Source organism: Limanda limanda, chromosome 15 (assembly GCF_963576545.1).
Source record: "Limanda limanda chromosome 15, fLimLim1.1, whole genome shotgun sequence".
NCBI lineage: Eukaryota > Metazoa > Chordata > Actinopteri > Pleuronectiformes > Pleuronectidae > Limanda > Limanda limanda.
In genome coordinates this window covers 15,801,646-15,918,980 of record NC_083650.1, presented here as the reverse complement: position 1 = coordinate 15,918,980, position 117,335 = coordinate 15,801,646, and the positions used below count along the sequence as shown (strand labels likewise).

The 117,335-nt window shown below is 42.3% G+C and overlaps 5 protein-coding genes and 1 long non-coding RNA gene across 10 annotated transcripts; 3 read left to right on the top strand and 3 right to left on the bottom strand.

Annotated features, from left to right (window-relative positions):
• Positions 1-1,236: 1,236 nt before the first annotated feature.
• nid1a (nidogen 1a) lies at positions 1,237-15,965 on the bottom strand. The gene is made up of 20 exons (XM_061086861.1): positions 15,672-15,965; positions 13,398-13,688; positions 13,093-13,319; positions 12,665-12,969; positions 12,389-12,529; positions 11,411-11,662; positions 10,989-11,189; positions 10,598-10,831; positions 10,284-10,421; positions 9,612-9,740; positions 9,122-9,265; positions 7,467-7,586; positions 6,789-7,016; positions 5,647-5,819; positions 4,460-4,586; positions 4,175-4,346; positions 3,503-3,660; positions 3,299-3,422; positions 2,430-2,542; positions 1,237-1,815 (listed from the first exon to the last, which is right to left on the bottom strand). Exons 1-20 carry the CDS (start codon positions 15,873-15,875, stop codon positions 1,685-1,687), a joined length of 3,612 nt encoding a protein of 1,203 aa, XP_060942844.1. The 5' UTR covers positions 15,876-15,965; the 3' UTR covers positions 1,237-1,684.
• A 5,874-nt stretch (positions 15,966-21,839) lies between these two features.
• gpr137ba (G protein-coupled receptor 137Ba) lies at positions 21,840-27,787 on the top strand. Its single transcript, XM_061087108.1, has 7 exons — positions 21,840-22,417; positions 24,258-24,307; positions 24,499-24,721; positions 25,554-25,700; positions 26,670-26,798; positions 27,121-27,242; positions 27,335-27,787. Exons 1-7 carry the CDS (start codon positions 22,040-22,042, stop codon positions 27,447-27,449), a joined length of 1,164 nt encoding a protein of 387 aa, XP_060943091.1. The 5' UTR covers positions 21,840-22,039; the 3' UTR covers positions 27,450-27,787.
• A 359-nt stretch (positions 27,788-28,146) lies between these two features.
• Positions 28,147-48,236, bottom strand: egln1a (egl-9 family hypoxia-inducible factor 1a). Its single transcript, XM_061086817.1, has 5 exons — positions 47,185-48,236; positions 34,959-35,078; positions 29,691-29,827; positions 29,532-29,599; positions 28,147-29,432 (listed from the first exon to the last, which is right to left on the bottom strand). Exons 1-5 carry the CDS (start codon positions 47,950-47,952, stop codon positions 29,377-29,379), a joined length of 1,149 nt encoding a protein of 382 aa, XP_060942800.1. The 5' UTR covers positions 47,953-48,236; the 3' UTR covers positions 28,147-29,376.
• A 2,341-nt stretch (positions 48,237-50,577) lies between these two features.
• tsnax (translin-associated factor X) lies at positions 50,578-58,956 on the top strand. Of its 2 annotated transcripts, XM_061086819.1 has the most exons (7): positions 50,578-50,725; positions 51,303-51,494; positions 52,464-52,553; positions 52,674-52,788; positions 53,368-53,498; positions 57,448-57,557; positions 58,212-58,956. In XM_061086819.1, the coding sequence occupies exons 2-7, from the start codon at positions 51,479-51,481 to the stop codon at positions 58,584-58,586; spliced, it is 837 nt and encodes a 278-aa protein (XP_060942802.1). In that variant the 5' UTR covers positions 50,578-50,725; positions 51,303-51,478; the 3' UTR covers positions 58,587-58,956. The 2 variants fall into 2 exon arrangements, with proteins under 2 accessions (XP_060942802.1, XP_060942801.1); XM_061086818.1 differs by lacking the exon at positions 50,578-50,725 and having other exon boundaries at positions 51,201-51,494.
• LOC133020306 (uncharacterized) lies at positions 57,230-59,012 on the bottom strand. Its single transcript, XR_009682921.1, has 2 exons — positions 58,275-59,012; positions 57,230-57,533 (listed from the first exon to the last, which is right to left on the bottom strand). It is a non-coding gene; the product is annotated as an uncharacterized LOC133020306 (long non-coding RNA).
• A 3,100-nt stretch (positions 59,013-62,112) lies between these two features.
• On the top strand, positions 62,113-106,766 carry disc1 (DISC1 scaffold protein). Of its 4 annotated transcripts, none has more exons than XR_009682920.1 (14): positions 62,113-62,685; positions 66,325-67,256; positions 68,015-68,084; positions 69,800-69,956; positions 70,795-70,891; positions 71,246-71,478; positions 75,828-75,882; positions 77,887-77,989; positions 78,168-78,356; positions 86,232-86,292; positions 94,591-94,837; positions 96,845-96,889; positions 100,831-100,946; positions 101,229-101,297. XR_009682920.1 is itself a non-coding variant. In XM_061086786.1 (14 exons), the coding sequence occupies exons 1-14, from the start codon at positions 62,616-62,618 to the stop codon at positions 104,262-104,264; spliced, it is 2,598 nt and encodes an 865-aa protein (XP_060942769.1). In that variant the 5' UTR covers positions 62,113-62,615; the 3' UTR covers positions 104,265-106,766. The 4 variants fall into 4 exon arrangements, 3 of the variants coding, with proteins under 3 accessions (XP_060942769.1, XP_060942768.1, XP_060942767.1); XM_061086786.1 differs by lacking the exon at positions 100,831-100,946 and adding an exon at positions 104,050-106,766 and having other exon boundaries at positions 101,229-101,352; XM_061086785.1 differs by lacking the exon at positions 101,229-101,297 and having other exon boundaries at positions 100,831-101,222.
• The last annotated feature ends 10,569 nt before the right edge of the window (positions 106,767-117,335 follow it).

Genomic DNA, 117,335 nt, shown 5'->3' with positions numbered 1-117,335 from the left:
GTTTTGAAAGAGAGGAAGATCTCAAAAAGATGACAATGTATTGCACAATCCCTCTCCTGGTGCTTAAAGTATTTTGTTTCCTATTTTTTTTATATTTAAACTTGCACAAATACACCACAAAAACTTCCTTGTATGTGTTAACTTGCTTGGAATAAAACCCCATTCTGATGTTGATTGACTACGAGTAGACGTAACAACAAAAATGTGATTAAAATTAAATATTCAGTTCTCAGGCAGAAAGCATGGAGCGAAAAGTGTGTAAGAATTAACCCAATTTTTGTAAGTGGTCAAGGCAGAGATATTCCTGACAGACAAGTTTGGGGGTCAGAACCCCCTGAATCCAACAGGCGCGCCGAGCCGGTGACCCGCCCACTTACCCACACTCAGCCTCCCATTGGATAACAGGCAGATTACTCACCTGTCAATCAAAAGCTGTGGCTCAGGGGACTGGTGGTGCATTTGAGGTCATTCTGTAAATCCACCAGTACGCCCAAGCCAATTGAATTGCCAGTTGGCCTTTTAAAACCAAGTTTTGTGCAGTAAAGGCATTAAGAGTAGCAACAAATATGAAAGTTGCAATAATTTAAAAGGTCATATTAAATAAAAGTTAAGATACAATAAATTAACTGAATCTATCTATCTTTCCATCCATCCATCCTTCAGGTTTTAGCATTTCATACATAAACCACCACACACTAGATAAATGGAAATCCACAAATCCACAAAGTGTTTGAGTCTTGGCCTCGTCTTCTTTAAATAGCAAACATTCACTACATAAGCTGCAAATTTAAATTGCAAAACTCAAAAATGTTAACTAATACATTTACTTCATACTAACGTTTGGAGAAGGAATTTCACCGGTTTGTATGTAAAGATCCTTTATATTTGCATAAGACATTTTTTGAGTAATCAATTAGTTGAGTCTTTAGATTTCGGTTTGTCAAGTAATGTAACAACATTATAAGTGGTAGCGAAAAGCATTTTGGGGGATTGTTTGTTAACTTTTTTTTTTAATTTGTGTCACCAAGGTTAACAAATCTAACCTTATGAATATAAAAACATTCTATATTCATAAATACAAATCTATTTCAGAATGATCATATTCGACCAGTATGTACCACAAAATAATCCCTTTCACAACTTCTGCTGCACGGTACATATGAGTTTGTAATACACCCTACTGAACACAAGGTGCCGCTATTGTCACACTAAAGCCACAGACACAGCAGACCCACATGTTAGAAAAATGTTTAATCTTTTGTTGCCCAGCATGTAAACACATCCCACCAGTTTGTAACAGACTCTTACAATCATATTCCACATGAATATGTCCATGAGACAACCTATGGGATCAGCCAAACATGAGATGATGTCATGCATTGCTGTTAGATGTATTTCACATTAAATTATGAGCTTTATTCTCAGTTTATGTGCACTCAAAGAAATAAGTCAACATAAAAGTGTTTATATTTACAATTCTGGAAGGCAAAACGTGAATTTATAAAGGCATATGGGAAATGTAAAAAAAAACTGTAGATAAGCATAACACTGAGAAATAAAAAGGCACAGTAATTTCACCTCTGGTTTACAGTGGCGGTTTTGAGCAGCTACAGTTTAGTAATGCTGAGTGGCTCCTAATTTGCTGTCAAACATCCAAACAATGTCATCTGCGGGCCGCCTCACGTCAGTTCCCGCTGTCGCTCTCCACGCAGCTCACGCCCACTGCGTTGCTGGGACACTTGCAGGAGCGGCCGTTGGGAGTCGCTAAACAGAGGTGAGTGCAGCCCCCGTTGTTCACAGCACAGTAGTTTTGTCCTGGCGGAAGGAGAGAATATACAAACACTTAGCAACGTCAGTGCGTTTGTATAAATCATAAGCCACCGCAGCGAGGAACAGCAGGAAACCATCTCCACTAGTTGCAGATACATGCATTCTCAGAAGAGACACATAGCAAACTCCAGATGTTGGAGGCCCCGCTCCCTCGGCTCCACATTCTCTGGCTTTATACATGCAGCCTTATCGAGAGGGGAGGATGGGGCCTGGTGCTGCACGGCAACATCACTCATCCCTCCACTAAATAATGAATACTATAGCTGCAGAATTCCTCCTACGACATTCTCGTCGAGCGGAGGGATCCTGGGATTTCTCTGGTTTTTCAAACCAAACTCAAAATGCTTCACGGAGGGCACAGGGGTCATGACACCGAGCTGCTGGGCCGTGAAGAGCAAACGGACTGGATTATACAAGGCAGCCCCCCTATGTGAGCACAGGTCATCTATTTCTAAGAATGGCTCTGTACTTGGTGTCAGATGTAATACAAAGACTTCTACAGACAGAAAACATGTTTTTGAACATGAATGAAACATTTAAAAACATTAACACACAGCACACAAGGTCTTTATGGTGAACATATGCAACTGGTTTACTACCTGAAGGACACTGGGCATAGGCTGTGGTGATCCCATATAACTTGGTCCGTTTCTGAGGCTGGAACTCGTCTGATTCCGTGCCTGTGTAGCGATCTACCGCAACCACGGCATCCCTGTTGTAAACACAATCATCAGAGGGGTTTAGAAATCCGGGACAAACCCAGCTTGAGAAATGTCAGCATCCTGCCTTCCTGTGTTTTGTATAAAGTCTGTCAAGAATGAGTAAGGGGTTAGGGTGGGTTTCTCGCGGCCATAGCTTGCATAGTTTGCCGTTTGCTGTTGACGTGTGTCCCTCCCCCAACACCATCACCTCTCAACCTCCTCAAACAAGGCTGCAGCCCTGGCGAGATCACAGGGAGGCCCCGGGTAGGTCACCAAAAAGACGCTGAGGCTGAGAAATTGCAAGCAGCTGCCACTTTTTAAGATGCCTCCTCGCTCCACGTACACACTCACACAAACAGATGCCCCAACCCCCCCACCCCCCGGCCGTCTTGTAGTGGCTAACATACAGAATCATGGGAAGAAAGCGCCACAGTTTCAGGCTGGGAGTGTCCGAGTCTGGGAGAAAACATCAAGGCCCCATGCTTGAAGTGTGGGGAGCTTTTCGACCTCTGACCCACCCTCTCCTTCCTCTACCTTGACAGATTTGGACCCTTACATTGCACAGTCAATCATGGATTAAGGCAGAATTAACTCCTTGATACAACATTATCTTTGGCTCGCATTTATAAACATCAAACTCCTGCGTGTTAGCATTTAAATGTTGTTTAGAGTAACGTAGGAACATTGGATATCTGTCTGAATCCTAACATTTGTGTGTAAAATCCTGCGCTTAATAAACTAGTTTATGATAATACAATAAGTCAAACCTCCTCCAGTCAGTGTAGTAGATGTTCTTCCCATATGAAGTAATTCCGAAGGGGTACTGAATCCCCTCCAGGACCTTTCTGCGGTCTCCCCGGCCAGGATGCATGCACTCCATTTTATGTGTGCCTGCAGGCGAGAGATTCCACTTAGTGCAGATCACAAGCAGACATCATTTCACACGTGAGTCATCTGTCTGAAGTCTATACCTGCGTCTGCCCAGCAGAGCTGAGAGCTCTGAGAGTCGTAGGTCAGGCCGTTGGGCAGGCCCAGGTCGTCTTTAACCAGAACCCTCCGGTTGGATCCGTCCATGTAAGAGGTCTCGATCTTGGGAGCGTCGCGGTTCCAGTCGGACCAGTACAGATTACTGATGCAAGAACACATGTGGAGTCAGTTCACCGTCAAACTGAACAATAAACAACTATGAGACAGAAATATAAATATCTGACAGTTTTTCACTAAATGTGAATATAATCATGATCGTTACTCTTGAACAGGAGCCACTCAAACTTGTCATTAATGTCATTGGATCCTGAATGGATGAGAGAGAATGGATGCACAGACATTTACCGGAAAGTCCCTGCAAACAAAATAATCTTGGAAGCAGCCACAAAAGGCTAAAAGTAAAAATAGTAACAAATAAATAAAAAATATTAAGTCCGGTGAGACCATTGTCTAATTTTGTGTTATGGGTTTGGGATTGTTTTTCTGTTTTTGTCTGGGCTTCACAGAATTTAGCAAATTGTCCTTTTTGGGACAATCAATCGATTTCAAATTGTTTCTTAGCTTTCCAACTATGAGTATGTATTAATAATGTATGTATTACGTATCCATTAATGATTAATAAAAAGAAGTTGATGAAGTGTAAAAGTTCTACAGACCCATTGGGAGGGTCAGTGATAATAGCTCGGGGGTTGACGAGACCAGAGTCTATAATGACCCGACGCTGGGTCCCGTCCAGAGAGGCGACCTCAATGCGATCCTTCACCGAATCTGTCCAGAACATAGTTCGTCCCAAGTGATCGATGGCGATTCCCTCTGGACTGTGCAAATCTGTCGAGAGGTTACATGCTGTTCATGGCATTCTTTACGTAAACAGTCCCAGGTTGTAAATGGCAGAAAATGAAAAGAACAAGTAGATTGAAGGAACAGTCAACAGACGCTACCTGATCTAATGACAGTGACGGGCTCCCCCCCCTGGATGTTGGCCTTGCTGATCGAAGGAGATGTGATTTCTGTCCAGTAGACCATTTTCTCCACACAGTCATAGGCCACTCCGATGATTACCTTCTCCTGTGGAGGGGTCAACAAGCAATCTTTGAAGTGGACTTTGTTCAAACAAGAGTTGTTGAGACATGGAGCAGATGTGTTTTTTTTGACATTAACGTCCAGACATAAATCCAAACAAACAGAGCCACATACCAGCTGGTTTGGAAATCAGCGTAACAAGAAATGCAGCTCGCAATTCCAAAGATGTCGGACTGATGTTAGTAATTAGTGTGAATGTCACCATGTGCCTCCAATAAAGTTCGAGCCTTGAATGGATGGAGCAGATGGGGGGGAAATCGCATAGCTAGACTGGCAATGTTAGTGCCAGACAGGGAAAGATAAACTCACAACAGACTGCTACTTTTTGGATTGTTTTTAACAATGTTATCTGAATGACACAGACTTTTTACACCTGACAGCTGATTGTGTGGACATGCTAGGATCTTACAAGCATTTGAATGTCATGAACCATCATTAATACAGCAAAGTGTGTCATAGCACATACTTCAACCGAGGACCTTTTCATAAACACAAAAGACGATTAAACTCTGTCAGGAAGATGTTTGTCGTGAGAGGAAATATGAATTGCCGAACAGTTAAACAATTTTCCTTATAAATTCTGGCAAATGGCTCAAACCATCAAAAATCTTCAAATAAAATGAATCACACAAAACCACTCAAGCTGCATTGTAGAGTCTCTTCTCTAAAAGACACTGATATTAAAATAATAGAGCTCATACTTCCGCTGAGTCCCAACAGTCTCCTTATGAAACCACATTTATATTTACTCGACCCAGATTTTTTTGGGATCTTCACCAAATTACACACACTCATAAATAGCAGTCCTCTAAACATGTCTGACGTTTTTTTTTATCAAGATTCATGAATTATTCTCTGGGAAATCAATGGAAATGTTAAAGAAAGTATACAAAAATTCTTTATCAACCCCCTGATCTAGATCTGCCAAAAAAATCCTTCCTGGCCCTATACAGCATCCTCCCACCAAGTTTCCTGGTAATCTGCCAAGTAGGTTTGTTTAAATCTGCTTTCTAACATAAACTCTTTGGCATAGTTGGAAACTTACAGGAAGATGGAGGACAGCCTTCGCACCATCCTTTTTCATGTCGTAACCTTCCAGGGGGACGTACTCTATCCTGCCGCTCTGGGCAAACAGCAGGTGGGTTCCTGAGGGCAGGGGGTGGACGTCGGGTCGAGTGGTGGGTCCGATAGGTGGTGGACCCCCATCATGGTCGATACCTACAAGAGACAAACACAGAGAAATCAAGTCCTGTCTTGCTCTCTGTCTCCTCTCTCCTGCCGTGGTCTCTCGTTATGAAGTGTTAAGGCTCCAGTATGCTTCTCCGTGTCCGTGGCTCGCGGAGGGACGCACAGACTCTTTTTGATTTTTCCGACGACTGTACGTCTGAAAACAATTCATCACCAAAAAGTTGGTGGCGCAACGGAAGACGAGCTTCGAGAAGCCTACCTCAATGTGCGTAGAAGAAGTCCACGTGTGTTTACACTCTCACAAACACAGAAAGATGGCAACTAACAGAACTAAATAAAGTGACATCCAGCAGGTCAAAATGCTGATGTTATCGTTTCTTAGCGCAACGGTTCCCCGGCCTTGTTTCCGAACTGTGTTGCTAATCCCACAGCTTGAAGCTACACGGAGCTAGCTAGCTTCCCCCCCAGCTTCCACACACTGTCAGCAGGGACTCCGGATACTAACTGCTACCCAGTGTTTGCATCTGACCTGACGGTGTTTGAGAAACAGTGTCATGATAGCGTTGGAATTAAAGTCGTGACAGCGGGTTGTTGCGCTGTTACCACCGCAGTTAGCATGGTGGCTAGCCCGCTAGCGCCGTTATGACACGGCATTATAACCATATGTGACCGTACACACATGCCGTTAGTGCTCTCACCAGCCACCGTCAGCCGGACAACTCCGCTGGCTTAACACACTTGTCACATTAATCGTAGTTGTGTTTGGGTTTATTGTGATTTAGGGAAAGAAACAGGAAGTCTGAGGTCCGGAAATGATCCATCACAGCCAAGGACTGTCCCTAGGCTCTCCGAAATGCCCACGGATAGTTAGAAATATCAGAGGTGCACGAAAAGCTCTCCGAGGGGCTCGGAGTGGGCGTTTCTCTGTCCGTTTCTGTTCGTGTCAGTAAAAACGGAGAAGCATATATCAGCCTTTAGATACATGTGTGATTTACTCACACATTGGTCTGCTGCCAGGTCCAGACCGAGACCCAAGGAGCTCTTGTCCATCCCGGTCCACGCACCAGCAGTATCCTGTGCTGCCGTGGCACTGCATTGGTTCGTAGGCACCGTTCTCGTCACATGTGGGGATGTACTGTCCGGGGACAGGACGGGGGCCCCGGGGACCTAACTCTGTCACACTTAGCAGATTGTCTCTGTGGCTCTCGCATCGCGTTGTTGTCCTCCCTGAGGAGAAAAATACAAAAAAGAAAAGCTCCAAGCTGATCATAATACTCTGAGTGGATAGAACTAACCCATTCAGATGCTCATTAATGATTCCCTTTGTCTTTGGCTTTAAATTCAGAAACATAAAAAGTCCCCCATGTCTTATACCCATAAGTGCAACAAATTCCTTTTACTATGTAGAAAAAAATGAAAAACAGGTTCCAGCTGGCACTGTGGCTGAGGAGCTCATTTCCAAGTGAAATAGCAGTGAACAATGCTGTGAATGAAAAGGATATGTTTTCCATTTTGTCTTATTATGTATGCAACTACATTAGAAGAACTGTTACCTGTCTGAACTCCCACAACAGATACTCTGAATTCAACACAGACTGAATGTTACAAAAACTCAATGTGAAACAATGTAGGATGTCAGGTTTACTTGTCAGAGAGCGTCTGCACAATGACACTTACCTGTGAAGCAGGACAAGCCGTCGCCATAGGAACCCGGCCTGCACTGGCAGGTAAATGATCCCTGGGTGTTTTGACACACAGCCTCCTGGTGGCACCTGCCTGTCTGGCACTCGTCTATGTCTTCAGGTAGGATAAAAGAGGGTGAGTGAGGACAGAGAAGACTCAGGAGGACAGGCTCAAATAATTTCTGAATGTCCAATGTGCTGTGTCCTTTTATAGTCAGGGTTCTACACTGTGGTCTGGGCCCTCGGAGTGCAGAACACCGAGCCAAGAATGGAAACTATGAATGAGTGCTACTGAGGCTACACACTCCCTCCACATAAGAACTGCTCATCTGCTTCTCATGGTTCACTGTTCAACTCCTGCAGATGTGTTATGCAACCGATCTCACCTCCTCCCCCAGTCCCGAGCAGATGTTTTAATCATTTTAGCCTAAAACTCCACATGTTGGATTTGACTACTTGTGTTCAAGGACTACACAACTCACTTTCCATTTTACACACTTGACCAGCAATAGTTCATGTTACCACCAACCACGTGAATTTGGATCAAAGGCACCCAGTGGTTTCAGCAGATTTTTTGTTTGTGTTGAACATTTCATCGTCACATGATGAGGCCGTTGCAAGGAGAGTCTGATTTTAAAACTTCTCCTTGTAAGTGAAACAAAGGATGCTCTGTCACCCGGGATCTGAGGATGAATTTACAACAGCATTCTGTCTGACTGCCCACGGCTACAAAGAATCACATCACTTGCACAACCTCCTTGTCAGATCATGTTTTCTCTCAGATTATTAAACTGAAAACATGAATGCTGAGCTTTTTTTGGCTTCCATTTCTCAAATCTCACATTTCACATTCTCTTTGCACACACCAACATGAAGCCTGGAGTGTGCCACTGGAATATATATATATATATTTTACAATGTTCAACGTTCGTGAAGTAATATACATTTGTATTAATTCATGTATTCACATCAATTAAAAAATAATGATCTTATTATTCTGTCTTGTTTTTCCATTTTATTCCTTCTCCATCATAATTTAAAAAAACTGCTCTGTTTAAGTTGAAGGTGTGTAAGCAGCAACAGGAGCTCTGATTGACTCGCTGTTTTGGCCATTTTCTGCTTACAAGTATGAAATGAGCTACTATCAATTTTAAACACTGTACAACATTTTTTAAATAAATTAGAAAAGCCTTTAAACCTGGGGACCTATATTAAAATTCAGTCATTAAAGTATCACAGGAAGACCTTTTCTAATTACTTTTAAAATGAATTGGTATTGGTGTATTGACTGATGTTAGTAGCGATGTAAAAGTCTATCATTGTTCCAGATGAAGAGTGAAGAAATGCTCTGATGTTCTATCTATCTAGAGAAAGTTTTAAGTGAGAAAAAGGTTAATCTTTATGCGGCTATGAAGATAGTAGATCTAAAAGTTAATGATAACAGATTTACTATAATAAGCTAAACCACTGATATAGTCTTTTAAATTAATGATGATGACCACCACGGCTATGTTTATGAATTCATTATGATATACCACAAGTTATGTATTCTAATTTGATGCAATCACTGATATTGTTGTTGTTACCCTCTCATGAGGTCCCCTATTTGTCACTTAAAGACTGAAAGTAGCGTGTGTCTCTGTGCAGTACCTTGGCAGATTCTACCGTCTCCTATGAACCCAGGCAGACAGGAGCAGATGTAGGACGAGCCTCCGGTGTAGCTGCACTGAGCGCGCTCAGGAATGTCACAGGTATGGGTTCCTTCTTCGCAGGCATCAACGGGTCGCCTAACCTCTGAGGGGGAGGAGGGGAAGTGAGAAAATTGCTCATCTTGTAAGTTTTTGTGCGACTTTTCCAAGATGCTCTGCGCTGTCCTGATGTGGTGTGACATTCAACATTTTTTAAACCTAATCACATCTTTCTACAAGGTTATCTGTTAAATTATGTTACTGCACCACAGCTAGTTCAAAGATGTGTATGTGTAATTAGTAAGTATATATAAATGAGGTTTGTCTTTGCTCACCCTGCTCTTCCTTATGTTTTAATGCCTTTAATTACAGTTTGTGTCTGTGCACCTCAAACACCAGGAGAGATTTCTAAAATATGCACTTGTACTCTGCAGCACACAAACACCAGTTACCAACACAGGTCTGCCCATCGCTGCCAAACTGATATCCGTCTTCACATTCACAGCGGAAGGTCCCGGGCTGGTTGTTGCAGATGGCGTTAAAGCCACAGATCTGAGGGTCCTCTCTGCACTCATCAATGTCTGATAAAGAGAAAAGAGCCAATTATCATGTGCTAATAACATCCACATTAGGCCCATGTTTGAGTTGGGAGATCTGAAGTCTGGACTTGTAAAATCAGTGTCCTTCATTATCAGATGTAGGCAGATCAGAGAGCTTGATCAGATTTCCTAATTACGAGTGTTTCAAGATTGCATCTGTCTGAAATACATCCTTCCTTGTCCTGCTGTGTGCGCCGCGGAGCTTCCTGTCTGGTCTTGAACGCGAAAGCTCTTTGGTCCTATAGAACACGGGCTGAGGGCCACGCTGGATATGTGAACCTAGTCTGGGAATATGGGACACTTTGTTTTCCCATGTGGGAGTCCCTCTGCTAATTTTGCAAGATTGTGCATTTCCCCAGGAAGGAAGGCGTTACACAGTCTGGGTTAATTAAATGATGACTTTAAACAGATGTGGAAACAGTTTGATTTACTTGAAAGCAGTGAATAGATTAGTGGTGAGATTCAAGAGGCTTCTACATCCGTTTAATTGCCCAATATATGTATTTTGTCATAGATCATTCTTACCATAACATGTGCGTCCATCACCGTTGAATCCAGCCGCACACTGGCAGGTGACCTGATTTCCCTCTCCAGGTCGGCAAACAGCGTTGGTGTCACAGCCGTGTCGCCCTGTGAAACACGGATTCTCTTCTGGCTGCCCTCCTGAGAATTGAAGAGGTAGGACAGTGTTGTCACGACGCAATTAACAATTTATAATTCAACAACTCGCCCAACTTTTAGTAAAACTGTCTTTTTGTCAGGATGTTATAGGTTGTGCTCCTGGAAGGAAGTGAGGTCAGACCAAAACAAGAAGACAAAAATAATCTCCATGACCTCACCGTTGACATCCCCGATCTTGTTGCTCATGGCGAACCGGATGAGCTCATTATTAGCGTCGTACATGACAAAGACCTGGTCCACGCTCAGCATCTGGGTCGGTTTCATGGCTCTGGCAGACTCGTCGTGCTGGCAGCTCTGGAAGGTGATGGTCTGACGCCACTGGTACGTCCTGGTTTCAGTGGATCCATCTGGCAAGCTCACTACATAGTCCCGAGTGGAGGATGAGGTGATCACTGTAGAGTAAGATTGACAGGTAAAAGATCAAGAAGTTATCACTTAATAAGAGTTCTACTTGCAGAAGCTGAAAATGCTTGGACGCTGAAATATTGAGGTTCAACAAATGGAGAGATTTACATTGAGTGACAATTTTCAGTTTGAGCTGTAACTCACAGTTGTTGCTGTACTGGTAGATCTCTGAGTAACGCTCCATCTGCACACTGGCGCCGAGAGGCACCTCAGGGACCCGGCCTTCCAGGGTGGTGCTCACCGCCAGGTGGTCATGCTCATCGATGCCTCTGAACTCCTGCTTGATGGTAAGCTTCTCATTCCCTGGCAGGAAGGTCACATCAGCCGTCCGTGTGAACTCCCCCCCTTCAGAGGACAGAGAAGAGGTTAACTTTAAGACCCCGGCCCTGCATGAACTTTGGCTCGCCGCCATCTGTCTAAGCTGATGTAATGTGAGGGGAATTCAGCTGGAATTCAGTTGAAACTGCAGCTGTTGGTCAAACTGCTCTTGCAACAGCTCTATGGGAAGAGATTTATCATTACAGTATAAATGACTGCTTGTGCAGTGGTAGAACTTTTCCCCTCACCGATAGTACTGAAGCCGTTCTTGAAGCCAGGCTGCTCCAGAGCAAAGGCCCATCCAATCACCCCACCAAGGGCCGCCAAGGGTTGCAGCGAGGGCCCAAGAGTCTGTGGGATGTCACTGATGGCGACGTAGGATCGACCGTCGTTTACAACAACGTACGAGTGGAGATCATTGCTGCTGAACTCCAGTGGAGAAGGAGAGTTGCCGACATACACTTTTCCGTGCACTTTACCGTTCATCCTCTGGGGCTTTCCTACAAAAACAAACCAAAACCAACAACGTTAGTCACAGAGAAAAGCAACGTGAAACCTCATGGCTGCTCTCAAGAGATTTGACCCATCTGCTTAGATTAAATTCATGAGTTGTGAGGACACATGAGCAACAGGAAGTGACTAAGACAAACAGCAGGACAGATGCTAAAAGACTTCTCCAACATCTGTCAGCTATTAAGAATTAATAAATTAAATTGTCTCGGCATAATGAAGTCTTCAAACAGTTTGTTTTTTTAAAGCTCACATGGACAGAAGTATTTTAACACTGGTGTAGTGTGTTTAACAAGTAGGCTCCTAGTTCGTGATATTAAAATGTTAATCTTCTACAGTGTTTTAAAGAATTGCCAAAAGTGAATTTAACTTCTAATACAGTGACATTTTTGCTTCGTTGCAATTATTTATATTTCTTCAATTTATTTCTAAATTAGCACAGGATGATAACTTGAAATAACCACTTTCCTTAATGGATATAACATTGCATCACTGGGCCTAGATACTAATGCTGTCTAACGTCTAATGTTAAATCTAAGTCTGTCATTTTTATAAATAAAATATATAGATTAGATATTATGTATCATTAAGCTGTGTTAAGTCCGTCATATACACACATCAAGCATTTTAACTTAACACATTACTCTCCGGATAAAGGATGACGAAGGCAGTTAAAAACATTTAAATTTAAGTGATTCGATAAAACATAGACGTACCCTCTGCCACACACTGTATCCCGTTGCCATAGAAGCCAGGCCTGCAGTGGCAGCAGTATCCATTAGAGTAGTCCTTGCAGTCAGAAAACTGGGAACACTTATTCCTGCTGTTCGCACATTTCCCAAGGTTATATGAGAACACTGAAAAAGGAAGCGAAAAGCCAGAACATATGATTAACGATGGATTTTGAACATATAGTGTTCAGAGGAGCATTTTTTAAATTCTGTGTCAATATATAGAGTATAGAACAAAATAAAACAAAAATAAAGCCTCACCATCGACATTTATATCTGTGTCGTCCACCACCACCACTTCTGGGTTCTGAGGCTGATGTGGCTGATACTGAACAGGATGGACTTGGACCTGTCCTCCCTCTGGTTCATACGTAGGGTACTCTACTTGCTGTCCATTGGTATACACAGGCCTCCTTGCATCAGTGTCCTCTTCATGGCTATTGGGGGCCACATGGGCTGGGGCCTCAGTGGGCAGGCCAGTGACCTCACCTGGAGCCACATTGGTAAAATAGGGTGATGTACCGATCTCGTACACCCACACACCCCGCATGCCAGAGTTGGTTTCCCTGGAAAGAGTTAAAATTGTGGGTTGAAAACGCTCTTACATTCACTGTTCCTGAAACATTATCAAGCCTGTACAACTGGCCGGCAACCTGCGTTCCTGTGCTGACGGACACTAGTTGACTTACTCTGGTAAAGCCCTGACAGATGCCTCGTCATCAGTGGTGGTGCGGTAGTACGGCCCCTGGCTGTTGAACAAGAAACCCCGGACCTGACCCTTGCTGAAGCCGGTATGCATGATCACACTGCTGTCTCCTGCAGGCGTGGAGGTAGACTGTATCCCATCCCTTGTATACAGGAAAATAGCATACGAGGCGGTCTCCACGGGGGCTATAACCAGCTGGAAGGTGTTTCTCTGTGAAACAAAACATGAAGAGAGGTTATAAATGACCAGTTTCTCCTTGGATCACTTGAATAATCATGTGATGCTCACCTTCTTGTCTCTGCTTTGAGGTTCCTGGGTGGCGACATCGACCCAGGTGATCACCACGGTGTTGGTGGGATTGACTTCATCGTCCTCAGGGAAGGCTCTGTTGATGTGCTCGGCTGCCCGACGCAGGGCCTCAGGACTGGAGTCTTGGCGGAAGTAAACTTTCCCCACACCGTCACTCGTGTCCAGGTCCCCTTGCAGAGCCGCAATCATGCCAAACTTTGCGGGCATTTTGCCAAGATATGTCGACTCACTTGTCGGTTGTGCTGTGGCAACAAAACCATTGGTGTTGATCTGCAATTAAGAGCTCAGGTTGGTAACGGGGACGGCGAGGAGAAGCTGATTCTATCACTGTATGACCCGACAGAGCCAGTCCAGTCTGACCCACTTTGATCTTTATTTCAAACTCATTAGAGTAATGACCCAAGTCAGCTGCCATGTCCCACAAAAGCGCTAATGAACAAACAAGATGCCATTTAACTCAGATTTTTCACACTTAAGGTTTAATGTGAACAGATGCAAGGATCGTAAAAAAGAAAAGCTGCGTTCTGGTCAAAAACACACACACACACACACACACACACACACACACATGCGAACACATGGGGCTCCTCCACTTCCTGGCCAGGGGAAAACATTGAGCACTATTCCTGGCCCATATTCCAGCGTTTCCTGTCCTTGCCCCTGACAAGCAGCCCCAGAGAACCCAGAGATTGGACACTAATGTTCATTACAGAAGCTTCCTGCCAGAATGGAAGAAAGAGCTCGGAAAATGATCAGCGATTCTGATCTCACTGACAGAGAGATCATTAATGCTGGTGAAACGGGCTAGGGCTTGGTGGAATATGATTCACACTCAGGAGGAGACAGTAAAACCTCCTGATGATGAGAAAATGTCTGGTGTGAAAAGCAATGCTGTTCCCCCACAGGGCACAGACAGCTCCGGGTATTGTCATGTGAGAGAAGCCAAAATCTTTAGGCTATCTTGACTCTTGTAGAGAAAAATGTTGTGGTGGCTCATAACTTGGAGGCAGTCAGCAGTGGGAAAATCCCTGTAGACTCATTATTATTACAAGGAATTAAATATTTACTCTCAGACTCAGACTTGTGTTTAAACCCGACTTCTAGCGTCTGTAAGTCTCCATGAGTAGATCAACTCCTTGGATGAAACTGCGTATGATAGTACTCAGTGAATGACAAATTATAACTCACTGATAAATTAAAATTTAAGTTGTCTATTAAAAAAATTGTCATTTCATTAGACGGATCACATCTTGAGAAAGTAAAGCTTGCGTTCTTTGCTAAAGATTACTGCTTTCGTCAGCTATTAGATTAGATTGGATAGAACTTTATTGATCCACACATCTGGGAAAATTCAGCACCAAGCAGGTCAGAATGAGACAAGAAAATAAAGAAATATGAAAAGGACAATAAAATAAAAATAAGAATTTAAAGTAATGTAGTGTACATTCTCCACACACAGGATTTGTATTGTTACTTTATGAAATTACTCATAAGAAATGCAAGACTGTGGTCACTGTTGATTTCCTGCCTTTCAAGAAAAAAGCCCTTTGTACATAATTACTCTCAGATAGCATGTTATCCAAATGCAGCACAATTAAAACTCAGTTGCAGCACTTTTCTTTGAGAGAGTCTCGGAGAATAAAGGGCTGTTTGTCTGTCCACCACAATGGTGCAGCTTTCAGCAACATGTTGAGATTGCTTTTCCCAAGTCACTAATAAGCTCCACGTGGTAACAGGAAACAACAAATAATACACATAAGATGAATTAATTATGTTCCAGGTCAACGTTTGTATAGTTACAGTATTTTTACGCAAATGCTGCAGGATGTGAACATTGTATTTGAGTCAAATGCACATCTATGACACCCTTATGTGACACAGACTTGTCGCTATACGTTTTGGAATGGTTTGCAAAATAAAATCCCTCCTGTACTTTGGTCTCTGTGTCAACAGTAAAACGATAACCTCAGGGGAAGCTGGAAGAATGCGCACACTACACACCACATTCATCCCGATGGAGCAGCGTCTACGATAAATAAATCAATATTTACGACTATTCCAGATCAACAGAGACAATCATCGCCTGCCCCAGATATATTTTGCAATTTTCAGGTATTGTTTAACGTTGTTTCTGCTTCCACGGAATGCGCAATTACGCAAGACGGATGGGACCGGCCACCCTGACCAGCAAACCCCACGTGTGCGTTTGTATTGATCACTACGATAGTTTTCACAAGTAACTGGTTAACTTACAAAGATGCTGTCGAAAGTGCCATCATAGAATAGCACTGGCTTTTGCAGCTCAATGCGGTGCGTCTGGTCAGTCCCCGGCTCCAGGATCTGGTCCCTGGCGCTCGGACCGTGAGGGAACAGCTCTCCCCTCGTTATGCTCTGCACCGAGGCCACGAGTCCCAGAAAACTCGCACACACGAGCCATCCTCGCTCCTGCCAACCCATTGTTCCGTGTTTTCAGCGTCGGGCGAGCGGGTCTTGCTGCTGCTTGTCCGGCCCAGGTTACAGGAGAGTGACGCACTGGATCCAGCGAGGAAAGTTCAGTCAGAGTTTGAGAGATGTGGGGCGGAGTTGAGAGGGGGCGCTGAGAAATGCTTTCGTAAAAACCACCAGAGGAGAGAGAAATGAGAGGTGGGCTTCACTTAGCGTTTCTCCCTCGTGTTTGTCCTAAAACAATTCCCTGAAGTGATGTGGTTTGGCCTGGAGGGCTGACGTACTTTGGGGTCAACTGGACACAAGACATCTGAAGTGAATGCGTTTGGCCCACTTTGCAAAGCAGAAACACCACCTATGCCAGGAGTTATCAGGGATAGGACCAAAGTAGCCACTGAGAAGCACAGAAGTCAATTTCACATCATATCCCTTGATTTTAATTCCTCAAGCTCATTGTTGCCAATACAGTAGAAAGCCGCCAGTTTTGTTTGGAGGATAATACAGGGGCCACGGGTGGAGGTCCGAGGGCCTTTAGGGGGACAACACTGGAGCTGTATTGGCTGGTTTGGAAACAGGCCAAGGGGCCATCAGAGCATAGACATCACAGCATGGACCAGTTACCGGCAACAGAGCCCCATGGCCGGCTTGATCGAAACATTAAAAGGACAATATCACTGAGCACTGTACCATGCACTAATCATTTGAGGCATGCCGCTGTGGCTATCAGACTTCACTCCAGCTGGGATAATGAGGGGCATGCTGGTTATATGCTTCAACTCGGAGCTGTTTGTGCCCCGCTAACTGATGGTCAGTCACCCGTCTAACATTTTGGTTCAGTTATCAACTGTTGGCCACTTTTCCATGACATTTTAATGTGGGTTTTCATGGTCCCCATTAGCCATAATGATTTATGTTCACCTTTGGCCCATTGGGTAATGCTCTCAGCCTTTAATGTCTTCTTGACCAATACTGGGGTCCATAATAGTGTATTTAGAAAATTGAAATAATAATAATATCTTTAGCACTTATCTCAACAAGATTACAAAGTGCTTCACAAAATACATGGCAATAAAAACTAATGAAAGACAGATAAAGTGTAAGAAACTTTATAGAATATAGTTGCGATAAAAAGTGTTTAGCATTGGTGAGTATGAGAGGAAGCAAATCAGGGACAGGGAACACAACGATACTGTACTAGATAATACCGGACAGTTAAACAGATACAGAGCTATCTTAAAATTCCACAAATGAGATGACGACAAAAGGTCAGCGCTCTCAACCCTGAACCAGCACAAAATATTCATTGAGAACTTCCAGTTCAATGAAATCTCTTGTCTTGCTTTGGAAATGCTCTGAGCCTCTGGGACCCGATGACAGAGAATGATATGATGCCACTGAGTCTCTGTGAAATCCGCCTCATGACCCAACAATTATTGACAGTGTTGGAAGTGCTGAAGAACATTAGTATCATTCACACGGACTTGAAACTAGACAACGTAATGCTGGTCTACCAAAGCTGTTCAGGATCACGCTCATTGTCTTTGGACTGGCTTGTCCAGTGAACAATGTGAGGGCTGGAATGAGCATACAGCCTCCTGAAAATGAACTGAGTGAAAGTTGCAGCGAGAAACAATCCACTTGTGGTGGCGATGAAGCTCAGGAAGAGGCAGACAACTCCGACTGCTACTACGACGCAGATGTGGAGGATTCAAGAGATGAAGTTTACAACATTGGAGCTGAGATTTAAAGCCAAGTAGTCCTTCAAAAATACATCAAAAGACACAACTTTTAAGGAAACAAATGTGTCCTCACACTATTGGTGCTCTGAACAAAACAATCTAGGAAATAAATTTGGGGTTGTGACTTGTGATGAAGGGTCAAAAGCAGTTATATTCATTTTAAACTTATCTTCAAACAAATAGGTTGAGAACCACTGCCTTGAAGGATGATCCTTTTCTACAGTAGACACTGTAGCAAAGCTATGGCACCACCTTTAGGTCAAACCCTATGGTCAAACCTTAGTTTTTTCAATATGAGAGTGGGATTTACAGAACACATTTATGCTTCCAAGTGGACAAATCTTTTTGATTGTTATGATTCTATGTCTTTTTCTTCAGCATCATCCTCAGAGCCGACTTTCCATCTTCAACCCATTGACTGGTGCAGTCTCAGATGAGTTTTTCTCCAACAGTGGTGTGATGTAATGAAGCATCCACTGGGCCTTGATTTTGCTGCTACATGTTCTGATAAAACTCACAACATAAACAGCCATAATACATTCTTATCTATCTGTTATAAACATGATAGAATGGATTGTTAGATAATGTCAAAGTCCACATTTCACAGTCTGCTGCTAATGTTCTTATAGGGTTTCATGTCGTGTCAACTTATGTGTTAAGGAGGTTTTATACAGTTTAGTGCAGTTTAAACAGCTTCACAAAAACAATTTCTATTCAGAAAAAACTCTAAAATATACTAAAATATAAACGCAAAAGAAAAAGTAATTTGAAAATTAAATATAAGAACGAAAAGTTGATGAAAACATATAGTAAAAATTTCAGAGTAGTAGTAATAGTAACACAGTGCAACAGAATAAAATTCACAACGAGGATTATCTATATAAGCAACATGTAATCAAAAGCCAAGCTACACAAAAAGGTTTTACACTCTCCGGCTGCTCTAAGTTCCTCAGGCAGAATATTTCAGCGGTTCGGAGCATAGAAGCTAAAAGCTGCCTTACAAACAGTTTAGTCCTGCACTTTTTAGTCATACCAGATGCCCTACTAGTAAAACCAGTAAAAAATATCTTAAATTCATAATCAAAACTGACAGGAAACCAAATGCAGGGACTTGAGAAGAGAAGTAATGTGGTCTCTTTTGACCTATTTAGTCCCGGTCAGCACCCTGACCACAGAGATGTGAATCAGCTGTAACTATCACTGACATCTCAGGGTGTTCCTCACCCTGCCATCCTCTAATGGCTGCTTCCACTGTGCCTCAACACACTGACATGGATCTAAAGTGCCACCTTCTGGTCAATGTGCACATTGAGCTTTCTGCAAATAGTTTCCACAAAATACGGCTTTCAGAGATAAATATTTAGTTGATAGACACACATGTACATGTATACCATAGATGCATATGTATTTTTCTATTTTATCATTTGACAAAATATGACATATTAATCACAAAAACATATTCCTCAACTACAGAGCTTTTCAACAGGTCTCTTATGTATTAACCTAGAATTTGTTGTCTTTGTATGCACACGCTATGTATACATATGTACTTTACACTGTATTTAATACTGTATTGATACACTGTGGAACTATGGAGATGTGGAGATCTGAGGCATGCAAACTCACAATCTCATAAGACTCACTTTTATTGTAAGGTATTGGATTCTTATTTCATAGTGTGATCAAAGCTAAGAGTAGTATTATATCTTGTTTAATTTTATATTTAGGATTTTATTACAAGCTCTGATTTGAAAGGTGCCATATAAATAGTTATCATTATTACTATTATTACCTAAATTATTATTATTATTATTATTATTATTATTATTATTATTATTATTATTATTATTATTATTATTAGTAGTAGTAGTAGTAGTAGTAGTAGTAGTAGTAGTAGTAATAGTAGCAGTAGCAGTAGTAGTGGCAGTTTTTACTCTATTGATATTCACTGTACTTAGATATTGATATACAGATACATAGTGGGTGATGGGACATTAACAGAGGGGTTGTGACGTGTGTGTTTTTCTGGAGTGTGTGTTTTGTTGGAGTGTGTGTTGAGTCTATTTTCTCTGACTGCGTTGCCTGGGAACCGGCAGGCTGTGATCTGACGTGTGTATGGAAGGAAACAAAAGCCTGATGACCAGGCTGACGTGCTTCGTATTTCGTCATCACTCTAACAATCCATAGACTTAAGGGGATTTAAAGGGATGAGGGAACTCGGGGAACATTGATAGTTTTACACATTTTATTTCACAATAATTAATTTATTCTAAATCTAAAGCTTCTTAACTTGTAAAACGTGTTGAGTTTGTTGCCTTTTGCTTGAATGCAGCATCTGAGGTGCATTCAAGTTTTGAGGTGAAAACTAGGTTTCGGGAATTACAATTGTGTATATGGAACCTTTAAATACAAAATGAGAAATTTTCAAAAGACTTCTATCTCTGTGATATTGTGGTATATGGAAACTGATCTCACAGCAGAGAGGGAAGTAGAGTAGCTTCCTGTTTGGTGCGGCGCCTGTGTGACAGCTTCGCTGTGTGTGAAAAGATTAACGCATCACATCGGTCAGAGGTGAAGCTTCAGTGACCTCCATGCTTGGCCTTCCTCGTGTTCACATGCCCCAGCCCTGTGAAACAAAAACCCACCAACCCGAACAAACTGCACAGAGGTTTGTGTGCGTGTGTGTGTGTGTGTTTGTGTGTGTGTGTGTGTGTGTGTTATGTTTTGGATCATGTAGAAGAAACTCTGCTCTGAACGGTATGATTTTACACATGTTAGATAGTCACATGAGGTGATACTCAATGAAAACCAGTGTATAATGTGCTCTATATGGCTTTGGAGGAGATTTTTTAATTCTGAGAAAATGACCCTGACATGTTATCAGAATCTTTTTTTCTTAGTCTGCGACTTTTCAGTGGAAAGCCAGCACAGCAAAATGGGGATGTGACTGGAAGTTGAAAAACGTGGGTGTTTCCCCAGCTCATAAATGTGACTCATAAACTCAAGGCACGTCGGCCTCTGCTACCTCAGTTTAACCTTTTTAAAGCCTGTCCCTTGCAAAAGACATGTTAACCAAGCGTGGGTGATTGCCTCTGGATTCTACACCCTCAGGGGCCTATAAGACCCCAGGGTCACTTTTTGAGTTCATTTGATCATATGATAAACTGAAATAGTTGGATCCTTATGAAGTTTTTTGCATTTACAGCAGATTCTGAGGCTCTGTCTTCAGAGGGGCTCTGTGTCAAAAGCAAAACTTAGCACAACAATGTCTATTTTTAATACAATATTAAAATCAATAAGAATGAAGCTATCACTGGAAATATTTTTGTTTTACATTTTTATTTTTTGGTAGACATCTTTAGAGGAATTTGCCTTTATTGAAACAAGGACATTGTGATTACAGGTAAAACAACGACTGCTTACACATATTTAATATTAAAACAGACACAATCACAGAACTTCTATCTTCATGCTGAAAAGTATAATGTAAACCAGCCTAATGTTGTATGTAGTATTTCTATTTTTAAATAGTTCTTTCCAGATTCTGTTTCAATTTTTATTTTCTTGATACATTTTACCTTCCACTGCTACTACTTTGTGCTGCTGAGTCAATTTTAAAATATGATAAAGGAGGATAAATAAAGATAAATCGTATCTTATCTCATCTCATCTCATGTTTTCTTTTCTTATCTTATCTCACCTCACCTCTTGTTATCTTATCTTATCTCACCTCTTCTTATCTTATCTCAAATTAACTATAACATGGTTGTCTTAAAACAACCAAGCTACATCCATCTATATTACTGCCACCATTTTTTCTTGTGTATTGCAGGCTGATCAAATTTTTATCTTAATATTTCATAGCAACTATTGACTGGCCCCCCTTTTTTTTATGAAGAACAGTTTATTGAACGGTCTCCATGCAGTGGCTTTGGCTGTGTGCCACCCATATGTACAGATTGCTCATATGACCCTGCCAGTGTTGTATGAGGATGATGATGATGAAGATGAATCTGCGTGTGATGCGTTCAGTGCACCTCAGTAAAGTGAAAGTATCAACATGTGTCCCTGGGGACCGGGCCTGCGGTGGGAAGCCCCATGACGGGGTTAAAGCAGGGTTAAAGGTACAGGAGCGTGCGTCAGCTGATGCGTAGCGTCACGTAGTGGGAGCTGCTGGAGGAGGGAGGGGGGGCGGGAGGAGGCTGGTCCTCTCTCTGAGCTCCAGGCTGCAGCTTCCTGCATCCTCCTGCCCGCTGCTGCTGCTGCTGCTGCGGACGAACCGCTCCTTCTCATCCCCGGCCATGCCCCTGGCTCTCCGTCGGGCTCGGGCAGCAGGAAGGTAGCCTCCACTCCTCCGGACAGCCCCGGTCCCCTCCGCGGGCCCTGTGAAGCCCACCCCGGCCGAGGAGGCCCCTCCGCGCCGCGGCGACCCTGCCCATGGAGGCCCGGGTGGTGGAGGAGCAGGAGCCGATGGACGAGTCCCTGCCCCTGCCCACCCTGAGCCCCGCCGTGCCCCCCTTCGTCACCCTGGGCCTGACGGTGGTCTACACGGTCTTCTACTCGCTGCTCTTCATCTTCGTGTACGTGCAGCTGTGGCTGGTGCTGCGCTACCGACACAAGCGCCTGAGCTACCAGACGGTGTTCCTGTTCCTGTGCCTGCTGTGGTCGGCGCTGCGCACCGTGCTCTTCTCCTTCTACTTCAGGAACTTTGTCACGGCCAACACGCTGGGACCCTTCCCCTTCTGGCTGCTCTACTGCTTCCCTGTGTGCCTGCAGTTCTTCACCCTCAGCCTCATGAACCTGTACTTTGCTCAGGTGAGTTGTCATGTACTGGAGCTGCAGCTGCTCCTGGGGGACGTGAGGGAGCAGAGATCTTTATTTCAGGTTTCTCCTTCTCCATTTGGGTGTTTGACCTTCACTGTGCAGAGGGATCCACTGCAAAGTCACAGTGCAACGATATCTAGAATGAAAATGCATCTGCATCGTTTCCTCATTCTTCCCTATTGCTGTGTGGAGGTTAAAACAAACACATCATACTTTCATATTACAAAATAATTATATATGAACTGTCTATCATCTTCCCTAGTTAAATACTAGGGCAGATTAAATACTGCACACAATGTATGGAGAATATCATTGGGACTCAGGGGAATAGGTAAGTTAAAGAAAATTAAAACAAGGGTAAGGATTAATATAAATAATAGATGTGTATCTGTTAAAGGAGTAAATATGATGATGAACCACAAACATGTTTTCTTTGCTTGTTTTTTTTCTGTTGTATTCCTGAATAACCTAAGCTTCAGACCCCATAGGGTTGCCAGTTCAACTCAAACACAAATATAAGACATGTCAGGAGGGAACCTTTAAACACACAGACCTTATGTGAACTAGGGGCTGGAACTTATAGGCACGTGTGCATCAGTGGAGAAAATGTAAACTAGTTTCCAATAATAACTGAACAGATTGTTTGGAGAAAGAGGAAATGAAATTGTAGCTTCACGGTTCACTTTCCACGAAACTAGCACTGGGCCTAAGTTTGAATAAATTATGGCAAAATAACTTGTGATCATTTTCATTACAAATTCAATCTTTGGATATGTTTATTTATTTTTGTTACCAATTTAGTGAATCATGGGTTGACCAATAATTAGGGGAAATGTGCATCACAAGTTTTTCTTTAGAGACATTTAGTGTGCACAATAACACACACACACACACACACACCAACACACACACACGCACACACACACACACACACACACAAAGCAGAATGTTCTCACATGATCATTTCACAACATTTCAGCTCTAAATAAAAATATTCATCCTGAGAGTGAAAATGTGTAAAGTTTGATGACCAATGCATTTAATTGTGGTCCACTCTTTAAGGGTTAATTTACGGTGGGTCAGCCTGCACACCCCCTCCTGAATAATTCTACCATCACACTGAATGAAAACTATTGACTAGTTTCATTTAAATTTGCAGAACAGACAAAGAATAACAATTTTCACCCCATTTTACTCTAGCTACTTTGGCTAATCACTAGCTGGTATTATGTGGCAAGTATGTTGCATAAATAGTGATTCATTCCAAGGTTTATCAGACAATTATTCACTGGTAAATAATGCAGCAATTATCCAGAGTGTTTGAAGAAGCTGTTTGACCTCAACTCCTCCAATGTTCAGCCCAAAGTTACGCCCCCCCCGCTCAGTCCGCTTTACACCTAATGTGAACATGGTCTGATGATAAGGGCTCTCCAAGTGCTGTCTGGTAAATAGTTCCTGTTGTTGTCAGTGGAGCAGACTCTCGTACAGATCGGTGGCGCAGTGATTCGGCCCCTCATCGGCTTACATAATCCAAATATCACATAATTCTTTCTCTGGCCTCTACCTACAGCTTATTTTTTAGCTTAATCCTCTGGTGCTGATTTGTGTCGCCGCTGATCGCCGGAACAAAGTGTGTAACAGGTGGCTGTGTGCTGTACAACTGTTGTGTAGCTATACAGTTCAAAACTGCTGTTTCCTACTGCGAGGTTCCTGTTTTAAACAAATTTCTTTATTTCCTGTTGAGCGAGAAAAAAGAAGTGAAAATGAGCTTCAGGAAAAGCATGATTCATTTACACGATGCAGGTTTTTTTCTGTTTGTTTTGTTTCACAGGTTGTTTTCAAGGCGAAGTCGAAATATTCACCGGAGCTTTTAAGATACAGGTAAGACCAGGAGAGGAGGATCATGTACTATTGTCATTCTCCATCGAACACAATTTTTTTTATTTTTTTCAACAAAAATCAAATCAAAAAAAAATTGGACTGCTGTAGCTGAAGTATTAAAAGCTACAGTATATTCAGTATACAGCAGTTTTTCATGTAAATAATATTTTTCTGTCTTTCCTGACCTGCAGGCTGCCACTGTACCTGGTCTTCCTGTTCATCAGCCTGGTGTTTCTAGTGGTGAATCTAGTGTGTGCCCTGCTGGTGAGGATGTCCTCCACAGAGGCCCACACCATCGTGCTCGTGAGGGTCGCAATCAACGACACGCTCTTCGTCCTGTGCGCCATCTCGCTCTCTCTATGTCTTTACAAGATCGCCAAGATGTCCCTTGCCAACATTTACCTAGAATCCAAGGTGAGACGTTATGAACATGGAGTTGAAACAGAAGGTTGGCCTTAATGCTCATTTGCTTACTGGCATCAAAAGGCTCTATGTGCTGCATGTTGCACCCTCCAGTGAAGATGCACTTCTCCACATGATTTATACTTTGTACATAGTGATTGTTCCCTAGCAACAGTGTTGTCTGTGTGCATGACTTGGTTCCCCCAAGCTTACAGTACAGTTCCCCATCTCTAATTAAAGTTATTTTGCACAGTGCAGTAAAGGGACAGGTACTGAGGTAACAAGTCTTACATGAAACTCAAGATAAATTTTGCGAATGTTTGATTCAGAGTTTGTTCATTTTCATGTCTTCACGGCGATGACAGCCAGGGGCTAGAGGCATGATGTTTTATGTGGTCCGTCCCATTCTTGTGAACACAACATCTCAAAAATAACCTTGAGGGAGATTCTTTAAACTTGGTACAAATGTTCAGTTGCCTTGTGAACACATTATCTTAGGATCTACTCCAGGGAATCCTTAGAAACTTGGTTTAAACGTTCACTTAGACTGTTTGGATGGTTCAAGGTCAAAGTCAGGGTCAAAGTGGCCACCCAAAAAATGTCAGGTCTGTCTTTACAGAATTTCTTCAATTTTGACCAGTTGTCACTTGGACTCTAAGATCAACTGATTAGATTCAGTGGTCAAAGGTCAAAGTGACCTCATATTAATGTGAAAGCAACATGTAAGGAACACCTGGATGGCCTGAACCTGAACTGGATGGGGAAAGCATAAAACCCCAGGGTAGCAATTCCAGTTTTATTCTTGGACATACAGTTGATTAATGAAACTGCTGTAACCGTACAGGGGACGTCGGTGTGCCAGGTGACCGTCATTGGAGCCATCGTCATCCTCCTGTACTCGTCCAGGGCCTGCTACAACCTGGTCGTCCTGGGACTCTCCAACAAGAGCATCACCTCCTTTGACTACGACTGGTACAACGTTTCAGACCAGGTAAACCAGCAAAGAGTTCTGATGCCTTAGAGCAGGGGTCTTCAATGTTTTTCAGGCCAAGGACCCCCAAACTGGTGGAGAGATGGAGCAGGGACCCCTAAATTGTGTTTTATATTGAATTGGGCCTAGTGCCATGTATAAACATAGCTACCCTAATATTTTGCATTCAATACTAAACTATTCAAATATTACACAGTTTCATATATTGATGTTTTTAATTTAAACATGTGCAAGGTACAGGGTGGCCATGCCACTGCCTTTTATAAACATACGTCTTGCATACAACACTGAGCTATTACAATGTTTAATGGATTCATGTTTTTATTCCAAACACACATGTAGAAGAGACAGTGAATCCTCAAACCATCTGTGGATCGCACACATACTCCCACATTAGTGAGATGTCGGACCCTGATGGGTAGCACACAACTTATCTAACCTTGGACGGATGGCAGTTGTCAGGCAGAGTGTCAAATCAGCCTCACAATATGTTGGATTCGTGTTAATGTGTATTTTAAGACATTTAAATTTGTGGGAAAAATTTTGGTTGGAAAATAAATAAAAAATTATATAAAAAAAAAATAATTGTCTCAAACAAAAATTTTGCGACCCCCTTGCAGTACCTCCACGGACCCCCTAGGGGTCACGGACCCCCGGTTGAAGACCTCTGCCTTAGAGGAACAGTTTCATACCTGTAAATATGAAACTACAGCTGCATATTCTGGCTGTAGTTTAGTGAAAAACAGCGCCATTATCTATTTTGTTGATAATTATAAGAAGTGATCATTTAGAGCAGTGGTCGACGGGTTAGACCACCTGACTCTACACACCTATACTTTGTATTTTTTGTATTTTTATGAAAATATTTGTCTAATCAATAGTTATTTGTCTTGTGATTATTTCTGTTAAATTCGTTTTTTACATGCTTGGTTTAAATAGTGATCTTTGAAATGCCTGATTTTCTTTCAGGCAGATTTACAGTCGACTCTGGGCGACACTGGCTACATCGTCTTTGGAGTGATCTTGTTTGTGTGGGAGCTGCTGCCCACCTCTCTGGTCGTTTTCTTCTTCAGAGTTCGACATCCTAACCTAGACAGGGTGAGCCAGCGATTACACTGAGCCCGGGGTTCCCAGCCTGGGGGTCACAAGATAAAGCTGATGTAGGGGCGATGTAAAGTCTGTTAGAAGATAAGACATACTGTAGTTCAGCTTCACCACCGTGAAATAATGGACAGTTTTGCTATTTCAAGTGAAAACCGTCTCTGGTGGTTACAGACATACAGTATATAAATTGTGACAAGGACTTAGGCCATAAAGAAATGATGAAATACTTTTCTATAATGCAAACAGTTAATGTTATATAACCGTCTCTATGATGTCTGATGTTTCAAGTTGTGTTTGTGTCTGGCTTGTCCTGCAGAGCGGTTCTGGGCTTCCTGGTCACGTCTTCTCCTCCAGGGCTTATTTCTTCGATAACCCTCGACGTTACGATAGCGATGATGATCTGGCGTGGAGCGTCATGCCTCAGAACATCCAAGCCAGGTAAATAAATCCCCACCGTCTGCTCCCTAAAGCACTCGACACGAAAAAATATATATGAATAATTTCATGGATGTTTTTTTTTAATTGTTCAGTCTGGCTGCGGACAGTTACGAGTGGGGGAGCCAAAGCAGCAGCATCAGCGCCTACATCGCAGCAGAGGACTGTTACCATCTCCCTGCTCCTCCAGAGGAGCTCAGCCATTACTGACTGGAGTTCACAGACTCCTGACCTTTCTTTCTCTTTGTATATTTTTGCACAATTTCTCTTAATGACTGTGGCACATGGGGCTGGACACTGCCCTCGACTTCATACATTCTATTTAGTCTAGAGAAGAAGAACTAACAGACTTATATGAAGGTCCACTGACGGGGCGTTAATTTTGCACACTCCTTATACAAAGTCTGATCTAATTCTGACTGCTCTTAAACATTTTACATTGTATAGTTTGTATTGAATACTGCTTAATATATTTCCTGGCCTTTGTAATATGACCTGTATTACAATTTTATGTCATGTTTCTTTTTTTCATACAGATTGTTTATATAGAGAAGATATTCATGTAATTCATATTAAAAATATTTAAATGTGAAAATGTACTTGACTGTTAACATTTCACCCAGACTAATGATACAAAAGTTGTTCATGTTTAACAATGAATCGACATATTTTCATCTTCATATATATACACACATACATACTTACTCATTAACGCACATATATACATATTGTGTCTAAATGTACATACACACGGAAATGGAAATATGGAAATGCATAGAAACACACACATACACATGTATGACATTAATCGCAACAATAGCTTCAACTTTGGTTCAGAGTTGGCCATAAGAAGCTCAAACCTTCTGATAAAGGAACATTTAATATAAGAAAAAGACGACAGGTTCAATTCATTTCTCAGGTCTCACCATTTTATTGATGAGTTTTCATTCTAAGAGCACTAATCACATTATCTGCCATGGACATTCACAGCAGATCATTCTTTCAAGTTTAGCAAGGAGACAGTTGTTTGGTTACAAAACAGGAACATCCTCACTGTGTTTGAGTTTAGTGATTGTCTAGGAAAAGATATCTATACGAAATTTTAAATGAATTTAGAAATTGAATCAAAGTCTGAAAAAACTGTGGAATTACTTAAAACTGTTTATACAATAACCTTATGGTCAGTGTCACTTAGCATCTGATCAAACTACTATTAAAATGGTTTCATCATTATTGAATAGTCCAGCTAATTAATTGTAAGTATAATTATCACAGATGTGTGTTGATAAGATAAAACTGGTTGGGGACATTTTTTTGATTATACAAATACATATGGTACATATGTTTTCCGAATGTGAAGTATCTCATTTTCATTTATCCATAGAGCCACAAAATTACAGACGGTGCACCATGGTAGGTGTCCTGCAGATGGCAGCATGGAGCTGTGTAAAGTGCAAACAGAGGGCAGGTGAGGACAGGCAACAGAGTCCTTCACCCCCAAGTCAGACAGATCAATGTGTGATTATTGACAAATGTGGATAAGAAGGAACAGTCAGACGACAAATGACACGGCTTGCATTAACTATGCGGCAAATGAATGAACTCAAACTAAGACAAATGATGTTCTGTCAATAAAAGGGTGTTTTTAATTCAGATCATTCCTCGTATTATTGCAAACTCAAGCATATTTTGCCATACAGTATCTTGCAACAGCTGATTCCATGTGAAAAGCATAACACATTAAGCATATGCAGAACACTGTACCTTTAAGGAATTAACTGCAAAAACGTATATGCAAAAAAAGGATGTAGATTCTCTCCGAGCTCCAGTTTGAAGTGATGCTCTGAAAATGTCAGCTATATAACGTAAGCGTTCTCCACCGCACAGGTGAAAAAGACAAAAAGATCCCTTTCAGTACAATGTCATGACATTCAAGGTCTACTGGGTTGCCCGAGTTTACTGAAAATGAACAGAAAAATCACTGTGTGTTGGTTTTGACGTCTCCACGAGCACAGATCTTCCATCCACTCAAGCAAAAAGTCTGCAGTCTTTGTAAAACACACACACATGCTCTCTACAGGCCACTTTCTTAGGATAGAGCACTTAATGGTTGTTTGTGGGGAACGCAAGGATCCCACTAGCTGGGATCGGATGATTTGTCGAGTTCAACCTTTACTCCTTTTTCACCTGCACCTGCACACAAACAAAGCACAAAACACAAGAGATGAAGTAAAAGCTGAAAGGGCTGCAACATCAGAAACTGGATCATGTAGTCTGTTGATCAAACCTCACCTGTTAAGTACTTTTCTTTAGCTCTGGCGCGCTCGTCCGCATCAAAATACCAAACCGTGATGGCATACCTGCGGACACAGAAACGGAAAAGGTGGTGAGCTGGTTCAAAACATTCTGGATCGTCTGAGCGTGTGTGGTGGACAGACGTTGGACGCTGACCTGGTGGCGAAGGCGGGCTGAACCTCGTGAGGGTTCCGTCTGTCTGACCAGAACAGCAGCAGACGGTCGAATTTGGGCTCTATGTCGGCAAATTGGGCCTTTCCTTCTGGGAAGATTCGAAGAAGGCCTCCGTGTTCCTGTAAGAGCAGAACAAGAAGAAGGAGCGACCCCATTATGTACACAAGTCAGGACAAAGCAATCGCAGGAAGGTAAAGAGAGCGCGGAGGAAGTGAAGCCTCCGCACTGATCATGTTTGTGGATTTGATTCTTGATCATGTTCATCCACATTCACAAAACACATTCACGAAAAGGAGATAAAATACCCTGCATTCTGCATACATCATTGATATAATACCAATATGTGAGGCTTGTTGAATGATCAACATTGGACGAGAATGTTAAAGGAAAAGGGTTGTCCAACTTCAGGGGCTAAGAGGAAAGCTCAGGATAGGAAGCAGCAGTGGGGGACGGCTTTCCTGTGGAGGGATAGGAAGAATAACCCACAGGAAAACTGCTCCGACTGGATAAAGGACCTGGAGAGTGAAAAAGCAGATTGCTGCAAGCGTGCCACTTTAACTTTCACACAGCTGATATGATAGGCCCCTCTCTTCACACGCGAACCAGCCGAGCAGAGAGGTTCACACCCTTTGTTGGAAAAGTAAGGCTATAACCATTTATACTACACTGAATGAGGGGGAATGTCGGTGGTGTGACAAAGCTAAATAAAGCACAATAGGGTCAAAGAAGACAGGGGAACTTTTTTCCTCCCCCAACACGCAAGCAGCTCAAGGTTCACTGACGTTAACAATTGTTAAACTGCACGTAAAGCCAGAGATGGCGGCTGCAATCACCCGCCAGGCCGGAAAGCTATGTTGCATGGAGTGACCACAGGTTGACTCTCGCCTGCAAGACGTGACCTTCTGACCCACATCACGCTGGAGTGGACTGATAATGAATGACAAAACCTACAACGCAATGATATGATCTATGAAAAAACATCTGAATTGGTAAAAAGCAGTCAAATAATGCTATGACCTAAAATAGACACTGACCTTGGACAGTTTTTGAAAAAATAAAAAATCAATGTGAAGTCACTAGAATTACACTGTATTGCATTTTTGTTTTTTTTAGCTGTTAAATATTTATGTTATACAATGGATCAGATGAATTAAGTGTGAAAGCTGCTGTTTGGGATCAGAGCACATACCGTTATCATCCCACTCTGCAGCTTTACTCATGTATTAGTGTCTTTTAGCCGATGGTTCTGATTTTGAGGCCTGCTCACCTTCACATGGCCAAATGGTTGATATGACAGGTTAATGCAATTTCAAGCAAAAATTCTTAACCATTTTAAATTGCCATGCTCCACTTTGGGTCCAGTTGTAAGAATATTTTTTTTCTGTACTTCTACATTTAATATCTTTGGGTTTTCTGCCCTTGGTAAGGCAAACAATACAATGCTTTGACCAAAACATGAGACTAGATCAGTAGAGAGCTCACCTCTGCCAAGCACCAACAGTTACATTTAATTTATTCAGGCTGCACCAAGTTGATATCAGTTCCTTTGATTATATATAAAAACACCCTATCTTGCAATGTTAAAGAAAGTGATGAAGATTTCCTGGATCGCCCCCCTCCGATCCAGATACGCACCACACCAATCCTTCAAGATTTGTGGTAATCGTGCAGTAATATCTTAGTAATTTTGCTTACTAAAAAACTTATAAACAAACAGGCAGGGTTGAAAAACATTTCAATTTGTTCCAACTGGTTTGTGATTAGCTAGTTAACCCAGAGCTGGAACACCAATGCAGAACGCTCTCATGTGGACTCTGAATAACAGGCAGAGGGCCAGTAAAGAGATCAACAAGGCCGGTAAAAACATTATTAGATTCTTATAATGGTGCACCGACCCTCAAATGTTTTCCAATGGCCAGTACACCCCTGTTAAAACACAATTATAATTTTTTGGAAAAGTAGGATCTATGACGCATGGACAGAGCGCCTGGTTTTTCTTCCAACCATGCATTTCTAATGGGTTTTAATGTAAGAATGGACGCAGCAGAGAAAAAGCATTCAACGTGCAGCCATATTATCTCAGCATACATGAAGATTTGCATTCGAGTCCCTAACTTCCTGTTTACCTGTCAAACTGCCATTATTCTACATCTCTCAGTCTCATCCAGCAGCTGAGCTCGCTCACATGTCACAACCCCTCCCCTTGCTTGTTTCCCTCGCTGATCTCATACATTAGCTCTCTCGAATCTGATCTACAGGAATCTGTCATTGTGACGGAGAACTCTGATCCCTGTACTAGAATGAATGTTTATCAATCACTACAATGTTTGCAGTAAATCAGGCTCCACACTGCTGCAGAGTCATATTTGGGTGAACTGTCACACCTGTCGAGGTCGGACACTCTGAGAAGACATGCCTGGAATAATGACGATAACTAATCATGAATGAAACAAAGAGTGGTGTGTATGCGTGTGTTTGCCTCAGTACAGTGTGTACTGTAGAGCATGTGATAAACTGGGAACCTCTTGCCCCTCACTCATTGCATGCTGGGATACCGCCCCCCCTTTCACTGCAACCCAGAACAAGATAAGCAGTTTGGAAAATAGACGTGTGGCTATTACACAGTAAAAAGGTTAATGCACTGCACTTTTGCCCGTTAACTTACAGTAGTTTACAAAAAGCAGAAGTTACAGCGTAACCCTCTTATGATAGAAATGTCATCACTGAATAGCATTTCTTTATTTTGACGTGTACTTTCAACTCTTCAACATGTGTTGCACAGAATCTGCACTTATAACATAGAGCATAGGATTTCAGGTGGCTGATTAATTTCCTTCCACTGCTTTCTGCTTGCCAAAGTATTTATCCTCCAACTAGTGCGGCTTGCGTGCATGGTGAACACTTACATGATATACCACGCTAGGACACTTGAGGATATCACAAAACTTCAGTATCTCACACTTTATGTACTTATTTTGAAATCTAGGCTGAAATATTTATTATACAATTATGATTTACAATATACATCTGACGTTACACCTACACGCTGAGGATTCAGTACAGGAGTGAAGCCGCTGACGACAAAAGTTAAAAATCGGGGGTAAATGATTGAAACAACTGAACCTGAACATTCCAAAGCCATGTCATTCTCTCATGTAACCCCGGTATCTAGGCAACCGCATTCTATAACGGACCGCTCATCACAACCCTAATAATTCAGCCAATCAGAGACCTGATTATAATTATTCACATGTCCAACGGGCTTCCAGAACATGGCTCATTTGAATAATTGAAGCTTGTGCGTGAACATAACAATAGGAATCAAGCAGCAGCTCTGATGATTAACACAGGGTCAGCCACCTGATGTGGAAAACATTTTTATATACACATTAACTAGCAAAAGTTATGACTGTGCTGAGTGAGTGGTGGTGTCACACCGGACACAGCGATTAGGACATAAAACACTGCTATGTAGGTGTGTCACTCGTTATCAGAGGGTGTGGTGTGGTAACAATACTTAGATTAGTATGTTTTCATAGCAACACAAGACAACCAATATTCCTTGCAACAGGACAAGTCATTTGTTCCCAAGTTGCAGGTAGAAAAAAAGAAACTAAGTGTTCTCTGGTTATATAAAAGATAGAGCGAAATGAATTGAAACCATGGCAACTGCATCAACAGAGAGGAGCAACAGTCACAGTCTGAAACGAACCAGGGACAGAATGGAAGTGTAAGTACATCATTTAGCAATGGTGTTGCAGTCAATTCACATTTTAAGTGCTTTTAAATAAAAAATGTATGAACAACCCAAGACAGGTCCCCAATCCCTGTATATTCAGATTGGCTTGTCACCTGCTTTAGGACAGCTAAAAATAGTGATCCTTTCTGTATTAGGTTCCGTTACTTCCCTCTCAAAGGTGAGTTCCTGACATTAAATGCCAAACACATGTGCCGTAGACTGTATATAAAGATGGAGATAAGAACTACAGTTAATAACAGAAACCATCCAAATATATTTGATCCCATCCACTAACATGGTGGAGGTAAGATTTATGACCTATACCAGAGCCAGCCACCAGGTTACGGCCGAGACGCTTTGGTTTCACCTTTAGGGAGCTGTCATCTATTGTATATACGGTCTATGGTCAGTGCATGTTGTAACAAAGATGTGGAGGGGCAGGTGGAAAAAATAAGTAGATTTGAGCTTTCAAAGTTACGTCAACTTACTGTGGGCATACAAACTGAATTTATAGGTTGATATAGATACCAATGCCTAATCAGGAAGGAGCACCCAGGGTTAAGCAGCAGGGAGGCAGCTGATCTTTGGTAATTGGGGGCCTACATATACTGAACACTTCCTATCTACATTGTAAGATAATTTATATGAGATGTTGTGGCAGCACCACTGTCCATCTCTGGCTGCTCTCATTAACTGCACATGCATGTGCAGCAGGGACACAAAGCAACATGAGCATCCACAAATAAACAGTCAAAGTTGTCAAGCTATGAATAATTTAATTTAATGAGATACTTTGGTTTTATACAACCCTGTTTTGAATGGTGGACACGTGGTTATACTTAGTATTTTACCAGTTATACAGATGTTGTGATTCAAAATATATTTCTGACAGTGAAGGAAAAGCACAGACACCTTTTCAAAAGGGAAGCTATTTGATGTTTATGAATATTCCTGCAGTGAAACACAACCTAAAGAAGGTTTTGATCCGTACAGTTATTATTCATCATAGATGTTTAGTTATAAAGTACCAGAGTAGTTCCATAAATTAATTCCCTGTCTTCAGTCTGCCTGTAAAATCTGCTTGTTGCAGGAGGAACAATGGTTTTGTGGAAGGCAAGGGGGGAGCACTCTTCACCCTGATTGGGTGTGGCTAGATTAGCAGGATCTCTGCGGTTAAATGGGATTATGAATGGGGAGAGTGGACAGCACGTACTGACACGTAACCTCTACTCCTGACTGCGCGGGTGAGAAGTAGAGCAGGATGGAGGGAGAGACGAAACCGCCACAGTGACAACAACCAGACTGATCGGTCGCATAATTGTGACAGGAAGTCCAGCTGACATAAAGAACAGATACGTAGCTTTTCGCAAATAATAGTCTTCTGATATTTCAGAGACAATTTCCCATCATAGTTGATTCAGTGTTTGAGACAAAAAAATAAATAAAAGCATAACCCACCAGAGTTTAAATCTTTCACTTCTTATAATTTCCTGCAGACATAAGTTACATACCTTGGCACTCCAGTCTTTATTAAGGTAATATATGCACGTGACGCATCGTCCATCGCCATTAGGGTTATCCACATGCCGCACGTACCCTGTCCCATTTCCAGGATAACACGCCACCATTGCCTGAAGACAGAAGATGAGAAGGCGTGATTAGTAAAAACAGACATGTGGCGACGAAACGTATGCATCCTATGCTAAGATCTCATATGTGTCGGTGAACTGTGTGATCATAAGGAGGAAAGTTGAGATGACATGAAAAGAAGCAGGAGAAGAAGCTCAACCAGCTCGTTGCTGGCCTGCGATGAGGATAGAGCGGACTTGGCACGGCCACGTTGTATTGTCTCTCCTTCACCTGAAACCAGACACAAGCCCTGGCTGCTCACAACCCAGCTGCGTCATTATAAACTTTAAACCAGCCAGAAAATAAACCGGAGATATCGTGCTGCCTGTCAACTTCCCCTTGCCTTTTCCTGCTCTATTAAGACGTGCATGATCTGTCTGGGTATTGGCGGTGAACCCCTTTGAGCTTTTGTAAACTTCTTGGTGTAAACAACGTGCAGATGCTCTCATACAACTCCGAAAGTCCCACAGGAATAAGTGGGGACTCTCACACTGTTTGGAGGACTGTGACAGAAACACTTCCCTGGAAAACAGAGGAAATTAAAGTAAATGCATGTCTCTATGTTACATTGCCTGCCATGTCAGTGTGCATATAGTGTGACAGATATCAGACCAGAAGCACTGGAACTTATAAACAACACGTGTACGACACCAGGCGACTGCGTGTGCTTTCTGACTTGAAAGGGGAGCTGAGGTGAGTGGGTAACGTGCACAAACAGAGGGCAGATTGAGCCCTCATGCACCGTGTCTAAGCAGTGACATGACAAAAGGCAAGTTCCTCCACATTCTTTCATGCAACATAAACCATAGCAACATTATTCTAAACACTCACAGCAGACCAAACTCCCTCAGTTTGTCATGTGCAGCGCAAATTAATGTCTCTTTCAGCTTCTTGAAATGTGAAAAGCAATCGTTTGTGCAGAAAAATGATAGAATACGTTCGATTTCAAATATTTGGTTTCATGGATTTGAATTTGAATTGCGGCTGCTTGCGTTAGTCCACATTGATCTAACATTTTTTGAATGGAATGCACAGTGTCAGGGAATTCATAGCTGAAAAACAACAAAACTCAATGAAACCTAAAGATGAACGGTAAGGAGGTCTTGCTCTGGGTGCACAAACTGAAACACTACTTTTTTTAAATAAAAAAAACAAGGGTGGGTCTCAGAAGAAGCGGCTGCTGGGAATCAAAGCGGGTGAGAGGCATGCAAATTGACAAAGGACTTCCTGTTAGTAAGGTGCAATACAGTACGCTTTGTGTGTGTGTGTGTGCGCGCGTGTGTGCGCTTGTGAGTGAAAAGAGAGAGAGAGAGAAAGAGAGGGGCATAGACAGAGAACGCACAAGGGTGGGGCCAGAGCAGCAGAGAAGAGTGAACTGCTATAAACTTTGACTCCTGGCCTCCCTCCAGAGGGAGCAGTATTTTAATGGTTGTGCTACGTGCAGAGCGTGAGGAAGGTTGGCTGATCCTCGGCTATGTCACCCCTCCCACCCTCGACTGCTCGGCTCATGCTGCAAAGGCTGGAGATGGGTAAACAGTCGCTGCAAGGGAAAAGTGCGTATGTGTGGATTCAGATGTGTGCGGGTGGTTTGTGTGTGTGTGCGTGTGCGGGGGCTCACTGAAGGTGTAAGGGCGCACTCGGCAAAAACCCAGACACAGCAGTTTTGCCTTTCACTTCCTTCAAAGGGACAGCTGTAGAAACTCTATCAGGGTTCATGTACTGGAGGAAAGGTCAATTATGCACCTTTGAGTGTGCCATGTTAAAGGTTTAATATATGAATATTACACTTGAAAATTATTAAATTTGCAGTAAAATCCGGAATACCGCAGTTATTCATATTTCACACTGACAGCATCCACAAGAAATCGATGGAAAAACATAAAACTTGGATGAAGAGCAGCTTTGACATAGTGTTTAAGTCACGTCTCCTTTTCACCAGATCTGGTCACGAAAAACCCAGCAAGCTCGAGCAAGGCAGAGGAGACAGCTTTCCATCAAATCATCAGAACCGCAGACGGCTGGAAGCTTAAACCTTGATGCAACAGTGATGCAGACATTACCAGAATATGGCAGAATACACTGGCACAATGTGGAGGAAAATCACAGATTCTCCACATTTAAAGATATTTATTACCACTTTGTATGCTCACGTATGCAAATCCTCAATATTCTCCTTTTTCTAAGGGCAACAGTCATATAGTTCTGACAGAACTTAACGTTGAATATAACCTGGTCTAAACTGTCTACCAGTATCGGTAACTCTTGATTATTTCTCCATGCCCACATGACTCGTCTACACCGCAGGAGGATTTTCTTTCCTTGACATCTTCACCTCTGACCTTTGTCCCCATTTGAGCTTCCTTTCTTCTCAGCCCCTTATTTTCCCGCGTTCCTCCGTGGCCCTCATTAGGAGGTTGACCTCGCTCACTGTGTCGTCTGTTTACATTCCACAGTCGCGGCGTCAGAGGCTGACGGGCTTTTACAGACGGAGAGCGAACAAGAGACAGAGTAGAGGTCATAGAAGCAGCTCGCAGAGGCCGTCAGTAAGGACACATTAGAGGCTCATAGACTCACATAATCGGAGCACGAAAAATGAAAATAATTCACGTCATAAACACTGCAACAAACAGTCTGCAGCCACTGGCAAGCCTCTGTGTCAATAACCAAAAGCTAAATAGAAGTATACAATTATTCAGTAAAAGAAACATGTAAACAATCACGTATATTTTCATTGAAGCCACTATGACATGATCTCTAATTAACTAGTTGTGTTTTCACTGTACTTCCAGTCACTTAAGTGGTGTGTCTCTAATCTCTCTATGCCAACACACAGCCGATCTGCTCCAATTCAGGACATTGAAAAGGATCGGGAACTTCCGCAATCCCCAATTTCTTTATTGTCGGTGCTGTGTTTGTTTTCATTTGTTTCCTCATTGCACACACAAGTCAATGCAGGTGACAATTACTTTACAATGTCCTGGTCTCGGATGAGCCTACTGTGACATTCATTCAAATGACTCATGGTCTCTGTGACAGTCTTAAACATGAGTCAACATTTGACTTAATCCCTTTATATCTGAGGTGGAGATTATAGACAGAGGATCCCTGTGTGTGTGGGACAGAATAATCTGTTTCACACAAGAGATACAGTTTTCTTTTCTGCTTTATTCTGAATGTCTCAGACACCTGCAATTTAAGCCTGAAACGAGAACGGTGTTTACCTCCACCCAGGCTAGGCATTGTCTTAAATTCAATCAAGATGCACCAAATTTCACACACTCAAAGATATGGGTTCCTTGAATGTGCCTGCGGCTTACAAACTACCAAACCCCCCCCAAAAAAGTGACAGTGGACAAATCACAACCTCCTTAGCGGGGATAAAAAAATCCAACTTGAAGTGACTGGGGTGTGACAAGCACAGACAAGATTAGCATTATTTATGTCAGCTAGACGTGCAGGTTTACTGTAAACTAAAAGAGACCCTTTCTCTGATGAAATCTTTATCTGGGTTTTTGTATTTGCACTTCAGTACAAAGATTAGACTGTTCAAGTATTTCCACAGAAGAGAAACCAAATGTAAACCAAAAGCTTAAATTTGATTCAGTCTGATAAAAGCTTGGGAGGGTATTTATATAGCAGATATCTGCTGTATAAATATAACCGTGATTTCTACATAAACCTTGTTGTACCATAGTACGTGCAAAGAGGTTCAGCTGCTGGCAGTGAATATACTAATTTCAGCTAAATCAGAAATGCCATGGGTTTTAAAAAAGTATTAAGTTAAAGATATATTCATGTTAGAACAAAACACGTTACAATGGGAAAATCAATCATGATATCAAAAGGATTTATAAAACTGAGACGATGAGTATAGAAGTGAAGAAACAGCTCTATGCAGCTCTAAATAAATCAAGATAATTATTCATCAATATAAAAAGGTCCTTAATAATGCCGCACTGTAAGAGATGCCACTAAACCACTTGTTGGTGTGACCAGTTGAGAAACGTGGTTTGCACCACTGCAACCCTGACAGCTCTGTTGCTGCTCATGAAAACCTTCTTAATATTATTTTATAATATCATCTTTATTCTGTAGAGTGTTCTGTTCAATTACAGAGGAAAAGTTGAACTCACACCTCCGGCTTTTCTAAAGTAGACTATTCTCAGGAGAGGTGGATATTTTCAACCAGACAGCTTCCTGGTTCCTAATGTCTGATGGAAAGTCATGGCTGATAAGAAATCTTCCCAGTACAGTACTTAATAATGATACATCAGTTAAGCTGTAAATGGTAAATGGACTGAATATATATGCAGCTTTTAACCTGAAATGTTAGAAAACGTTCATACAACACACATATTCAAATAGATTGCTTTGTTCAACGGCCGCTACGATTTAAAACTAGATGCATCCCGAGCACAGCTTCAGACAACTTTCACTCTGCTGATCTCTTGAAAGGAAACACCGTTCACTGTGATGCTATCAGGTCACCTCAGGTTCACGCACTGATGTGAGCCATGAATCGGGGTGGAGCGAGAATGAAAGGCTGCGAGGGGTCTTCTCACTTCACAGAAGGGATGCTTATCCAAACACCAGCACAAACAGTTGGGATGGAGACCTTGTAGCACAGGGGAGTGTGGGAACCGAGAGAGTTTGGGCCCCGGCCCGGGATTGCTCACCGTTTTATCTGTCAGACATGGGTTCTGCTCAAGAGGAAATCCCTGTTTAAAGTAATGACCTAGTTTTCTCTTTTCTTCTTTACTGTCGGCCGTGAACAATAGAGGGACGTATGCAGCAGCCTGCTCTACCCCTCACCCTCAACATTTTACCGCAAAAAATGCAGCAACTCTTTCTGCTCTGATTATGCAAACACGGACAGGGGATTGTGCTCAGTCACCAGCCTTGTAGATTTCAGCAGACTCTGCTGGTGTCTCTCAATGACAAACAAGATAGACACACAGGCTGAACTCTATGAGCTGCTTAGAGATTCATCTGGACTAAACTCAAATGCTGAGACCCCCTCACATTACAGGCCTGCAGCTTCCACTGACTGAAGTCATTTAATCACATCCAATAACTCATCAGAAACAGAGCATCAATTTGTCATGAAAACTGTCCTGCTAGGACAGGCTTCCCTCATCAATACCTTGAGCTAGGAATTGATATCTACAGTGATGTGTGAATTTTGTGCAGTAACTTCTTAGTGACTGCCCAGTCTGACTGAATGGCTCCATCGGTGGCTGTGTGAGAGCCAAGTGAGCTCATTCTGTAATTGGATCAGTCACTGATACTTTCTCCATGCCAGTGGAAGTAGACTGAGCACAGCACGAAATATGAGACAAAAAGTGAATATATAAAAGAGCATTTTTCAGACAAAGGGTTGGGTGCGAAAGATATTAGGCACTGCTTTGAACACCCTAAAGACAGAGGGTCAAAGCTCTATAAACAATTATCAGCTCAAGCTCTGTACATAGGTTGGAGTATGGTAGTGGAAGACAATCCTTATTAGTGAGGTTTGTTAGAGAACATCATTTTGGGTTTCTTTCAAAAACATTTTGCATTGAACTCATAATATAAATGATCCTAATTACTATTTACTTCATAAATAGTTGTTTGCAGTTAGTTAGACTAGTGCAGTTCTAAACCTGCCTGTTTAGAATGGACTGTTTGGCCTGTGGTGATGTTGGTTGCAGCTTTCTTTCTGAAACTGTTAGAAGGACCTGCAGTAATTGAGGTGCTGAAAGCAAAGTCCGAGTGCAGAATCCTGAAGCTGCACCGCCGCTGCTGCACTTAGAACTGTTCACCTGTTTATTCAAACATGGATGACACCAGAGCAGTGTGGACACATTTTGAATCTTTGAATTTTAAAAATAAATCACCAGTTACTTCAACTGTATTAGATTAGGAATTTTCATATTGTACCATCCCTTTAATGATTCTTTGCCGATTAGTTGTGTCGTAGGCACAACTAATCTTGCAACATCTGAGTTTGGGGTTTGAGACGTCAACAGAACTTTAGTGGTTGTTATCTGTAGACTCTCTCTGTATTGTTTGACATGATTCTTGGTTAGGTCCTAAAACAGGTTGGTGGTGTTTTAATCTGTGGTGGGGAACAGTCGGTAGCAGCATAATTTTCAAGTTTTGATGGGTCCATGTCACATATATGTGCCAGAGGTAGGTCATATTTTAGGTACGAGCTCCACATTTGGTCTTCTCCTGTTCAGAATGACCTTATTCTGTTTCCTGCTCACGCTCCTTCTTTGGTAGTTTGTGGTGGCTGTTTCAAATTTCCTGCGTCAATGTTGAGCGAATGAGCAAATATATAAAAGGTTGAACAAATGATGAAACATATTGCCATGATGAAAAGTATTTTGATAACAAAATAAAGGAAAGAGAACAAAATAAGAAGAACTATGGCAAACTATCTTTCCTTTCCAAGTCAAATCACACAGCCCTAATTCAGAATGTCCCATCTGATTTTCGGTCTACATTTATCCCTCTGGTATGTCACAACTATCTTATACGCTACCACGAATGCTGGGTTCAGCTTGTGCTCGGACTAAATCCGCATCCATTACATTTATCAGTTACTGTATTAAGGTAAAACAATAAGCAGGAAAACGTATGTATGCAAGCTGCTGCCATCTCTGGCATGCGGGTAGTGTAGACGGAGGGAACGAGCAGCTCATGCAACCTATAGCATAATGCACAGCCGGCTCCAACGCTCAGAGGGCCACCACCACATGACTTCCTCCAGCCTGCTTACTCAATTGAGCCTTAAGATTTAGGTCAAGGGTCAGCTTCCTTATGAAAGCACACAAATGCAGTTAGTCTGTGAGATTACAAATGATGCAACAAATAACTCAACATTCAACGAGAATAAAATTCAGCTGCTCAGTATTGACCGCAATACTGGCAAAGAGAAGGGGATGGATTTTGTCCAGATTCTTTCAAGTTGATGTCAAATTGCTTCTTAGCATCTGTCAACAGTTTTCACTGAAAATGAGCAGCTTGGCTATAATTGAATGACAGGTCAATATACTTGTATACTTACAGACAATAGGGATTTTGTGACAACAGTAGGAAACCAGTGCAGGATTGTTAGGTGGTAATAAATGATTTCCAGTGTGTGATGAAGAGGTTTGGTGTACACAAAACAAAATTCCAGTTGATTTTCATTATTGTGAAAGTTTACAGATGTGCATTGGTTTTTTCCCCCTGGACAGACATGCAGTGGTTATCTAAATGTGTATAGTGCTGTCTTGTCAAACAAACTGTAATAGTCCAGTCACTGTGGGACCAAACAATACTCTATTTAAATCTAGTTTTTCAATTCCATACTGAGCTACAAAGTGGCATGCTACACAGAGTCATGATGTTTCATGTATGTACACATGCTAGCTTTGTACACAAGCAGTTGTAATGTAGCCTTGGCTCAGTGTCAACATGCTGGACAACCTCGAACAGCTACTTTTCCTTCCAGGGAAAGGCTCTCCCACACACAACCTTAATAACACAATTGACAACTCCGTGGTAGCCCCCACCCAGAGCGCAAGGAACCTGGGTGTGACACTCGACAGTCAACTCTCCCTTACCGCCAACATTGCTGCAACAACCTGCTCGTGTAGATACATGCTGCACAACATGAGGAGAATATGTCCCCTTCTTACTCAGGAGGCAGCACAGGTTCTGGTCCAGGCTCTTGTCATCTCACGCCTAGACTACTGCAACTCTCTTCTGGCAGGTCTACCTGCTAGTGCCATCCAACCTCTGCAGCTTATCAGGAATGCAGCAGCTCAACTGGTCTTCATCCTACCTAAGTTCTCTCACACTACACTGCAACCATCACTGGTTACCAGTGGCTGCCCATACCTGCTTCAAGACACTAGTACTTGCATACCATGCTACACACGGATCTGGCCCAGTCTGCATCCAGGACATGGTTAAAATTTACAACCCAACCCGTCCACTACGTTCTGCATCTGCCAATCGTCTTGCTGCTCCCTCACTGCGAGCTAAACACTCAATAAAATCATGACTGTTTGCTGTCCTGGCTCCTGAATGGTGGAACAAGCTCACCTTTGACATCAGGACAGCAGAAAGTCTACACATCTCTTCCGACTGCACCTTGGTTAGAAGATGATGTCTAATAAACCACAGTCAACTCTGGTGTATATATTTATATAAATATATAAAAGGTTTTTAAAAAGTTAGTTGTACATTTATATTGCACCTTCAAATAGCACTTGTTGTTTGGCTTTTTTGGAGCTAATTGTAATTGCTGAGTACAATGATCGTTGCTGTTCTGGGTTTGTACCCTCATGGTTGAATGCACTTATTGTAAGTTGCTTTTGATAAACGCGCAGCTAAATGATATGAAATGTAATGTAATGCATCAGAGAGCATTCACCATGCTGGAGCTGCACAGAAACAAACACGACCTGCTGCCCGCAACTTCCCATAATGTTATCAAGTCGAATGGGGGAAATGGAAACAATGAGATTAAATAACTATTTGGGCAAAATCTTCTTCCTCTATCTTTCCCGAGGCTTACATTGTGTTTAGACCCTTTGAGCCAATGATACTGGCGGACTTCCATATGCTGATTCTCGCTGGTCACAGACCAGCCGTGTGTTTGCCAAGGCAACTAGGGCAGTGGGTGAGGAAGTCAAGCCCTCCACAGCGTTTGACTCAGTGGCCAGCTGCGAGGATCAACAGCCGACCTGAAATAGTGCGTCTTAAACAGAATGTTACACATCTACCAGGAACTAGCGAATGGGGAAAAAAGTAATGACAGGAGTGGGCTAAAAGAAAACAGCATAGAGCAGTCAGAGCTCCGTGCCTGCACAGAAAACCAACCATCTGAAGGCCACGGGCTTCAATCCAGTGTGTGCTCTTTCACTGCTAAATCCTTTTAATGGCAAGCACCATGATAGCAGAACATGATAAGGTACAGTGACAAATATAAAGCAGTGACTAACCAAGTGTTCAGGACCATGTTAATCCAGTTCTGGTAGTGTTTGATTCAAATGTCAGAAGGTCAAAACCATGTTCATCTGCTTTGAACAGCTTTACAGGCCAAAGTGATAAATTGAATAAAATTAAGGTGAAAACAACACAAGTGCACAGACACAACAATAAGACAAATTCCTATAAAACTACAAACTTTAGGTTTCAGATTATAAACACTAACAGTCCTGCAACAAATTCCACTATCACTCCTTTAAAATGGTTTACATATTAGAAGCAGATCAACATATCTCTATAACAGTCCAAACAATAACTGAACATTAGTCTCTACATTCATTAATTTCTACAAGTTGGACAAAACAATGCAACCAAACACGTCTCCAATGACCAAGCAGTAGATTTAACACCTCTCTTCTTTTTAAACTGATCTTTAGTCTATAGGAAGATAGGATTCATTTTTAATTTTTTAGGCTGTCATATTAGAGTGCAAATGACTTATATTTAACTGGTCTGCATTTCACAAAGACCACAGGAAGAGGTGTTGAGCCAAACTTCTTTTCACTGAAACAGTGGCGCCCTACGTCAGAGTATTTCCACCAGAAAGAGGACGAGAGAAAGAGAGTGAAGACTGAGGGCAGCTCATGCACTCCTGGGTCAGTCTCGTGCCTCACGGTCATATTGACCAGATCGAGTAAAGAGAAGAGTCTCAGGTCACACGCAACCCTGGCTGCTTTGTGCTTTTAATGCCAAGCAGCAGCAAAACAATAACTGTCCCAAATAACTCACAAGGTGACAGGGTGACTTTCATTGTCTGAGGAACCTGCCTGAAAACAAGACAGATCTAAGAACTTAGGAAACACGCCTCAGTGAAACAGAAACAACTGACCCACACTGTCAACTACAACACACTCTGGGCCTCCTCTCAACATAAGAAAGATCTGTCTAAGCAATCGTGCATCTGTTTAAAATGCTTCCATCCTCTTCTCTGCAGAGGGGCAGGAGCAGAGTCAGCGACGCCTCAGCCTCCCTGCAGATGATTCAGCAGCACCCACGGAGGTAATGATGCCCGCTCTGCTCTCCTTTATCCCACTATTTACCATCTAGTTACAGTTCTGTCACACACATTCAGTGTTTTTTTTTATAATCAATGAATGCATCATGTAATATGCCTGTGTTAAAATGTATGCACATTTTTGTCCGCACTTATTAAATGCCCATATTTAATGGCTTAAAAGCTTTCGGTGCCTGATTTGTCTAATTTTAACAAATGTCGTTGTTAAATCGAATCAAATATATTTTGTAAGCACATTTAAACACAACCAGAGTTGACCAAATTGCGGTACCATAAAATCACAATAGAACAAGAGAAGATAAAAACAACATCAAAGTATAGTGAGAGCCACCCAATTTGCACAGGATGAGTCAACAAATCAAACCCTTTGGCAAACAATAGGCTCCACGGGCTAGAAACTAATAACGCTTAGTCAAAACTCAACGTCGACATACACGCACCTAAGATATGTCCTGAACTAGGGGTGGGAATTGGCAAAAATGTGACGATTCAATAGTATTGCAATATTTGGGCCACGATTCAATAGTATGGCGATTCTGCAATATATTGCGATACTGCAAGTATTGCGATTCGATTATGCGATTCATGTCCCCCATATTATTCAAAGGCATTACAAAAAATGAGGAAAATAAGACTGCTCAACCCACTTCAAATGTCACATTTAATTCTGTGAACAACATTGTCCTCTACACATTAACTGAAGTGCAAAAACTCAGACAGGGTAGTGCAAAAACTTTGTCCTTGAACATTCAGGACACAGGACCTTTGTAATTATTTTCTGAATTGGAGACCTCTCACATGAACACTGAGCTCAATCATATAAATAAGAGTAACCTAGAGCTTCAATCAAATTGAGACCTGCAAGGTCATGACCCAAAATGTTAAATTCATTTGGGAATATTGGCATTTTTGGTCAACATGCTCATATGTTAAAGTGCTCCTCTGGGCCGTTACTATATCTCCTGCAGTAGAGAACATCCTTTCTGCATACACACTAGGTATCTTTTAAACTCTGAAACACTCCTCGTTATGCTTTGCCAGCCAGGGGCTGTTACATATATAATTGTAAATAAATATAAAAAAATAAAAATAAAAAAAAAACAAGAACAGAATCGATTTTTTCCCCCCACCACTATCCTGAACCATATGTTCTTTTATGTTATCTTTATTATTTTATGTCTTGTTTCGATCAGTGTTTTTTTTATCCCCATGTGTATTGAAAAGCAATTTGTAACCTTGTTCTGATACGAGCGATGAAAATAAAGTTCTTTTTCTTAATATTTACAAAAATCTAGTTGGAGTTTCTCAATTGTGGGGATTTTAATTCTTGTAGCCCAAGAGGAACTTGCTGTTAGAACCTTGAAATTGTGGAACATCTTACCTACTGAGACTAGACAGGCAACATGCTAAGTGCTGAAAAGGTTTCTGAGGTGCTGACTCATCTATTTGAGCTATGACTCATGTAGGTCAGGCGGATGACAATTACTATAAAACCTCCATCTTTGCTTTACAGCTTCATAACCTGCTGTCACCGGGTTTCTGACACATGGACGTGTGCAGAAGACAGTTGGTGCTGGTAGCTTTGTAAGTTTCTCCTGCAGTCATTTGAGTTTGTTGTGCAGATGACTAGAACATTAAAACGTGTGTATATGCACAGAAAATATGACGTGTTGAAGAAATAATCCACTTTTCTGACTCCGGGGGCATTAGCCTAGCTTTACCCTGGAGTTAGAGAGGACTTACGGGCCTCTAACAACCTGGAGTCAGGTCCATTAGCTAGATAATTGGAAGTAATGGTGCCTTGGTGACATGCGAGTGCGATCAGACTGATTGTGACATTTCTGCAAAACTTAAAGACAAATTAAACCTAATAAAAAAAACCTGAGTACAGTTAACTTTCAAGCATGGGACTCACCCTGGGGTTTAGATGTCAGACTGCTGGTTGTGGGTGCGTTTTAAAATAACTAAATACTGAGCCAGGTATAAAGCAGCAGGCTCCACGGAGACAATCAAAGTCGACCACTGGACTTCCCAGGTTTGTGTGATTTCCACCTTGCTGCCATACTTACTTTCGTCCTTCCATTTATCGTGTAGTTTCCCAGTTTGCCGTTACAGTGTCTGATCACATCGTCCATGCGACTCATGAGAAAGCGGATCTTCTCACAGCCGGCTTCCCTCCCCTCTATCCACGTGATTTTGTCCCCCCGGATGTCTTTGGTCGAGTCGCTCTTTTGACTCACCAACTGTCCGTCTGTGAACCTGCCCGTTTTGTGCAGAGCCTTGACATTGTCCAGAATTCCCAGCCCGGTCTCTGCGCCTAGAAAGTTGTCCACCACGCAGATGCCGTGCTTGTTCATGCAGGGGACGATGTACTCCACGGCGAGTTTCTGCGGGGACGAGCTGCTCTGTCCGTTAGGTGTGGCGGGGTTCGAACCCTCTTCCGCCGGCTTGTCTCCTACCACGGGCAGCTCTGAGTTCGCTTTCTCCGGTAAAGATGCACTGTCCGCCGGCTCGGGGCTCTTCTTCTCCGGGGGTTTCTCCGGAGCCTCGTTGTCCACCGGCGGCGGTGGAGGAGGAGAAGGCGGAGGTGGAGGCGGCGGCGGCGGCGGCGGCGGCGGCGGCGGAGGCGCCTGCTGCTCGGGCTTCTGACCGAGAAGCTGCCCCCTCCTCTCCGCCTCCTTGCAAATGAGCTTGTGCTTCTTCCAGTGCTGCTTCTGGTGCTCCTTGCTGCAGTAGAAGGAGCTCCGGCAGCGGCCACACTTCAGGAGGTTCTCCATTTTCCCACAAAGTTCGCAGACCTGCCGGTCCCGCTCCAGGTCGAGGCTCTGCTGGTCCATGTCCGCGGCCACGACCCGGTGCGCGGCGCCTTTAAGTCCGATCCCTCACACGCGTCCTGCTAACCGACAACTTGTGAAGCGACCCGCCGCCTCCGCCACGCTGCGCCGAGCGAAACAGGAGAAGTAGCACTCATAGCCTCGCCGTTTCACCGCCAGGAACCCCTCTGTCATCTTGGGTCAGTGGAGCGACGCGACAGCGGGGGCCCCGGGCCGGACAGCGGGGGCTTGGTCGCGGTGTTCGGGAGGCATCTCTGCTGGCTAGCGGTCACTGTGAGCGCGGAGCATGGCGCCGCTCCGTGTGCGAGCAGCCAATCCGTGGGCCGGCCCGCCCTGACGTCACAAGCTAAGCGCCGCCCCCACCCCGCGGTGCCTTCGCCGACCGTGGAACAAACGAGCTTCCGCGACATGTCACCGGAACACGTGGAGGCTGTAAATCAATGTCATGTCAGGGCAACAGGGTGCGTGCGTGTCCTGCGTCCGTGTTGATCAATAAAACAGCACTACAAGTCATCACGAACCGGACCCTTCGGCCTAAGTCACTCACCCACCGTTATTATTATTTATTTGCACTGACTGTTACTGTTTTTACTACTGTAATACCCTGCCTATAGTGTATTCATATTTATATATATTTATATTTTTATCCTACTCATAGTGTATTCATCGTCCCCATATCTTACAATTCCTGTTAATACTGTAATATTCCATATATATTTCTACTGTACAGATCATATTTATTACTTTATCACTTTAATATGCACAATACTCATATACTTCTTATTGCCACACACTGCCACACACCCTCCTCCAACCACTGATCATTGGAACATTTGTACATTTGAACTACTGTTAATTTTTTTTTGTACTACTGTATTACCCCGCCTATAGTGTATTCATATTTATATATATTTATATTTTTATCCTGCTCATAGTGTATTCATCGTTCTTATATCATACAATTCCTGTTAATACTGTAATATTCCATATATATTTCTACTGTACAGATCCTATTTATTACTTTATCGCTTTAATATGCACAATACTCATATACTTCTTATTGCCACACACTGCCACACACCCTCCTCCAACCACTGATCATTGGAACATTTGTACATTTGCACTACTGTTAATTTTTTTTTTTGTACTACTGTATTACCCCGCCTATAGTGTATTCATATTTATATATATTTATATTTTTATCCTGCTCATAGTGTATTCATCGTTCTTATATCATACAATTCCTGTTAATACTGTAATATTCCATTTATATTTCTACTGTTCAGATCTTATTTATTTACATTTTCACTTTAATATGCACAATACTCTGCACTTTTACTGCCTTTTTTGCACTTCTGGTTAGACGCTAAACTGCATTTTGTTGTATATGTACCTATACTGTGCAATGACAATAAAGTTGAATCTAATCTAATCTTATTCTCTGTAATCATGTTCACTGACTCATCTCCAGCCAGTGCTAGAAGGTACAATAAATAGTCCATGTCACTGGGATGCCAGACTGTCACCATTAATGACTATCTCTATCTGATTTGATAAATTTCATACCTCTAGTCTTGTATTTTAAATTTTACTCTTGCACTGTTTTTTTAAATACACTAACATCTGCTGTACCATACTGTTTACAGGCTATGTTAGTCTGATGCAAAACTTTTTATAGCTTCAGTTATTTATCTTTAAAACTGTTTTTATATTCTGCTTCAATACTCTTCCTCGGTCACTTGTGTCTTTCAATCATCTAATACTTAAAACATTTGTATTGTCAGTATACCCACTGGCACATACACTCCTTTACAGTGACAGCTTTGTTGTAGTTATGGTGGCGAGGCTTTCCTCTCACTGCAGTGAACTGATTCTTGACTCATTTTGACCATTTATTATTCTTATGCTCTTGGGTTTGACTGTTGTGTGTGCTACTGGATGCCTAAACATCCTTCTGGATCTACAAAGTATCTATCTATCTATCTAAAAATATTGTATTAATACGTATGAAGAAAAAGGATTGTGAATACTTTGTTAACCACTGCATTTGGGAAAGCAGAAGTTGAATAACTGATTCAGTAAAGCTACATGTGACAACACCTACCGCCACATTAATGAGTTAATATATTGACCATCAAATACTTTACGGTGGTTGTGCACAATTTCAAAACTCTGTGTCGCCACAGTTTTGGTTTAGAGCATCTCTCTCATGTATGGTGCATATTCTTTCCCTGCACCCTGACCACAACCGCATTTTTAACAACATTATGTTACCATTATAGAGACAGAGCCAGTGGAAGCTACAATGTAGGAGCTCGAGGGGAGCACTTGAAGGCATCATCAGTTAACGTCAACGTGTTTTGTCCTCATTCCAGACTCGCATATGTGAAATTCCTTCCACACATCAGAAGAATACTCAGCAATAAACACTTTGTTGTTGTTGATATTGACTGATATGTTTGTTAGTGATGCGTTTTTTGAAGCGTGTGGCGGCACCTGACTTGAAATAAGAATAACAGTGACACGTTTTGGTTGGGATTGTGTGCATCACAAACTTCTGCTCAGATGAACATGTCCTCCTGTGCTGCTGGAGCCTGTCACTGATCACAGCGCTGGGTGCAGTGTGGATACAGTCTGTGTGTGGATGTACCGCAGGCTGCTGTGCAGAGGCACAACACAAGCTCAAGTTGGCACCACTCGTCCGGCACGTACACAGTCTGCAGGAGTCCCAGGAGGAGGGGTTACTGGAGAGAAGCGAGTAATCTGATCGAGAAAGGTTGGATGAAACGTACTTTAATAGCAACAAATGACACGGGGTAGGGTAGTGGTGGCAGGCTGCAGATCACCGCTCAGCTCGATCCGGGTTATTATTAAAAACTGGAAACTGAAAGAAGTGTTTTAGCTGCAAAGCGTGGGACACTCCCCCACACTGAATGAACTCTGGAGCATGTTTATAATTAACATTTGCAACCATCAGCCATGCATGGCACTGAATGTTTAGTGGAAAAAGATCCTCTACAAACACATCATGTAATTTGTTGTATTTCAAACAATATAATAAACTGTGGTCGTAAATTACTTGTGTCAGATTTTTTTTAAATAAGTTCAGAAAAAAAAAAAAAAATAGCACGTGTGGTTTTACTAAGCTGGGGGAGGAGGGGGGGAATGGTGTGATAAAAACAAACAACACGTTCTGCTGTGTTACTGCATCTCCCAGCGTGCACCGCGCTCCACTTCCTGTTACGCGTGTAAACAGCGCCGCTGCTACTGAGGTCCACATGAGTGTCTGCTAGCAAAACACCTTTCTGTTCTCATCTAAGGACATTTTTTCTATAGCCTTTATTATTTTTCAGGGATGCTAAGTTTTCCAAGAAAGCGGAACTGTCTCTTTCTGTGACCTGAATAATCTCCGAAAAGTGTGAGGAGCTCCATCCTGCTCACACACGTCAGTGGCTATTGAAACAGACACAAGCTAACCGAGCTTTACCAAGTGAATTTTCCCGAAAGGATAAACGACAGCACCGACGACATGAATAAACGAGAAGGTGAGTCCAGCTTTCTATTCTGAGCTAAACATACAAGGTTCATTGTTGTCACCACCAGCGTTGGGATAACTCACCAGCTTAGCTAACAAGTAGTTAGCTAACAACAACACAGATGATACAACTAGCATGCTGTGTGCTAGCTACTGTGGTTGTCCTGTAGTGAGACATGATCCGTATAACGATGTTTAAACTGTCACACAGGTGTTTGCCAAAGTGATTGTGTAATTTGTATTCTTGTTTTTGTGTTAGAAGTGGTGGTTCTTTCCCTCTCAGCTGTACTCAAAGCTCAAGCTTAGCGATGAGCTCACTGATTTCTTTGAGCAGGAGTACACAAACCAAATAAAGGCAATTTGCAGCCATAGTAAAAAACATCAATTTAGAAATTCATAGATAAAATACTTATCTTAGGAGCTTGTACCTTTGAATCTATGGCCCAAAACTGCTGAGATAGATAGATGGATAGATAGATTTGATAATTTTTGCATCACAACAAATAACATTAGACTAGAACGCACTAATACGCACACACACAACAAGCTCATGGCAATATACATGAGCTTGTACAATCAAACAATCAAGTATATGAAATAACATGACTTCACTTCTGGAGAGGCTCTAACTCTGTTGGCCAAGATTTGTGTATTTTTTCATTCGCAGAACTGATTAATTTGCAGTTGCAATCAACAACACAGTGTGTTAAACTACACTGACTCTCTTTGGCATTAAAATCATGATAGTTTTTTAATTTGTATTTAAGTTGACTACATATTCAGCCCCAGGTGGTTTCTCAAAAGGCTTTCCGGTGATTTAATAGCAGCAGACTTGGACAGTGTTTGGGGTGTCCTGAGTTTTAGTCCCTAAAATAGATGGGTAAAGTTCTCTAATACCTCCCTCCAGTCAGTGTAAGTGTGGCAGAAACTTATTAAGTGCAGACTGCAGCATCTTCTGACCTTCTGTGTCTTGTGTCAGGTGAAGCATGTCCACGAAAAAATTCTGATTCAGCGTCTGACCGTGACGGGAATGCCAACTCATCCTCACCTGTGATTGCTGCTTTCAAAGGTAAATGGATCCTCAGCACTTTGCTCATGTTTTTCACCCACATTTGTCACATGGCTGCTGCAGTTTAGCAGTGTTTTCATTGTAGATTCTTGCAGCTAAACCTTCATTCTGTTTTTTAAGTTTTCCAGCAGGAGCTTGACACTAAACATGACAAATATGAGCGCCTTGTTAAGATCTCTCGGGATGTTACCATTGACAGCAAGAGGAGCATTTTTCTTCTGCATAGAGTGACCAGGTATGTACTGCTGTGTAAAATCAAGTTAATCGATACAGTTTAGTTTTGAATTCTGCACTCAATTCCGATTCAAGCAAACAATGCTGATCAATTGGATAAGTCCCACATTACAGTTGATTTTGAATTAATTGTTTAGTTTTTATGGAAACAGAAAGCTGTGGCTTTTAACAACATCTTCACTAACATGTGGATATAATTGTTACCATTTTAAAATACTATTAAAAAAATGTATAGATTTTTTACACTTGGATTTATCAACATCAGACTTAAGATGGTGTTGGTATTTTGATCTTTGTCGAATGGATGTTGCATAATTTGAAAAATGAATGATGAATTCTGTGAGGAAAACATAAATTCCGAGATACTGAACCAGATCCTTATATGTCACTGACTGTATTATCAATTCAAATCTTTATGCTCTGGTTTTCAATTTTTGGAGACAGTCATATTTTTATTATAAACTACATTTGAATAGCACACAGCAACCTCTGTTTCAGAGACGTTTTCAGCGTAATGTGTAACTTGTAGATCTTTCAATTCTAACTTTTACTCTGTTGGTGATCTTCCTCCATTTGCAAGTGTCCCAGATGCTGAGGATGTTCTGAAAGAAGCAGAAGTAAAACTGGATGGTGTCAGACAGAAAATTGGTCAAATTGCTGAAGAGCTGAGGGGAGAGGACATCTATCAGTTTCACAGAGCCTTCACTCCAGGTGAGTTTGATACAACTGTTTTAAAAAGCAAACAACCCACAAATAAACTTGTGCGGTGGTTTCATTACTGCTAATATATTGCAGAGTTGTGGTCTCACATAGGAAGACATACAAAATGTTTAATACTTAACTAGTGCAATTATGCCTAATACTTCCTCATCTCTCTACTATCTAACCCTATCAATCAGAAGTTTAATATATGAACATCTCCAGATTTACAAAAAATGGGACTTTCACCTCTGCTCTCCCTGTGATGTTTGGCATTACTGGGCTGGTTTCATTTATGTGTAAAACTAATATTCATTCATAAAGATATTTACAGTAAATGTTGTTTTTCCCTCAGCCTAAAGTAGGCCAGGATCTGTTTTAATGAAAGTAATTATTACACTGACTATCAAAGTGATTTCTTTTATTACTACATTTAAATCCTAAGATGCAAGGTTGACGTCTTTATCCAGATTTTATCACGTGAATCAGTGTGTGACTTGTCGCATTGTTGAATATTCCACTGACAATATTCACATTAACATCTCTATGCTCCAAATATGTTACATTACATTAAATGCAATTTAGCTGACTTACAATTAGCATCTCTTAAAGACAAATGCAGACATGCCCATGTGTACATTGAAAGTGCAGAATGCTGTTAATTGATGCTCCAGTCCAATGGGTAGGACGAGATCTCTTCTGTATACAGTTGTTGTGTTACTGTAAAAAGTGTAGGGGTAGAGAATCCTCTTAGTAAAAATGCATTTTTGAGTACAAACAAAGTTCATATAAAACTTTCACCAGTCTGACTTTTGCTTCCAGGCTGAGAAATAGAAAGAGGGAATATTGTGCAGCCTGTCTTAGGAGTATGACCCCTTGATTTGAATACTACTACTCAAAATTACTCTTAAAATCTTTGGCTGAACTTTGAAATGCATTTTTTAAATATTGAAATAAAACTAGAATAGCTCTCAGTAGACCTCATACCTCCAAGTTAAATCAACCGAAACCAAGGAAAACAGTCCTCTTAAATGAAATCAAACCGCACCATATTGCATATTCTGATAGATATCAGTCCCCTAAATATGGCAGATTTTTTTCCTTCAGGATCCATCAATTATATCTTGGAAATTGTGTTGTGACAGGTGTATGTATTGGTGTGCCGACAAGTTAAAGTTGGTTACACAGGAGCTTTCAGGAGGAATTCTCTTTGCTCTGCTGTTATCAGCCACAATCTCTGTTTACGTGCTGTCGATTCATCATAGTCACTGATAGTGTGAGAGCGTGACCTTGATGCAGGCTCAGTTATGATAGACACACCCTCTGATAAAGTTTGTTTTTCCATTAGCATCAAAATCAGTTTCTGTTAGCGTAGCCAAAATGTCTGCAGGGTTTGGGAGAGAAACATCGCATCAAAATCAGTTTCTGTTAGCGTAGCCAAAATGTCTGCAGGGTTTGGGAGAGAAACATCGCTGGAAGTGAGGGTGAGCTGTTATCTAGCAGCTGGGGAAGTCATTTTTAGATTGTGGTCACTCAGGAATCACTGCTGCATCCTCCGCGACGTGACCAGTGGCAGTTCCCACCAATTAGACCTTTCCCTTTTCCCCCATTTTTATCGTCTTTATTAGATTAGACTGGGCTCGCCAGATACTGTTGGCTGGACGAGGAGTCTCCAGGCATGTGTTATCGGTCCGCCTTCTTTATAAAAAGACTATTAGAGATATATTGTGGATTGAATCTGGGTGAAATTTCCACTGATAACAGGGAAGTGCGGTGCTTTGATAAGCTCTTGGGCTTGACCCTGGTGTACTGGTGCGCTGCTGGGGCTTTTCACAGGGTTCAGTGAACCAATCTGTGGTCAAACATTAAGCTCAGTTAATATTCAGATCATCTGTCAACACTCCTTCATTTGATTAAGACACTAAATTAAGCCTTCTCAACAAGTGACTACCCATATCATAAGTTTGCCAACTCACACCCTCCAAATTTCCCCACTGCTTTGCCAGGAAAATCTCCCAGCTGGTTTTTCCCCTGAGTCATTATTTAGACATTATTGGCAGCAACTACTTTTTGTGAGTCTCATTGACCAAAGGTAACCGCCGCTTCTGAGTAAATAACGCAAACAGCTCCTGGCAGTAAACTCAGGAACTGAACTCCGCCTGCTCGCCTCAAAGCCTGTGCAACCTTTTAATTTCATATCCTGTCCACTCCAGATTGTATTGTATTCTCTGGAAGCCAGTGTCACAGCTGCAGGGCCACTGTCAATGTTTAGATGTTTGTGGCAGTTTGTGTTGATAAAGGTTATGGAAGGAAAAAAATCTAGATCAAGGGTTGGGGTGTAAAATACGTGACTTGTATTTAAATTCTTTGGTAAAGTAACTTTATTTTTGAATAATCATTACTTAAAAAAACAAAATGATATTTACTCTAAATACAGATAGACGATGCATCTCCACTTCATCTTTCTATTACAGCATTTTTTATTCCTCTTTTTATTTTGGCCCTTGTCCCATCCACTAACATTGAGGAGGCCGGATTCATGACCTATACTGCAGCCAGCCACTAGGGAGCGATCGAGACACCTTGGCTTCACTTCTGAGGAGCTGTCGTAGCATCCATCTTTATTTACAGTCAATGGTTCTTACTTGTACTTCAATGTTGGCCCAGTTGAGGAAAACAAGACGATTGACTGGGACCATTACAATCCTGTATCTTAAAAAACACATTATACTTTATTATTAAAAGTATTATTAACTATCAATGATACTGAGAGATATAAGTGGTGCACAGAAGTACATCCAGTCTAATGGGTCCAATCATCTTATTCCTCTGGTATCACATCCACTGTGGGAAAACTAAAATATGATTGTTTGGCCTCTAATGCGACACAATCATTATTAGTTGTAGATTTATTAATTTACTACAGTATTACAAATTATTTACACACATCTGTACACTAATATTTCAGCTATTTAAGACAGAACTCTGTCTTCTTTTCGGCAGCTTTATTTTTCCCAGTGCTGTATAATTTTTTGTGTATTCTTTACCACACAGCAGCTGGACACTGCTTCACATCACCACTGTAAAGTAGACTGATGTTGCACAGTGTCACGTAAAACATCAACACCATTTTGTCTGTTTAAACAACAGTAGAAATAAAAAAGGGTCAACCAAGAGAAGTATAGTTGATGCATAAAAATAAAATTGAATTACATCCTCTGCTTGAGAGCCTAACCAACTATTTTCTTAGCATAAGTTATTTAGTTCAAATATTCCCAGGTCCCAGCACAAATGTAAAAGTCAGAGTCAGTTGAGAAAGGAATTGGACAGAATGTAACCACATTTCCAGGCAAGTGAGATACAACAGAAATATTTAATCGGGAAACAAAGCCTTTAAATCGGGAGACAATGGATCGCGAGGTAAACAAAGTATCTGTGACTTTGGTCCGTGCGCTAGTGCGAGTGGATTTACAAACCTCCTCTGAGCGGTGAAAGTCCCCCAGAGAGAAGCAGACCCTCCTCGCCGCTCTCTGTAGCTCACTGTGCTTCGCTGCAGGGAGATAGGAGCTCCTTTGAAGTTCAATTGCCGCTCCAAAAGTAAACTTCACACACAAAGTCTTCCGTCCTGTGATTATTTGATTGTTGTTGACACAGGGCCAGACAACAAATGCGGGGGTCATCTCAGCCTACCACAAAAAAACAACGGCCACTGTTGTTCAGTGAAAAGACCTCCACAGGAAACATGTTTTTTATACGAGTCCTTTATCTGTGATCTAAACTGTGCAGATACATGTAGTGTTTATACACACTCAACAGGCTAAGCCCACTTGATGCATAGTGGTCGTTTCTAGTGAATCGCTATCACAAATAAATGGGAAAAATAAGAGCACGCTCCATCCTGTTTAGATTCAGCAGCCGATGTCTTGTGGTTGATCCGTTGTAATGTCATCTCGTGCATTAGGGATCCAGGAGTATGTGGAGGCCGTCTCTTTCCTGCACTACATCCGTCATCGCAGCCTCATCAGCCTGGAGGAGATCAACGCCAGCCTGGTGTTCATGAAAGAAGAGAAGGTCAGTCCTCAAGTAAACCTGAAGAAGACTTTGTAGTTGAGCTGCTTGTGCTTTGTTTTGTTTCCTTTTATTTAGTTTAATTCCTAATAAGACAAATTTAATTAGGTTTAAAGGAATTGCACATATTTTTTTTGTTTCCCTGAGTTTGAACCAACCACTGTCATGTCTGTTCATAAAATATGAAGCAACAACCAGTAGGCACGTATTATCTCAGCTGAGCATAAAGCCTGGCTTTGTTAAAACCTGTTATATTGAGTAAACAGACTGAGTGGCGCAGATCTTTTCATCTTTTCATCAGTGTGAAAACAGTGACATCTATTCCCCAAACTGTCAAACTATTTCTCAATGAATATCATTGTAAATAATCTATCGTTCATTTTTCAATTTTTCCTTTTAAAGCAGTGGGGATGTCACACAAATGCAACAATGTGCTGCATTTTTAATCGTATTGTGTCATTATGTAATTTTAACAATGTGTGAAAGTATCGTCGTGCTTGAAAAAAAAATTGGATTTTGCCTATTTTTGTCTCTCTGGGCTTTTCTGTACAAATACATCTGGACATTGTAACAGTCTCATCTTATAAACATTGTTGTCACCATCAGTCTTGTGTGTAGAACCTCCTATTATTCAAATTCCTCATGTGTTTTTGGCAGGGAGGAGCTGAAACTCCGCTCGGAGCTCAGGTCCTGACCTTCCAAGTGACGCCCTCAGACTACCTGCTCGGAGTGGCCGACCTGACCGGAGAGCTGATGCGCTTGTGCATCAGCAGCGTGGGCAACGGCGACATGGACACGCCCTTCCAGGTTAGCCAGTTCCTGCGGCAGATCCACGACGGCTTCGCCTACATCGGGAACACAGGCCCGTATGAGGTGTCCAAGAAGCTGCACGTGCTGCGACAGAGCCTGGGAAAGGTGGAGGACGCCTGCTACGCCCTGCGAGTCCGCGGCTCAGAGATCCCCAAGCACATGTTGGCCGACGTGTTCTCCAGTAGGACCGCACTCAGGGAGCCAGAAGAAGGAATGGTTTAATCCTCTGTGGCCTCCACAGCGTTGTTTCTGTTCTCTGTGGTGTTATTGTTTCCTTCAGCTTTGCTCCACTGTTTTAATTGTATTTGTTACTGTTTGTTTTTGGTAGTTGTTCCCCACTCTTGCTGAGGGTGAAGGGCAGATCAAGTTGCACTTTGTAAAGCCATGCAAGACAAATGTTTGTCTAAATGGGCTTTACAAATAGCACACGATCAACAGATTGAGATGTTTGACATACTTTGTGAAATGCCTGTTAACTTTGATTTTGTCATTACTGTAAAAACAGGTTTACAATAGACAATGGATCCTTTTTCCTTTGATAAAGATCTGATGACTTCACTTGTTTTGCATCAATAAAAGTTCTGTGCCATGATCTCCTCGCCTTGAAGCTGTTTTGATAAAGTGCATGTTTGTTCTTCTCTCTCTCCCTCTGCCCTCCTCTCTGTTACGCAGATAATCTAAGGTAGAACCATTGGTCGCCCGCTCTCACTGTGGAGGAGGGACATGTGACCTTTGCACATTGTGCATGTCTATTCACTGCCACGGGTCTGTTGGCATATGCACAAACACAATCAACATGTTGCCTCCTCATTCTACTCTCTTTAAACAGTCAATGACGCAAATTCTAAATAATATTCCTGGCAAACAGCTGATATCCTCCTGCTGTTTCCTCCTCATCTTTTACTGTCCAGATGGATGTTTACAGCAGATAAGCAATTATGTGGATGACCAGAGTAATAGTCTATCACCAAGGGGTTTTATTGTCAGATTAAACCTCAGACAAATTGTTACTTTGAGCCTTGTTATGCAAAAACGACAACATAGGTTTTCCAGTTACTATCCTTTAGAGCAGCTGGAGTTTTATATTTACCAAACATAGGATTATGTGTCATCTGCATGGTTTTTAGACTCAATGTTATTTAATTCTGCCACCTGGTGGCAAATAGTAGTACTGTGCTGGACAGCCCTACTTGTTATCTCTGATGAGATTATTGTATGAAATTATTTAATGAAAGACGATACTCTAGATTTGACATTATTTTTATAATTCATGATTGTAAAAAACATGGTTTCAACCTTGTTTGTTTGACGTGAAAATACATTTCAAAATTCATCAATGAACATGTTAATGTGATGCTTTTATATATTTATATAGGCTGTATAGGATAATCATTTATTGATCCCCACGGAGGACATGTTACAATCATGTAATACGAAGTCAAAATCAATTTTTTTTAATATCACAGAAATGTAAATCGCAGTTATTTGTGGAAGAAGAGAGGTGCCATTGTCTTTAACATACATGTGAGCTGTATGTCTGATTAAATCTGCGCTGAGGTGTAAATATTAGAGATAGAGAGCAGCACCATGAGGTTGTGGATGTTGAACTAGAGTCATGAAAAACAACATAACTAAATCTATGTGAAGTCTGACATCTGCTGGTGAAAGCAGAGAACACACTCCATTATACAGCCGTGTGGACTTATTTAATGCTGATGAGTACACACATGGTAGAACAGTATCATCCCCCTTTTAAGACTTTGACGCTCAGCATTTGCCACTAAACATTTAAGCAAAGATGGCCTAATATTGTTCTTTAACTTAACTTCACTTCTATTTCCCGAGCCTCCCCTGAAATTGTTTGCAGTCTCCCTTGCAGAGGCCGGCCTCACACGTTGTAAACCCTCTTGGCTGGAGAACTCAACGTGTAGTAAAAGTCATTGGAATTGACACACGAGTTGAGTTTTCTTCACAGACTAGAACTGTCCTGGAAGCCTCCCTGTGTTAGTTATGAGACATGGAACCATGCTGAGGCCCTGGCTTGTGGTCCAGTGACAGACAGTGAGCTGATTTGTTTGCCAAAGGACATTAAGAGCCTCTAATCTTTAATAGAGGGCAGGTGATCTCACTCTGCACTGCGTGCAAGGAACTGGGTTTCATCCCTCCTGCCACGCAGCTCCCTCTTTTATCCTCCACAGAATGAGGGAGGACTCTGCACTCTGAGCTGAGCTTTTCAGCAGCGAGGCTTGTCCACCAGTCTGCAGGCCGGCCAAGCTGAATGAATGGAGCATTTGGAAGGTGGATGAAAAGACTCCGCTCTATGTGGGGTCTCTTCTCATGCATCTCCCTCAACGCTTAAACAAAGGAACACTCTTGTACTTAGACAGGAATGTGTCCGAGGGAGCTTAACATGCAGAATAACCGAGATTCTTGCAAACAATTATTAGACCCACATGTATAATACACGTCAGTGTGACACTTGTGTGTCTAGTTTTATTGTGTTGAATGATTTTATTTTGTTTGTCAAATTTTTTTTTTTTTTTGCAATTCTAGCTTGTTAACAAAAGTAAACATACATGTATCTGTGTGTATGATCATATCCACACACACATACATGTTTATCCACACAGGGGTGCAAGTGAGCTCAGGGGGATCCAGGGGCGGGGCTAGGGGGGCAGCTGAAATCTAATGGGCAACTGAAGTGCCAATGCCTATCTGTTGTCTTTTTCTTTTTAAATAATCACCACTAACAATAAATATGACTATGTTTATAACAATATTTTTTATTTTGTAAGCATTTTTGAGGAACATAATGGATGTTTGACATAATTAGCCCCTCTCTGTAAATCCGCCCCCTTTATGGCCCCTGATTAAGACAAATCCTAGATCCACAATGAGGTAGCTTACAACATGCTTTTTTTAATTTTAGAATTTTTGAATAGGGTTGTGTTGATTGGATTTTAAAGGATAAGATTTGAGTTCAATGTCGATTTCATACAAACAGCTGTCCACATCAGACACACACCTTGCTTTTGTACTGATATTAGTGTTGTTCCTTGAAGTTATTTTTTTGGACATGTTAATGTTAATTTGCATACTTTCATAGGTACTCATTATTTTCTGTATGTCAACTTTATATTGTCTAATCTTGTGAAATTTAAACAATATTTTCATAGAGGCTTCAAAATAAGCCCACCGGGTTTTCTGCCTCCCATGCACTGTATATATATATATATATTATTTTTTGAATCTGTACATATTTCAAAGTAGCATGTTTAAAAAAAACAGTTGTCATCGGGGCATGGTATTGCTTTTAATTTTCCATGAATTATGATTGCCATTGATTCCTAGGTGTTTGCTGTGTATTAGTATGTTTTAATATGTGTTACCTGTCCCTGCTTTTACTCATATTATAAACAACAATCATGTCAGTGCAGCTAGGACTCCATGACAGAGGAGTACAAGTATCTCAATGGGACTTTTCTGGTAAAATAATGGATGTAAAACGTTTTAAACACCACTACAACTAGAACTACCAGTATAACAATAGTAAGATTTCAGTTTTACATCCAGTTATAACTGTGAGGTCTTCCTCCAGCAGCACAGAAGTCCCAATGGCCCTGAGACAAACCGTGCGTAAAGCCGAGCAGCAGCGGTGATGTGTCCGCTGCGGTCATGAGGCGGACCATAGATATCTATGAGGCGGACTGAAGGAGTCTGGAGTCAAATTCCTGAACACGTAGGAGCCTCCTGACGCTGCTGCTCCAGCAGGACGACGACGCGCGGCGCAGGGGCGCAGCGAGTAACGGATTACTGATCAACCCATCAGCTCATCGATGAGACTCGGATTTATTTGGCTCCAAACTTTACGCTCAACTAACGGATGTTTTCCTCCACGTTTTTTGAAACAGGAGAAATGACATGACAACCATCTTTTCCCTCCAGCCCGCCTGTGCAGCTGAAGCCGCCGGTTCACCAGAGATGAGAAGAGTCTGAAACAAAGTTCAACAGTTTCTTCTTCTGGACTTGTTATGAACAAAGAGCCGCGCGTAAAAAGCCGGTTTTACGCGTTGTTCTAAAGCGCATTGGAAAAAAAACAAATCTGGATCCACTTTTCCACAGCGGAAATTAGCTCAAGAGCAGCAGCCTGGATCCACTTCTGCTGAAACATGGTCGCTGGGACTCCGCGTAGAACCGGGATCTGACACCGACTTCTGGCTTCAATAAGTTGTTCTTTATCTCGATGGGAAGATGTTCGCTGGACTCATGGGGCTGGACTGTCACAACAACTCTCTGCTTCACCTCTGCGAAGTCACAGAAGGTAAAGAACCACCGGTTTTTCTACCCCTCCAAACCAAACACTTCACAGTCACCAAACACTGAACTGTAGATCTGATGCAGGAAGGACGAGAGCTCTGGATTCTCACTATTAATTATTATCCAAGTATGAGAATTAGATGAGAGAATAATAGTCACAGATGAGAATAAACAGAATGTAAAGTATCCATGCAGAAATGGTAATAGAGTGGATCTACAGTGTTTCATTGTGCAAACAGTAGCTTTGGTCCATCTCATCCCAAACTAGACCTACATGCACAGCTCAGCATGGACATTGCACTGTGATGCTTCATGTCACTGCAAGATCAAGTGCCATTCAGGCCACAGAGTTCAGAGGCTTCAACACTCAGTCTCCTGGATAAGTCATGATAAGTGATGAATTTCAAGTGGCCACATACTTGTGAAATACCAGAACAACTCTGAAAATAGATTACAACGCTGAAAATGTGAAGACAAAAGTTTGCTGACAATGTTTTGTATGTCGTGCCCAGCGAAGTAGCACCTTTCACTAACACATTGCCTGTGATCTAGGTCGGTTCAGATAGGAAGCCTGAAAGCAGACATGTACTATACACTGTGAGTAATGATAGAATAAACTTACTGTAAGCAATTCAATGTTTCTTTCTGGTTTAAACTTGAACCTCAAAACTCAGGAGGTGTGGCACATAAAAAGTTATAGAACAAACTCTGTGATCATGCTATACTGAACATTTCCTGTACATCGGATCAAAAGTAGGACTTAGCAATAAAACATGAGTCTATCAATAATCTGTGCAATATAATCGCATCAAAAGCGATATAACAATGCATTGTGAAGCACAGTTTCTGATCTACCTCAGATTTGTATGAGATTTGTGAAGAGTTTACAACCACAAACTTCACTTCGGAGGAAAGATAAGTCCTTAAACCTAAAACAAATAATAATGTGACATTTATCATGGTAATTACTGACTCATATGAATATTTTGATCATGATATAGTTTTCAGCCACATCGTCCAGACAAAAGTGTTGGTAGAGTATTTTGCAGGGCAGTTGTGAAACCATTTAGATAGATGGATAGATGGATTAGATCATAATTTGTCATTTATGGTAAAAAGGAAAAAGAGAAGCCACATACTTTTTGACACTCATCCCTGACTTTCACTTCCCCTTTCTGACACTGTGGTCAGTCACAAGTGTTGAGGTGCTTCTTTAGAGGCTGCTGACAGGCGTGTGTGTGTGTGTGTGTGTCTGTGTGTGTGTGTTTGTTTGTTAGGGAGCCGAGGTTGTTCCTCAAACATTTGTGTTTTCATGAGGTACCCTACATTCCTCTGCTCAACCAATGAGATGCAGCGTTGAACCAGAGGCCTCCGGTAGGGGAGTGGGGGGTCTTTAATATCCAAAAGTAAATAATCTTGCCTCTTCAGGCTGAGATTTCCTCAGTCTTCAAACAGTTTGCAGCAAGTTGCAAAGCTGATGTTTCAGTGGGATCATGTGCTTGTCAGTGTTGAACCAGTCTGGTCTCCTTTCGCTTATTTATTTTTTTTCTGTCGGAATTCCCGACAAACTTTTTTAGCACAAAGCCGAAACAGGAAGCGGCAAATGACATACCTCCTCAGCCATGATGTAGTTGGCCCATCAACATACAGACTCACACAGACACACAGAGACACACACACACACCACACACACACAAAAGATTGGCCCTGAGGCATTTCCTTCCCCTTCACAGAGAGGAGCCGTCTTTGTGCAATGGAAGCCCAGCGAGGATACAGTGACACTCTCTATCATCGAGTCCCCTCAGCTCCTGGGCTCTCTGACTCTCTGGAGTCGCCTCTTTGTTATCTTCACTGTATCTTGACCACAGCAGATGGGGGACGGCGTGCACTCGTACCTACAGAGAGTGTTGGGTTACTTAAATTGGTTATGGAACAGCGACCACGTCTGCGAAGAAACACTAATGGAGCCGCAACCTGAGCTGCAGTGTGGTGGTCCCGGTGGACGAGAGGCTTTTATTGGAGACTGTCCCACACTCCACACACACACACACACATGCATGGCTTGTGCACAATGGCAATACCCCAATGTCACTCTCACTTAAAATCCTGCCTTCCTGCCAGCCTATAAAGTTCCAACTCTCCTTCAAGAACTGCGTGTTTGTGCCTCTTCCTGTCCGGTCACATGGGATGGTTTAGGAGTGACATCATCGGAGGTCATGGGGGGTTGAGCGTGGGATGGGGTGGCTTTATGGTGGTCATGGTTTGCCTGAGGCCCTGTGTTCGTCTCCTCACATAAAGCTGTAGACTCTACATAAAGATTCTTATATACAATCTATGCTATAGAACTAGAGGATACAAAAACCGATGGGAAATCACACAAATAAAGGATTTCTATTAATTTGACAGATAGTCTGAATGTTTGTGATTGAATTAATGGTTGTGTTGTTTGCTTTTTGGAATATATCTAACAGGGTTGTACAATGACAGTAATAAGACTGATCCCACTGTTTTCAGCACAAATGTGTGGAACTGTGTGTGTGTGTGAGTGGGAGGAGAAAATGGAGAGCCAGTGGAAGAGGGTGCAGCGCAGCTGTTCACAAAGGGGCTGTTGATTCCCCACATCTCAGCCTGTCCCCTTTTCTGAATCCTGCACATTATATGTGTTCATCATGTGGAGCTGCAGCAGGTGTCCAGCTCTGAGCACAAATAGATCCTTTATCATCCTGCTCCCTGTCAGGCTAAATCCAGTTTAAACAGATCACTTCTCATTATTTGAGTTTCAAAGCATCAAATAATAACTTTAAAAAAAACATACTAGTAAAAAACACTTGATCAGACATTGGTGTAAGAACTACCTAAAATGTCCGAAGCCATCTTTGGGAAAAATGTATCCATCCACTAACATGGAGGAGGGGGTGTTTTGTGACCTATACTGCATCCAGCCACCAGGGGGCAACCCAGATGATTTGGCTTCACTTTTAGGAAGCTGCCATGTCATACATTTTTTTATAGGCTAGTTTCAACTGAAATATGATTTGAATCTGAATCTTGCTAACCCATTGCTGCAGTTTTATTGCATTATTGTACTAATGCTGATCAAACTCATTCACCTTTACGTTAATCCCACGCCTACAAGGCAGTTCTATTTATGGAGCCTTTCCTACATAGAGATATATTCCAGGTACAAGGCCTGTTTTCCCAGATTGGTCTCCCCCACAGTCTAAATTGACATGTTTGGTTTGTCAAATGTAAACATTTTCAAATTTGACAACTGGAAGAAGTCTGCATTTCGTCTACTCTTTCTTTAAGAGGCGTGTCTTAACTTAAATGACTGCGTGGCTTCGGTATTTCCCAACAGCTGGAGCACACCCCTGGGAAATGTCACACAGCTGCCAAAGTTGTTTTTCATCCAGTTAGCAACGAGATGCTGGCTTTGAGGGCAGAGGGGCGGGACTGTGTGAAATCCATTACGTTTTAGATTCATCACACTGAGAGTATCAATCATCTGGTGTTTTTTGTATTTCATGTCACATGTCCCTGGCGTGCAGTGATGGCACAGTAAACCCTGCCTGTTCTATGAGCTCACTGTTTATCTTCCTCATGCCGTGTCATCCAGCTTAATGGTTAATCTCTGCATTGACAGGTGGCAGAGCATCAGGTGCGGCTGGCAGCTCCGGCCGTAAGAGGCTCCACAGAAGACCGGGGTACATGAGGGGAGAGCAGTCCAGACTACAGAGCATGCCTCGTGGTCAGGAGGATGAAGAGGAGGAGGAAGGGACGACCACCTGCTTAAGGAAGGAGAAATCTGGGCATCACACTGACCTCACTGAAGCCAACTGCACACAGAGGATGAGTCTAACACCTGCTGTCAAAGTGTCCTTAATAAATCAGCAGCAGCCTGATGAACTCACATGTAGCTCCAGGAAGAGTAAGAGCGTTATCTGCTCTGTTACCCATCCTCTGCCTCATGAGGTCTGCACTGCCGTCTCCGGTACATCCAGCCATCAGGGTCTGTCCCCACTTCCGCAGAGGGATCTCAGGTTAAAGTCAACCCCAGCACTACAGTCCTCGCCGTTGGACTCCTTTAGCTCCAGCTTCAGTTTCATCCAGCTGTCGCTCGACTCCAGCCACAGAACTGACAAAACCACTGCTGCAACAGCCCGGGAACCACAACCACTCAATCAGTCATCTAAAGCACCTCGTTCACCTCAAACAAAACCAGAAAGCGTCCCTGCTTATGTCTTCAAGCACTCCACTACTGGCCAATCACCAAGCTCCTCTGCTCCTGGCAGCCAGGCCGAGGGAGAGGAGTTATCACTAGGTGGGAGGTTTTGGAGGGAATGTTTGTGGGATGGCAGGGAGGCTTCGTCCGACCTGCCTGACTGCGACTCCCAATCCCTGGACATAGAGCTCACCTCCTCACTGTCTGTGGACTCAGACACAGCGTCCGCCTCCTCTGTGACCTCGGGCTATGAGAGCGCCACGCCCGCCTCCGACCAATGCTGGGACAACCTGGTGAAGAAGTACGAGGTTGTGCTGCAAGACTGCCTCCAAAACAACCGCACCCACACCAAGGTGAATCTCAGCTGTCAATCATGACCTTTCACTTTATTCTTACAGCATCAATTAACTAATTGAAATCAAACGTATCTAAAAAAAGAATCACTTGAACATACATAATGTGATAAGAGCGACCTAAAATGACAGACACCATCTTTGAGAAAATTTATGTTGGTTGGTCCATTGCTTATCCACTAACATGGAGGAAGTGGTGTGCTATACTGCAGCCAGCCACCAGGGGGCAATCCAGATGATTTTGCTTCACTTTTGGTGGCTTTCATGTCGTCCATCTTTATATACAGTGTATAGGACTTACCATTCCTACGCACTATCTATGAAAATTAACGTTTATTTTAATAAAGGTATTATTCATAATAGTATTTTATCAGTTTTATTATTTAATTTAAATTACACTTCATAGGCTGTATTATAAAGGTGTTACCAACTTACCACATAATTTAAGTTGCAGAAATGTTGTGTCTGTAACGAGTTAACACACTAAACCAAACAAGCAAAGCTTTTTAGATTGTCTGGAACAGATAAAAGATGAACTAAAAGTTAAAAAGTCATAGTAATGTTTAGTTTGGATGACGGTTTTAAAAATGCATACCCAGTCCATAACTTGCTGACTTTGGTGTCACTCTGACACATCGAGCATTGCACCCACACATTTTTCTGTTTTTTTTTTGCTTGTGGCCACTGTTTAAAGAGCGTCGCCCTTTGGACTGTTGGGTAATGTGTTCTGTCTTCTGTCCGGTGTGTCTCCCTGTCAGATTGAGTCCCTGATGTTGAAGCTGCAGAGACTCCAGCAGAAGGCTATTTTGGATGATGACTATGACGCAGGTGAACTAAGACTCTGAGCTGAGCTTCTGGTTTAATAAGTAGGTCATTTCAGATGCTGTAGCTGTGGATGGATTGAACAGCACTAATATCTCCCATGTTTTCCATTGCTTTATTTGGTTAATTTATACACATCCGTTGCTTTTATTAAATTCCCAACCAAGAACATTTATTATATATATATATATATTATATGTATGTTAGCTTTCATGTTTAAACGGAGGATGAACTGAGAATTAACTTTTGCATTGATATAAAAGCTGTAGCAGCATCAAATTATTTCATTGGGATTCTCTAGTCCTCACTTATCCTGAGGTTTCACTTATGATATGAGTCTCTGATTCATTTACGATTTGACCTTTGTGTTTAAGATGTGGGAGGAAGTCCTTTGCTTTTATTGGGTTTCTTACTAACTGATTAAGAGTTGGATTAAAACTAAAATGTGTGATAAAAGCACGTTAGGGCAGAAGTCCGAGGATTATGTAGCACAGAAGAAATGGGTTGTTGTTCACTGGTTCATGACACACATACCACACGGAAGTTACTGCAGACTTTAGTGACATTCAATGAAACTTCCCGTGGAAAAAGAACTACCCAGAAGGTTTCGATTTCATTTTCTATTTTTGTCAAACTTTTGCATTTAGGGTATTTCCATTATTCCCCAATTAATATCATTATTTTGATGCTTTATTAGCTGACTCTGTATTAAGCTAAAGGGTTGAATAGTCTGATCTTGCTTCTCTCGCTGTGTGTCTGTATTTAAAGTGTCAAACTCGTCAGTCAGCCAGTTAAAACTCAACCTCAGAAACCAATGAACATTGCATAGAGCAGGTTAAGCTGAACCAAACCTTTATTTATTCATTGGAAAAACCTTGAGACTTCTTGAGCTTTGTGGACAATGATTCATGTTTCATGCTTCACTCTTATTTGATGATTCAACGACCAGAGGGGAAAGACCCAGCTACTCCTCAAACCAAACAAATTTAATCTGGACTCGTTTTTCATCAATGTCCAGGAGCAACCACATTTATTTAAAATCCTGCTTGACCCACTTTTTTCCATTTGTTGGCCGGAGGAAAGTTTATTTTCAAAACAAGATTATATTCTGACCCAATTCTCGGCCTTTGGGACCGGAATAAATACGAACATCTGCTGTCGAGTTCCTCTAAACCTTGAACTATTTTGGCAGGGTGATTCTATTTGGGTCAGTGTGTCTTGTCAGGTGTTTTCTGTTTGTCTTTTGATACTCTACATCACAACCCCCCCTCTGACATTTTGAACTGTATCACAGAAGCTCAGCTATTTCCCACCATCGTTGATTTAAATTTCTGTCAGCAGGATGCCTGAAAAACACTAGAACAGATTTCCATGAAATAGACTGAGACAGTTGATTCGATTTTCTTTCTGATCGTTATCTAGATGTTTAACCCCCAGATTTTTATAACTTTTACCAGGAAACCGAAAGAGACGGGTGCTGCTTATTCTCTGTAAATCCTTCTAGTAAGAGGTAATTAGGTTATTGAATAAGGAATGATGTGTAGTCATGTAATTACCGTGAATGCAGGCCAGTAATTTGCGCTCTGCATAACAGTACCTCCAGTACATGGAGATCCTGAAACTTCTACAACAACCTTCTAACTTGCTACACTGAACTTTTTGTCTTGCACATGATGCTGCTGCATGGTGATCGTGGGATTTGTTTTTGTGTGAATCTACAGCCGAGCGATTTGGGAAAAAACTGGAGGAGCTGTGCAGTGAGCGAGGAGCTCTGCAGCTGGGTTTACCCTCCAGACAAACCAGCGTGGCTCTGTTCCTTGAGCGGCTCAGACAGGTGGTGCACAGCGCCCTCCAGAGGGCAGACTGCAGCCAGCGCAGGTCAGTGACGCAGGCAGCAGTGATTCAGTGATTCCTCTATAGTGCACACACAACTAACACTGGTTCCACTCAGAGAAAATTAGCATTATTATCGGATAGATGAGGTTAATATCTGTCAGATATTGGAGTCTGATATTATCAACACATTTTATTTTAATATTTAACAGTGCTGGAGAATAACTAAGAACATTTACTGAGGCACAAACCCTGCGCTACAATTCCGAATTAAATATTGTTCTTTTTACTCACCTGTATTTATTTGATTATTTTATTTAGATGTTGGTAAGTAGGAGGATACTTTACAAGAGACTCCGCAGATGTAATTTTTTTTTACAAGAATAATATATGAAACCATCTTCTACCAAGTGATGATATTTCCAGGAGAGTTAATTATACAATGAAAATGCGTTTTAGATCTCATTTTTCTATTTATGTAATGTAATAACAATATAATAACACGGGGCATTGCAGTTCTGAAGTCAACATGTGAGCTCAGGTTAAAATTGGTATTTTCTGAGATTTAAGAGGTTAAACTGAGTTTATTTTCCCGCATTGTGACGAAGCAGAGAGGGAGGGGATTTCAAAAATAGCCCCTGTAACAGGAAGGGAATCAGGTGGGGTCCCTCCAGAGGGTATCCTGAACAAATGTAAGCTCACACAGTAAAGCTGTGTTAATGTGTTTCCTCTCCATACCTCTATCTCACTTTTTTCAGACTATTAAATGGTAATGGCACCAAAGGGGCCCTGAAATATGGATGAAGGTGTGGAAAATACAGTTTAAAGACATTAAAGAAAAAAAGAAAACTCCAGAGACTGTATTTTTGTTGCACGTCGGCAGGGAGGGTGCAGGGCCGGACGGGGGGGAACGGTGTGACTCATCCCAGGATCCGCTGCTTCAAAGAGATCGTCTGATCCGAGAGAAACGGATGGTGGAGGTAAATTCAGCTCACATTATGTCACACAAGCAGACAATTCTTATTGCATTTTCCTTCCTCACATATGAAAAGTTACTGACATTTCTTAAATAGTCAGAGTTGCCAATGGCTTTACAGTGAAGTGGCTAATCTCATTATTAATACTCATAATACAAATCTTATATTGCTACATAATAATACTCATTAATCATAATTTATACAATAATTTGTCACTTCTTCAGTTTCTGCTCAGAGATATGAGCTTAATGTCTCAATGATGATACCAATTTGTAGTTCATCTACTCTGATTTATTATGATCTTAATTAGCTTCATACATATCATACCAATAAATGAGATTGTTGACCCCTGTGCAGGAGGAGATGGCCGAGCTGCAGCAGAGGCTGGTGGAGCTGAGGGACCGCAGTCGATGTGTGGAGCAGCAGATCCAGCAGGAGGAGCAGCAGGTGGAGGCTGAGGAGCTGGAGGGCTCCGTGCTGAGGGGCTGCACCGAGGCTCAGCTCCGCGACATGAGCCGAACTCTGCAGGACCTCGTCACATCCGAAAACCGCCTGCAGATTTCCGTCTCCCTGCCACCGTCCACGCTAAGGTCAGCGTCAAAGATGTGTTGAATAATTTACCAGCGTTTTTCCCCTAGATGTGTTGTTATAGACTTGATTACATGTCTTTAACTGCCAGCTGCATATTTTCTCTTGGTGAAGATATGCAAGCACTCTCCAAAGTCTGTTCTACCAAGCATGTGTCATGAAAATGTCCATAAGAATGAATGCATGACACATTTTCTGATACGGTTTAGTTGAGTTAAACCATAAAAAAACATCAAACCGTTAAACCACACAACTGGATTTCTGGAAATCTCTTACCATTTTTTTGTGACCAGTGAATGAAGAAAGTTAAATCCCAGTGAAGAAACTAACACACTAATCACACATCTCTATAAATATAAGTCACTTATTCTATGTGTGCTCTTGCTCTACAGAGTCCAGCATGGCTGAGAAAATGTGCAAATGTATGTAGAATATGGAAATGTGTCCTGGAGCATTCTGTGAAGAAACATGTTCACACTTTACGCATTTGCATTTCACACCTTTATGTGATGTTGTATCCCTGGAGTCAAACTTGCCTGAACACTACCCCACTGTGACAACATTTTATCAGTCCATTGCATGCATGACCTTCACTCACTGGCAATTTGATCGGTAAAAGGCTGCACATATATTACCTGTGATGCAGTGCTTGTCATATATTTTGTAGAATTATTTATCATATGCAACATGAATCACGGAAAATCACAAAATAACCCTTTTACAAGCTCATAGTCTGGGTCAGGGACATTTTGACTGTCCCTGTTGCATCTCAGTCATGTATTCTTCAAGGTCAGCATTATCAGAGAACATAATTAACCTTTGACCTCTACCGAGGAGGTAATGTTTTTGTCTGCGTTTGTTTGTTTGTCTGGTAGTCAGCAAGATTACACAAAAACTACCATGAAACCAATTGGAAGGATGGGACATGGGTCTCAGTTTGAACCCATAGAATTTTGGTGGGATGCTTGATCCATCGATTTTATTTTCACTTCCTTTAATATCACAAGACAGGATGTTTTCCCACATTTTTGTTAATTTCTCAAAGAATAATTCCTGGATCTTAATGAAAAATATCAGACATCTTGAGGGGACTGATATCTATGAGTGTATGCAATGTGGTTCAGATCCAAATTTAGATCTAGATCATAGTGAATTTAAATGTGGTCTCATGAGGGGACTACTGGATCTTGGAGGATGTGTATACTCTACTTATTGCAATTCTTGTTTGTATATTTAACACGTGCAGTATTCTTCTGCATGTTTTCAACATCAAGAATCAGGTTTGCATAAGCCCTATTCATTCGACCCCTATCATGCAGTGCACAGGTGCAATAGTTCCTGCAGTACCACTCTGCGCCAGGTGGTGCTGCTAAAGAGCTGTGAGAAATTGGTGATGACACTACAACAGTGAGCAATCCGAACTTGATCTTCCTCCCAGTGTCATGTCACGTATTTCCTTATCATTAAATGAGCTCTTTTTTGGAACAGGATGTGTCAGTGCAGACGATCTGATTCACTGAATAATCAGTTATCCTCTGATAAACACAGTGGTATCCTAAATATAACTTTCATTCTGAATATATCGTACAGAAGAAAGTTGAACTGAGCCACGTAAAGTTCAAATTAACATTTAAAATAACTCCAGTGTTACATACTGAATTCATGGTGTTATCACAATCCAGAAATATTGAAAATAACACACACTTTTGGAGGTTTGGTAGAGTTCACATGTTACTCTGTTGGATGCTGGCTTCATTACACTGTAGTTTATTTTTAGACAAACGTGCCTCCCACTTGAATGTCATGTGATACACTGATTTATACGACTTAAAGAGAAACGATTAGTTTATTTGCAGAATCAGAGAGGGTGCATGGAGGAGCCGCACTCCTCTGCTCCCCTGTGCCCTCGATCCTCTTCTCTTACACCTGCCTGAACCTGCTTTGAATTTTAATGGTTTTGCTCTCAGATGCAAATGATTACTTTGCATCACCTCCTCTGAAGTTAATAGCCTGCGAGGGGGCACCGTGGAAAGCCTCTCTGTCTTGCCACTCGTTAGGGAGACATGTAAATTGTACTTATCGCTTTCTCGGTGGCGTGACCCACCATCACCGGCATAATTTGATATCTGGCATATTCTCACCCCGACTGGAACGCATTTATTCTGGCTGCTGATTGAAACTGCGACCTCAGATTGGATATTCAGCCGCCGAGCATCTTCAGGCGGCTCGCTTCGGGGTCATCGGGATGATTGTGCTGCAGCTCTCTTTCCAAATACCACAGGGGCTTTTCTCTCTCGTATCAAGGAGCATTTTCTTGTAGTTACCGGTTGAAAGAAATCCTCACTTTCCGGAGGAGCTGAAACAGGTGTCGAACACTGAAGTTCAGAGCCAATGTTCTACTCTTACTTACCCCGAACATCCCCTTGAATAACATGTAAAGGGCAGACTGATTTTTATGATATGAGACAACTGGGACTGTCTCAAGGTGACTGTGTTGTGCTTAATGGATTTTATGCTCTTTCCCCCCCTCATCTATGAATTGATTTATGTCTCTGTCAACAAATAATATGACCTTAATGGTTTGTCCTGTTTGCATGTTTACATTACCGTGATTACACCTGAACGGACCTATTCATCACCACAGTTAAATCTAATGAGCCAGTAAATGAAAACAAATGAAATGGAATCTTCTGTTTTTCTTATCACGGAGGCTGCTGTAGAGGTTGTGATTATTATAGGAATAATGAAGCCTTTAGATTTAAATTGAATTTCATCAAACTGAAGCTGTGACTACGGAGCAAATCATCTCACAACCTTTTTATTTGCTGAGCTGACTTCATCACAAGACACCTTAATGTATAACGCATACATCACCTGGTATTAATATGTACAAAACATGTGGGAATAAGAAAAAAAGAAAAGACATATAACAGAAAGAAAATTCAAAAGAAATTCCAATGAACTGAGGCTAAGTTATGTAACATATAGATATAACGACTCAAAGTTATTTTTCTCTTCTCAAAGACTTTGTCCAAATAACTGGCTAATTTATAAGTTTCATATTTAGATGACCAACTCGATCTTTGCACATCAGTTAGACGTGTTGGACGGATCCACTTTTCTCCTCTAACTTAACGTATCGTCCGTTTTTAACACTCAAAAGGAAAAAAATACCTGATCTCAGCTGAGCATATCATGATCTTTACTTCATTGTCAAATGATATACAACTTATTTCTCTGTACCATATTCTGTTTTTATTATTGTAACTTATCGTCCACCCACCATACTTCACTTTATGGGAAACATAGCTTCTCTAAACCAACAAATGTTGACCTTTTTTATTGTAAACATTTTAATTTTAGAAGTTGAATTTTGGAGTTTCACTCAGTGCTGAGCACTTGTTGCCTCACTATATATGTCATCTGTGAATTGTGCTTGTTTAAAACAACAGTTTGACCTATCAAGGGCTCACACAATATTTAATACTATACATTTTGGGTTGTCACTAAGTATTCTTTATTCTTAATAAAGCCAAAACGGTTTAATTCATCATTATTTAAATGACAGAATTAACCAGCAGATATAAACTTACAGAACATCTTCTCTGCTCTGATTCGCTCTCAGTGTTCACTGACCACCCAGTGTTCGCTGAGTGAAGTGCACGGTGAACAATGTTGACTTGATTTTTTGCCTCTGGGCCACAAACACGACGCCAAATTAATCACATTGTTTCTCTGTATCAGCTGTGCATCTGCTGGACGAGCAAATAAACAAGTGTTTGCCACATCAATTATAAAGATGATGATAAATCAATGCTTTGTTTCTGCTGCCCTCAAGTGGCCACAAATCAGTTATTTAGTTTATTTTGCTGCTGTTATCAATATTTTTGTGATAACAATAGATCAGATGGCTTCGCATTGTGAACATGTCGTTCATGATCAGAGCAGAGTACATTATCATCTAATGTATCATTATCATCTGACTCAGTTTGTTTTAGTGTCTTTTAGCTAATTGTTTTAGAAGTCTGAGCTGAAAATATGCTGTTTCATCCTCAAATGGCCCAAAAGGTTGACATTATAGGTTATTAGAAGTTTAAGCAAATGCAAAAGATTCATGATGCTCAAAGTCATGTCTTTCAAACGAAATAAAAAAACAAATTTGTTGCTATGGTTGCAAGGATGTAGAATTATCAGTGTTGTCAGTTCACTGGACTAGATTTATTTTTGCTTTATAACACTTAAACAGACTCAGTATTTCCCGATTTGTGTATTCAGAAGCCAGATGGGAAAAAAATAAATTACTTGTGGTGCTGCACTGAATCCTTTTCTATCTATTTTCATTTTTTTGCAGGCTGCAGGAGCAGGAGCAGGCATTGAATCTGTCCATCAAGGAAGCCACAGCTAAAGTAAGCCACTGCTCCTCTGACCCAATTTACCTCACAACAGCTCAGCCTCGCCTCAGGATGCCAGCAATGATTGGAAGTGTTTGAATATCAAAGGAGTAGTCGGTCAGAACAGACAGGATGTGTTGTGTGCCAGCTGCACTGTGTTAAATGGGCCAACGAAATGTTAAAGTTTGAATTCACGGGCTGTTTTCTGTTTGACAAAAGCCAGTGAACTCTCCACAGTTGTCGGCAGAAATGGCAGGAGATTTAATTTGGAATAAATCCTCCATAAAATCCTCAGTAAAACAATACAACCTTTTTCCCCCTGCATCTTTTAAGAGAAACAAGTACAGTTTTGAATGTGGTGGGTTTTCTGTGCATCCCATGTGTGAACGGCTTAGTGTGGTTTATTTTGTAAATGTGAAGGGTCTCTGGAGGTTTCTTTTGCTACTCAGGGTTCTGATTTTCCCTCTGTATACGTTCTGTTGATCTCTGCAGCAGAAGCAGAACCAATCTGTGAGAGGTGCTGCTTTAAGGACAGCGAGAGAGAGAGAGAGCGGGAGAGGGAGAGGGAGAGGGAGAGGGAGAGGGAGAGGGAGAGGGAGAGGGAGAGGGAGAGGGAGAGGGAGAGGGGGAGAGAGAGATAGAGAGAGAGAGAGAGAGAGAGAGAGAGAGAGAGAGAGAGAGAGAGAGAGAGAGAGAGAGAGAGAGAGAGAGAGAGAGAGATGTACTGTTACTTTGTTCTTTAGAAACCAAGCATCAAATGTTTGGTTCAGGCAGGACTTCAGTTCAGAGGAGTATTGAGGCTTTGTAATATTAAGGCTTTGTGTCTGAATATGTATGGCTTTGTATATGGTTATCAGAATATAAATATATACATACATATACATATCAAGGCTTTATATGAGCATAGGGATTTTATGAATATATTTTTATGCATATGTCGATATAAATATAGACATATATAAATCCTTCTCATTGCACAGACACTTTTACCACAGTCCTAAGTTTGTCCATTGTTCAGTTGAAATGAAACTTTCTGTTGCTAAATGAGATATCCACCATGTGGAAAATGGAACACCTGCTGTGACAAAACGATCGCTGCCATGAAAGCAACTTTTCGGTTTCTCTATTGACTTTTTCAAAACCGACAAATGGCCAGATGTTTTGAAATCAAATCACCTCATGTCAGGATTTCTGCAGTTTGAAAAGCAGCTTCGAGTCCATGTAACGTGTGAAATAAAAATCATGCAAGGCTGTTGGAGAGAACCGTTGTCTGTATTTCTGGGGAAGAAAACTCCCTGGAGATGTTCTGCCTCAGAAATATCAACCTATTTGACAGCCTTTTCAAAGTGTTGCACAAAACTGTGTCAGATTCGACAAGAATATGCGTCAGATATTCCGGCTGCACATCCCTTTGAACAGTGAAAATAGTTCCTCAAAAGAGGGAAGCTCATCATGGGGATTGTAACTGGCCGCAGTTCAAAGTGAATACATTAGAAAGACGAGAGGTGTAAAGGGCAGGATGAGGGCAGATGGGGCCAGACAGGTTGTATCTGAAGCCATCAACCCCTGTGTGAAAGCTGCAGATCTGAGGTGCTGCCTCCCCATCAGGACTGTGACATTCAGGGCCTTTTTCCCCGCTGACATTCTAATGGCGTCCTTTATGGAGATTTCACATTTCACTGTCTGTCCGCTCAAAAAGGAGACACTCTTTTTCTCTGTAAAGGTTATCGACAAGGTAACACGTTGACAGTGATGCTCTGGTGTGTATTCAACGCAGGGCCAGAAGGACAGATATGAATCTGTAAGGTCTTGTAAGAATGAAAATGAAAGCAGAATTGAAGATGAGCAATGCTTCCTGTGGGCTCCATGTGTCTGCAAAGGTTTTGTTAGTTACCATTGTCCCCTCTCTCCCTCCCTCCCTCCCTCCCTCCCTCCCTCCCTCCCTCCCTCCCTCCCTCCCTCCCTCCCTCCCTTCCTCTCGCTCTCTCCTCTGCCTCTTTTCCTCCCTCTTTTCCCCAGGTGGTCATGAGTCAGAGGCTGGGAAGCAGCCTAAGGAGGAAAGTCAGTGAGACTGAAACACAGCTTTTGGCTCTGCATGAAGCCAAACTGGCGGCCATCTCAGGTAAATCCCCGCTCAACCACACCCAAAGTACACCCCTGCACAGAGTTCACGTCTTTTTATTTACCTCATTGACTTGGATCGCCCGCCATTAGCCTCGCTTAATTATGCCATTAATGATCAAGGCGCCCGTTATTGGACAGTGTACGTTTTAATGTCCTGCTGTGGTGCGCTGGTGCAGGTAATGACTTCAGCAGTGCCAAGGAGCTGAAGGCTGAGATGAAGGCGGTGTACCAGGAGCGGGATCGTCTGGAGGCTCTGACCAAGAGGCTGCACAGCCTCAGCTCGGGGAGCAGCCAGGACCTGGCCAGGATGAAGGAGCAGAGGCAGCAGCTCAGGCAGGAGCTGGAGGAGAAGGAGGCCCAGCACGGTGAGTGACCGAGGGCAATCTGTATCAAAATCACATGAAAAGATCAAACTGGACTGCAGAGTGAAATAGGAAAGAACTTACAGCAGCAAATCATCCTCATCAATGTAGTAAAGAGTCTTTCATGGCTACATTCACATTACGTTTTTTGTTTGAATATGATGTTTTCAAAGTAATGCAAACTCTGTCCGCATGAGCGTGTGGCTTTGTATCAGTTTTGCTCCCTGTCCATACTAACACACCTGAAAATGAAAGTCACATGACCACTCACTTACACTGGGCATGCTCGTCCTGAAGCACTTGGTCAGTTGGTTTCAGACTGGTCACAAATTGCTTTAATAATAGCTTGTCACCTACATACAGTATATTGACAGTTCTATCATTTCAAAATGCAGGATATAACTGCACGACAGCTTTTAGCATAAAGAACAAGGTCAACATCACTTGTAATGGATTATCCACGCTGCGTTATACACAGGTAGCCGAGGCTGATGCAGGTTGTTTTCTTCCCGAGGGAGGTCATGTGATAGGAGCCTAATGAACAACAAGACCCAATCAGCAAGCATTTGTAAGAGTCTACGTCGTAATTTCCAAACGTCTCTTTTCTGCCTGTCCAGACTAAACTATAGTATTATGGATGTAGCCTAAGGTCGAAAAATAAGTAAAAATACCATGCAAAGTACATGCACAATTACCTGAAAGAACACTGCTCGTTGCTTCACCTGCCCACTGAGACAAGAGACAAGAGAGCATTTGTTGTATTTTTTTAAAAGCTGCCTCTTTTTCTTTGAATCCACCTCTTTTTTAAATATCAACCCAAACTGCTCTTTGAAAGAGAAGTTCTATCTCGATGCTGCTGCACGCTGGGAGGACATCAATGGACGATGACTTTTCTCCCAAACCAAGCAGAAGTGATCTGCTGTCAGCGGGGACTTGGCATCAAATGATTTGCCAGCAGGATTGGCAGCTGTTAAAAGAGGGGGTGGAGGGGTGGAGGGGTTGGTGGTGGTGTGCAGGGGAAATGAGCTTTAGATTGTGTGAAGTAGCCAATTACCTCCAAGCCACTCAGTGCAGACATGGTGTATCAGCTCTCTCTCTCTCTCACACGCACATCTACACGCACATCTACACACACGCACACGCACACGCGCACACACACGGAGATCTTAATACCACTCAAAGAGGGGGCTTGCTTTTTAGAGTTGGATGTGGGGAGGGGGTTGGTCCTCCTGGCGCAAGCAGAGAGATTAATGGATTTTGACGGCACCACCTGCAGTGCTACTCTCTCTAGTCCATCAGTCACACGGGTATTTCTAAAAAAAAATACTAAAAAAGGTCACTTGACTCTCTGAGGCTCTGAGACAGGAGTGGGGAGCGGTGACGTGACGGGCGGGGTCAGGTCGTGAGGGTCTGGAGATGAGGAGCGCTCTGGATCAGAGGCGATTGCTGCAACTCCAAGCAATGCAATCAGCCGTCTAGCATACACTTTGTCATAAAGGCCTGTGGCTGCAGCGGCACTATTAGCCATTGTCTTGCCTGGTATGCACCATCTGCTGCCACTAGGGGGCACCCTTTCATTGTTGCAGTCAGGGTGAGTTGCATTGAGTGTTTATGCTAATGCATGCACTTTTGTTCATGTAATTTCCATGATTTTCTATTACTGTTGCTGAAATCAATTCTTTTCACTCGCAAAACCAAGTATGTTTCTTTTCCTTCCAACCGTGTGCATGAAACTCTATCACCTGCCTGATTTCTGCTGCTGAGGCACCGTCCTGAACACCTTGACAACCGGGGATAACATTAATCTCCTCCCTGACAACCAGCAAAGACACGTTCAAGTTCACGTCTCTTCCCTGAACACACACGGAGTGCCTCTCGCAGAGCAGCTCAGCTCTCGAGGACGCGGAGGCTGGGAAAACCAGCGGCACGCGAACCTTCCTGTTAAACAAAGGAAAAGGGGGGGAGTCAGGTGGGCAACGCATCACACATGTGGGAAGAGACGGCAAGTTAATGATTGGTTGTGTGTGCCTTGCCTAAATGCTTAAGTGGGGGCACACAATATGGCAGGATGGGGCGCGATTTCACTATGTGTTGCTGACACCAGGCAAGGGGCTCATTAAACTGTCATCCTTTTTGGTAATAAGGGGCTGGCACAAGCTCGCTGGAACCTGATAGCCCACAAACAGCACATTACCATTTCTGTAGCTGGAGGGGATTAGAAATTACTGTCTACTTCAAAGTCAAGATGGCCATCCGTTCGGTTTCTGAGGCGGTGTTTCTAGCACATGATGATGACACTGGCGACATCTTTAAACAAGAAATCACAATTCCTGGTCATGAACAACTACCGTCACGGTGTAGAGCTTTACAGCAACACACCATGACAAAATCTCCATACGTTTACACAGCTTTTGCTTGTTGAGCATCTCCGCCCTCTGGTTGTGTGGGGCGTTTTGGCCTGGGAGCCATTATGTGCCTAATTGCCACATGGCAAGAGCACTGATGAATACCAAAGCCATTAAAGCCGCTGGTCGGATTCCCTGCTGAGAGTATAATTCTGTCCCCAAGGGAGATCTGGAGTAAGACTAAATTTACCAATAAATAATTGAGGAGCTGAGTAAGATGCGTAAATGACCCCCAGGAGTGAGGACGTTCACTCGCTCAAGTGTGGCAGCAGCGTAAGTGTGTGTGTGAGTGTGTCCCTCTTGATTTATCCACGTATTCTTTTAATGCTGCTGTAAGTATGCAGAATGCTACGTTTGCTGTAGCAGGCAGGTCACTGGGCTCTCAGTGATGAAGACAGTAAATTGTTCGGCTCCAACATGTTTTATTAGTCTTCATTTTTATGTCTTTTTGCTTGATCTCCAGCATCACTCTTTCTTCACACAGCTCCCGCTCCAGTGCAGGTCACGCAGCCCGTCCAGGTCAATCTCGACCACCTGTCCAACAACTCAAGTGCACATCAAAATACCGTCACTCTGCATTATTAGACAAATGCTGGTTCCTCTTAATGGAGTGCCAGCGGTGGAGGCGAGGACGTTTCTGATTTATTCATGGCGCTGCCTCTCTCATGGTGCTTCTGTTGAGGACTTGATGGAACGTATGACAGCTCTTCTCCAAAAGAGCGCCTGAATGATTGAGAGCGGTGTGGTGGTTAAGTGGACCCAGGAGGAGTTTTTTCTCCTGGTTTTTGTCTCTGAAGTTTTGCCAGTTTCAATTTTCTCCCGGTGATGTCATTCCATTGTGAGTGTAAAGAGAATCACAGCGTCCGTACTCAGAAGAATGACCACCATAACAAAGGAAGTGGAGGGAGGCATCACTGCAGGAGCTGCCGTCACTGCATAACTCAGTTGCTTTTTTTAAAATCTGTACCACACAGACAAATGGGAGGTAGAGCAATTTTAGAAATGTCACCATTGTCCCAGAAAATAATTGTGGATCTTGATGAAAAGTCACATTTAGGAAACTGATATTTACGAGTGTGTGTAATTTGGTGCAGCTTGAATTTAAAGGACTGAAAACTGTTCTAGTTTAGAACGGCAATAATCACAGCGAATTATTTGGGTCTTTTGACTATTTAGAAAAATAATTTAATTCTTGTCTTACTTGATTACAGCAAAATAGTTTCTGAAATATGATGATTTTAGTTCTTTCTTATAGAATAATGCAAAGGTCTTCAGGGCCGGATTTTGATATATGAATGAGTGTGTGAAACTGGGCAGCTTGATTGAATTTGCCATTCTAATCGTCGGCGAACTGTAGCATGCTAACCTTAGATTGCATTGTGTGTTTTAGAGTCTAAATGGCCCCAGATTTTGGACGAGTTCCTCTGTTGTTGGGCCTCCCGCCGAATCTTATTCTGCAGCCCACAGCAAAAAGAAGTTTGAAGTCTCTTTTAAACCCACTTACGGAGTTGGCTGTGAGTTATAAGGACAGTGAGCGTGTCTAACTTCTCAGTCAGATGGATTCAGCAGCCTGAACTGAAACCTATACCCACACCTTGCACAGCTTTGGAACAGAGCACATTTTTTTTGCAAAATGAGTCCCTTTGTTGTGCGTCCGTGCACATCCCCACGATATGTTCTGCAGTGCCGGCTATGGTCGGCGAGTTTTAACGCTGTGCTTTGTGATCCTACTGCCTTAAAGCACCGTGCGTTATTGAATGTCTGTGTAAGAGATCAGCCTGTCCCTCTTCCTCCATTAGCCGTGGTGCTGGGCCGCTCTTAGATTCAGATGAAGCCATACGTTGTGAGTTTCCTGCATATGCTGACAGTGTGTTTGTGCTACCTGCTGTGCAGCCGCACTCAAACAGCCCGAGCAGAGCTTAAACACATTAATCACAGTCAGTGCCTGAAACTCAATTACAAAGACACACAATTTCTCTTCTGCCTTATTATGTGCAGGCTTTTACAACACGCATACCGCCGGTGCTGCGTTAGCACGGAGCCGCCTCTAATTTGTTTGACAAAATGGAGGCGTCACAGATGTTGGCGGCTTTTATTGTTGCAACGCAGTGAAAAAATTACTGCATTATTCACTTTCAATTAGAGAGTTGTTTAAATGCTTATAATGCAGCAGCGACTCCAAACACCTTGCCGTCGTTAACTTCTACAGGCTCATTAAAGCCCATAACTTCATCATCGCAAATTGTGCATCGGCGTGCGAGATGGTATCTCTGCTCCATTTGCTTTATCCGTCTACATCACTGATTATAATCATTAGATTCATCTTTTTTTCTTTTTTATAACGTCTTTATCGCTGAAGTAATTATTTCTTCATTAGACTAATGAATGAGTGTTTTGACCTACGTGGAGCAAACGGCCTCCGTGCAACATCCAGTCGTTCTCATCATCTTTCAATGGAGTCTCAGTTCTGTTTGTGTTGTGAATGAGTGGCCCTCTTCGATTTTGGCCGGGGTCCTTGGCAACAATCAGCGCTGGTTAGCGCCCGCTGAGATCACTGGTGTGAGGGGAGGCTGAGCTCATGAATTTTCCGGCACGGCCTCTGTGAATTCCTTTGTGAGGTTCCTTTAACACTGAATCCACTGCCGCTTGTATTAGGGGCGAGCAGAGTGGCTCTCTCTTCTTTATGGGTTTTTTTAGGAGCAGTTTTATTCACATGGCTTGCCAATGACAGCCGCCTCCCGCAGACTATACAGGAAGTGATAATATCTCCCAGTGCTCGGGTTCCACTCAGCGCAGGAGGAGGCTCTCCCGCTTGATGTCTTGTCCCACTCCATAAAGAAAAGATTATTTTCATCTGTCACGCTCGGAAAGAGGCTCGCTAGTTTTGCCACCGGTTGGCATGACGACAGGATGGCGCTCCGACTCTACTCGGCGTGTAACAGCGTCAGCGACGGAGGAAATATCAAGTTAACGGTTGATACTCTCACGCCTGCATCTCCCATCTTCATCTGCCTTTCCTGTTGACTCTTTCCATTCCTCACAATAAGTGATTTCTAAATCTGGCTCTCGCTGTTGTTGGAGCTGGAGCCTACTTTGTCTTCTCGCATCTGTACATGCTGTGTGCCATCCAAAGTCAGTCTTAATGCCCCCATGTATTATTCAGTGGCTATCTCCTTGCACGCTCCTTAACGCAGCCAGCATGAATGGAAGTTGACGCGGGAGACTCTGTCAGGTAGGATAGGATCTCACACAGCAATTAGAGGGGTGGTAAGTGAGCTGTCTGGTCCACGAACACTAGATCCGCTCAGCAGATATTTGATAGCTACTCCAGCAGCCTCAGTCTTCCCTCTGATTGAGCAAATTTGGCCACAAAGAAGACGACTCTTCGGCGAGATTTCACTTTCTGTGACATGCACATGCAAGCTCCAGAAATAGCCCGACTATCTCCAAGGTCATTATCTCATTTCTGCACCAAAGTGTGGACGAGAATACATGTGTGTATGCATGTGTGTGGTGTTCATATTACTAATGTTGTGGGGACCTAAATCTGGGGACGTGTCATTAAACTTTAAGGTGAAGACATTTAAGGTCAGGGTAAGTTTAGACTTCGGGAAGTAGTTATGGTTAAGTAGTGTAGAGAAAGATGAATGTCTATGTAATGTCCTCTGAAGTCCTGGAGATATAAGTGTGTGTGTGTGTGTGTGTGCGTGTGTATGTGTAACATTTCCCTTTACTTCCCACTGTGCCAGCCCCCATCCTGTCTCATCTCGGAGCCAAAGCTGTCTAATAACCACCATCAAGACAATGATACAAATTATATTTCAAACCTCTGTGTGATTCAGAACAGCCAATTAGGTGACTTTCTCTCTCTGTCAGCCAGAATCAATGTGAGCGAGCTAAATGGCCTTACACTAGAGTAGCTTCCAAAACCTCTTTTGGGCTCATGTGTCCTTAAAATGAAGCAATTTCTGCACGTTATAATTTTTTTGAGGATAGTTTTTACTCTATTAAAGTAGTAGTTTGACTTTTTGTTAAATACCCTTATTCTGAGAATTTGATGAGATGTTTGATATTGATTGCTGGCTGTCACTCCAAATTTAGTTAAATTCCCTCTTAGAGTATTTATTATTGTTTTACAGAATTGCATGGATAAATGTAACCAGTTTATTGCATGAAAAGAACAACAGAATATGTTGTTATATATGTTCCCCTAAACTTAACATAGTAATATTAAGTGTACGGGGAGTTATTGAAGATAAGCCTTTTACCTGTGTCAAAATTATGAATATGGAGAAATTGTCCCAGTTGTGGAGGAGGAAATGTTTGGTATTGGGCAACTGTAAAACTGTCATTGGATACGTCTGCGTGACATTAAAAGAGATTTACAATGACGACAATCACATTGCTAATCAACATTTTAGATCCACAGGGAGTGACACTGTTACAAGCACAGGTTTTCCTCGCTGGTTAGATCCTAAAAATTTGTAAAATTACGATTTCATACTCATAACGTCTGTCTTCACAATAACAACGTAATATTAACACTATTCTCATTATAAATAACATTACAATTTTTCTTCATTATGGCCCTAATGCTTGTAGAGAAGACTGTTAAAAAATAGTGTAAGAATACGTTAATAATTCCATGCCCTCTCAGCTTTATCCTGCGATGGGGGCCACCGACCTCCATCCTGAGCAGTACCACACCAGTGTGGGAAACCACCGAATCTGACTGGTTGTTGAGTTGTACAGATGTTTTGATGGCCAGTTTTATCACAACAGCTTTGTGTGTGTGTGTTTTCGTGGTGAGGAGGTGGGTCGTATTGAATGTTATAGCTTGTGTGCATATATATATATGCGGTGCAGTTGTGTATAAGTGAATCCTATTTTGTTCAAAGATTTGCTGCTGCTGGGGGGGGGGGGATCTTCTTATGTTTCATACATGAGCTTGTTAACGACACTGAGATTTGCCCTCCTCTCCGTCCTGACTAGCGCTCAGCCAGCCTGCCTCTGCCTCCTCCGGCGCAGCTCAGTGCTGGCAGGAGGGCGCTGGAAGCAACGTAAGCCATCCATCCCACTTTATGCCCCACAGAAAAATCTGGCACCATAAGAGGACCTTTGCCACAATAGAAATCTCCTTTTTACCCCGCGGCCGTCTCCAATTTTATCCCCTCTCAGAGCAGTGGGAATCATCTTTCTTCACTTGTTTCTTTGTCTGAGAAGAGAGCCGGAGCCATCTGGGCTTTTGTGCTGAACTGTGCTCTTGCGGTTTCTCCCCACAATACCATCGCCAACCGTGATGACTACCGCTCCTAATAGAGCCCGTGTACCAGATAGCTAATGCCAACGCCGTTTTTAATGGTATTAGAGCTGTGATTTGTTGCTAGGATACGCCAGCACGGCTAATAAAAGTAGTAAATGAAGTGCAAGTAACAGGCTGCTGTTCTCCCTGTGCTTCTCTCTCTCCACACAGAAAGCCGACTGAAAGAGAACACCACCAAGTATATTGAGCTGTTGGAGGACAGGCTGCACAGGTAAGTGTTCAGAGGCATTGTACACAGCAGACTCAATATTCCAAAGCACGGGGACGTAAACAGAGCAATAGCCTCTGAGGAATTTCCTCTCACCTCTGTTGTCCTCTAATTAGAGTGCTGACTCCCCATGTTCCTCGCACCCTTCCCTCATGTTGTTGTCTCCCAGAGCCCCTTTCTCACGTTTCCCTCCATTTCACCATCTGTGCACTTTGTCCTCCTCCTCCCACCTTTTCACATATCTTCTATATCTTTATGTTTTCAGCTCAGATCCCCCCCCAAACACACACACCCAACACACACACACACACACATCTGTAAAGCATCCTCTGCGTTTCATTGTCTCTATCTGCGTCCCGTAGCCCCTAAATCACTGAGGACGTGTGTGTTGTGTTGCGGGTGGTCGCCCCTGCTGTGTGCTGAGCGGCTGGGACTCTTCCAGCAGAGGGCGAGGAACCCAGTGAACTGATGACACCATACGCCTGTTTATGCTTCCTTATGGAGATTAGAGCTGTTTAGCTCAGTCCGGGCCGAGCAGCTGCGATTCGATCAGCTCCTTCTGATTCTGCTGCATTTTTTAACCATTTGTACTTTGCAGATGGTTGAATAGAGCTGGTTTTCTGCGTTCACCATATGAGCTGTGTCTTCCACTCAGTCTCTTCTTCTCTCTTCAGGTCAGGAATCAGGGTTCCCTGTAAGCAGGGAAAAGCTGGTATTGTCAGAGACAGTGTGTCTGGGTGACCTTTGTTTCTGTTTGTGGAGTGTGAGATGGGGGAGATGTCTGTGTTGCATCCTTGAGAGAGGAAGGGTCACCGCTTTGGATGGGAGCCAGGAGTCACTCACATTCTGTAGGGTGGTTTGTTGTTGGGGATGTGCAGCCTGAGGGGCTCTGGGGTCAAGGGCCGACGCGGCTGCGATCTCAGGGCCCAGCTGGGAAACATGACTCTGAACCTTTTCTGTCAATAGGGCAGGTGGGCGCTTTGTGTTTTGTGTGTTTGATTTTCAAACACACAAAAGTATTGAATGGGGAAAAAACTATATAGCAACAAAAATTGACTCACTGGATGAGGTATTTTGAGAAAAAGCACTATTGATGTGTACCACAGACTGTATATAAAGATGGACGACACATCTCTACTTCCCCCGCTATCTATTAAAGAAGCCAGAAGATAGGCAGTAGTTATTGTCAGATGGATCTGCTGTAGTTAGGTCCCACGCTGATATATATACGCTTGCCCAATCCTGAGTCAGGCTCAGCTGTCAATCATGACATTTCAAGCCATTTTTATAGCATCAAATAAGAAAGAAAACATCAGTGAAATAAGAACTCAAAGGTTATTCTTTGACTTATTAGTTTGAGCCATGTCCCATCTACTAAAAAGTACTCTGCAGGGTTTATGACTTATATTGTAGCCAGCCACCAGGTGGCAGTAGAGACGCTTTGACCTCACTTTCTGGATCCAGTGATATCATCCACCTTTAAACACAGGCTTTGTATGTATACACAAGGCAGACTTCGCAAATACAGTATGGAAAAACATTTAAAGTGTGCTGCTCCTTCAACAGAATAACTTGAAATAAAAGTTCAATAACTTAAACAGCAAAAATCATCACTGTCACAAAATACCTGTACAAAAACAAGACCTGAAAAGCTGCTAAACCAGTTCAAAGACCACGGAACTCTCCTATCTCTAAGTCATATATCCTTCAAAACTTGGTTTGGAAACATCAGAAACCATGAAGATTGAATTCTCTCCACCACCATTTTGGAGTGACACACTATTTCCTTGCATTATAAATGATTCTCAGACGATGAATCACACTGATATTATTGATCACCTGAGTCTAGTAGACTCTAGTCGTGTTCAGACTTCCAGAAACATCCATCCAGAGCCACAGAGAACATTATAGAAGATTCTCTGTGATGAATAGAATTACTGAAGTTCCCCCCAAAAATAATTATATATAACTCGTTATTCTATACTCGTCATTCATTCTACTCTGGTGTGAGATTATAAATCCAGGAAGCATTTTTCCTTCCTCTTATCCTTCCATTTGGTTGTGAGGCTGGAGCCGATCCCAGCTGATGTTGCGTGAGAGGCGGGAACACCACCAGTGTGTCACAGGCGTAGGTCACAGGGCTGACATATGAAAACAAACAACCATTCACACTCACAGTCACCCCTACAGGCAATTCAAAGTCGCTAATTATCATAACCTGCATGTGTTGGGACTGGGGGAGTAAACCTGACTAATCGGAGAACACCCACACAGACATGAGGAGAACATGTGAACTCCACACATAGAGACGCTGACTGAAGCAGGGTTCAAACCCAGAACCGATTTTAAACTGGTGTGGTGGGGTAGGGACCAAGAGAGAAACCATTCAAGGATTTGTTTACCACCGTCTCCATTGCGAGATGTCCTTTTCCAACAAATAATGCAGAGATCCCCATGAAGAAAATCAGGCATATGAAGAGTGCTGCTAATACCTATTAACAGGTACAATTCAGTGCAGATCCAGTCTCTGAGTGCCCTTCTAGCTGAGAATTGAATTCTTATCCTAGAAAAGAGTTTGAATGCTTGATGCATTTTTAAGTCCTGTTTTAATTGAGCTCTTATGTTGAGTGATGCTCTCTTTCAGTCTCTCCTATTATATGAATCACATGTGTCACACCTTGGCTCATGCTGAACAAAGGAGAGACACACTCATGTAACTGAAAGCAAATATTGTAAAGAAATAAAAATGAATTGAAGTCTAGAAAATAAACCTACAAATAAAACTAAGGGCTGTTAAAGCAGGGAGGAGAAAAAGACTGACTGAACGTCACCAGCTTATAGTGCGCAGGTTGATACTCTGAGTTGTGGTTGCCACAATCAAATCAACACATGGGTAGAGAAAAATTAATTCGATTCATTGTGAAACAGTTGTAGGTGAGAGAATGTCAGCTGAGTAGATGGTCCTTCATGTAACCACATTCTTTGTGCTGGCTCAACCAGACCACCTCCCAATGTGGTCTTAGTGATCAGATGACTAATCGAGATGGGATCACTCAGGACGGATTATAAAACTGAACATGGTCATTATCATCGAAAAAGATAAACAAATTAAACGACACCTTCTCAGGTTTTGGTAACTCCTGAAGTAATTCACCTGCTCATCTCTTCCTCTATTGGATTTGCTCTAAACTCAAGCATCAGATAAGCTCCCACAACCAGAGTAAATCACAAATGCAACACTGGCTTTCGGATGAGAATCGGTAGCTTCCACCAGCTCCAGTTTGGCACAACGACACAAATTCAGCTCGACTCAATGAACATACAGGACGCCCATCATCCAGTGACATTTTTAGCAGTCACCCCTAATGTACATTATCACTGATGGAGTGCTGCGATGACGGGAGGTGAGGAGAGGAGGGAGGAGGAGAGAGGCAGATTAGTACTGGTGAGATGTCTGGTCTCCGTGGAGACGGATGCTGAAAAAAGCAATTATCTCCTCCTTGCTAAAGACTAGAAAAGGATGTTTGGTACAGCGGAGATGCTGTAAGTGTGTCACCAGAACAAAACACATTTTATTCAGATTAGACATCAAGCCACCCACCTTACAAATGCTTCACTTCATTCACCATCCATCACACCTCTGATGCAGCAGTCAACACCTTGCATTTCACCATATTATTAGCACCTCCAGTCAGCTGGTGTTATTTGAGATGCTGCGGCACGATTTAGGTGAAAGATTCCCGATTTTCTAACGAATGTGTTACTTTGTGTTCATGGCTTTTGTGTAAACTCAACATGAGAGGCACTGACATGAGGCAACAAGCGAAAGTTTATTTTGTTTTTGTAGAGTTCCGAGCCAAAACCAACAGCTTAGTCTAAAGATATGAGCTGTTTATCACACTCTGACCGATATTCATATTCAGGTGTGAAGGCTGAAGATGCAGGTGATCCAAGGAAAATTGACTTGACTGGACTTGTTTACTTGAAGCCAGGGCCGGATCCGGGGGGGGGAGCTGACATTTGTTTGGCCCCTGAAGTGTCTCTGTCCTTTCAGTAGTCTTTAGACAAAGAAAAATGACACTTACTTACAATGCTATAACAATAAATCTGACAGTGTTAAAAAGTCTTATTTTCTAATCTTAGTAAAGAACACAATGTGCTTTAACAAAGTACAATTGTCCAAATATATTTAATGATGTGTGGCTTTGAATCAAAGCTACAGAGCTAACGGTAAACAAGGGATGACTTAAATGTGCATCTTACTGAATCATGAATTGTCCATGGATGTTGGAGATATAATTTGCCCCTCTGTGTAAATTTGGGCCCTTTTATGGCCCCTGATTCAGAAAAATCTAGATCTGCCACTGCTTAAGCCTTTGGCTGAGAGGTGAAACGTAGCTTTTGTGTGTCAGTCACATTCCACCCTACAGAATGAGACTGACTCCTGGCTCCACTCAGCTGAGTGTAAGGTAGATTTCAGTATAGTGGTCTGATGGATTGTGAACCTGCTCCGTGCCTTTACAGCTAATGGAGATTCTAAGTGAACCTTCTGGTAGCGGCAGGACCACACCGCTGCTCCCTCGTTCAACACTTGTGTTTATAATCCCTCCTCTGTAGCTTCATGTGTGCGAAAGAGCAGTCCTGTCAGTCAGCAGTCCCACAGGGGGGCGGCTGAGACACTGCAGAAGGAGTTTGCCTGCCTTTCTCGTCTCCTTATTACTGGGCCGTCAGCAGAGCAGCTCGCCCACACCCTGCCACTGTCAGATGGCGGGCCGAGAGGCTGCCACCAATTAACCCTCGGGCGTCGGGTTCATACCGACGGGCACCAGGACGCCACCATCACAGGGAAGCTTAGGCACTGACATGTTGCCTGAGTTTTCAGTGCACTTAAGCCAGTGCCAGTTGTCTGTAATGAGTTGTGGTTGTTGTCGCTGAAGAGGAGCTTTCAGTGATGGATGAAGCAGGCTTTGGCATTTTTAGAGGAATTTATGATTGTTCAACACTGAAACCCCACAGAGAGTGATTTATAAGCATGCGTGTGTGTAAGTAACACACATGTGCACCAAATACGTGTGTGTATGTGTGTGTCCCTCTCCACTTCAGAAGAGACAAATAACAATGGCATGGCTCACTTGGCGCATCCCCACTATGGCAGAATTCAGAAGCAGTGGCGTTGAGTAGCAGATTAGTGAGGGCAGGGGGGCCGGGCCGGGTAATTTTTCTATTGTCTGTTCGCCAAATGAAGGTTAGAGCCGGGCTGAGAGGCGTGCGTTGGCAGCGTACAGAGGTTGGCAGTCTTTTCAGGCAGGAGATGGGCTGGAAAACAAGTGGCATTCAATTTACGGACGACCTCATCGCTGAGAGAGAGACAGAGGAACGGAGAGGGAGATTAAATAATATTGTCTGTGTGCTTTTGTGTTTGTTTACATTTGATGGAGAATGGAGCAATTTCTGAAAATCAAACTGCACAGCAGCAACGCACACTCTGGGTGGGATTACTGAATATATTCTAGTGGCTTATGTGTAAGTATATATTTGTGTTTAAAGTAGGAAATAGTTTTTCATCGTTCTGAATCACTCAAAGTGAGAGTTATTGTTTGTGACAGAGAATCTCCTCCTGGGTTAGGAATCGGCAACGCACAGAGTCAGAGGACATTTCTTCCTTCAAGATGTTTGATCCATCTCATAAATATGAAAACACACGTCCCGGTCCCAGTCCTGTCAGCTTGAGTTTGTTTTGTGCACAAGATTTGTGGAAAAAAGGTTTTTAATGATGAGATGAATGTTGAACAGATTTTACTCCTGAACATAAGGATTTTGTGTCTCATGTTGCCCAATTACCCGGATTTCTAACACTAGTGCAGTGCCTGCTCTAAGCCTGCCTGTTTGGAATGGTCTGCCTATGGTCACTTGCATTTATTGAGCAGTGGCAAGATGTTGCGAATGTGCTGTTGTGGTGATCGCAAGCGTCACTGATGTTGATGAGTCCCAGTAGCAGCTGCTACAGAGCTCTGGTCGTCTGTTTATTCAATTGTCATTAATATTGAAAGTATCACGTGTCCAAAACACACCATATTCAACACTGCACATCCTAGTGCCGATAAGCAGAGACGTTCTTGAGATATGTGAGACACAAGCAGACAGACAGAGAGAGATTTCTGCAAATAGCAGCAAAAGGATCAGTCGCTTCGGGTCGTGAAATATCACCTGGGTTGTTTGGAAATTAAAAGTGAATATTTCAAAGGTCAAAGGTCTTAAATGTGAGTCTTTGTGAGATGATTCCATTGTATCAGATATATAAAACCTTTTTTTATAATGCTATAAAGAGGTGCTTATAGTTCAACACTGCCATCACCATGGTGCATATAAAGGTTTTTACTGTACGGCTCTCAGATGCAGCTGCTTAAATGGCCATCCTCTATTTATACACTGGGATCTTTGCATCAGAGATATAACAAAGGTCGGAGCGAGAGAGAAGAAGAGGAATGCGTGATAAACAAAAAAGCAATCTTCTCGTCCTCCCCCTGAACTCCTGCTCAGTGACCCCAGCTCTGATGAACACATCCAGGCTCTCCCTCCTCTCTCGGCTGTGGCTCTTTGAAGAGAAAGGGCAGCGCACAAAGAGCACATTCACTCTCATTACATTTTGTCAATGGAATTAGAATCTCTGAATGATTCATTTCTCCCCCGTCACTCTTTTGTCAGGCTTTTTTATAGTGACGTCTTTAGAGATGTCCCTCACCCTGCCTGTGCAGCTACTGTGCTCAGTTATCATGCAGACAGTTACAGTCATGACAGGAAGACTGTAACTCAGTCTAGTTCTAGTTTTCTCATATGTCCCATTAGTGTGATCACGATATCTATACAAATCTATAATCGCTGACAATTCACTGTTAAATTATCATCTTATAACTTACCTCTTTATATTTAGTCCACATTTTGGGGTACATGCTTGAGCAATGTTTTCCTTTTTATGTATATGTAATGACAGTTCATAAAGAGGTTAATAAATTCAGTTAAAGGTTCAGTGTGTAGAATTTAGGGACATCTAATGGTGAAGTTGTGAATTGCAGCTGAATACCCTTCACCTCACCCTCCCCTTCCAAACATGAAAGAGAACCTGTGGCAGCCTTCAGTTGGCATAGAAACTCAGAACGTGTTTAGTTTGTCCAGTTTGGACGACTTTCGCACAATTTAGATGAAACACACTAGTGAAAACATCGATACGATTATTTTGTATTCAAATAATGCCAATAGATCCCTTCACCTAAAACGTACACACTGGGCCTTTAATAGGTTTCTATTCTGTATATGCTCCTTCATCGTCTTGCTTTGAGTTTGTGAAGACACACATCAGTCTCATGTCTGTTTTGAACCTCAGCCAGGGCGTGATTAGCTTAGATTAGCTTAGCATAAAGCCTTAATAGGCATTAAGGGGGAAGCAGCTTAACCTAGCTTTGTCAACAATATACCTGCTAACACCACCAAAGTTCACTATAACATGTCCTATCTCATTTGTTTAATCTATACGCTGACAGACATGCATGACACAACATGTTTTGCATTTCGCTTTGTGTAGAGATTTAACAACTGAGGGCCGGTGCACACTGCAGGATAATCAGGCCCATTTTAGACCCGATTCGCAGGTGCAGTAGATTATCTGCCCAAATAATCCTTAAGTGTGACGGGTTTACAAAATAATCTTAATACTACCGGTTGCCTCAGAGCCTCCCTGATCTTGAATAATAGATAATTGGCACAGACACAATTTTGAGCATAAACCTGCTATAGCCAATGAGAGCAAGCTGGCCAGGAGGTGCCACCAACCAGATGTAGCCAATCATATTCCACCTTCTCTTTTTAGTTATTTAGTTATGCTGCAAAGTCACGTTAGATCACGTGAGTTTCTGTGAGAACTTAAGTCTCTGGAATCACCACTGTGAAATAATTTCCTACACTCGGCTAATTAATAATGTCTAATTATTTTATGTTAAAAACATTTTGAATCATATCTAAAAATTTGATTGTGTAAAAATGTTCATAATTTTTTTCCCTCTATTATATATAAAGTTTAATGTTTCTAAATCATTTGGTATTTTAGTGTGTTGTGTTTTTAATTTACCTGTTGCACCACTCGGTCCCATAGAGCCTGACATTGTGTTGTATTGCTTTGTTCAAACATATTGTATCACATTGTATCATACTAAATCTTTTACTGCTTTGAGTTGTATTTTGTGTCTTTTATTGTTTTCGATCTGTCATTTTGTATATTTGACCAAGCTGGTCTCTTTCTCCGTGCAGTTGTGGCTGTCCAGGTCTGGAGCGGATCTGGGAAGCGGACTATGAGGCGTGTCACCTGTTCCTGAGAGGCCTCCAGCTGCGGACCCCCAGCTGCAATGGACCAGTGGACATCGAAGACCTCCCCACCGCCGCAGTTTATCCTCCAGCCCAGCCTTGCACCAAAGAGGAAGAAGACTGCGCCATGCTGACTGCTCTAGGGGGGCGCTGGTGTCCTGAGGCCAACTTGCAGAACTCAGAGTTCACAAAGGTAACACAACAATGTCTTGTAAACAACCCACAATGTTCTGTATTATTCATCAGGATACCCGTGCATGCATTGAAGAGTGCATAACCGATTGGTGTGTGCAGCTGGAGAAGATACATATCTCCAACATAAAAGATTCAGGTGTTCAATGGCTGAAGTCATCTTTGCCATGGAAAGTTCAAACGCACGTTCACAGACGGGTTTTTTTCACTGTGGTGTTAAAAGTGACCTCAGATAGAGTCTGCCAGCTCCAACAGTCTTACCACCTAAGTGGAGAGGACATTTTCAGAGCTGTCGGAATGTAAAAGTCTGTCAGCGAGATGAGCGGTTATCTATTAGCACGTTCGCTCGGAGGCATTTCGGAAGCAGGAAAATGTGGGCGTGAGGGAGGCAACCATTTGGAAATATTTTGGCTTCCTCCAAGAGTTTCATTTTGAAGAGCGCAGATTTAAGACTGTTTCTGCATGATTACGTGCATTTAGAGGGAATGCACGTGTGTGTGTGTGAGTGTTTGAGAGAGAGAGACAAAGAGAGAGAGTGAGAGAGACAGAGAAACAGAGATCGAGAGATAGAGAGAATTCCCTGTGTTGCTCTCAGTGAGTTAAGGTCCACTGCCTCAGGGCCGAGTCCACTCATTCTCTCCTCTCCTCACACTTTCCTCTGCCCACATAGTCTGACACACATGTCTGAGATGGGAACAAAGCCAACAGATCCAGCATTAATAAAACTCAATAGCACACTTGCTATATTTTGTCTCACAGATTGTGATTTAACTTAATATTTGCTGTTTTGCAGCTGTAGTTTAGACTTATTTCAGAATAGATTTTGAGATGTTTGTTGATGGTTTTAACCGGCGCAGCTCTTCTTGCATGTGTTCTTTTCTTTGTTGTGTTTAATTGTCCCACTTTGGTGTAGTCTCTTTAACTTCTCGCAGCGGGGCTTTGTGCATCCATAAATAAACACATTGCATCGATGTATTCTGACCCTGAACACATTCTATAAACTGCATGCATCCATTTCCTGCTTTCCCTTTGTTTCTCTCTGCTTCTCTTTCTGCTCCCAAAGCCCGACCCCTCCTAACATTTCTGCAAGAACTAAAAGGTGAGACTGCCAACCTTTTTTTTTTTCTCAGTACTTTGCTCTCTATTGTGTTTGTCTTTGTTCCAAGCTGGAAATTCTACAGCAAAAATATTCTCTAAATTCTCCAAAAATACATTTCATAAGTTTGAGAAATAGGTGGAGATCATTGGATATTTGTGGAGCTTTAGTGCAGACCTGCTCACTTCAGAAATCTCTTCCTGAAATGTGTCATTGTATTGCTCACAGAGAAAATCTCTGGCATCAACAGGCAGACACACACCTTAACTGTAAATGCTCACAGCGTTTTACATGAAACAAACATTAATTTCGCAACTAACTCTGATATGTCCTTTTTGAGAAAGAGAGAAGAGATGGAGAATACAGTGGAGGATTTTGGGATTTTTTATCTCCAGATAATTTTATGTAGAAAATATAATTTTTTTTTCGCAATCTGTGACATTTGTGTGATTGGTTTCCCAATGCAGCGTTTAAAGATCTCATATTAGATGCGAGCTGTAGATGACGCACCTGCGTTAACTGAAGAGCAAAGCATCCAATGCTGCCACATGTTACACAATTTTTAATTAAAAAAGAAGAATTCAAACTTTGCTGATTGTTATCGCCTCCTTATGTACTTAACCTAAAGCCACTAACAATATGTTCGCCTCCAGTAGGTATAGTAATTAACTCCTTCCACAGTGAAGAATGTACAATAACATTCTTTGCATACTAACAAAGAAACCTGCGGTGCAGATGAGCCAGTTAATCTATTTTCTCCCTGTCACTTTTGGTGATGAATAATTACAACCTTTGCTCATTATGATGATGCAGCACACATACAGTACACAGCCGACATAATTGCAGTCTCAATTATTCCTGAGCAGGTTTACAACTGTGTGGCCTCAACATGTTTCCCTGGTTTTGTTGCAGAAGCTGGAGGAGTTTCTGTTCTGCATGGAGGAGAATCACCCAGAGGTTGGTGATGCTGACACTGTCGGTGTGGGAGTGAATGTTATCAGTGTGAATGACGTCCTTTTTTTGCATTGACACTGGGACACAGCAGAATCTATCAGTTGACCTTAACTCCAGCATGACCTCTGTCCTCTTTTTTAACTGCCTGATCAATACTGATCTACATGAGAAGCCTGGGTTGCTGTGGCAGACTTGTCTGAGTTTGCACAATGGCCTTTATTTATTCAAGGGAGAGTTTTGCTGAGCATGCGTTCTCCCGTCTGCACCTTCGTGCTTTAAATTCATACAATTATACTCGTTCACACCTGGAAGGCAAACGGGACAAGGACACAGACACTTGATGAGGGTGTGTCCCGTGCAAGTTTTCAAACAGTAAACTGTTGGTGGTGGTTATGTGTGTGTGTATGTGTGTGTATGTGTGTTTAATCAGAGTTTAACTGTTGGAATTCATCTGCATGTGAACTTAGTGCTTTAATAAATTAAAAAATTTTGCCTGGAGCGTGATTCGGAGCAAACAATAAAAAGAAAAGTCAGTTGATAATGTAACAACCATTTATGAGCATGTGACAGCTTTATAGTCGCCTCCTGGAGCTAATTCCATTTTTAATTTAAAATTCAAACTGTCCAGTAAATTAAATTGTTGTGTTCAGTAAATTGTTCAGATACATCACTAACACAAACCGTGAGTCTAGCTGATCAACAATTATTTTACTATTATATTGATAAGCCTACACCATTATGACTAAAAGGATCGATTGAGCAACAGTGACTTGCCCACATATGGACTTGTATGCAGCCTGGTGTCCCATTGAATGATGGGAAAATTGATATGAAATGTTTCAATCACAATAAACCGCATTGCATCGCTCTGTCAGATGATATGATGGCTGGTAAATAGGATCTGGATGGTGTTGTGGTCGCCTTGTGGAGGAGTTGGATTCTCTCCCTCACAGAGCATCTGACCTCCTTATCCTTTCCTTAATGACTTTAAGTAAATGATTTCCACTTAGCCGCTGCCAAGCGGCTGCCCTGCTACCACAATGGAGATTGATTGGTGTGTGTGCGTGCATGTGTGTGTGTGCAAGTCTGTGTGTGTGTGTGTGTGTGTGTGTGTATGTGTGTGTGTGTGTATGGGGCTGCTCTATTTTCTTCTAATCTGTACTAATTGTTCTTTTATCCTCTCAAGGTCCGTACATTCCCTGCTTCACACTGACCTGCAGAGCCAAACAACAATGGAGACATTAGGAAACTGAAATGGCTTTAAAGGCTTTTGTTTAGACGTGTTAATCAGGATGTTTTGAGGTTAATGTCCGTGGATTTAACTCAGCCCTGTTCGAATGGTTGAATAGAGATGATTGCTGTGTCACAGTTGTGCACGATCATTATGCACAATATAATGCATCTTTAATTAAAAGTAGTAATTTACTTGAAATTTTATCTATGATGCTCGTATTGTGGCATGTCCTGTTAGTAGAAAAAACGTGAGGTTAATTTCTCGTTTAAAAACAAAAAGTAAAGAACATACTGGGTCTAGTTAGTGTGTGTATGGAAGTGGGTCACAGATACATACTAACAGCTAACAACTCATACTGTTGAATCATTGTAGCCATTAGATTACTAACTACCAGATATGAGATAATCAAATGCTAGTTAATTTCTTCTCAAGCCCAAAATGAATTCAGTTTTATAAAAGTAATTATGAACTAATGCTCATACAATATTGTCTCTTAGTGTTGCCCGCCCGGTGCCAAGTGTCAGCCTAACAGCACCCATGTGAACTCATGCAATTACCTGCTTCCTGTTACTCATTATTGCTTAAATATCCATGCATGCATGAGTCAGATTATTGAATCTCTAAACAATTTGCTCAACTTCATGCCTCTGCCGTCTTCACTTGTCTAATAACATCAACACGCCAGCACATGTATGGCTGGGATCGCATTGCGCAAAATTGACATGATGAAATCTCATGTTTTTCTATTCGTCGATTGCAGAGGGAGCAGACAAGTCATTTGTGTTGTTGTGATCACCAGCAGGAGCACGGTAACAGCTTTTCAATAGCTGTGCCAGATTTTATTTTGTGTACAGTGCTGCTAACAAACTATCAGGGCTCTTTGTAACCGTGTCATGCTGCACAGAGAGCTTTTGTTTTCTAACTCGCGGCTGTATTGACTTAACAGAAGCTGACTGGAGGCTGTAATGTATAGAATCAATCAGCCAAACAAACACAACACTCTTATCTGCGGAAGATGCCAGTAACCTTGGTAAACAAGCAGCTTGGTGATCTATAAATCGACTGTCTTTCTTCTCTGAATGGACAGACAGGGATCCAAGCATCGCACACAACTGAGGAAAGTGTTTGTTATCACTTGTATGTTTACAGTAAAAACCTCTATATGCACAACGACAACACGTTTTCTATAAATCTTGCATGCTGTGGGCCGCTCTGCCTTGTTGAGTCCTTGTTAATTCTTTAATTGCATCAGGGATGACTTGTGCACGCCGCCATGCCTCAGGCCTGTTGTTTTGTTGTACATTTCTTTTGGGGTGTTACATCATGCATAGAAGGAGCTATTTCAGGACAGAGGACCACAGACACGACTTCCCGGTGATTGTTCTGACACCTCTGAGCTGCGGGGAGTTGATATTTCCTACCTGCAGCCATGAGTCAGATTAGACCTACTATGTGTTGCTTGACAAGAGAGCTGCGTCTGCGTGCGCGCGGGTGCAAGTGTCTGTTTGCTCAGAGTGTGTACCGTGTGCTCCTGTGCGTGTGCTTGTGTCCTCTGTGCTTGATAAGTGTGAAGAAACTAGGACACGATGTCTGAAAAGGGGCCTGTTCTAATTATGTCCGGCTCGGCTCTGTGAATGCTTTGCCCTCTGCTGCTCCCTGCTCCTCCACCAACCTCCAGTTCACACTCAGCTTCACAGTGTCCTCAGGTGATCTGCAGGTACGCCGCCAAATGCTGAGCGCACTCACACCCCTTGCGGTGTGTGTTGTGTACATTATGACCTTGGCGCAACAGAAATGTTGGCATCCTCATTTGTTGCCTCTCAAGCTGTTTTTCCACTCAGAGTGAATGATTAAGTGTGAGTGAGACAAACTAAGTCCAGGAAAACTCTGAAAGCTCTGACTCATGCTTATTAATGGTGACTTTAGACCCAAGAGTATATACATTTTTCATATATATATAATATAATATATCTACATCTGTATGTACAAAGTTCTTGGGTGCACTCGAAAAATGATTATGCCTAAAACATTGACTTTATGTATATCTTTTTACAGATTTAATTTCCATGTAACTTTAGTATATAAGTTCAATATACAGGGTCACTAAGTGTTGAGTCGGTGTGAATAAATCGAATAACTTGAATGATTTAATTGAATAAAGTTTAACCTATACATTTATATATCAGTCAGTTTTAAGGCATAATTCATTATTTTGAGTGTCAAAGTTGTTCGTACTGACTTTAAATAAGAACTTGTTTGTTGGTTTATATAATTTAAGACGAAACCCAGCAAATGACACAACACTGCTACAAGGGTTGATGAACTGTGGCACTGCTCAACATTATTTATAAGTACAAGTTTTAGATTTCTTATGAGATTGCACAAGATGATGGTTGTGACACCATGTTTTACAGCGTGTATCTTTGTCATGTAGTTGTGACGTATAAAAAAGCTCAGGACGCTCTGGGCTCCGTTTTAACAATCTCAGTGCATGCGGCAAGATTTAGTGGAAGTGAATGTGCACCCAGTTGTGTGGAGAACTGTCAGATCTGGGCCAGGTTATCTTTGGTTGCAGAACCATGACAGCGGCCATCTTTGAACCTCTCACAGTGCGACGTATAGGACCAAAGCCACAACCAAAGACATCGCCATGTTTCTTTTCTGGTCATATTTCATCTAGGACTCACAATCCGACTGTGTTTACCTGTAGGGCTGGTGACTGAAATCCGGTGATAATCAGACAGCGGTTCCTAATTGGCTGATACCTATCCTCTGAATCACTATGCAGAATTTGGTGCTGGGCTATGAACTGGAAAAGTTGCTCTGGTGAGACAAGTGATGATGAGTTTGGAACTGGAGCTATTAAATGATTGGAGTTGGGTTTGATTTATTATGTAATTATCTCTTTATAGTGAGTGTGTGGAATTTCATCTTCCAATTTGCCATAGCAATAAAAAAAGCTGCTCTACCCAGCCCTGTTAGCCTGCGTGTAGACACACATTTATTCTAAAATACCCGATCCATATTTGTACATTATATCGGAACCCCTGCAGCTCTGTGTGTTACTCTGTAGCCATCATTTCATCCCTTGTTTCCTCTTCCTGCCAGGACGGGTGCAGCGAGGCTGAGGCTGCAGACCTGACAGTGCGCTGCGAGCTGATCAGTGACAGACTAATGACCTTGGAAGATGAATTGCAGATGGCCATACTAAACCGGGATCAGGCCCTCACCCATATCCTTTCACTGCTGTCTGAATTTCCATGTCTCATATAAACTGTACGCTGTGTGTGTGTGCGTGCGTGTGTGTGTGTTTCTGTCTCCGTTCATCCATCTTAAGGACCTAGTTTCCTCAAGGCCCTCACGTCCACGCTCCCTTTAGGCTGACTGATGTTGGCTTTCGGTGACTTTACCTTTTTGAGGAAAACAAAACAAAACACCTGTCTTATCTGACGTTATGGGTCCAGTCGGGGAGGGAATGGAATCACAATTGGGGATCAGAGGATTTGTCTTGACAGGCTGGACGTGCCCCGCTGGAAAATGAAATGGTTAAAGTCCAAGCAAGGTTAGTAGAGGTCCGGTGATGTGGGCGGGCAGTCAGCATGGGCTGAGGTTAAAGTCGCCCGACAGAGGCAGCGCTGCGGCGGGCGGAGGAATGTCGGTGTAATGACTCCGCTCACGTAATATCTAAATGTCCATCCGCTTTCTGACCCTCCCTTCCTCCCTCCTTCCTCCCCCAGCTTCCGTCTGCTCGCTTCCACTTGCCGGTGCGGGCTCGAAGGAAATTACAATATCCATGGTAATGACTCAAATGAAACTGTTGAGGCTGATTACAGGTCACCATACATCATTTTCCGTGCTAATTAGAACGCAGATTGGAAATAGATTAGTGTGTTTTTCTGGCTCCACTCTCCCCCCTCTACACCACATGCTTATTAAGACAGATAGAGAAGGTGATACTTCTATCCATTTTCCACCCATCTTGCTGGATTTGATTTACTTTATGTCCTCTTCTTCTTCTTTCCTCTGCTTTTCCCATGAAGAGGTTTGTTTAGCTGCAGCATCTCTAAAAGCAAAGCGTCACACAATGCTTCCCCTCACTCCATTCACATCTGATTAGAGATTCCCGTCCCCCCCGCTGTCCTGTCAGGGGTCAGTGCAGGCTCCTCCACTGCTGCATGATATCAACGCAGCCTGGCAGTTGGAGATGGACACAGATTGCTCCGCCTCTCTCCACCTCTCTGTTTCCATGTCCTTGCATGTCATTCATCTTGACTTTTTTTGAAGTCGAGCAAATCTTTGCCGAGCAGAAAGCGCCACGGACACTTAAGTGCACTAAAGAGACGGAGCAATTTTGTTGTTGTGTTGCAGAAATTGAACGCGGGATGACGCTGCTGTTGCCATAGTGACGGGCGAGATCAAACCTCCAGTCTCTGAGGGACTTAATTGAATCTCCGCTCTCGATACAAGGAGGTGGATGGACAAGCACAGGGTTGATGAGGGTTGAGAAAAACATGGATAGGTGAAATGTTGTCAGTCTTGAGCCATTCTCAGATGGAAACTCCGGAGAGTGTCCACACAATTGGGTCCGGACTTTCTCTGGAGTTTAACTTTCATATGAACAACGCAGCAGTAGGTTCTCCAGTCAGACATCTCACAACAACACAGAAATCTGCTGAGTATTGTGGCGAGTGGTGGCCCAGCATGAAGGACGTAATTTATGGATTCCATTGTTCCATGTTTTTGTTTACAGCACATTGGCACTTGCGCTGTTGTCTTTCCAACTTAGCATCTTCTTCGGTGCCTTCAGGTACAGTATATGGCAGCTCGTTTTCATCCTGAGATATTTGTATTCTTTTTTTTCTTTTCATGTCAGTCGGCTGTAGATATGTCATCACTAATGAGCGGTGACTCCTCTGGATAATCTCCTGCCGTCTTCTCACATGAGCTTAATCGATCATTATCCAGAGCGTATGCATGTGGTCCACTTCAGGTATTCTTATGGCCCAGACAAAATGGATGTGAGCCTAGAGTTTGTAAAAAGGCAAATGTGTTCCATATAACCCAAAACAATCCAGGGCAATTTGGTAAATGGTGAATAAGGAAGAAACTAATTCATTCCACCTTTGGTCCTCGTGGCCCAGATATGGCAAACAGGAGCGGACCAGCCCGGTGCCATCATTCCACGCTGTATGTGGGCCGGTTGACAGTGTGGGCCAAAACAACTTTGCTAGGTGGGATGAAACCCCTCTGGATAATTTCAGGAGATTATCTGGAGTTCAGTGCATGTCTGAAAGCAGCTTTGGTGGTTAGTTTTAAAAGCTTTTCCAAAGTAATTCTGATTGTCACCGTCCCATTCTGATCATCTTGCCTTAAAAAGTCTTGTCGGACCCGCTGCAGTATTCATGAAAAGCTCTTTAACGGCTGGTTAATTATGAATGAGGACAATCTGTGTCCATTCAGACAGTAAAACGAGCCATCAGGCCCCATCTGCCGTCAAAGCCGTCCCTTTGATTTTTCCACTTAAGTCGGACACTCACACGATTAATTTGAGTTTCTAAGCAGGTTAAACAACCCCCCCCAAACGATGACAGCCTCTATCCCGTTTCATTGATGGCTCATGAATTATTTAGCTGGGCGGTCTGTTTGCTTGGGTCCCCCCCCCCTCAACGACACCAAGCCTCACAGTCGAGATGAGCTCATGAATAGCGAATTGCTTAAATTGGGTGTGACTTGATGATCTGTCCCAGTAATCCGCTCGGTGACCAAATTGGAGATGGATGACTTCATCAGGTTACGGCCATTACCATTAGCCACTGAGGGCCACAAGTGTCACATCGCCCCTCATATTTGCCTGCTGGCATGCGTTTTATTTACGTGCACGTGACTGTGTGACTCTCAGCGTCAGATTCTTCCCTAACTCACTCTGCACAGTCCCTGGATAAAGAAGTTCAGGAGATGAAAGCCGCACTGCAGACCATGCTCGTGCAGCTCCAGGAAGAGGAAGAGGAAAGGAACGAGTTAACAGATGATGACCACGTGAAAAATGGGATTGAGGCAGAAGAAGAGGAAGAAGAGGAGGAGGAGGAGGAGGAGGAAGAGGAGGAGGAGGAGGACCAGTACTTCAGTGACAGCTGGGACATTTGAAATGGATGCCTGTAGTGTTTTATGACCACTCACACGCGGACCGGCTCTCTGAGACCCTGACCCCGGCTTTGCTGTGGAAGTGATCCCATATCCATTAACTGTACAGGCTCCCTCAAAGCGCTTTACAACCAGCCTCTGTGGTACTGCAGAAAGTTTCAGCTACAACGTCTGTGTGACATTTTATACACAAATAAAAAAATATTAAGGTTTTTTTCTAAATATAAAATCAAAAAATAAGGCACTTTATTGCTTATTTTGTCGTTCCTAGCCTAAATATGAAAGAGTCCTTTAGACCACTGAGCTTACATGACGATTATTTCAAATGGGTTGTTGGATCCATGTTTTCATGTCATGTCTTATTTGTGCAGAGAAATTAAGTGTTTTTTTCCTTCAGGTCACAGCTACGACATAGTATTAGGGCCATTTTTACGAGAATGAAGTCCTAATATAACGAGAATAAAGTTGTAATTTAGAGGAAACTCTTAATATTGCAAGAGTGAGGTCGTAATTTACGAGAACAAAGTTGTTATTGTACAAGGTTTATTAAGAGATTTTCCGTTTTTTTCTGACACAGGTAAAAGTTATTTATGTAAAGTGCTAAAACATAGTGTAACTGTAGTGCATAAAGAGAAAACCATACAGTCAGTGCATGGACTCAGTAGTGTCAGTTACACACTATCCATTGTTTGCTAATATTAGATAACATCAGCCATCATAAATTACCTAAGGAATTCTGTTACACCAAACCCACTGGGCTGAATAGCTTGACGAATTGTGGCATTTATTATGAACTTTTAATTTATAAATTATTTGAAAAATATATTTCTTCTTCCAAAAGTATTTTAAACAAGAAATCCAAACTAAAGCTGAAATGACTGATGTCACCCTGCAGCTACCAGTGAATTGGACCAAACAATCGACAATGTAAACATATTTTACAGGAAACATTCTTGCACATAAACTTTATACTGCTCATTTTTTTTTACTTGTTTTTTTGTAGAATTTGAATGTCATTTTGTGCATTAAATATCATTTGTGGTGCTACAGAATGTGAGCTAACTTGAACACTTTATTTTTGAGTGTGGAAAATGCAATATTTCGATTTTTTTGTTCCCTCCCTGTCTGAAAGCAGTGTATCATTGGATAGATGCTCTGTACTTTATATCGATCACGTTTGTGTCTTAAACATTTATATATTAAAAGATGAAGGACAAAATATGAGTGGGCACATAAAATAAGGATTTGCAACTGCTGTTTTTTTGTCATTTTTCTTTTCTTTTATTCAATGTCAGCTCAGAATACACTTGTTCATTCCACTGACTTTTTGCCAGAAACCTTTTTTCCTGCTTTCACCCATTAATCCGTTTTTTTAATTCACTGTGCAGCTTGAAGTGGCTGTATCATACATTTATTCCATACAACATCTCACTAATTACAGCATGTACAATTCAGCCTAATGTTGTGTCCTGCTGTTTTCCTCTTGTATTGAGTTACTACCCCTCCGGTGATTTTCCCTCATATAAAAAGTGCGGGCATGCTGCCAGGGCAGTGGTGACATGTAGGAGATATCAATACGGTAATAAAGGTTCTCTAGTGAGCTCTTTGGGGGATACACGGCCCTCTATTGTTATCTCACCTCCGCAGCGGCGGTGTGGCTAATTGGGAGGCGGCCCCTCCGAGCACATGGCGGGGGGAAACGGGATGGTGTTGCTTTGTCTCCATCTGATTCATATTTCTTGGGGGGAAGCAGGGGGCTATTGAGGGATCCACAGAGGCGTGTCGGCCGTCTTGCGCTCAGGGGTGTAAACACAGCCGAGTGCTCAGGGTTTTTCCACATGCAGCACAATGGGCCTCTCTCACATTACGGCCAGGTTGCAAACCACTTCCCAGGCCAGAAGTCTCCACATCGATCAGCCTCGGGCGGCGCACAGACACGGCCGACACCTTCCTGCCAAACACCCCTATACCTCATAATTGAATCTGTGCTTGCGCCATACTGTGCCCCCGAGTGGCAGCTCGGCTCATAAAATGGCCACGGAGAGAATGGCTTTCAGTAGCCAGGTACACTCACTGTAGCAGGGTGAGATGTTTCGGAGGGTCCTTTGTCTCATCACACAATGATAGTCTTACACATTATATTATTTTAATCTCTTTTCTTGGAATGGGGGGGTGTGGCCTAGGGGGTAGAGTGGTCGTTCTCCAACAAAAAGGTTTGCGGTTCAATCCCCACTCTTCCCCATCTGCATGCCGAAGTGCCCTTGGCAAGATACTGAACCCCTAAAAATGGCCCCTCATGAATGTTGAGTGTACTAATTGTAAGTCACTTTGGACAAAAGCGTCAGCCAAATGACATGTAATGTAATGTATACATTTTCCATCTGCCCCTCTCCGTTGCTGTTGTTCCTGTCATGCTTCATGTTCTTTCATGGGAAAATAATATGTTTACATTTTACACGTTAACCTTCAATTCCTTAAAATAATATAATAAAGATATGAAATGCCCCTGGCCTTGGATTTGACACCATAGGTTACTACAGTAGGTACTAATGTAGTTAGCCAGACATGCTAACATTTGCATCCTACATTCACAAACACACTAATCAACATGTTTGCTCTACAGAATTATTATTATTGTAAGAAGAGGGTTAAATGTTATTGATCAATTCATTTTGTTTATGCACTAAATCATTTAATCAATAAATATACTGATATTCTCTTTGCCACTGAGGTGAGACAAATTGACATTTTCCAGTACAAACTGATTCATTGGAAGAATTTCCATGTTTCACTTCGGAGCTCGTCTGAATCCGCCTTCAAGCTAATGAAGAAAAAGGAAGACGTCTGGAAATGAATTTAACAACAGAAAATGACTTGCAAATGCAAGTGTTGCCGCTCCGCCCCCGTGCTCGTATGTTTTCTCTGGATTTATGAGAATTATTTCTCAACTGGATGTGAATCAACGGATTATTTCAGGAGTGTGTGTCTGTGCCGGGGTCCGGGATGGGGATTTGTTTATTTGATTCCCCGCTGAGTTGTTCTGTTGTCTGACAGGTACATGTACAAACTCTCTGAACCATGGGAGAATCATATATTGTGTTGCAGCTTTCCCTCTCGCATCACTTCAACCAGACTCACAAACACCACTAATGAATGCAAATTGAGATTTTTATTTTTTGTAGTCGTGTCTCTCACATCCTCAGAGATTCCTGTATCCTCCTCTGCAGCTGACACCTTTGTTATGTGTGAGCGACTGTGAGTCTGTCAGTTCTGGTCATTGAGTCAGTGAAGTTAACTCTCCTGAAACGTGTCGTCCACGAAGCAGAAGTGGACACTGAACAAACCACTCTCTGCCACTGGCCTTTTATTCAACTCTTTCCAGCGGTTTTAGGGGTTCGTTCAAATTGAGCCCGCACTTTACACAACTGCTGAATAAATTCAACATAGTAATTAAACCACGAGGAAATTCAAGTGGAATTAATAAGCATTTTGAATCATTTATCTGAAACTCCTTCCAACTGTGCATCTCTCTCTTTAAACCCTTAGAGAAGGCAAATAAAAAAAAACAGCAAAAAGAGCAGAGACAACAGGAAATGGCCTCCCTGGCGCTTCTTCCTGTGGTCGCCTGATGCTGAAGATCACACTTCATTATAAACTCTGTACCAGTGGGAGCTGCAGGCTCCTTCAGAAGAATACACATTTCCAATCCTTATGGTTGTGTGAGAAATCACAAGATTGGAAGAAAAATAATCTAAACTAAGTTTATTTTCATCTTCAATCTGATATATTTAATTTACATCCTTAAAGAAGAAGGAGCAGAGGAGTTTGAAATGTGTTTGTGCAACGTGCGCAGAGAGAGACTCACAGATTTTCCAGGAAATGACTAATTTTCATATTATACAGACTGAACTTGGTGTAATTCACAACCTGCATATGAGCAGCAAGAGCCTGAGGAAAAAATAACAGAAAATCACATTTCCTATTAAAAGATCTGTAATGATTCTAGCACGTGGTGTCTGTGGGGCTTTAATAATCAGAGTGTGTTAGTGCTGTGGACCACTGGGACTGGACGGTGATACTGAGGAGAAGAACGAGACAGTTCAATAGCAAAACTGTGACAATAATAAGCTCCCACTGCCTCACTCCAACTTAATATGATTTTCATAGAAAAACAACAGTGTTTGAACCAATCGCTGATGTTTCACATCTCATTTTCCTTGCAGTGGTTTCCCAGGACGACGACTCTCACATGCGATAAGTGATGTACGCTGTTATGTGAGTTTCAGTTGTTAACATTTTTCTATTAAGTATTCTGCAGTCAGCATAGAAATAACAGGAACTTTGAACAGACAGAAACAAGAAGGAGCTCTGTAAGTATTTGAGTTGTCCTGTAAACCCTTAACCCAGACATGTGAATCCTGCAAACACAGAGAATATAAGAGTTAAATGTATGAATGAAAGCTAATAAAACAAGACATATTATTTTTCTAATTTTGCACGGTGATGCAGGGTTTTTTATCTCAGTACTCTGCCCCCCCCCCCCCCAGCCAAAGACATGCCGATTGGGATATGATATACTGGTCTTTTGGATGAATCTGCTTACAAGAAAAATATTTCAAAACAGTGTCACAGTCGGTGTTTAATCCCAGTGTCAGTCTGCTCTAAACCGGCCTCCTCAAAGGCAATCGCTTTGAAAGCTTAAGTTTGCTTCTCTGCCCCAAAAACCATCCGAGTAATGAGATCAAAGTCAAGAGAAACTCCAATCTGTGTGACACGACAGCAATTCTCTCTAAAAAGATTGCCGTGTTCTCTTTTGAAACATCACTGTCAAATCTTAAAAAAAAAACAATTATGACAGTTCTTTTTTGAAAAAATTGGGGCTTTGACTTATTTTGAGCCGAGCCATTTGTGCTGCTCTCTCATTTGAAGTCTCAGTAGGAATGGGGCAGAGTGATTATTACTTTAATATCCAGGCTGTAAAATTGAAACTCCTCGAGGAAGAGCACCTTGGTTTAGATTTACAGAGGAGCCCTTCCTCCAGGAAGCCCGGCCACTGGTTCACCTTGAAACGTCCCTGGAGGACACGGCTGTCACTTGGAAAGCTGAAATATCAGGGCGGCTCCGCCATCCTTCCCACTTAGTCTCCAAAAACAGACAGGTACCACACCAGGGGGAGGCAGGATCGATAGATGTGATGGATGGAGCTGGCTGCCTTTAGCAGGGGGACTGGGGGGGACAGAGGGGAGGTGAGAGAAGTAATGAGAGCTCCTGGGAGCGATGGGGAGGTTTTTTGCCATGGGAGGCTGGACGCGTGGTGCTCTCTCTCTTCACTGGAGCTGCCAGTTTGGCCTAATGAGACAGAGAGGAGCTCCCGTCCTGGAGAGGCAGCTGGTGATGTGCGATGCTGCTTCTCTGCAGTCGTCAGTCGGTGTGTCTGTCTAGACCAGCCAGCGCCCACAGGGGAGGAGGAACAGGAGATGTGACTTTACAACAGCAAAAGTTCACTTTTTGGGGCGTGGTTCTGAATCCAGGAATCTGCCAGTTGCTTTATCTTTTACTGGTTCAAAAATGTTCCAATCTGCAAACTAATTTGAAAACATCCCATCCCAGACTGGAAGGGGAACACATTTTGAAGCAACAGACTTTGGAGTTGGTGACTGACTTTTTTAGGCCGTCTTTTTCATTTAAAAGACACATATCTGACCATTTGTCTCAGTTAAACAGTCCTAATGGATGCAGCTACACTAATCAGTACTTTTATTTTAACAGTAGATCACTCACTGTGTGCGATTTGTAAGGAGATTCGATCCTCTTTAAACCGAATATTGCAATAAACCCATTCCCACAGACAAACTGTCAATTCTGCCATCACCTCTCAGCGTGTGTGCAGTTTAGCATCCTACAGTTGATGCTGCTAACTGAATTGTGGGATCCGTCTTAAAAAGTTGAAACCAAATTGGCATCGTAAAGAGCTGTTCTTTGCATCACTTTCCCTCTCTCTTCCACAAAAACACACTGACTGTCACATTGACCATCAGGAGCACCAGGAGAAATCCTACCGATGTCAGTGGCCGTTGGTCGCACGCCATCAATAAAGATTTGAACGTCTTTAGCAGGCAGGATTCAGACACACACACACACACAGAAGTATTTGCAGCTTCGTTGGAACAGGTCCAGTAATTCTCATGTAATCCTGCCTAAAAACCAACCAACCACTATGGTGTGAAGATCTATTAAGTAGCTAATTGAATGCCATTATATTTCTCCATTGTCATTCAAAAGGATAATAGCATTTAATTCAGAAGTTCGTTTGAAGTAAAAGTCTTTAGGCGCGCTAGCAGCCCCCTGCAGTGATACCTCTCCCAAAATGTATCTTTAGTACCAAACTCTCTGCCCCTGAGGGCTTCACAGCAGCCTGTAAAAAGTTTCTCATTCGTTCCCCCATGAACAATAGCAGCTTTGTTCATCTTGGATTCGTGTGACTTACAATAGATTTGAATTGGAACACTTTTTTTTTGCATCACTCCACAGCACAGTCCGGCCCCCGGTGACCACTTGAAAAGTGTGCCCAATACAGTTTGTTCAGGAGAGACCCATAGAGAAACAAATGAGAAAAAGTAAATTAGAATGGAGTAAAAAGACGAGGAATAGACTTGGTGCTTAGACCCCAGCAGGAAGTAGAACACCATAGCAACCGTTCTATGAATCCGGTACTTTGGAAATGAAGGAGACTTCCCCTGGAGCATAGACACTGGTGGTGCTGCTGAGGAATGGAGCACAGTATTGGGACGTGTTATGAATGCTTCTGGGTGGTTTGAAGGCAGATGACCTGGTATCCAGAGCTGAGGTGGGCCCGGGTTGGAGTTTTATCATTGATCCGTACTGAACTGAGCTGGATGACAGGAGAGAGAGAATCACATTTTAAACCTTGACAGCTTACAGATGATTGGCTCAAAGTGAGCTTGTCAGGTTGTGATTGGATGTCATAGTTTCACATGCGATCTTCCAGCGTGTCTGGCTGAAGGCTGTGTCCTCATGTCACACTATCGCCCTCCAAGCTCTAAACCTTCAACAGAGTTTAATTTTATGACGAGTTAACCAGATGTGGCTCAGGAGGGAGAGAGGCAGTGGAGGAGCTAAGCTTTTTCAAAATCAGGGGCCACAATTTACACAGAGGGGGCAGCTATGTTTCCAACCCTTCCTTGTTTACAGTTAGCTCTATGGCTTTGAGCAAAATGCCACATCATTGAATATATTTAGAAGATTGTTCCTTGAGCAAGCTCATTGTCTACTTCAAAAAAGCCTAGAGAATTAAAATGATTCACAAACTGTCGTATTTATTGCCAGTATGTTTAAGTCAGTGATTTATTTAAACAAAATAATGACAGGACAGGGGCCAATCAGATTTCAGCTGGCACCTCCCTGGCCCTGCCCCTTGCTCCACCCCTGCAGAGCGGGTCGTCCACTGGCCAGAGGATCGCTGGTTTGATCCCCAGCACCTCTGAACCCCAGGTTGCCCCTGACGATGGTGCCCACGGTGTATGGGTGGTGTGTCGTGGAGGGAGCGCTGTGTATAGAGGTGTGATGATGTGTGCATGGGTGGGTGAATGCAACTGGAAAAGTGCTTTATAAATACAGTCCATTAACCATTTAACACAATGCACTAAAGGAGATTATAGAATACACTGAGATACTATAGATTAATCAAGCATCGCGTTACTTCATGCAGGAGACGGCGTCTTGTGCTCAGCTGTCACAAGCTGTCAGCTCCTGATAGGTTTATGGGTGCTACTCAGTCACTAACCAATCACAGCTTATTCTCTCAACAAAGTTCCTTTAAATAGGACTTCCTCCTCACTGATCCCTGCTCAGCTACACTACCACCCACGCCCTGCTGCCGGCGACTTGCCTCCATCCCCCCAGCCTCCACCTTTTAGCACTGAGTCCAAACATGATTGTGGTAAATGGTATTCATCTTGAACAAATGTATTTTGCCTGCTACGCCCACTGGGGGAGTTTTGCACATGTTCCCCGTTTTATGTTAACATGCTGCTTGGCTAATCCAGGGAACATCCAAAGAATGGAGCCAGCCCCACCGAACACAACTGTATTCCCATTTGTGCAATAAATGGTTAATCATGACAACGTGCACCTAACTGGCTTTATCTGTGTGCAGCTTAACTTGCTTATTTGAATGAGTCAATACAATTTTCATATAAGGATTGTATGTACTTGTGGTCAAGCTAGAGCTTGTATTACTGTATTAAAAGACCCATATTAAATGACTGTATTATGTTCCACCCTCACTTAGTGATACTGAATATGTCAGTATTGTGGCGGATTTGTCACACATCCTCCCTGCTGACCTCTGTGACCTGGTATTAACGTTATCAATGTGAGCTCTTTTTACACAATTGATTACTGTGCTGAACTCTGGTTGACATCTGACACGGTTTATGTTGCATGTGTCGATTCCACCAGAGAGAGGTCAGTGCCTGAGCCTTTGTAATCTGACACCGGAGCATTTAAATGTCTGGATTGTAACAATACATCCACTCAGTGTGAGTGAAAGCCGTCAGTCAAACTGTTACGGACTAGTCTGAGTTTTACGGTTTTGATAAACAATCATCAAACAGAACCACGGGTCTCTAATGCAGGTCATTCGTGTTTACAAAACTCAATGTTTACATATTTGACAACAGCCAAACACTCTATTTATACACCGTAGCCTTGAGATGTGCAATATTTGAATAAATGTGTCAAGAGCGGCTTTACAGTCGCCCTGAAACTCTCCCCATCCCTTTCGGCGCTAACGCAACAAACAGATGATGAAGAGCAGCCCAAGGACATTAGTGCCATTTGAAATTTAAAATGGAAGCAGGGTGAAGGAATAGTGACTGACAGGAGCGCGCAGTTAGCGATGAGAGTTTTCCTTTAGGGGAGGATGTATATCTATAAAAGATGCAGGCTGTAACACACGTTCGGAGAATAGACGCCTGTTGGAATGTGCAGCGAACAACACAAATTAGTCCTGAAATGTTTTGCTGTTCCACCAGAGCGCTTGTCTCTTACTGTTTAATTAATCGTATTGTACAGCCACAAATGTTTGGAATTACAGCTGTCTACAAGTGCATGACAGTCCTCCGGCGTAAATTATCCGCGGGGGAAAAAGTGGTGAATCCATATACACAGACTCTACGGCTGCATGGAGACAGGAAGAGTTGATAAAGGTCACGCGTCGTGTCATGACACCAAGAAAAACTCAATCGGCGAGATAAAAAACTGAGGGATTGTTGTGGACAGTGGGTTCCCTCAGCTGACGTTAGATTGGTTTGATGTCTGGAGATTTATTTGTGCTGGCTGACGCGGCGGCTCAGTATATTTACAGAACAGTCTCTTTTAATACCTTGGTCGGATTTGCCCTCAGACAAGTCAAATCTCAAACGCTGAATTTTGTCTGGAGGTATTTTACCCCCTCCGCGATACAAAAACATGTAAAATTGTATAAATTTGAATGCGCCTGTCGCATAAAATCTATTTAGCACCAAAAAAAAGCCAAGTCTGAGGCTTCAAACCTGGTTCATTAACCTAATTTAGTGGAGTTTAATTAAATTAGCATAGCCGTGCTTTTTGTCCTGCAGTGGTTCGGCTTCACATATTAATTTGCTCCAGTGACTCTCATAACTGTATAAATAGCCACAGGGACAGTGAAAGACAAGACACACAAGTTTCAGCACAATCTGTTGGAGGTGAGGCAGGTTGAGGCCTCACACGCCACCACCGTCAATCTGGGATTGATCAGACTTATGTGTATCAATTGATTAGAGTGGCATTTAACATTTATAGATTAAATTCATGCATCCTCACCTTTGCCAAATACCCTAATGCATAGTAACTTAATCTGTCTGATCCCCAGTGTAACCTCCAGGTCACGCTCTGTGTGAATCATAAGCTGATCCCATGTCACACGGACATATTAAACCACATATATACTTATAGATATGTTGTTATATTTCCAAAGCTTCAGGTCTATTTGTCGTCCAGGTCATATTATACAAGTAAAGAAAAAGTAAACTACCAGTCACTATATGCAACGTTCATTTACAGAATTCCACATGAGACCAATGAGGAAAACAAACGTTTAGAGAGACCCTTTGTACAAATGATTCGCAGATACGTGTGTAACCGTACAGATAATATGCTCATGTGAAACTTCAAAGAGCTGTTTAACATAGATGTTCCCCCCTCCACCCCCCCATGTCTTTAAAATGGGACAGGCAGCTGTTCCTGCTCCAATAAAACCTGCAGTTGTATTATCTATTCATATAATGTGTATGATATTGTACTTATATTACCTACATTGAAAAATCAAAGACCCACAACTATATAATACAACTTTATAAGTCAAGCTATTTGGTTTAGGGCAATTAAAAGAGGACCAATAAAACAAGATACAGATGAGCAAACAACAAACATCCACTAGAAAGGTGATAAGAATAATGTGAAAGGGCTGATCAGATGTGTTGAGCTCACATTGCAATTTGTTTAAAATATATATAATACGAAACAAGAAGACAAAGCAACAAAAATAACACATTTACTCCACACGTCCAACAAACAAGCTCAATCTCAGTATCTTCTTACCCAATCAACCTAAACTGAATATTTGAAGTCTAAATTAACACAAGTGCACATATTACATAATCGTACTGTTTCTCCATCGGGTAACATTTTAGTTATATTGTTCAATAGTCAGCAGATATTCTTTGGGAATATGTAATAAAAAAGTAAATAAAGATTGAAACACAAGAGAATGTTTTCTTATTTTACATGTGTTTTTTGTCTCAAATTGCCAATAAACATTTTTATTTTCATACAGAAAGGTAGAATAGAGGTAATTAGGTTGTATTTATCCTTTTGGGAATCTCAAAACAAACTGTCCGTGTTGTTTTATTGTTCATCTCTTTCAACTGAGGCTCTGCAGATATCCTCATGGCACAACCCCAACCAATGCTTTTTTCTAAATAACCTCAGTGACCTCTAATTATCTGTAGCAACATAAAAAAAAAAACTGAAGTGTATTCTGTCCTCATACAGTTCTGACCTTGTCCAGTCTGGGACATCATATAAAATTATGATTATGAATTAAGGCCGTGGCAGTTTCAAGGGCGAAACAAGCAAACAGCAAACATACAGCTGTATTAAGAGCTGAGGTCACTGAGGTTTATTAATATACAGCTGGCAGAGGGACAGCGGGCGGCGCTGACACATCCTCCTCTGCGGCTGGTCCGCTGCCGAGCCGTGAGGTCACTTTGTTGTGTCTCCCCGGGAGCTTTCCTCTGGAGCCGCCATTCCCTCGGCAGTGGAGGAAGTGAACTCGAGGAGCCCAGTGTAAACACCAGGGGAACCGGTCTGTGGGCGACCCTGAGGTCATGGACACACTGGGACGGAACTACCTCTGTCTGGAATCCCATTTTTACCCATTTTTCTTCTTTGTTATTTTTTTCCATGCATCTTCCATTGGACACACACACACACACACACACACACACAAACACACACACACACATTTTGGCAGAATCGTATTAATTTTGCATCCAGTAGAAGTAGATTTGGGAATGATCTGCTATGGGAAAACAGTGTTATTGTTTCTCATTTATTATTGCAGAGCTTGCTCAAATATTGTACTTGAATCAATGGTTCCCTCCAGCATTAATGTACTGTCAGTCCCAGTGAGCATCTTGTTATTAGTGATAAGGGAAATCCTGGAAAAGAGCATATAAGCAGTTGCCCTGGGAGTCTTAGCAATGCTGCCATCCCTTTGTTTTTGTTGCCATGGCGCTGGCTCATCCGTTCCCCAACATTTCTCCCTGGCATTTCACAGACCAGATAATGTTACTATTACTCAAACTCTGCAAGGCCTCCCCCCCACTCTCCAGAACACTAGAGTGCCCCATCAGCACCGCCGTGCCATCTGCAGGCACAAGGCTGCGAGCAGACCCACCAGGTGTATCTGTCACCTGCAGACAGCGGGACAGGTGAGCTGCAGAGGTGAAAAATAACCTTCTGGCTGGTCGCTCTGGAGAGCGGGAGAAAAAGGAAGCCCCCTGAGTAAAGGGATCGGAAATGGAAAAAGAGAGGCGTATCGTTATTCTTCTTTTTGATAGGCGCTCTCGTTTCAACAGCCTGATACTCATGTATGTGATGTTTGTGACAAAACAATGAGGAAGGCTCATTGTGTGGAGGCTGGGTCGCAAATAACACTCTGTGATTCTGATGTCATGCACACTGGCTGCCGGCTCAATTCATGCTTACCGACATTAAATAGAATAATGAGAACGTTAGGGTTCAAAATGCAGTAATCAGAATTCAAGTTAAAAAGCTTTTTTGTAAAATAGTTATGTAAACAATTGTTATCTAATGTAATCTGAATAGTTTTGGATTACATAAAAATGAAACATTGGAAGTAATGCATCTTAAAGTTCCAAAAAATATTCAGTTTTCTCATGAATCACAAAACATTTTCAGTGCAAATAAAATGCATTTAGTAAATTCGACATTTGTGTGTCAACGAATGAGCTCAGCTGCTGTTAACCGTTCTACTGAGCTGACGAGCACTGCAGAGAAAACTGAGAGGGAAACTTTTCTCTAAGTGTTACTTCAGATTTGTGGATGACAGCAGCTCTATTTTTTTCCGCTTGCACGAATTGCACTGGAACAAATGAAGTGCAGGTGATGGCAATATTGCCGGGAACCGAGGCTATTCTGGAAGGACAGCTGTTACTTGAAGCTTCCATCTTGTCTCAACACTGTTCTTTTTTGCCTGCAAAATGGAACAGTGTGACAGATGTGCTCTTTAATGGTTAAGAGCTTCGGTAAATATCTTTAAAACTTAGCTATTAAAATGCATTCATGTGATCCCTCACAATGTAACTATAAGATGATGATGTAGTCTCAATCAGATGTAATCCATTACTACTGAACCTTGCTGGCAGCACCAGTGAGGTAAAAATCTGCTGAGAAACTGATTTGCTGCTGTAAAAGGCGTCCTGTCACTGCCATCAGCCAGCTTTG

Excerpts from the sequence above, each read along its gene's own strand:
- nid1a (XM_061086861.1), bottom strand. The coding sequence starts at position 15,875 with ATGGGTTGGCAGGAGCGAGGATGGCTCGTGTGTGCGAGTTTTCTGGGA. Across the intron at positions 9,741-10,283 it reads TGATGGACGCACATGTTATG|ACATTGATGAGTGCAGAGAG; the intron begins GTAAGAATGATC and ends TCTCTTTATCAG. Across the intron at positions 9,266-9,611 it reads CGATGGGCAGACCTGTGTTG|AGGTTAGGCGACCCGTTGAT; the intron begins GTAACTGGTGTT and ends CCTCCCCCTCAG.
- gpr137ba (XM_061087108.1), top strand. The coding sequence starts at position 22,040 with ATGGAGGCCCGGGTGGTGGAGGAGCAGGAGCCGATGGACGAGTCCCTG. Across the intron at positions 24,308-24,498 it reads CCGGAGCTTTTAAGATACAG|GCTGCCACTGTACCTGGTCT; the intron begins GTAAGACCAGGA and ends CCTGACCTGCAG. Across the intron at positions 26,799-27,120 it reads GACATCCTAACCTAGACAGG|AGCGGTTCTGGGCTTCCTGG; the intron begins GTGAGCCAGCGA and ends CTTGTCCTGCAG.
- egln1a (XM_061086817.1), bottom strand. The coding sequence starts at position 47,952 with ATGGACCAGCAGAGCCTCGACCTGGAGCGGGACCGGCAGGTCTGCGAA. Across the intron at positions 29,828-34,958 it reads ATAAAGACTGGAGTGCCAAG|GAACACGGAGGCCTTCTTCG; the intron begins GTATGTAACTTA and ends CTGCTCTTACAG. Across the intron at positions 29,433-29,531 it reads TAAAGAAAAGTACTTAACAG|GTGCAGGTGAAAAAGGAGTA; the intron begins GTGAGGTTTGAT and ends GTTTGTGTGCAG.
- tsnax (XM_061086819.1), top strand. Across the intron at positions 52,789-53,367 it reads CTTCTGCATAGAGTGACCAG|TGTCCCAGATGCTGAGGATG; the intron begins GTATGTACTGCT and ends TCCATTTGCAAG. Across the intron at positions 53,499-57,447 it reads TCACAGAGCCTTCACTCCAG|GGATCCAGGAGTATGTGGAG; the intron begins GTGAGTTTGATA and ends CTCGTGCATTAG.
- disc1 (XM_061086786.1), top strand. The coding sequence starts at position 62,616 with ATGTTCGCTGGACTCATGGGGCTGGACTGTCACAACAACTCTCTGCTT. Across the intron at positions 62,686-66,324 it reads CCTCTGCGAAGTCACAGAAG|GTGGCAGAGCATCAGGTGCG; the intron begins GTAAAGAACCAC and ends CTGCATTGACAG. Across the intron at positions 86,293-94,590 it reads TTGGAGGACAGGCTGCACAG|TTGTGGCTGTCCAGGTCTGG; the intron begins GTAAGTGTTCAG and ends TTCTCCGTGCAG.